The sequence below is a fragment of the Orbicella faveolata genome, unplaced genomic scaffold (genome assembly GCF_042242905.1).
Source record: "Orbicella faveolata isolate gen_17 unplaced genomic scaffold, um_ofav_v1 contig_2, whole genome shotgun sequence".
In the NCBI taxonomy this organism is placed as follows: domain Eukaryota; kingdom Metazoa; phylum Cnidaria; class Anthozoa; order Scleractinia; family Merulinidae; genus Orbicella; species Orbicella faveolata.
Window position 1 is genome coordinate 17,355,001 of NW_028301547.1, and position 110,000 is coordinate 17,465,000.

General features: G+C 38.6%; 7 protein-coding genes, 4 long non-coding RNA genes and 2 pseudogenes across 20 annotated transcripts in view; 2 read left to right on the forward strand and 11 right to left on the reverse strand.

Annotated features, from left to right (window-relative positions):
- Positions 1-5,572: 5,572 nt before the first annotated feature.
- Positions 5,573-7,432, reverse strand: LOC149112219 (uncharacterized; annotated as a pseudogene).
- A 2,978-nt stretch (positions 7,433-10,410) lies between these two features.
- Positions 10,411-12,232, reverse strand: LOC149112220 (uncharacterized). Its single transcript, XM_089290003.1, has one exon. It carries the CDS (start codon positions 12,145-12,147, stop codon positions 10,528-10,530), a length of 1,620 nt encoding a protein of 539 aa, XP_089146129.1. The 5' UTR covers positions 12,148-12,232; the 3' UTR covers positions 10,411-10,527.
- An 803-nt stretch (positions 12,233-13,035) lies between these two features.
- On the reverse strand, positions 13,036-14,747 carry LOC149112221 (uncharacterized; annotated as a pseudogene).
- Positions 14,748-18,006: 3,259 nt separating this feature from the next.
- LOC149112222 (uncharacterized) lies at positions 18,007-19,784 on the reverse strand. The gene has a single exon (XM_089290109.1). The coding sequence runs from the start codon at positions 19,606-19,608 to the stop codon at positions 18,007-18,009; it is 1,602 nt and encodes a 533-aa protein (XP_089146235.1). The 5' UTR covers positions 19,609-19,784.
- A 2,030-nt stretch (positions 19,785-21,814) lies between these two features.
- On the reverse strand, positions 21,815-24,362 carry LOC149112223 (uncharacterized). Its single transcript, XM_089290004.1, has one exon. The coding sequence runs from the start codon at positions 23,784-23,786 to the stop codon at positions 22,173-22,175; it is 1,614 nt and encodes a 537-aa protein (XP_089146130.1). The 5' UTR covers positions 23,787-24,362; the 3' UTR covers positions 21,815-22,172.
- Positions 24,363-40,425: 16,063 nt separating this feature from the next.
- Positions 40,426-41,971, reverse strand: LOC149112224 (uncharacterized). The gene is made up of 2 exons (XR_016207468.1): positions 41,643-41,971; positions 40,426-40,863 (listed from the first exon to the last, which is right to left on the reverse strand). It is a non-coding gene; the product is annotated as an uncharacterized LOC149112224 (long non-coding RNA).
- A 5,610-nt stretch (positions 41,972-47,581) lies between these two features.
- Positions 47,582-48,906, reverse strand: LOC110046399 (uncharacterized). 2 transcript variants are annotated; one of them, XR_016207454.1, is made up of 2 exons: positions 48,777-48,906; positions 47,582-48,432 (listed from the first exon to the last, which is right to left on the reverse strand). It is a non-coding gene; the product is annotated as an uncharacterized LOC110046399 (long non-coding RNA). The 2 variants fall into 2 exon arrangements; XR_002296376.2 differs by having other exon boundaries at positions 47,582-48,451.
- Positions 48,907-50,749: 1,843 nt separating this feature from the next.
- LOC110046382 (BTB/POZ domain-containing protein 6-like) lies at positions 50,750-53,164 on the reverse strand. Its single transcript, XM_089290108.1, has one exon. The coding sequence runs from the start codon at positions 53,096-53,098 to the stop codon at positions 51,752-51,754; it is 1,347 nt and encodes a 448-aa protein (XP_089146234.1). The 5' UTR covers positions 53,099-53,164; the 3' UTR covers positions 50,750-51,751.
- A 2,555-nt stretch (positions 53,165-55,719) lies between these two features.
- On the forward strand, positions 55,720-57,551 carry LOC149112225 (uncharacterized). Of its 4 annotated transcripts, none has more exons than XR_016207328.1 (4): positions 55,720-56,248; positions 56,390-56,672; positions 57,072-57,188; positions 57,447-57,551. It is a non-coding gene; the product is annotated as an uncharacterized LOC149112225 (long non-coding RNA). The 4 variants fall into 4 exon arrangements; XR_016207329.1 differs by having other exon boundaries at positions 55,720-55,978; positions 56,195-56,672; XR_016207330.1 differs by having other exon boundaries at positions 55,720-55,978.
- A 2,463-nt stretch (positions 57,552-60,014) lies between these two features.
- On the reverse strand, positions 60,015-68,496 carry LOC149112226 (glycine receptor subunit alphaZ1-like). The gene is made up of 9 exons (XM_089290008.1): positions 68,415-68,496; positions 67,405-67,496; positions 66,988-67,055; positions 66,171-66,391; positions 65,480-65,562; positions 65,174-65,302; positions 62,574-62,788; positions 61,585-61,734; positions 60,015-60,848 (listed from the first exon to the last, which is right to left on the reverse strand). Exons 1-9 carry the CDS (start codon positions 68,465-68,467, stop codon positions 60,489-60,491), a joined length of 1,371 nt encoding a protein of 456 aa, XP_089146134.1. The 5' UTR covers positions 68,468-68,496; the 3' UTR covers positions 60,015-60,488.
- A 1,920-nt stretch (positions 68,497-70,416) lies between these two features.
- On the reverse strand, positions 70,417-84,429 carry LOC110046380 (gamma-aminobutyric acid receptor subunit gamma-4-like). Its single transcript, XM_089290009.1, has 10 exons — positions 84,105-84,429; positions 78,714-78,853; positions 78,208-78,320; positions 77,557-77,624; positions 76,596-76,819; positions 75,891-75,973; positions 74,962-75,090; positions 73,779-73,993; positions 72,871-73,032; positions 70,417-71,468 (listed from the first exon to the last, which is right to left on the reverse strand). The coding sequence occupies exons 1-10, from the start codon at positions 84,126-84,128 to the stop codon at positions 71,049-71,051; spliced, it is 1,578 nt and encodes a 525-aa protein (XP_089146135.1). The 5' UTR covers positions 84,129-84,429; the 3' UTR covers positions 70,417-71,048.
- A 5,312-nt stretch (positions 84,430-89,741) lies between these two features.
- Positions 89,742-102,160, reverse strand: LOC110046389 (uncharacterized). 6 transcript variants are annotated; one of them, XR_016207331.1, is made up of 10 exons: positions 102,112-102,160; positions 101,083-101,317; positions 99,784-99,882; positions 97,475-97,674; positions 97,053-97,157; positions 96,305-96,389; positions 93,737-94,801; positions 93,171-93,268; positions 92,395-92,479; positions 89,742-90,660 (listed from the first exon to the last, which is right to left on the reverse strand). It is a non-coding gene; the product is annotated as an uncharacterized LOC110046389 (long non-coding RNA). The 6 variants fall into 6 exon arrangements; XR_016207332.1 differs by lacking the exon at positions 101,083-101,317 and adding an exon at positions 101,785-101,888 and having other exon boundaries at positions 97,475-97,607; XR_002296369.2 differs by lacking the exon at positions 101,083-101,317 and adding an exon at positions 101,785-101,888.
- Positions 102,161-107,599: 5,439 nt separating this feature from the next.
- Positions 107,600-110,000, forward strand: part of LOC110046387 (ATP-binding cassette sub-family C member 4-like) — a 23,303-nt gene continuing 20,902 nt past the window's right edge. Inside the window, exon 1 of the mRNA XM_020752079.2 lies at positions 107,600-107,815. The gene's annotated coding sequence lies outside the window, so the exon portion shown is untranslated. The remainder of the gene's footprint in view (positions 107,816-110,000) is intronic.

The following is a 110,000-nucleotide window of genomic DNA, read 5'->3' on the forward strand; positions in this document are numbered from 1 at the left end:
AACAAGCTAGCATTAAAATGACGTACAATTTACCGAACATTTTGGACAGACATTGTGGTCTCGAAACTAAATTATGTATATTGAGTTGCTTCAGTTGACGCAGTTTTGAAAATTTAATGCAATAACTTAAAGTCTTTTGCCATCATCAACCCTAGCATCTTAAATACTGAGTCACAAAGTTTTGCATGATGATTAAGTTATACATAACATTGAACTCCCTGGTACTGTCCTGATGAAGAATTAAGGTAAGGTAAGGTAGGTTTATTTTAAGTCGTAAACGTAGGGAGTGGCTGCCCAGATCCGGAGCCAAACGCACAAAAACGCACAACTATTTACAATAACATTACTACTTACAATTACTATATTCTCTAAGATAAATCCACGATTTAAATAAAAAATATTCTTAAAAGCAGTTAGTCCTAATATTAAAAATTTGAGTTAGAAAATACAGTTTAGAATTGGGTCAACCTAGTGGATTTCTTTCTTGCCCTGGTAGAGTTTTTGTTAAAAGCCCGGTGAACCACCACGTTTCAGAAGGTCTGTTACAGAGAGTGTATCCAAAGCTTACCGCAAATAATACAAACTCGACACGCGCCTTCTGCTCGTGGATATCTTGAAGAAGCTTCGTCACGGCTTCCGCACCTTAAAACGTTTAGGCCTGTTTAGCCGGCTAAATCTCTCAAGTTATAATTCGTTTGTAATCCATGTCAGTTTGTTCCAATATGGCTTATTATTGTCTCCTTGGTGTTCCTATCTTGGTAACCCACTATTTTTAGGTTACTTCAATTTGAAGGTGATTTGTATGTGGCCAAAACAACCTAAAAAAACGTGACTGAGCCTTTTTAAAATGTCAGCAAGATCTTTTTTTCAAGTTAGCCTGGCCAGTGGAGGCCAGAAGGGTCAATAAACCTCAGTAAAAAATAACATACTAACCTAATCACTTAAATAAAGGAGATCGTTTTCCTTTTATAGAATCTGACACTGGATATAATTCAGTAATAAGCGAGATATGCTGATTAGAAATACATTGATAACAGCTCGTTTTCGGAAAAAAAATAACCGAACAATGCTCGTACTAATTTTGTAAGACAAATAATTAGCAACGTGGGTTAACTGGAAAGAACAAAGAAGAATAGCTGTATCATAAGATCAAATGCAACTCAGTGGCATGAAAATAGTAATATTTGCTATTAATTATAACTATAGATATATAATGGTAATTGAACTGAGTGGAGTGCAATTTGGTCTGAAATCATACGCGTGATTTCAAAATCGAACGAGCGCGTAGCGCGAGTTCGATTTGAAATCACAAGATCCATTTTGAAATAGCTCAATTTTATCGCCTTAAATTTTGGATTTTTGTGTATTTGTTCCAGTAGCCGGTTTGTTGAAAATAGCGGAACCGGAAACGCCTTTGCGGCTCATTTAGCATGCAAAACGATGTCATGTGACGAAAACTCATTCGAGCATGACAAATAATCTAAGCAGTTCTGAAGTCAGAAGGAAAAAATATAGTCTACTTCATGCTTAAAAGTTCAGTTCTCGTCGCCTGAATCAGTGATGGAAGGCCTTCCCTTCTTCTGTGGTTGAGGCTGAGACTTTTCATTGTCTTTGGAGGAGGAATTTGTTCACAGACCTTCTGCTCAGTGTTGTATGTTTTGCGTTGATCGAGTTCTTCAAGACCAGTAGAAAACGTATTAACTGCTCAAACGCAGACAGATGCAGTGGCCTTGGGAAAAGACAAAACTAGAGGGTTTCATTGTTTAAGCCAAAACACTCGAAGCAAAAATATAAACGTCTGTGGAGAGACTATTTTTTTTCTGGCAGACGTTTTCAATTTTAAATCACAAACTCACGCATGCGTAGCTCATCAAAACACGTAGTTTAAAATGCAGTGTACTTATATAGCATTTTTATTATTTTTAGTTTTCCAACAATGAAAATATATTTTGGTGGTTTTGCTTCTTGAGGTCATACTCATTATTGTGTACATGGCCGCGCGGAGATACGAAATCTATCTTCGAGAGGTGAATATTTCATGAGTGAGCGTAGGAAACGAGTGGAATAATCTTCTGCATAAGAAGGAAAATTCCGTATGTTCAAGCGACCATGTAATTTTCTTTTTATTTATATAAAATCCCCACAATACATCAAGATACTAATAACGATGTTTATGACAATTTTGCGAAGACTTCCGACTAGTTTCCAAAGATTTCTGAAGACTCTCCAAAAGTTGTCCGAAGGCCACAGGACGTTTCCCAACATTTCCCGAAAATGTCCGAAAATGTTTGAAGATAGGCGAAGATTGCCGTAGTCGTCCGAGGAAGATGCGAAGATGTTTCGATCATACAGCAACATTAAAGTACAGTTAAAGGTTCAAAAATGATATCACACATGATATCACACTTGTGGATTAAAATGATATCGTCACTCGGTATACCTATAATTTTTAATTTTATGATTTTTATAATAGGTCGAATAGTTGTTATTCTCACATTTGGATTGATTCTTACCTCTGATCTGTTGAAGGACAAATGGATAGATGACGTCATTAACAATGTTTTTTTTTCCTCTATCATACAAAACACGTAGATTCCATGTTGCTGTGCGTCTGCTTAGTAATAGGTCACAGAAAATTTCAAAATGTGGCAAGAACTGATCAGTGACACACTCGGCTATCACTTCATGTACCACTTTATTGTTGTTACCACATTTTGACATCATCTGTGATCTATTACTGAACAGATGCATGGTAACATGGAATCTATTTGTTAACTGGTGGTCCAAGGTTGTCCATTCCTCGGATTGTTTGATGAATCCCCTGGCCCCAGTGGTTGTTTAACTGTAAGAGAAAACAAGTGCTTCTTTCAAAAAATTATTCTTCTTTGAAATATTCCTGATTGCTGTTAACCCATCAAACAGCCTACACTTGCAAAGTCATCAACATAGTCCAGTGAGCTCATGACAGTGCTTCGTATAGTTTATGTACAATAAACATTCTGAACAAAAAAATCTGTCTGGCTGTTGGTGAGTCTTGTTTAGTTCTGTCCTTTTGTAGTTGTCAGTGTTGTCTTCCATTGAATCTTCATTTGCTGAAATTCAAAGTTTCTGCCAAGCTTTGTGCCAGAGTCGAAATCTTATGTCACGTCTTGAAGAGGAACATGGTAATCAAACGGTTTAAGTTTAAACGAATGAGTGCACTAAAACATATGGCTACGCTTTTAATATGGATCCAATGTCATTGACGGGATGATAATGATCACTATTATTGCTAATTTTTTTTTTTTTTAAAAATCCATGGATGGGTTGGCTTAGGTAAGATCACTACTGCACTGGCTATGATAGCATGTGTGGTCTCAATATTGATTAACTGTAATGTTATACTATTAACCACTCAATCATCGCCAATTGACTGACTGATCCATCAACTTTGTTTTACTGAAGTTCTTCAGGATTGGTCCCATAGAGCTATTTGGGCACTGTAATGAACAAAATTGTAAATAGAACAGAAGTTGTTTTATATTCATAGTTGAACTGATTAACAAAATTGAAGTCAGGTTTTCGTGCGTCCGTCCTGTTCTTGATCGTTAATTTCATTATAACATTGTCAAAGTAGTTGTGGATCCACGAGACAATAGCCGAGTGGATCCGCAACGTTATGACGAAATTCATTGTCAATAACAGGACAGACGCATAAAACACTGACGTCAATTTGTTTTTACGATGACAAATTGTTAAATTGCCCGCTCTCGCTCGTTGACGCATCGCATAAATTAAAAACTCATGTGTCTGTCCGCTTATTGGCAATGAAAATTAGCCAATGAGCGTGCGAGAATTTCTGCAGTTGTCTTAAAAAAAAAAAAATTAAAATACTAACTTAACTGGTTAGCACATTTATTGCTAAGTTGACATAAATACGATAAAAAAGCTGAAACCACTGGAACCCCAATTACAGCCACCCCTTTTCTACGATCAACTTGTTATTCAAACACTTTGACCGTTGCTCGGGAAAACAAAAACTAGGCCTATCCACCATATCACTTAATATCGTCAAACTATCTTCCCGGAAATTCGGAAACGTTTTTCTAAATACCCTGAAAACCTCTCCAACTATCTTTTTTTTCAAAACACAATTTGAATGAATTATTTCACTTGTAGAAGCTGAAGAACTGTATACTTAGGCTCTTTCCTTCTCAAACTCATCAGTAATGCCTCAAGTTTAAACACAAAATCATGACCGTGAGGGTGTTTGGATATCTGATCTTAATTAGCATAGATTTCTACGATTTTATTTCCTCGTTTTCTCCTTAGTTTAGATTCGATTGAGAAAATATATCAAACGCTCAAGAAAGTGTTTATAATAACCACATTTCCAAACACCTCGACGTTCGTCAAATGTACTCTGCTGCGCGTCGTAATTTCAACTCTCTTCTCGGTGTTTGGAAATGTGGTCAAACACGGTCTTTCGAGTTTGAAATATTACGACATTATTGTAGAAATAAGGACACTAAGAATCCTAGGCGATTCAGGCTGCTAGCAGTTCTCATCGGTCGCCATTTTGGAGAATGACCGACCTGGAATACATTTTCCAGATAAGAACCGCAAAGCTGGATTAGTACTGCAATGGACTGAGCAATTTTCTGACTGAAAACAAAGTTTAAGAAATATCCCCAAATATCAAAAGTTACAAATATTTCCTTATTTCCTAAATTTCCCGGAAACTATTATGTAAATATCTCATTAAATATCCTGATATTTGTGTCCCATACGCCTTGAAAACGCTTAAACAGTAATTTTCTTATTTTGAAGAAATTACCTCTATGGTCCAAACGGACTGAAATTATCAACTTAAACTAGGTTTAAACTTGTAATTGACAAATCGTATTAAAACTGAATAAGTTACTAATTGAACTAAGTTAAAGCTACTGGAGTTTACAATTGTAGTATAATTACAAATCATTCCGACTCTTAAGTAATAAAACACAGCTCTAACAGCTGTCTGTTAGAGTTGTCAGTGAGTTCTTTCTGTTACTTTTGAAAACGATAACACTGCGACCTATGAAAATAAGAAAAACCCAACGCAGGACAGTCGAGAAAACAGCGTAGGTGATTGATTTTGCATTGCCCATCCATCATATTTTCGGACTGTTCCTTGGTACCGTAATTAGATTTAGTGCCAATTTACTCTTGGTAGCTCAAAGATGGCGCTTAATTGAGATGGAACGCTTATCAGACCCTTATTAGGGAAGAGGAGCTTATTTAATTTCTCTTTGAATATGTGCATCTGTGATACAACACTTCGATGAAAAACCGCAGATACTTCAACTCAAGAGCTGTAACAAACAATGGGAGCTCTTACAGTAAAAACACCATTTCTTTAATTATTCCGTATAAAAAATTTGTTGAACATAATGATGAGACTGATGAGAAAGCAGACTACTCACTAGATATATATGATTCATTTGTCTAATCAGTCTAAGTAGGGTTGTATGTCAATGTCTGGAACCCTCCCTCCCCGCCCTCCCTCTTTCGCTATGGGGCAATATAATAAGCCATTTCCGAGTTACCACGTGCCTCTGTATCAAAAGGAGTCTACGTTCGAAACCTTTCATATGAAAATGAATTTGAATCGCATGAAAATGAACCAGTAGGTGGAACACATTTTCATATGAATGGTTTGGCACGTCACGAGCACTCGTTTTGACACAGAGGCAAAGGGAAACTCGAAAATGGCCTGTTGCAGGGAGAGCACTAAATCGAATCATTACGGTATCTTGTCTTGACAGACATTCCCTAAGTGAAAGACATTCTGTAAGGCTGATATGAGGACTTTTCAAAGCGCTCATGTAGAATTACTAAAAGATTCGTGCTAACCCACATAGCCAAAGGCACTGCATTTACAATCGCTACCAAGATATGTCTTTTCCTTCTTCTTCGCTAAACAGCCATGACAGCTATATTCTGATAGCGAGTCTCGATCGCTAGAGAGACGCTGGTGAAAAACCACTCGATCACCAGTTGAACTGAAGCTGCGATAGCAAGAGACTGCAGCAGTTCTAAAACGGAATCGTCTTTTAAGTATATATATTGATACAAGTACATTAATCCGTTAACAGACACTTCAGTAGTTGATTCATACAACATGCTCATGATAGCGACATCAGCCATTATATTAGTCTCTCACGGCGAGGAGTACGAAAACTTCCCCAAGGAGCTGATGTTCTTTTCCAGATTACGAGACAAATATGATCAATCACAACCATGGTACTTCGTTCTATGACTTCTGCAGCGCCGTGAATTATTCCAAGAATGGCGATTGGTTGCAAACTGCCAAGATCCGCTTGTAAAATTCGAAGTATAACCGCTGAGCCACAATATAACGGCGCCAGTAAGACGTACGAACATCCGGGATAATTATCCCGGATGGGCAATGTTCCACAACCGCTGGACAGAAATCCGCGAGATTACTTTGAGAACGACTGCAATGAGAGGAGCGAAGAGTGCGATTAGCAGTTTGCCCTCTTTGTTTTCCTTGTTGTAGACTGGGTAAATAAAAGGGGTGGTAATGATGGCAAATATGGAACACAAACAGCCGGGTATTATCATTTGGAAGAACAAAGTGACCCGGCGTCTCCTTGACCGTATGCAAAGGTGATTCGTTAGAAGATAGACTTGCCAACATACACTGAGAAGAAACAAAACGTTGAGTGGAACCTTCTGTAAAGAGGAAACCTGCGAATGAGTTATTCCCAGGGCTTGTAAAGCAAAACGATAAAGTGAATCCAAACAGTAAATAAGGCAGCAAACTAGGATCAGTTTTCTTTTTACTCCCAATAATTGATATGAGCGAAAAAGAAATAGCATGCTTGTAAAGTACCATGATGTAAAGGAAGGCGCAAGAGATCACGGTGGATGTTGTTCTTATCCACTGTACTTTCTCTGGAATTGGTTGGGTTTCTGAGTGAAATTCACAGCAGTGCAAAGTGTTATAACAGACGTAAGAGATCGACATGTATACCAAACCCACGACGATTGCGGTCAGAAGTGAGATCAAAGCTCCATTGTACATTGATTTCCATATTGCTGTGAGAGCCGCTGGTCTGAGTCGCTTCCAAGCCATTGCGCTATCTTGATGTCGTTGATCTTCCTGCATTTCTTCGTTTTCTTCTGTGGAGCACGCGTTTATTACCCTGATATCAAGCCCACCATATGCTGGAAAATTAAAGCTTGCAGTTTCTCTGTCGCTGTACTCCTGATAAATAAGCTCATCAACAGGATGATAATACCATTCTCGACCTGTACTTTGTAGAGGATTGTAGCCCAAAGACTCTGCCGTGTATTCAGGTTCTTGTGGGTTGTAGTGCTCTGTGACTCCTCGTGTAAAACTGAACACGATATGACCAAACACCTCTATCAGTGTACTGCTGCTCATTTTACTAGGAAAAGTAGGTAGTGTCAATATTACAATCGTAGTTGTTTTCAATACACAACTTTTAGTTTTCTCGGCTTAGACAAAAGAAAGGATTGAAATTTGACCGATGACGAGGTCAGTGAAGTCGGGGTGGAAAGTGAAATTTCAAACGTTTAGAGGACTTGTCTAAACTTTATTTAAATGTTCCAACTGTTAGAACAGCATATTTCACTTCATTGACATAAATGCTATAATTTACGAAAATTGATGGGCGTGTTTAAAATGAAAGAAACACTATAGTAACGCAAGGAAGCTTAAAAAAAGAGTAGAATGTCCCGGTTGGCCAATAAGAAAAACAAGGTTACGTTAATTTTTACTACAACCTCAGTTGGCCTGTGATGCTCTGTGTTCATCGTTATTTTCTCTGCATGGCTGTCTAGCTAGTAATATTACAGTCATCAGTGAAATGAACATTTCATTTTCTTGTTTAAACAAGAATCACCTAAAAAGTCAAGGCGTGGCGGAAGAAGAACCAAAACAATTATGTCGGTTGATGCGTTAACGACACCAACAGCAGTAAACAGCCAAAATTACTTAGTGAAATCAAGATCATGCTCTCTTGGTGAAATAGATGACTTTCGCAACCGAATTCACTGACAACCATGTATAGCAATCAGTTTATATACATGTATATATCTTTTTAACCAAGCGCGATGGCCATACCGGGGAATAGTACGGACCAGACAAAGCGAATTCCGTACAATAAAGAGCAGGGATGAGCTCGGTAAGAGTGACAACGTTAACTGGCGTCTGATGCTTCCAAAAAAGGAAGGAAAAGAAAGTTGGTGGAAAACGAAACTCAGTCTTTCATGTGAAGGTTTATTCTGTTAGAAAAGTGAGCCATAAAACTACGAGAAAAGCTTTGGCAGCGTCCACAGTACGGCGAAAAAATTTGACAACGCATTTTTTTTTCTACTGTTAGGCCTAACCTCCACAGTAATCCGTCACCAAAACGGAACTTTTCAAAAACGCTCTTCAAACCGGAGAAATTTGAATACTTTTCGAAATTTGAATAGCTTTTCGAAATCGATGACGTCACGATAATTATGTGATTTCCCTGACCAAGTTTTCGTGAAACACAAATACAAAATGACCGGTGATTGTTGCGTTTTAAAATTCCTCCGGCTTAGTGTGGACTGAAAACATTTGATGCGTTTTCAGGAGAGTGAAAGCTCCGTTTTCAAATTCCTCCGGCGTAGTGTGGATTGAAAACATTTGATGCGTTTTCAGGAGAGTGAAAGCTCCGTTTTCAAATTCCTCCGGCGTAGTGTGGATTGAAAACATTTGATGCGTTTTCAGGAGAGTGAAAGCTCCGTTTTCAAATTCCTCCGGCGTAGTGTGGATTGAAAACATTTGATGCGTTTTCAGGAGAGTGAAAGCTCCGTTTTCAAATTCCTCCGGCGTAGTGTGGATTGAAAACATTTGATGCGTTTTCAGGAGAGTGAAACCTCCGTTTTCAAATTCCTTCGGCGTAGTGTGGACAGGTCCTTAGCAAGTGGTCGCGCGAGATCACCCGGCACAGTGCCCAAGTGAAACGCCCGGCCATATTTATAAACTGGAAGTGTTTAAAGATAAATTAAGCACCGTATGGTGGCCGCTTATTTATCTTGATTAACTTCGAGTTGACAAATAGCTAGGTATTTGGACTTGGTGTAAAGCGACTGGTTTAAACCCAATTAGACCACGGCTTTCTGTCCGAGCTGCATTTGCTGGAATCGCATCTCTCATCTGCAGTCAGTTTGGTCAAATCTGAGAAAGTTAACGCTTGCAATCAAAAGGCAATATCTTGTTTAGCTTCGTCGTTAGTTGTTCCTTCTCAGACGATGTCATGCTATTCTTGAGAGGTGTCTCAAGGAGAATTGGTTCAACGGATATCAATTTCGCGAAACGTCAGTAAACTTTATTTCTATTATGTCAACAATAAAGCGTTCGTTTGAGAAAACGCCAGATAGAACAGTCACAAAACACTTGATAAGTCAGTCGCAATAGTAACTTTATCTAATCAATTCCTCAATGCCCAATTAGATAGAAGAATCTTTTTGAATATGACTGCTTGCTTGTTAGTAGTAGGTGGTGGATCAGACAAACAACGGCAGTCACTTTGAGCCTAACCCAACGTAAATGACATTAAAGGAAGGTGAAGAATGATCATCGCAGTAAATTTTCCAATTTAAGCAATTGGAAAGAAGAAGCCTGAAAAAAATCAGGGCTTAAATTGGAAAATTTAAATTCAAATATGAATTATTTCATATATACTTCACATCATTTCACTCCTCACGGGAAGATATGAACTCAGTTAATTGACCTCGCTCCCAATGTGTGGCTTCATAGCTCAGTTGGTAGAGCATCGCACCGGTATCGCGGAGGTCACGGGCTCGAATCCCGTTGAAGCCCTGATTTTTTCAGGCTTCTTCTTTGCAATTGCTTAAATTGGAAAATTTACTGCGATGATCATTCTTCACTTTCGTCTACCACCGCAGTTCAAATATGAATTATTTCATGTATAATTAACGTAAATGACATTGATATATAATTAACAATTAGACCCGTGGCCCTTGAGGGCGAAGTGTCTAATTGTTTTAGTATCACCCAACTAGTCGGACAAAAAAGGCAATAATAAAGTTAGCAAATGCAAGTTGAAGAAACATTTATTTGGGAATAAAACGAAAGAAAGCGTCACGCTCGATTGCGCCAATTTCGCTACTCGAGGACTAGTAGCGTAGCCAATTAAAATGGAGGGTTTGCATTAGTCCACTAGTTGGGTGATACTAATAACGTCTAATTCATTGCGCTCTGTGCTGCCAAGACTCATACGGGATGAAAGCTCACTACTTTGAAAGTCTGGCCCTGTAGCTTCGCCAGTTCGAAATTTTGGGGCGAGTAGAACCTATTATTCTATGACTGTATCATAAAGAACTTATTCAGATGATATTCGATGATAATGTCCTCGTAATTATTATTGACTCGTCAGCGTTTGATCATAGTGATCATTAAGGAGATCGCTTACTGTATAGGTTGTTTAGATAAACGAGGAGGGTTTTTAAGTTTCTTAACCGTCACGAAAACGGCATTTTGCAAGGCTTGTTCACAGACACATTGAAGCGTTCATGTACGATTACTAAAAGGTTTCCAGTTGTCCAAAGAGCTAATGGTACCACATTTACGATCGCGACTAAAACATGTCTTTTCCATCTTCTTCGCCAAACAGCCATGACAGCCATATTCTGATAGCGAGTCTCGATCGCTAGAGAGACGCTAGTGAAAAACCACTCGATCGCCAGCTGAACTGAAGTATGAAAGGCGAAAGACTGCATCAACTTTAAAAGGGAATCGTTTTGTAAGTATATAAATTGATACAAGTACAGGAAGCCGTTCACAGACACTATAGCAGTTGATTCAAACAACATGCTCGTAATAGCGATATCAGCCATTAGTCTCTCACGGCGAGGAGTACGAAAACTTCCCCAAGGAGCTGATGTTCTTTTCCAAATCACGTGACAAATGTGATCAATCACAACCATGGTGCTTCGTTCTACGACTTCTAACGCTCCGTGAATTATTCCTAGAATGGCAATTGATTCTACACTGCCAAGATCCGCTTGCAACACTCGAAATACAACCGCTGATCCAAAATACAGCGGTGTCAACAAGGCATAGGAATATCCCGGATGGGTAAGGTTCCATAATCGCTGAACGGAAATTCGCGAGATTGTTTTGACTATGACTCCAATGAGAGGAGCGAAGAGTGCAATTAACAGTTTGCCTTCCTCGTTTTGTTTCCTGTACGCCGGGTAAATGAAAAAGGATGCAGTGTAACCAATGAATAAATGGGAACACCCAGGTAGTATCATTTTTAAGAAAAATGTCAGCTGCTGTTTCCTTGTCCGTCGCATACGGAAATGAATTGTTAGAAGATAGACTTGCCAGCCTAGACTAGCAGAAAACAGAATATTGAGTGGAATCTTTTGTAGAGAAGAAATCTTTGAATGAGAGATTCCAAGGGCTTGTAGGGCCACACGATAAATTGAATCTAAACAGTAAACAAAGCAAGAAACCAGGAACAGTTTCCTTTTCAAACCTTGCAACTGATATGGACGGAAAAGAAATAGAAAACATGCAAAGGGCCACAAGTAAAGGAATGCGCAAGATATTATACCAGAAACTGATCTTATCCATTGTAATTGCACTGAAATCGACCCCTCTGCATGAAATTCGCAGTTGAGTTCAGTTTTGTAAGAGATATAAGAAATCAACATGTATACTGAACCGATGATGGCGGCAGTTAGAAGTGAAATCAAAGCGCCAATGTACATTGATTTACAAACTGTACGGAGAACAGATGGTCTGAGTCGCTTCCAAGCCATTTCTCTATCTTCATCTTGTTGATCTTCTTGTGTTTCTTCGTCCTCCTCTGGAGAGCACGCGTTTATAACCCTTATTTGAAGACTGTTAGACGCCAGATAGTCTAAGCTTGTGACTTCTCTGTCGCTGTACTCCTGGTAAATAAGCTCGTCAACAGGATGATAATACCATTCTCGACCTGTGCTTTGTAAAGGATCGTAGCCAAAAGACTCTGCCGTGAATTCAGGTTCTTGTGGGTTGTAGTGCTCTGTCACTTCTCGTGTAAAACTGAACACGATATGACCAAACACCTCTATCAGTGTACTGCTACTCATTTTACTAGGACAAGTAGATAGTGTCAATACCACAATCGTAGTTGTTCCCAGTAAACAACCCTTCGTTTGCTCTATAAATCTGTGCGAGCTGGGACGGTTTTATTTCCCTTTGTGGCCTCTTTGAAGATGAAAATCTCTATATTTAAAGCTGCCAATAAACTGTTGTTTCGTTTTTGTCCTTCTCCGGAAACCTTGTGGGCGTAGGTTGACAGTCTTCCAGCGCGTATAGCAGCGCGTTGCAATGAAATATCTTATAATCATATTCAGTGTACCTTGTTGATTTTACGATTACTTGATGATAAGAAATGGTTGAAATGCTATTGTTGCTGTTTTTCGCTTGAAGAAAAAAAGGCATCTTTTTGTCTCATCCTTACTCTTTCAGTTAAGTACAGAACTACTAATTTAGTTCATAATTTCAGCTCAGTGTACTTTTCGCTTTCTTTTCGGTTCAGCTCATTTAATGTCCGAACAGCGTCGATTCCAAATTTTTATTTGTCCGGCTGTACATGACGACTCAAACTCCTTACCAAAGTATTTTACAATTACCGTCGCAATGCTTTTTGTTCCGCAATGCATTGTCCAAAAAGTAGGAAAAAAGGAAACAACTTTTGCTCTTCTACATGAATATTTGCTTCCGCTTAAGCTCTCTTCAAGCTTGCGGTAGTTGGTCCGTCAATTAGAACTCCGATGCGCGTCTTTGATTAACCAGCGTTTCACGCTAATTTTGCGTCACGTGACTAAACTATTTAGTTTTCTATTGTTGGTATGTCTACGATCCTTTTCATGAGCTTTCCAAAGTTAACATATACATTTTGCTTTTCTTTCTCGTTCCTTTCGGAAGGGCCGTCACATGAGTTCAATTGAAAGATATTTTTCGGGAAGCTGTGGTCAATGGTACAAATAATAAAGCAGGACCGAAGAAATCTTTGATTGAGAAATTCCTAGGGCTTATAGAGCCACACGGTAAATCGAATCTAAACAGTAAACAAAGTAGCAAACCAGAAACAGTTTTCTCTTCAAACCTTTCAACTGATATGGACGAAAAACAAATAGAGAACATGCAAAGGGCCACAAGTAAATGAATGCGCAAGATATTATACTGGAAACTGATCTTATCCATTGTATTTGTACTGGAATTGACCTTTCTGGGTGATATTCGCAGTTGAGTTCAGTTTTGTAAGAGGTATAAGAAATCAAAAGGTATACTGAGCCTATAATGGTGGCAGTTAGTAGTGAAATGAAAGCTCCAATGTACATTGATTTACAAACTGTACGGAAAGCGGATGGTCTGAGTCGCTTCCAAGCCATTGCTCTATCTTCATCTTGCTGATCTTCCTGTGTTTCTTCGTTTTCTTCTGTTGAGCACGCGTTTATAACCCTTATATCAAGTCTTCTAGCCGCTAGATAGTCCAAGGTTGTGGCTTCTCTGTCGCTGTACTCCTGGTAAATAAGCTCGTCAACAGGATAATAATACCATTCTCGACCTGTGCTTTGTAGAGGATCGTAGCCAAAAGACTCTGCCGTGTATTCAGGCTCTTGTGGGTTGTAGTGCTCTGTGACTTCTCGTGTAAAACTGACCACGATATGACCAAACACCTCTATCAGTGTACTGCTACTTATCTTATTCGACAAAGGAAATCTTTTTGATCCCACTTGTACCCTGGGCTTGCCGTCTGAAGAATCCAACTGGTTAATTGAATCTGTGAAGTTCTTACTGCGTTAGTCACTTAGTTCTTGATGCTCGCGACAATAACAGCTAAGTAAATGCCTTCATTTCAAGGTTTTCAGTTTAAGTGCCGTGGTGGATATGAATGACAATAACTGTTCAGTTTTGAAACAGTCGAATACTTTCGAAACCAACAGGAACACCTGTCGGGCTACGCCTTTAGAAATGCGGACTTCTTTATACCGAGATTTACCGTAACACTGGCGGCTTTGGTAAACGTAGCGTTAATTATTAAGGTCCATTATTGTGATCTAACCTGAGCACTGGGTTGAAACAATCAGAAACATACGAATAAAAACAAAGAACCCTAAAGAACTTCTAGAGCAACGATACAATTACCCAATCTATGTGAATTAATAAATTTTGTTTACTTAGGTCATGATCTTTTTAGAGAATGAGTTTTTTCGCCGTTATTAAATTTAGGATATTTAGTTCTACGCAATTTTACAAATTAAAGTAGATAGAAGAATATCTTAATTTTTTTTCGATTTTTAAATTCGGTTTCTTGTTCTTCTCCTAGGACTGTATATTTCAAAAAGTTTGGACGTAATTTTTAATTTTTGATTAAAAGAGATTTGCTTAAGAAGAGATATTCAGAAATGACTGAAAGACTCGGCGTTTCAAAGTGATCATGACGCTATTATCAAGAAAAAATAAATACAAGAAAGCGAATATTTAAGTAATCTAGGGCTGAAAATTAACATACTGAACGTGCAAACTGACTCAAATTTTGCTAAAGGGTTTGTTTAGCAATCTAATCAGTACGTATGTTAATTTTCAGGAAATAGAACCAAAATTAATAGAGTGCGTAACTACTTCTCTCTCCATTTAAAATTACCAATCCAATTCCTTGTAGAACAATCGTTTCCAACATACGTTGGAAACCAAAACGTGAAAAGGATAAAAACGCTTTCGTTCCTAGTTGAGATCGTCGTTTACTAAAAGGTTGCGTTAGCTGTTTCGTCAACTAGAGGTAAGAATGAGAGTTTTTTTTGAAAACTAAACGAAAACAAAAGCGTTGATCAGTTCTGAGAAGGCATAACCATGATTAGTTGCTTAAAGTGATACCAAATTCAAGGGCACCCACCATGGTAATTTTACTGCATTTCTGGTTAAAAAGTACTCGAATTAAGATTCTCTGCTTTCGCTTGTACAAGAATTTAGTTGGCTTTTAGTGACTTTTTTCAAGAGGTTTTGATCCTGATGATGATTATAATGTTCACAGACCCTCTGCTCAGTGTTGTATGTTTTGCGTTGATCGAGTTCTTCGAGACCAGTAGAAAACGTATTAACTGCTCAAACGCAGAGAGGTGCAGTGGCCCTGGGAAAAGACAAAAACAGAGCGTTTCATTGTTTAGGCTAAAACACTCGAAGCAGAAATCTAAACGTCTGTGGAGAGACTATTTTTTCCTGGCAGACATTTTCAATTTTAAATCACGGTCTTACGCATGCGTAGCCATCAAAAAACCTTTTTTAAAATGCAGTGTACTTATATAGCATTTTTATTATTTTTAGTTTTCCAACAATAAAAATATATCTTGGTGGTTTTGCTTCTTGAAGTCATACCAGGAGCCATAATCGGGGACGGAGACCGTAAGTCTCGGGATTCGCACGCACCTATGATATGGGACAATTTTTCTATTTTTAGAACAAATTGCGCCATCCTGACGTCTTATATCCGCGCGGATTCACGCACATGTCAGGGGCTCTCGCGTGGATGTTGTCACGTTGCGTGATCAAATGGTGAGAGTTGAGAGATTCTCTTGCGTATTTTTCACGGCGATGGCAGGGAATAAGGCAGAGAATACGAACCAGGGCGTTTATATGTAGTTTTATGCTCTGAGCTAAAGGAAAAGGTGAGGTTTTCAGGGTCGAAAACAAGACTTCAATCTCGCGCTGAGAATGAATAATAAGATCTGCTCACGCTAGTTGTAAGCTTACGCGTATGCTTAAGAATATAGCAAGAAAACTCTCTATTCTGGTATCGAGTTAATTTGTGAGTTTCTCAGACAATGTTTAATCATAACAAAAACCTGTTTTGATGGTTTCTTATTGTCTCTGCTTGTTTGGTGAGTTTGCAAAAGTTTTTGAAAGGAAAGTCTGACGCGTACAATTAGCTCATTTGCATAGTGCATGCAGCTCGTGCACTTTCAAGTCCGAGTCGGTGTTTTCAATTGTCAACAAATTTGGACAAAGATTTCTTTCGTTATTTTTTGTGCTGAGATGCTGCAACAAATTTCACGAATGCAAAAAAGGCTACTAACATCATGTGTGTTTCTTCAACATAAGCATAGTGAAGTTTTACACTGCGAAAATGACGATAGACAAGGAGTTTTGATAACTCGATCATCAAAATCGAAATCGTTATTCCAAGTTGATTAAAGAAAGCATCATCGTAACTTTGCTGATTGTTTCTGCTTTATTCACATACTTTCAGCTTAGCTTTTAATATGTTCTCAAACATTTATCAATCTTAAACATATTTACGCTTTACATGTACGCTTTCACACGAAAGTGCGGCGGAAGTACAATTTGTCATGTTTACTGACTGTACAAAACACGCATCGGCGGGCGCTCTCATTCATCGACAACAGAGAATTTACTGGATTTTTACACGAATAAAACTGAGCAGTATCTACGGACGTAAAGTTGTTAAGCCTTGATGAAACATCAAGCGTTGCTTACAATTCAAGCGAAACTCAAACTAGCAATTATTTTGTTTTACTTTTAGACTGACAAATTCCTCGCAAGCGTGTGGCAAGAGGAGCTAGGAAACTATGAAGTCCTGAAGCTCTGCTATATCTAAATATATCCAGCTAGTTTTTTGCTGTGTAATGGAAAAGCTGTTAATCTTCAACATATGTGAAATTTAAAGTGGAGTAATGTACAGCTCATGTAAAAGAAGCATCAGTCGGAACACAACTTGGTCAGCGATATATGTAAGCTTACAGCGGAACATGCCTAAATTCGACACTGTCTTACTTCACTCAAACTGGAGCAGCTTACGACGAAAATACTTAAGCAAAATTCCAACCGACGTAAACGCGTTGAGTTGTGGGGCAAAAACATGAAACATTTCGGGAATTTCGGACGCCATTTCCCCCGCGCGACATCCGCAAAAATCCTCGCAGCATGTACGCGCGTGTGCCGCAAGTGATGGCGCAATTTGTTCTAAAAATAGAATTATTGTCCCATATCATGGGGACAACCCCAATACTTGAGATGGCGCGCGCTTACGGTCTCCGTCCCCGATTATGGCTCCTGGTAATACTCATGATTGTGTACATGGCCGCGCGGAGATACGAAATCTCTCTTCGAGGGTTGAATATTTCATGAGTGAGCGCAGCAAACGAGTGGAATAAGTTTCAACATAGGAAGAGAAATTTCGTATGTCCAAGCGACCATGTAATTTTCTTTTTGTTATATTAAATCCCCACAATACATCAACATACTAGTAACAACGTTTATGACGATTTTCCGAAGATTTCCGACTAGTTTCCGAAGAAGCTCCAAAAGTTGTCCGAACTGAGGCCACAGGACGTTTCCCAACATTTCCTGAAAATGTCCGAAGATTTTTGAACATAACCGAAGGTTGCCGTAGTCGTCCGAGGGAGATCCGAAGATGTTTCGATCATAGAGCAGCATAAAAGTACAGTTAAAGGTTCAAAAATGATTTCAAAAATGATAACATCACTCAGTATACCTATAATTTTTAATTTTATATGATAAATTTTCTTCAGTCAACTTCAGTCAGTGATACAACTCAAAACGTCTCACGCATAAGTGGGATTTCTACGATTTTATTTTGTAGGAAATCCTGCAAGAAATATTTTGTTATTCTATACAAAGCTTAAAACTTATTCAGCAATCTCTACTTTTCAGCTGATTAATCTAATATCTTCGGTAATAAAGGTGATGACATTTATGTACAATGTGTAGTTCATCCCGCCGAGTCCTGCCAAGACGGTAAGATGAAGAAAAGTTCGCAACATCATTTCCCCATAATCGGCAACTTTAAGCCTGTATTAGCGGTTCATCCTTAGTCATCATCAAGGAGATGTCCTTACTACTTTAGTTGAAATTGTCTAGACCAGCCTGGCCCCAACAGAGGACGGCTTTTATGTGTCCAACCGTCAAGCAAAAGGCATTTTGCAGGGCTGGTTCACGGACTCATTAAAGCGTTCATGTACGATTACTAAAAGGTGTCCAGCAGTCCACAAAGCTAACGGTACCACATTTACGATCGCGACTAAAACATGCCTTTTCCATTGTCTTCGCCAAACAGCCATGACAGCCATATTCTGATAGCGAGTCTCGATCGCTAGAGAAACGCTAGTGAAAAACCACTCGATCACCAGTTGAACTGAAGTACAAAAGGCGAAAGACTGCAGCAGGTTTAAAAGGGAATCGTTTTGTAAGTAAATAAATTGATACAAGTACAAAAAGCCGTTAACAGACACTATAGCAGTTGATTCATACAGCATGCTCGTGATAGCGATATCAGCCATTAGTCTCTCACGGCGAGGAGTACGAAAACTTCCCCAAGGAGCTGATGTTCTTTTCCAAATCACGTGACAAATGTGATCAATAACAACCATGGTGCTTCGTTCTACAACTTCCAAAGCTCCGTGAATTATTCCAAGAACTGCAATTGATTCCACACTGCCAAGATCCGCTTGTAAAACTCGAAATACAACCGCTGATTCAAAGTATAGCGGTGCTAACAATGCAAACAAATATTCCGGATGGGCAATGTTCCATAACCGCTGAACGCAAATCCGTGAGATTGCCTTTACTATGACTCCAATGAGAGGAGCGAAGACTGCGATTAACAGTTTGCCTTCCTCGTTTTGTTTCCTGTACGCCGGGTAAATGAAAAAGGATGCAGTCAAACCAATAAATAAATTAGAACATCCGGGTACTATCATTTTAAAGAAAAAAGTCACCTGCTGTTTTCTTGTCTCACGCATACTGAAGTGACTTGTTAGAAGATAGACTTGCCAGCCTAAACTGGCACAAAACAAAACATCGAGCGGAATCCTTTGTAGAGTCGAAATCTTTGAATGAGAAATTCCAAGGGCTTGTAGAGCCACACGATAAATTGAATCTAAACAGTAAACAAAACAACAAACTAAGAACAGTTTCCTTTTCAAACCTTTCAACTGATATGGACGGAAAACAAATAGAAAACATGCAAAGGGCCACAGGTAAAAGAATGCGCAAGATATTATACGAGAAACTGATCTTATCCACTGTATTTGTACTGGAATTGACCTCTTTGGGTGAAATTCGCAGTTGAGTGCCGTTTTGTAAGAGATATAAGAAATCAACAAGTATACTGAGCCTGTAATGGCGGCAGTTAGTAGGGAAATCAAAGCTCCAATGTACATTGATTTACAAACTGTACGGAGAGCGGATGGTCTGAGTCGCTTCCAAGCCATTGCTCTATCTTCATTTTCCGGATCTTCCTGCGTTTCTTCGTCCTCCTCTGGAGAACACGCGTTTCTTACCCTTATTTCAAGACTGTTAGACGCTAGATAGTCCAAACTTGTGACTTCTCTGTCGCTGTACTCCTGGTAAATAAGCTCGTCAACAGGATAATAATACCATTCTCGACCTGTGCCAAAAGACTGTACCATGTATTCAGGTTCTTGTGGATTGTAGTGCTCTGTGACTTCTCGTGTAAAACTGACCACGATATGACCAAACACCTCTATCAGTGTACTGCTACTCATCTCATTCGACAAAGGAAATCTTTGATCCCAATTGTACCCTGAGCTTGCTGTGTGAAGAATCCAACTGGTTGACTGAGTCTGTGAAATTCTTACTGCATTAGTCACTTAGTTCTTGATGCTCGCGACAATATCAGCTAAGTAAATGCCTTCATTTCAAGGTTTTCAATTTAAGTGCCGTGGTGGATATGAATGATAATAAATGGTCAGTTTCGAAACAATCGATGACTTTCGAAACCAAGAGGAACACCTGTCGGGCTTCGCCTTTAGAAATACGGACTTCTTTATACCGAGATTTACCGTAACACTGGCGGCTTTGGTAAACATAGCGTTAGTTGTTAAGGTCCATTATTGTGATCTAACCTGAACACTGGATTAAAACAATCAGAACCATACGAGAAAAAACAAAGAATCTTAAGGAACTTCTAGAGCAACCAGACAATTACCCAATATATGTGAATTAATAAATTTTCTTTACTTAGGTCATGATCTTTTTAGAGAATGATTTTTTTCGCCATTATTGAGTTTAGGATATTTAGTTCTACGCAATTGTACAAATTAAACCAGGTAGAAGAATATCTTTTTTTTTTCTTTCGATTTTTAAATTCGGTTTCTTGTTCCTCTCCTAGGACTGCATATTTTTAAAATTTTCGACAAAATTTTAAATTTTTGATCAAAAGAGATTTGCTTAAGCAGTGATATTCAAAAATGACTGAAAGACTCGGCGTTTCAAAGTGATCATGACGCCATTATCAAGAAAAAGTAAATATAAGAAAGCGATTATTTTAATAAGCTAGGGCTGAAAATTAACATACTCAATGTGCAAATTGGCTCAAATTTTACCAAAGTGTTTGCTTAGCAATCTATTCAGTATGTTAATTTTCAGGCAAACAGAACCAAAATTAACAGAGAGTACGTAACTACTTTTATTTTTCCCATGAGGGCACGGTAACGAATCCTGCAAACTGATTAGTTTTCAGTAGCGCGGTCCGGATTTTCCTATCTCTGACCACGGTCACGCTAACGGCGGGAAACAGCGCGGGTGAAATTGTCATGTTGGTTAATTTTCGTGAGTGAACTAGCAATAATCGTCACCCTTTGCTCTTTTTACACTTCTATCGATGATTAATCAAAGCAAGTTTATCTCTATTCACTTTAAAATGTCAAGGAAAGTCACTGTAAGTAAATTGAATTGAGTATTTTTAAGTTGCGAGAGTTAGTTTTTCTGTTTGTAGCTCGGCGCTGTAATAGCGCGCAATCCTGTGTTTCTCTCGCAGCGCAATTTTTAAGCAAAAAAAAGGCAATTGCAGTCGATTTTAACTCTCTGATCGTTGCTGTATCTAAGAAAATTTCTGTGGAACACACCCAACGAATTTACGCGAAAACTGCTACTCAATTTATGGTAAAAAGACTGATTTCGAGTGTTTCGCAACGACTGATAGAAATTGTTTTTGTTGTACAACTTTGCAGAAATTTCACACCGGAAAAGCAGTTTTGGAGAACTTAACTGGTGAACTAGATGCAACTAACATAACGTAGCTGGAAATAAAGCTGTCCTTTAATATATCTTTCTTTGTCTCAGTACTTGAGTTACTCGTTCGTTCGCTCGTTAGATTTTTTGCGATGGTGTGTAGGCGGCACGTAAGCCAATTCAATGACAAAGTTGCGTGAACAAACCAACTTCTAAGCCAATTTACCGCAGGAAAAAAATAAAAATGTTATTTGCCGGCTTAGGGTCGGTCCGTATAGGGAAAAAACTGTGACCTCGGGCTTGAAAATCGGGCCGCATTTCCGCAAGACCTCGGTCACAGTTTTTCATTATACGGACCTCCCAGCCGGCAAGTAACATATATCTTTTTCCAGTTACAATTACCACCCCAATTCTTTGTGGGAAAAAAAAAATCGTTTTCATCATTCATTGCAAACCAAAACGTGAGACGAAAAAAAAACGCTTTCGTTCCTGGTTGAGATCGTCGTTTACTAAAAGGTTGCGTTAGCTGTTTCGTCAACTGGTGGCAAGAATGAAACTTTGTTTTGAAAACTAAACGAAAACAAAAGCGTTAATCAGTTCTGAGAAGGCATAATACATAATTAGTTGCTTAAAGTCAAGTGATGCCTAATTTAAGGGCACCCACCATTGGTGATTTTATACAATAAATGTTCTTCAATAAACTTCAGTCAGTGATACAACTTAAGTGTCACGCATAAGTGTGATTTCTGCGATTTTATTTTGTAGGAAATCCTGCAAGTAATATTTTCACGTTATTCTATGCAAAGCTTTAAACTTATTCAGCAGTCTCTACTTTTCAGCTGATTAACCTAACATCTTCAGTAATTAAGGTTAAATGACATTTATGTATAATGTGTAGTTCATCCGCCGTGTCCTGCCAAGACGGTAAGATGAAGAAAAGTTCGCAACATCATTTCCCCTTAATCGGCAACTTTAAGCCTGTATTACCGGTTCATCCTTAGTCATCATCAAGGAGATGTCCTTACTACATTAGTTAAAATTGCCCAGACAAGCTTGGCCCCAACAGAGGACGGCGCGCTTTTTATGTGTCTAACTGTCAAGAAAAAGGGATTTTACAAGGCTGGTTCACGGACTCATTAAAGCGTTCATGTACGATTACTAAAAGGTGTCCAGCAGTCCACAAAGCTAATGGTACCACATTTACGATCGCGACTAAAACATGTCTTTTCCATTGTCTTCGCCAAACAGCCATGACAGCCATATTCTGATAGCGAGTCTCGATCGCTAGAGAAACGCTAGTGAAAAACCACTCGATCACCAGTTGAACTGAAGTACAAAAGGCGAAAGACTGCAGCAGGTTTAAAAGGGAATCGTTTTGTAAGTAAATAAATTGATACAAGTACAAAAAGCCGTTAACAGACACTATAGCAGTAGATTCAAACAACATGCTCGTGATAGCGATATCAGCCATTAGTCTCTCACGGCGAGGAGTACGAAAACTTCCCCAAGGAGCTGATGTTCTTTTCCAAATCACATGGCAAATGTGATCAATCACAACCATGGTGCTTCGTTCTACGACTTCTAACGCTCCGTGAATTATTCCAAGAATGGCAATTGATTCTACACTGTCAAGATCCGCTTGTAACACTCGAAATACAACCGCTGATCCAAAATACAGCGGTGTCAACAAGGCATACGAATATCCCGGATGGGTAATGTTCCATAACCGCTGAACGGAAATTCGCGAGATTGTTTTGACTATGACTCCAATGAGAGGAGCGAAGAGTGCAATTAACAGTTTGCCTTCCTCGTTTTGTTTCCTGTACGCCGGGTAAATAAAAAAGGATGCAGTGTAACCAATGAATACATGGGAACACCCAGGTAGTATCATTTTTAAGAAAAATGTCAGCTGCTGTTTCCTTGTCCGTCGCATACGGAAATGAATTGTTAGAAGATAGACTTGCCAGCCTACACTGGCAGAAAACAAAGCATTGAGTGGAATCTTTTGTAGAGAAGAAATCTTTGAATGAGAAATTCCTAGGGCTTGCAGGGCCACACGATAAATTGAATCTAAACAGTAAACAAAACAACAAACTAAGAACAGTTTCCTTTTCAAACCTTTCAACTGATATGGACGAAAAACAAATAGAAAACATGCAAAGGGCCACAAGTAAATGAATGCGCAAGATATTATACTGGAAACTGATCTTATCCATTGTAATTGTTTTGGAATTGACCACTCGGGGTGAAATTCGCAGTTGAGTCCCATTTTGTAAGAGATATAAGATATCAACAGGTATTCTGAGCCTATAATGGTGGCAGTTAGTAGTGAAATCAAAGCTCCAATGTACATTGAGTTACAAACTGTTCGGAGAGCGGATGGTCTGAGTCGCTTCCAAGCCATTGCTCTATCTTGCTGATCTTCCTGTGTTTCTTCGTTCTCCTCTGCTGAGCACGCGTTTAAAACCTTTATATCAAGATGGCTAGACGCTAGATAGTCTAAGCTTGTGGCTTCTCTGTCGCTGTACTCCTGGTAAATAAGCTCGCGAACAGGATGATAATACCATTCTCGACCTGTGCTTTGTAGAGGATCGTAGCCAAAAGACTCTGCCGTGTATTCAGGTTCTTGTGGATTGTAGTGTTCTGTTACTCCTCGTGTAAAACTGAACACGATGTGACCAAAAACTTCTATCAACGTATTGCTGCTCATTTTTCGTCGATAAACTGTGATATAAATAGAAAGATCTCCGTTTCCTTGCTTCAGGTTCAACTGTATGTGAGCTCTCGCAAATGTGTCATTTCATCTTATAGGCCACGTTCGATTTGTGGTCATATGTCAAATGCTGGTTCCGAGGCTTTCTCAATTCCCAAGAGAGACTTGAACATAAAGAAAACACCACCAAATATAGAAGTTTGTACTGAAAGCCTCGGAGCCATGTGAGAATATTGCTATATCGAACGCTGCCTATTCTGGTAGCTCGGCTTCCTGTTAATCTGAAGGCGTAACCCTAAATTGATGATGGATGTTAATTGCAATTAGTCATATCGTTGAATTTAATTAACTTTCCCAAAAGAGGACATTTCAACTCTGTTTGAGAAACATTGATGTCACAAGGTCGTGTAATTTCTTCCTGTTGATCTTATCACGTTATTTGCCTGGGGCGAGGGGGCTTATTTCTCCGGAAATACCGAAATGTTTTCTATTCTTCCGATTGTACAGTTCCTGTAATGCAGAGATGAGTTATAGCACACTATTCCGATATAAAATAATAGCCTCTGAGTTCTTAAAGGGTCTTTTCTTATACAAAATAAGTAAACAACTTTTTCTTTGAACGTTTGCCTGATTAAAAATGTCTCCAATACGGTTGCTTATGTATGGATCGATCAGACACAATTTTCAGATAATTGCACTGAAATCAGGATCAACAATACCGACAAGCACTCTGTGCTCACGCTTTGTGTAAAACTGAATCGGCGACATGACTCAACAATTCAGTGGGTTTTACCTTCACTGCTTTGTATTACTTTGTCAATAGACTGCGAGCAGGCTCTCCTTTCCCCGAAAATCCGTGGGAGAGAACGCAAACTGACAAGTTAGTACCCAAGCGTGACTGTAAGCGTGAAGTGCGCGCTATGTGGCGGGTCGCGGCATCGCCACTCGCCGCTCGCACGTCAAGCTCACAGTTACGCTCGCACGCTTACTTGTTTTGCGTTCTTCCCCACGGATTTTCGAGGAAAAGAGAGACTTCTGGCAGTCTAATTTGTCAATGAACCAGTACGCGAACGGTCAGCAACAGGTTTTTCACCCCGGCGTTGCTCATGCCAAAACAGACTAAGCTTATTTTTGGAGAGGGAACTGAAGCTCTGCGATGAAAGGAAAATGAAACAACTCTCCCTGCCATTCAAAAACACATTAATAAGGAAGTGAATTCTTTACAAACATTGATACCAACCAGAAAAGATGATTTTAATCATTTTAGTGAGACTTAAGTGATAATGTAAGCTCATTTTGCCTGTTACTAGTTTACAAGGTTCGTTTTGTGCGCACAAAAAAAGTCAATAAATGTACTTTTCCCGGCTTGAAGAGCCTAATGGTTTTCGGCAGTCCTTATAAGTTCAATTCCTGTTTTGAACACTTTATCTCCAGTGTTATTAATTCCAACGTATTGATCCAATTTGGTTTTGATACTATCTGTCTATCAACATTTTCACACAGAAAAAAAATAGTTACGCTTCATCTCTTTGAGGTCAGAAGTTAAGAGAGTGCGTTCCAGTCTGGTTTCAATCCAAATGATTAAGTCCCGGGCGGTTATGTAGCTGTGCTAATGGTTCAAAACTTAATTGTTGACTGGGATGTTTCGATCTTCCTGTAGTTGAACGAGTGCGAAACGGAAGGATTTTTTTTGCAGGAAATAACGAATAAACATCGATACAGTTGTTTCGAGAAAAGTTGTCCTACAAAATCGTAAATGCCTACGCGACAATGCCGAAAGAAATTATTGGTAGTGTTAGCTTAGCAACGGTAATTGAAGTTCACGGTGTTTCAGCCTGAAAGAAAGAAAAACAATGAATACTTTTATTTGTAGTTACTCCTACACCGCGGTGAACTTCGATCAAGGAAGAGATAACTACCTTTACCCATAATGCCTTAGCATTGCCACGTACGCTGTTACACTTCTATAGGTAGACTGCGAGCAGTCCATTCTGTAGGCAGACCGTTCTCGGAATGGCTGTATATGTTTTTAATTAAAGAAATATTGATGACGGAAGAGAGAAGCTACCAAGGTCATAACACGTGAAACTGATAACTCTGTCACGTTTTCGAAACGTGCTCTCTTTAAAGATAATTTCCAGTCTGTACTGCGCAGTCTCAGCACCCTAATGTTTGTAAACATTCTAAATCTCACTCGATGGAATGTTTTGAAGCCTTTCAAATTCTTTTTCCAACAGCTTCATTGATTTTTACAGCTGCGAAGTTGTTTCAGCAAGTAATATGAGAAAGAACGAAGCATAAAGCTTCGACCGCTTCGCATCCATAATGGCGGTTGTTTTGAAACTTTGAATTTACGTCATGTGAGCAGTTGCGAAATGTTTACATTGTGTGATGTATTACATGAAACGAAACAAAAAACGCAAATAAACTCTCGAGGGTGCACAGTGCAGACTGGAAATCATCTTTAATCTAATTTTCATCCCTGTCCCACTTTTCCAAAATGCATGCCGTAAATTTCAATTTCATGAACTAACAATTTTCCCACTCCATACCCCAGAAAAGCTGTTCTAAATATCCCTTATCCATTAATGATTTCCACAAATATCCGATATTCCCTATGTTTTTTTTACCCTATATACCCGGTATCCCCCAATTTTTTTTTTTACCCTATATATCCGGTATTCCCTAAGTTTGTTTTTTACCCTATATCTCCGGTATCCTCTAGGTTTTTTTTTTTACCCTATATATCCGGTGTCTGGTAACTCACTAGCCCTAATGCGATCATATTTAGGGGTGGCGAATGGTAAATGCGAGACTTTGCGAGACGACGAGATTAGCGTTTTTCTTTGCGAGCCCGAGACATTTTGATTTCTTCAATTGCGAGACCGAGACTTCAAAGTGTTTTAAATGCGAACTCAAGACGTTCAGGTTCTAAGATGCTGTGATGTCATTTAACTTTATAAAAAATAAGCAGACTGGTACTTAACGACTTTCTTAGCCTTGAAAAAAATCGAGACTGCGAGACAGCTTTGTGAGAAAAATCGAGACTGTGAGACGCACATAACCGCTAAAAGACGAGGCTGCGAGATCTGTGAAATTTGGCGAAAATTTTGCGAGACCATGGGTTTTTAAAGGACCATTCGCCACCCCTATATTTCACAAATGGGAAAAACAGGGTTAGGATCAGTCAGGAAACAACAAGTGATTGGTACGCTTTCGCGGGAGGATGTCCCCAGGGATCGGCCTTCGGGCCTCTTCTTTGGAATGTTTTCCAAAACGATCTACACCTCTCCACTGATAAAAACAGGTTATTTATGTATGCGGATGACCACCAACTGTTTTCAGTGGCGAAGACAACTAAGGAAGCGGAAAGCGGAAGGAAACAACATCTCTGAGTGGTAAAACAACAACTTTTTACAAGGAAATTTTTCAAAGTATCAGGTGATGAGTCTGGGCCCGAGGAACTGTCTAAGGATTTACATATTGTTATTAATGACACTGTAATTGATCAGAAACCAGAGGTAACGCTTTTAGGGGTTACCTTAGACAATCAACTATCATTTTCGAGTCATGTAAGCAATGTTTGTAGAAAAGCCTCCTGTCAAACTGGTGTTCTTCTGAGATTACGTAATTTCATTCCGACATCAGCTAAATTACACATTGTCAAATTTGCTATACTACCTCATCTCACATACTGTCAGACTGTCTGGCATTTTTGTCGTTCTTCTGATGCCAGAAAACTAGAACGAATTCAGGAACGAGCACTACGAGCTGTTTATTGTGACAATAAATCGACGTATGAGGAACTCTTGCAAAGAGCGAAACTACGAACACTTCATACGCGACAATTGCAAGCCATTGCAACCATAATGCATAAAGTCAAAAATGGTCTGGCGCCTCCTTACATTGCGGAATTATTTGTTGTTACCAATTCGCAATATCACCTTAGAAATTCTGATTTCACCATACCCAGATTTCGGACTGTTGTTCATGGCAAACATAGCCTGACTTATTTAGGCCCTGTCATTTGGTCCAAACTCGGCAAATCTATTTGATCTTCTGAATCGTTGCACACTTTTAAAAAGCGCATTAAATTGGTTGATTTCACTAGCCTGCTGGACAGTACTTGTAGAGACTGTTCTTTATGTAAAAACTAAACTTGATCTTACTCCATGACCCATTGTTTGTTTTATATATATATTTTAAAACACTTACATACGTACATGTATTTTATTATTTTATTAATTATTAGATAAGTAATCGTAGTTAGGTGTCCCCAATTAGTATACATTGTATGGTAGCGACTTTGACACCTTAATAAAGTTCTTATCTTATCTTATCTTATCCCCTAAGTTTTTTTTACCCTCTATATCCGGTATCCCCTAAGTTTTTTTCCCTTTATATCCGGTATCCCCTAAGTATTTTTTTGCCCTACTATATCCGGTATCCCCTAAGTTTTTTTACCCTATATATTCGGTATCCCCAAAACTCAGTCCTAATAGGGCCTCAATTTTTCCCATTTGTGCATTAACACAAGGTCAACTTTTCTTGGGGCTTGTCTTGCCGTATGCTTACTCATAGATGCTGTTAGCGGTATCGTAGATGTTGTCACGAGCTTCGCACATGTTGTCAGCGGTATCATTGCTGGTGTCACGAGCTTCGTTGCTGTCGTCAGCGGTATCATAGCTGATGTCACGAGCTTGGTTGCTGTCGTCAGCGGTATCATAGCTGATGTCACGAGCTTCGTTGCTATGGTCAGCGGTATCATAGCTGATGTCAAAGATGTTGAATGTGTTATTAAGGGATTTTCCTGCAATAAAGCACCTGGTCATGACAAAATCACTGCACAAGTACTCAAGGATAGTTTGTCACCCACTCTTCCAGCAATAACTTGTATCATGAATAATTCATTCAACACCAGGACCTTTGCAAGGCAATGGAAAATTGCTGAGGCAACTCCGGTCCTAAAGTCAGGTGACTTTGAAGATCCATGTAATAATCGTCCAATCTCTCTTTTACCCATATTATCGAAAGTATCTGAACGTCTTGTTCATCGACAGCTTGTGGATTACCTAACTAAAAAGAAGAAGTTGGCTAAAAGCCAGGGTGGTAACAGTAAACTCCACTCGACGGAAACTGCCCTTCTGTGTGTTACAGATGACCTGTTGCTGGCAATGGATAGCAAAAAAGTGTCTGTTGTAGTGTTACTGGACATGTCAAAGGCCTTCGATAGCATTTCACATACTGTTCTATTGCAGAAACTGCAAGCACTTGGTGTCTCCTCTCGAAGCTTGGACTGGTTTCACAGCTATCTTACGGGCCGCTGCCAACGGGTTCGCACCCATGACACTGTTTCCGACCTAGGGACCGTTCATTTTTTATAAGGTAGGGGGGCTGGTGGGATTTAGGGGGGGGGGCCATGCGAAAAAAAATGGCTTCCGAGGGGGGGACATCCCAAAAAAATAAGGGAAAAGGGAGAGTCACGTGAAATATTTTAGTAAAACTTCAAAATGGCATGATGTTTGAATATCAAAAAAATTGCTATAGAATAAACATAGAAGGCAGGATACAAATTTATTACAAACTTTCCTTCTGCTTTAAAAAAACGTTTGGCGACAAAAAGCATTTGTAGCTGCTGAAAAGAAGTATTTAACACTGTTATTTTCGAATGCAACTTTCACTGGCACTCATCTTCATCTTCGCTGTCGTTGAGTTCTTCGTCGCCGCTTGTGCTGCTATGAGAGTCTCTTTCACCAATGCTGCAAGAAGCAGCAATGCTTTCCGTCAGAGTGTACTCTTTAGGGTACATGAAGGTGTAAACATAATATCTGACTTCCTGCTCAAGGTTTGTGGTGATTCTGCTTCTTGCAGTATTGGTGAAATAATTCCCTTCCAAGAGCTGTGCGATGTATGGCCCATCTCTTCCAAATAACAACGTAGCAACATCCTCAACTTTAATACACTCTTCCGGGACGGCCGTTCTAGGAGGGTACACAAGGCATTGTGGAAGATCATTTCCTAGCGGGTTTCCAACACAGATTCCATAAAGTCGTTGGACGTTGTTTTCAGTCCGCTTCCTCTTTCTTTCATTTGACTTTCTGCGGTTTTCTTTTTTCCTTCTCCTTTTGTTGATGTGCTGTTTGAGTATGCCCTTGAATATGCTGTTATAATTGCTCTTATTATTTTCTAGTGCTTCCATGTCCTGCGTGACCTTCGTCAACTTAGCTTCTATACATTTGATCTGTTTTACATTAAAACTGTGGGCAAATTCTTCGCCCTGCTTTAAATGTGACAATGTGTTTCACACAACACATCTTCAACAGATTTCCAGTTTTTTCACAACACTTCGTACTTGGTTCAGTATCACAATGCAGGAGCAAGGAAAGACTCTTTTCTAGGCCACTGTTACTTCTGTAAGATTGAGAAGTTTATGAATGAGCACTATGAGGAGGGGGAGAACTACAGAGAGTTTTTAAAGTTGTCCTGTCAAGAAAAGGTAGGAGAAATTTGTTCTTTTTGTTGTGAATGGACTGGACCACCCATAGAAAGATACCCCAAACCAGTTCCTGACCATTCCTGCCTACCGGAATACCACTACCTCTCCTACCAGAAGACCCCAAAAGAAGGGCGTGATCCAGATGACTGACAGCCAAGGGTCCAAGCGAAGAAAGAGCATGGAAGTGGCAGGCTGGTTTTATCTGACCCAGAGAGCGTTGCTCTATTTGCAGATAAGTTTATTGTCAAATCAAAGTTTGTGGTGGATTATCTTCAGCATCTTGAAGTGCTGGAATTTAAAAGGAAAAAGAGAGCAGAAGAAAAGGCAAAGTTAAGTAGGGACGCAAAAGATAAATCATATGAGGATTATCCTTGGACTGAGTTGTGCGAAGATCTAACCAAGCTTAAAAAGCTACGTGTTCCAGAACTAAACAAGTACTTGAACCACCACGGGCTGAAGCAGCATTTGGAAAACAGCAAGAGTGAGAAAGTAAAAGCAATTGTAAGACATTCACGCTTGCAGCAGAAGAGTCCTCTCAGAGCTGGCCAACCAACACTGAGAAATGCCAGGACATTGACACAAAATGACAACAGGGCAAGTGCTGACAGCAGGGGGAGAAGATGACTCAAGTGACGTCATTCTTGCATTCATCAATTCAGATGAGGAAGATGCCGATGAGAGGCCAAATGCCACACGCTCAGCGCGAGCCATAACTAGGAGATCCGAAATTGACTTCGCTTTCTTTTGATTTGTTTTTTAAACAACAGCTCTCTGTAGTATAGGGATTGTAAATATTGTCTTCATAGTGAGCATAATAACGTGAAGTAGGGGGATAATAGAGAAATGTTAAAAAAGTTGAAATCTAAATATTGTTTGTTCAATTTTTTTTTTGGGGGGGTCATCCCAAAAAATGACCGCTATAAGGGGGAGCCATGTGAAAAAATTGGTAAGCTGAGGGGGGGTCATGCGATTTTTAAATGGTGCTTCCCAAATCCCACCAGCCCCCCCCCCTCCCTCATAAAAAATGAACGGTCCCCTACTGCCGTTGAAATATGGTGTCTCCCAGGGATCAATTCTGGGACCAGTTCTGTTCACTATTTACGTAAATGACCTGTTGTCTGTCCGTCTACACTGCAAATCTGCCTGCTATGTTGACGATAACAAACTCTATTTATCTTTTCCTTCAACTAATACAACTACTGCAATCGACAATTTGAATGAGGATCTAAAAAATATCTTTATCTGGTGCTGCAAAAATTCTCTTCTAATTAACCCGGACAAAACCAAAGTTCTGTTTATTGGCGTGCCGCAAGTTCTCCGTCAATTGCCTGCAGTACCTGTCTTAATGCTTGGAAAAGAAATCAATCCCGTCATTGTCGCCAAAGACCTTGGTCTTTATCTTGATCAATCTTTAACTTAAAGCGATCACGTTACAAAAACAGCTTCTAACTGCATGCACAAACTGGTAGAAATAAACAGGATAAAGCATTTATTGGAGAAGAAGACAAATCCTTGAATTGGCTGCAGGTCAGCGATAGACTCTACATAAATGACGCTGTGATGACTTTCAAATGTATTCATAATCTTGTTCCAGACAACTTGATTGATAAATTCATTTTCCGATCTCAAATCGCTACAAGAAACACCAGACAGAGTAATGACTTAAACATTCCACGTTGCCGACTGGCTACCGGACAAACATCCTTTGCATATCGCGGAGCAAAAATCTGGAATGAGCTGAGTGATGATTTGAAAAGTTTACCCTCGGTGAAAGCTTTTAAGGGACACTTGATCAAACATATTTTAAATGTTAATAATGTAAATTCTTAATATTCAATTTTAAACTTTGTAAATTTTTAAATCTTTAATACTGTAATTAATTTTAGACTCCTTTCCCATTTTGTTTATTCATTTTAATTGACGTATTTTTATCATTTTTATTCCATTTGTAACTGAAAAGCCCCTTTGGGGAGCTGCAAATAAAGTATGTATGTATGTCACGAGCTTCGTTGCTGTCGTCAGCGGTATCATAGCTGATGTCACGAGCTTCGTTGCTGTCGTCAGCGATATCATAGCTGGTGTCACGAGCTTCGTTGCTATCGTCAGCGGCATCATAGCTGATGTCACGAGCTTCGTTGCCGTCGTCAGCGGTATCATAGCTGATGTCACGAGCTTCGTTGCTGTCGTCAGCAGTATCATAGCTGATGTCACGAGCTTCGTTGCTGTCGTCAGCGGTATCATAGCTGATGTCACGAGCTTCGTTGCTTTCGTCAGCGGTATCATAGCTGATGTCACGAGCTTCGTTGCTGTCGTCAGCTGTATCATAGCTGATGTCACGAACTTCGTCGATGTCGTCGGGGGTGTCATAGCTGATGTCACGAGCTTCGTCGATATCGTCAGCGGTATCATAGCTGATGTCACGAGCTTCGTTGCTGTCGTCAGCGGTATCATAGCTGATGTCACGAGCTTCGTTGCTGTCGTCAGCGGTATCATAGCTGATGTCACGAGCTTCGTTGCTTTCGTCAGCGGTATCATAGCTGATGTCACGAGCTTCGTTGCTGTCGTCAGCTGTATCATAGCTGATGTCACGAACTTCGTCGATGTCGTCGGGGGTGTCATAGCTGATGTCACGAGCTTCGTCGATATCGTCAGCGGTATCATAGCTGATGTCACGAACTTCGTAGATGCCGTCGGCGGTATCATAACTGTTGTAGTCAGCTTGGTAGTCGTCAATCGCGCTTATGGTGTGCGCTCCTTCATCCGGAGTTATCATTCCAAGCAGTACCGCAACCGTAAAAACGTACATCAACTTTGCCATCTTCTCTCTGAATGGCGCATACATACAACAAAGAGAGAAGTGTTAAAAAATACAGCAAACTGATTTAAAACTTCGATGTTCAAACTTTGCTCGAACGAAAATCTATTTATGTGCTTTGTCATTCGTTCGTGTTTGTAATTTCAAGGGAGGTTTCACATAGGGCTAACCTCTAACGTGTCTAACCTCTAACTTCCTTTCAGGGTGCCTATTTCTTTTACTCTTGTTGTCGCTAGTCATTCGTTGTTGCCTTGTTTAATTCTATTCTTTCATCTTTTCACATCTATTCGTTTTGGATCCTGAAACCTTTATTCTTACTGTATACACTCTTCTGTAACAGACCTGGTGAAACCCATGCAAGCTGGTGGATTAATTTGCCCTCCCTGGTGGAATCAGATTGTGCCCTCTATGGCCCTCCTGATCAATTTGACTTCTCCCTTATATCGAATTTAGTTTCCCCGGCCCTGGTGTGGCGTTTTCTCCTGCAAGTGAAGGTCACGATTTTGGAATTCCGTTCTAGTTCCTTCTTTGATAAGGAAAACAAGCTAGCATTAAAATGACGTACAATTTACCGAACATTTTGGACAGACATTGTGGTCTCGAAACTAAATTATGTATATTGAGTTGCTTCAGTTGACGCAGTTTTGAAAATTTAATGCAATAACTTAAAGTCTTTTGCCATCATCAACCCTAGCATCTTAAATACTGAGTCACAAAGTTTTGCATGATGATTAAGTTATACATAACATTGAACTCCCTGGTACTGTCCTGGTGAAGAATTAAGGTAAGGTAAGGTAGGTTTATTTTAAGTCGTAAACGTAGGGAGTGGCTGCCCAGATCCGGAGCCAAACGCACAAAAACGCACAACTATTTACAATAACATTACTACTTACAATTACTTTATTCGCTAAGATAAATCGAGAATTTAAATAAAAAATATTCTTAAAAGCAATTAGTCCTAATATTAAAAATTTGAGTTAGAAAATACAGTTTAGAATTGGGTCAACCTAGTGGATTTCTTTCTTGCCCTGGTAGAGTTTTTGTTAAAAGCCCGGTGAACCACCACGTTTCAGAAGGTCTGTTACAGAGAGTGTATCCAAAGCTTACCGCAAATAATACAAACTCGACACGCGCCTTCTGCTCGTGGATATCTTGAAGAAGCTTCGTCACGGCTTCCGCACCTTAAAACGTTTAGGCCTGTTTAGCCGGCTAAATCTCTCAAGTTATAATTCGTTTGTAATCCATGTCAGTTTGTTCCAATATGGCTTATTATTGTCTCCTTGGTGTTCCTATCTTGGTAACCCACTATTTTTAGGTTACTTCAATTTGAAGGTGATTTGTATGTGGCCAAAACAACCTAAAAAAACGTGACTGAGCCTTTTTAAAATGTCAGCAAGATCTTTTTTTCAAGTTAGCCTGGCCAGTGGAGGCCAGAAGGGTCAATAAACCTCAGTAAAAAATAACATACTAACCTAATCACTTAAATAAAGGAGATCGTTTTCCTTTTATAGAATCTGACACTGGATATAATTCAGTAATAAGCGAGATATGCTGATTAGAAATACATTGATAACAGCTCGTTTTCGGAAAAAAAATAACCGAACAATGCTCGTACTAATTTTGTAAGACAAATAATTAGCAACGTGGGTTAACTGGAAAGAACAAAGAAGAATAGCTGTATCATAAGATCAAATGCAACTCAGTGGCATGAAAATAGTGATATTTGCTATTAATTATAACTATAGATATATAATGGTAATTGAACTGAGTGGAGTGCAATTTGGTCTGAAATCATACGCGTGATTTCAAAATCGAACGAGCGCGTAGCGCGAGTTCGATTTGAAATCACAAGATCCATTTTGAAATAGCTTAATTTTATCGCCTTAAATTTTAGATTTTTGTGTATTTGTTCCAGTAGCCGGTTTGTTGAAAATAGCGGAACCGGAAACGCCTTTGCGGCTCATTTAGCATGCAAAACGATGTCATGTGACGAAAACTCATTCGAGCATGACAAATAATCTAAGCAGTTCTGAAGTCAGAAGGAAAAAATATAGTCTACTTCATGCTTAAAAGTTCAGTTCTCGTCGCCTGAATCAGTGATGGAAGGCCTTCCCTTCTTCTGTGGTTGAGGCTGAGACTTTTCATTGTCTTTGGAGGAGGAATTTGTTCACAGACCTTCTGCTCAGTGTTGTATGTTTTGCGTTGATCGAGTTCTTCAAGACCAGTAGAAAACGTATTAACTGCTCAAACGCAGACAGATGCAGTGGCCTTGGGAAAAGACAAAACTAGAGGGTTTCATTGTTTAAGCCAAAACACTCGAAGCAAAAATATAAACGTCTGTGGAGAGACTATTTTTTTTCTGGCAGACGTTTTCAATTTTAAATCACAAACTCACGCATGCGTAGCTCATCAAAACACGTAGTTTAAAATGCAGTGTACTTATATAGCATTTTTATTATTTTTAGTTTTCCAACAATGAAAATATATTTTGGTGGTTTTGCTTCTTGAGGTCATACTCATTATTGTGTACATGGCCGCGCGGAGATACGAAATCTATCTTCGAGGGGTGAATATTTCATGAGTGAGCGTAGGAAACGAGTGGAATAATCTTCTGCATAAGAAGGAAAATTCCGTATGTTCAAGCGACCATGTAATTTTCTTTTTATTTATATAAAATCCCCACAATACATCAAGATACTAATAACGATGTTTATGACAATTTTCCGAAGACTTCCGACTAGTTTCCAAAGATTTCTGAAGACTCTCCAAAAGTTGTCCGAAGGCCACAGGACGTTTCCCAACATTTCCCGAAAATGTCCGAAAATGTTTGAAGATAGGCGAAGATTGTCGTAGTCGTCCGAGGAAGATGCGAAGATGTTTCGATCATACAGTAACATTAAAGTACAGTTAAAGGTTCAAAAATGATATCACACATGATATCACACTTGTGGATTAAAATGATATCGTCACTCGGTATACCTATAATTTTTAATTTTATGATTTTTATAATAGGTCGAATAGTTGTTATTCTCACATTTGGATTGATTCTTACCTCTGATCTGTTGAAGGACAAATGGATAGATGACGTCATTAACAATGTTTTTTTTTTTCTCTATCATACAAAACACGTAGATTCCATGTTGCTGTGCGTCTGCTTAGTAATAGGTCACAGAAAATTTCAAAATGTGGCAAGAACTGATCAGTGACACACTCGGCTATCACTTCATGTACCACTTTATTGTTGTTACCACATTTTGACATCATCTGTGATCTATTACTGAACAGATGCACGGTAACATGGAATCTATTTGTTAACTGGTGGTCCAAGGTTGTCCATTCCTCGGATTGTTTGATGAATCCCCTGGCCCCAGTGGTTGTTTAACTGTAAGAGAAAACAAGTGCTTCTTTCAAAAAATTATTCTTCTTTGAAATATTCCTGATTGCTGTTAACCCATCAAACAGCCTACACTTGCAAAGTCATCAACATAGTCCAGTGAGCTCATGACGGTGCTTCGTATAGTTTATGTACAATAAACATTCTGAACAAAAAAATCTGTCTGGCTGTTGGTGAGTCTTGTTTAGTTCTGTCCTTTTGTAGTTGTCAGTGTTGTCTTCCATTGAATCTTCATTTGCTGAAATTCAAAGTTTCTGCCAAGCTTTGTGCCACAGTCGAAATCTTATGTCACGTCTTGAAGAGGAACATGGTAATCAAACGGTTTAAGTTTAAACGAATGAGTGCACTAAAACATATGGCTAGGCTTTTAATATGGATCCAATGTCATTGACGGGATGATAATGATCACTATTATTGCTAATTTTTTTTTTTAAAACAAGAAAAAATCCATGGATGGGTTGGCTTAGGTAAGATCACTACTGCACTGGCTATGATAGCATGTGTGGTCTCAATATTGATTAATTGTAATGTTATACTATTAACCACTCAATCATCGCCAATTGACTGACTGATCCATCAACTTTGTTTTACTGAAGTTCTTGAGGATTGGTCCCATAGAGCTATTTGGGCACTGTAATGAACAAAATTGTAAATAGAACAGAAGTTGTTTTATATTCATAGTTGAACTGATTAACAAAATTGAAGTCAGGTTTTCGTGCGTCTGTCCTGTTCTTGATCGTTAATTTCATTATAACATTGTCAAAGTAGTTGTGGATCCACGAGACAATAGCCGAGTGGATCCGCAACGTTATGACGAAATTCATTGTCAATAACAGGACAGACGCATAAAACACTGACGTCAATTTGTTTTTACGATGACAAATTGTTAAATTGCCCGCTCTCGCTCGTTGACGCATTGCATAAATTAAAAGCTCATGTGTCTGTCCGCTTATTGGCAATGAAAATTAGCCAATGAGCGTGCGAGAATTTCTGCAGTTGTCTTAAAAAAAAAAAATTAAAATACTAACTTAACTGGTTAGCACATTTATTGCTAAGTTGACATAAATACGATAAAAAAGCTGAAACCACTGGAACCCCAATTACAGCCACCCCTTTTCTACGATCAACTTGTTATTCAAACACTTTGACCGTTGCTCGGGAAAACAAAAACTAGGCCTATCCACCATATCACTTAATATCGTCAAACTATCTTCCCGGAAATTCGGAAACGTTTTTCTAAATACCCTGAAAACCTCTCCAACTATCTTTTTTTTCAAAACACAATTTGAATGAATTATTTCACTTGTAGAAGCTGAAGAACTGTATACTTAGGCTCTTTCCTTCTCAAACTCATTAGTAATGCCTCAAGTTTAAACACAAAATCATGACCGTGAGGATGTTTGGATATCTGATCTTAATTAGCATAGATTTCTACGATTTTATTTCCTCGTTTTCTCCTTAGTTTAGATTCGATTGAGAAAATATATCAAACGTTCAAGAAAGTGTTTATAATAACCCCATTTCCAAACACCTGGACGTTCGTCAAATGTACTCTGCTGCGCGTCGTAATTTCAACTCTCTTCTCGGTGTTTGGAAATGTGGTCAAACACGGTCTTTCGAGTTTGAAATATTACGACATTACTGTAGAAATAAGGACACTAAGAATCCTAGGCGATTCAGGCTGCTAGCCGTTCTCATCGGTCGCCATTTTGGAGAATGACCGACCTGGAATACATTTTCCAGATAAGAACCGCAAAGCTGGATTAGTACTGCAATGGACTGAGCAATTTTCTGATTGAAAACAAAGTTTAGGAAATATCCCCAAATATCAAAAGTTACAAACATTTCCTTATTTCGTAAATTTCCCGGAAACTATCATGTAAATATCTCATTAAATATCCTGATATTTGTGTCCCATACGCCTTGAAAACGCTTGAGAGTGCCTGCCTGTAAAAATCAGACAAATTCTCAATTTTGCGGCAAGGGTCGAAAACTCGATTTCGCTCATATTCTTATGGTAGATAGGCTAGGGCATGACAAAAACTACTGGATAGTTTTTTTGGCAAAATATCCTTTTATTTCAAAGAAATATGCAAATTACCAAATTCCGTTAAAATCGTCATTTGACGCACCATTTTATTAAGCAAGTTTGAGAGCCTCGCATGCAAAACCACATCATTCTTCCGTCTTTAAAACACTCAAATATTTTTGTGCAATGTTTAAATATGTACTTGGTGTGTTTTAGAGAATGTTGCGTTGTCTCTTTCGGTGCAAAATAATTAAATTTCGAAGACATGTATTTCATTCACTTAAAAGTACTTCGTGAATATAATTGATTTTCACCATGTGCGAAACCTTCAAATGGATCAAGCCTCAGGTGGTTGAATCGCAGAAGGATGGTCTACAGATTCCTGTAAAAATTTCTTTGGGCAAATGATTGTGAGCGACGCGAGAGCTTTTGAAAGTACGTCAAAAATGCAAATATTTGACCATCCGTCGTCAAATTTCAATTTACGGGTTAGACGTATATTTTAGCATGCGCCACACGAATTGACCTGTAATAAGTTGAAATAGACACAGAGTTGATAATTTCGAAATGTTCTAACCTTATTTGTTGTAAAAGACAGGTCCAAAGCCGATTTGACGTGTTTCTAGTCGATCTCTCAGGAGTGCTCACCGGAGCCGATATACAAAATATCCGCTCCGCAGGGCTTAGTGCGCTGGCTGGGATTCTTAAGCTTTGGCATGGAACTTGCTGGGAAGCCCGCTTCAAAACAATTGCTTGCTTACTGGTTTATACTCGGAAGCTTATCCTAGCTGGAAAATGCGCATTTTTGGCATGAATCTAGCTGGTAAATTTTAATGTCAGGTTTTCCCTGGTAGACTAGCTCCATTAACAGCCGCCACTCTGGAAAATTAGCCCCGGGAAATTAGCATGCACTCATCAACCGAAGGCATTTCGCGCGAAGAATGGACTCAGGGTGCCGCCTAGTGATATGATCACTTAGGATTCGTCTATCCAGGCATGCGCTGCGTCATATTACACAGCAGTTATATGACCCCTGTGTGACAGCTGAGCTGTCGACTTTGAAAGCGTAAACGTTGCTATTGTAGGCGCGGTCACGTCGCAGCCAAAGCTTTTGGCTACAGCGCTGTACAGAGTCGGGAACGGTTTCTTAATAAGAGAGTTGATTTTATTTCAACAAGGTAAGTTTCCTGTGCTTTCTCTTGTCTGTTAGCTGTGTAGTTTCAGACCTACTCTACTATTCTGTATTTGCCGTTATTGTTCTGACCAAGTTGGATAACAATTAATTTTATGTGCATTATCCCCGGGCATTATCTTCTTGGTGTGCTTTCCGTTTAGACAACCAGATCTTCTTTGTTGTTTAACACATGTCGAAAATTCTTGATTTACTTATTCAGATGTTTACAATTTTGTTTCAGCAATCGTCAGAATCGTTTCGTGTAACGCAGCTAAAGACCATTTACTAAGGTATCTCAGTCTTGTAAGCTGTTGTATGTCTTTCGTGCAATACCCTTGTGAGATAACTTTAAGAATTCCTAGGAATTCCTAGGAATTTCCTAAGAATTCCTAGGAAAAAATTCCTAGGAATTCCTAAGAATTCCTAGGAATTCCTAGGAATCGAAGGTGTGAATTTTCACGGTAATTCGGACTCGGAATTCCTAGGAATTCCTAGGAATTCCAACTGAAATATACTCACCTTGGAAATTCCTTAAAATTCTAAAAAATTCGTAGGAATTTCTGAGAATAACTTGGAATTTGTAGGATTTTTTGAGAATAGGTTGGAATTTTTTGGAAAATCTGGGAAAAACTGGGAATTTTGTATCATTTGTAGGGCAGACAAAATTTTGATGATTAATGTCCAGCATTAAAATAGCAAATAAAGTCACTGATATCACATCAAACAGGTTTTAAATCAATGGTTTATTACATTGGCTTTCATGAATTTAAACATAAGAATAATTATCCTGTTTCTTTTTCATTACATCAAGAGTAAAAAGTAAAGCTGAAAACAGATATGAAGGTCAAACTTTTACATGTTTGATAAAAAGAGAACTTTTTCAGATAATTTACTTACTTTTTTGGTTTACAAATCCAACAATTTTCCATACACAAGATTTTAGCTTAAATTATTGTTATTATGTGGAACAAATCTGGATTTTCACGAATGTAAGGAATCAATGATAAGAACAAAACTGAAACAATCCTTAAAATTAAAAAAAGAGTGAGTTTGGGCAAACTTAGCTGCTGTTCAGTTATTTCTGTTGATTCCACAGCTTCTTTTGTTGCCCTCTAATTAGGGTGTCAACAGCTAGCCTCTTCATGTTCATCTTTGTTGTATGACACCTAAAACAAAATTAAAAAAATACATTACATTGCGATATATATGAGGTACTGTAAGACTGAGATCCAAATATTTATGTGCTCACAGTTTAATACATGCAGCTAATTAAGACCTGACTGTAAGCTGGTTGAAATGTTAAAAGAAGAGACTTGATAATTGTGAAGGTGCTTGTATACTATTGATAAATATGTTACATAAATCTTGTGCCTACAGTAGATTAAATCAAGGTTTTCCTTCTTCTAAAGGTGTATCAACAACTCTCGAATTGGAGGATACACTGTATATATATCACGGTTTTTAGCCAAATTTAGACATTAGAAATATTAAAAAAGACACTTAAAACATTAAAGGAACATTTACACTGTAAATAATAGAGTAAACACAAAAGAATATACAGATGGACAAAAATTGAAGATCAACACGGATTGCCATACAGTCAGGCTGAAACACACAGGAGACATCAAACTCATGCACACTGTGGCTGCCTCGTTGGAGTTTTTGTCAAGAACTATGACTGGGATCAGAGAGAACTGCTATATTTATTTCGTTTGAACAAGTGAGGCGAGAGAAACGACTTGTTCCTCGCAAATCAAATTGTTCAGGCACGCACTCTGGGCAACCTAAATTGTTTCAACTCTGCTTTAGCCAGAATTCATTTCATGCCATGACTGAGTGACCCACTCGTGTATGATTCGTGATGATAAAGTTCATTCAAAAGCTTTTGTCTAAATACAAGAATTTACGTTGTATAATATAAGGTTACTTGAATTCGATTACTCACCAAATAATTCTGTATACGGCTAATCTGCCCTTTGAATTTTTCCCCGTTGAAACATCCACAGGAAGACTTTCTTTTAACTCCAAATCTTCGCCAAGAATAACTTGTTTCTCGTTAATGACACTCACGCTGTTTTCTTCTGATCACAGGACCGCAGCAAAAACCATTTTGATATAATTTTGGAAGTGAAATCTACTAAAACGCACGAGCGATCAGCCGTTAACGCTGAATTCAAAGATGGGCGCCAAAAGAGAATGAATAACGCGATCTTTGTCACGTTCAGTCACCAGGATAGTCACGTGAAAATTCGCGTGCTGTGATTGGTTCAGTTGATCAGCTGAGGAGAGAATGGAAACTAGAGAAGAAGGAGAGAGAGACTGGCTATTTAATTTCCATTAAACCAAATATTCCGAAAATTACGAAACAGGGACAACTTTTACGGAAATTTCTTGGCAAAGTTTCCAGAAAATCTGAAAATTGTTGAATTTGAAAGCGAACCATTCAACCGAAAATTCTGGAAATTCGGAGAGAAAAACCAATACGCCGATTCCAGAAAAAAACCGGAAGTTGCACGCAAGCGAGGCTTAATAGCCCTCGAGCTTTCAAAATGGCGGACGAAATGCTGGGGAAGAACGAAAAAATTCGAATGTATGTAGGTTAGAACTACTTGTCTGGAGCAAATGTGGTAAAGAAAAGGAAAAGAGTTGGACACAAGTGTTGTGCGGCTGCAAACTCTAATAATCGAAGCAAAAACCGACCTGATTTATCATTTCCACGACTGAGTTTCCTTCGGACAAGCTAGCCAGATAATCAAAGAAGAAAAAAGTGGGAAATACGTATGCAAAGGGGAGATGTCTATTTTACCTCGGTAGGAAATAATTTTTGTTTTTCCGAGCACTTCTTGCCAAGTGATTTTAAACTGAGTACACTTTTTGAAACTGGGAGCCGTACCCTCGGCTTTCCCTTGGGCAAAAGTTGATGAGGAATCTCTGTGTAGAGCAAAATATATGATGCATCTGAGTCTGGCATATGAATACCCATCAGCTTCAATCAACTTAGGAATTAATCAGTTTTCATACCTCTGAGGTAAACAAAAAAAGCTTCCCAAAAACAATGTTGAATGTGGAAGGACATTAGTGATTTAAATACAGCCATCGATGAATTTTGAATATTTTTTACTCGCTTAATATTTCAGCAAGATCTGGTTTTTAGGTTTAATGTTTCAGAACTAGTAGTGTCAGATAAATTATTGCATGGGCCAATTTCCTGTACTTGATGTTGGGGAGCCAGCCCATTAATTATTTACCTGAAGTTTTCTTAGGCTGAATTTGAAAACATAAGGTGCAGAATAGACTGCAGAGAGATAACCGGTCAGACACCCAAGACCTGGACATCCAAAAGTGAACTTTACTCTGAATAAGTCTGACAACACATTTTAAGGCCTAGTAGGAATTTTTCCTTAATGTCGTAGATTTGATAGACAGCTTGTACTGGCAAGCAGGAAGGTTATAATCTTCATCCATTCTATGCAACCAAGTAAATCAGAACTGACTATAATTTTAATACCAATTTTCTAAGGAAGACTGTTTTCCAACCATGAACCAGAACTGCAAATGTAAGAATACAAGCTGAAATGGCTATTAGGAGAATAAATGGATGGCATGTATTTGATGGTGTAACTCCACTAAGGTTGTGTAGAGTTGTTAATCAACCCTGGATATATAGTGAGCTATTTGCTTGTAAACTGGCAGAAAAAAGTTATCTGATGTTTATTTGTCATTTGGTAGTGACTTTAAACAGAGTACATGATATTGTTCATCAGTGGTAATTAAATATTTGGTGATTTCCACCGTACTGAAATTGTGCATTATGTGGCTTCATGTTCTATTTTCTGGCACAGGGTGTAACATAGAAGGACACATGGTAGAGCTGGTGTATAATTTTGCTAATAACATAAAAGTGCAATTGAATTTGACCTCATTGAGAATTTCCTACATTGTATGATCTTATAGATTCCCAATTGTTTTGAACTATTTTGAAATATCTATTCAAATATTCATCACCAGAGAAAAACTGGAAGTAGCTGAATTCTCTCATATTAGATGCTGGACAAACTTTTTGGACCTTTGATATACATTATTTATTCTGGCTTTAGCAATAATCACATTGTGTAAGACCATCTCTAAGCATTAGGTAAGCCAATTCATATATAATATATTTATCATAAATTGTTCAATATTCTTTAGCATCTCCTTCCACCATTCTATATTCACGGCATTTTGCTCATTAAAAATTCGCAGTTACTTTCAATTTATAGCCAGGACATTCCAAAGTCTGTTCACAACAAAGAGTAGTTGTTGTACATTGTACATCATAAACTGAAGTTCATATGACTCTTGTTTACTTTTAAACCAGTGTTAAGCGTTTTGCATATTGATTTTATAAGGCAATCTTTCAGGGTCTCACTATCCATAACAATGACATTCCTAGCTTAAATTATTTCATGGAGATTGCCCTTACTTGGGTCTGTAACCTCAGTCCAGCTGGGGGACCCTGGGGAGGCCCCCAAAATTTCCCTTTTCTCTTGAACAAAAAAAAAGCATTTTGTTACTTGCACCTTCGTCGATCCCTGTTGATGCATTATTTCAGTGTACTTGTTCATTATTAGTTGCTAGTTTTCTAGGCCATCTTTCATGGCATGTGACTGATAGTCTTTGTTACACTGTAGTACACGTCACCGATAATTTTATTGGTGATTCGACTGATGAATCAGCTTTGTGATTGCGTCCTACCCTGTAACGCAATGATGCTGTCACTGTACCGAACCCTTGCTTATACCATTCTTGGCGAGTGGATCGTGGTCTTGTTTGATACTCTGATTAGCATCTTTTGAACTTTTAAAAGGATTTCCCTTTATTCCCTAACACCGATTGTTAATTTATGAAGAGATAATGCGACAAGCCCAGTCGAACGTGCGGCAGAAATGCGGCAGCCGATTCAGACGTCGAATTTCTGTCGAATTTAATTCTAGCCTACGTGTAGCCGTACCCACCCCCCGAGGGAAAACGGGAGGGAGGGAACGTCTACGAAGAGCTGACACGAATCGTGTTATGTGACGTCACGCTTTTGCATGGAAATATATAATGGTTCCTTATTGGATAAAGACCGCGAGCAATACTTTCGAGAATACTGATTGGCTAAAATAGATTTGTGCCAAGCCGCAAAATGTCTCACATTCTCACATCTGTACGAGTTTAGAGTTGCGCTAGTAAGTGGCAACTACAGACGTTCTGAGCATTTTAGAAATACCGGCAACTGATGAGATCCGCATGGAGGATCGAAACCATGGTCTTGCCTGAACTAAGCCGAACAATGGCATGTACAACACGCAAAACAGTCAACAGACTTGCGCGTAAACAGCTACATTTGAATCATGTGGTGCCAGAATGACCAACAACAAATATGATATGCGTGATAAGGATCTTCCGACTGTACTTGTAAAAACAGCTCTAATCACAGCCGGGCCCGGCGTCACAGTATAGAATGCAAGTATAAAGCAACATGTTCACGGTAAATTTCATATTTTGTCCCCCAAAAGCAAATTCGTGGAGACTTGAGAGCATATCTTACAATAGAAATGAGCCTAAACAATGCATAAACACATGGAAAATTACAGAGGTGTCAAACTCTACGAAGCGACATGCAGATAACAGCGGAAACTATGCAGACCTATGACCTTTAAAAATTTGCCATAGCACGATCTAACGGCTCAGCTTTACTCAAAATTCCTTCTTATTACACAACATGAAGTGCCCTTCATAAACACGAGTGAAGCGACAAAAAAGGTCAAGTGACCGAACAGAGAACGGCAAATGTACAAATGTCACGAACCGTAGAGGTCGCTTAGGCTAGTCAACCTCTTCGAACTTAAATTCGCGCATTCTAGCGAATTTTTCGGCTGGAAAACAAGGCCAACTTTCTTCAAACTTGTGGCGTAGTTGATTCCCATAGATTTTTGTAATTCTTCCAGGTTCTCCTGCAAATTATTTCTCTTCTTGAGGAGAACATGACACTGCCTACAAATGTACTCTGATGTAGCGTACACATGGAACTCCAAATTTGCGAGCGCGACGTTTACATCAAAAATTGTCTTCTTCTTGCTTTGGACCAAACATCGCTCGTAATCCTTTTCAATCTCTTTAAAACACAATATACACTTGAAAAGGGGGCTGAAAAGGGACATTGACTTGCAAATAAACTCGAAAGAATAAATATTTACGAGGCCTTTGTCTGCGCGAGGACACGAGTACAGACAGAAAATATAATTTGTTTGCATAACTTACATAAATTACTGTGACGTCACATAACACGATTCGTGTCAGCTCTTCGTAGACGTTCCCTCCCTCCCGTTTTTCCTCGGGGGGTGGGTACGGCTACACGTAGGCTAATTTAATTCGTTGAATTGAATTCGACACGGCAGAAATACGACGTATGAACCGGGCCTCAGAGAAATCGCTCCGTTTGATTTTTAGAAACTCGTGCGGATGTTATTTTGCTTTTTATAAAAATATTGCCCTCACAATTATCAAATTATTGGACGGGAATTTAAAAAGAAACACTAGATGATTTTTTAAACTTGGCTCTCAACGAGATCACTCCATATTCAACGTAATCCATGACTTTCAAATTAATTTTCAGCCTCGACTTAGGAAAATGTTGCGCTGATTTTCACTCGTGTTGTTTGTTGTCAGTCATTATTATTTTCTTTTGTCTCGAATCACCATGCTGTTGTACATTTCCGTATATCATGAATTCATAAAACGCGCTATTGCTTTCCGACGATTTTCTTGAAGCATGATAAAATTTGCCGCGCTAGCATATATATACTGTGACATATATTTTATTGTTATTGTAATGCCAGCTCGGCATACTTTAGCATGCTTCCGTAAAATCAGTATAATATGTAGAAATAGCATCAATTCGGGAAAAAAATCCCAGTTCCATATGGGATTTGAACCCACGACCCTCCGTGGTCTAGCTGGATGCTCTAACCACTGAGCCACTGGCGAGCAATGGTGAAATGTGGGTCTTTGACTGGAATTAAACCACATCGTGCGGTCACATTGAGGCATAACAAAGAAGGTAGTTGTTTTAAATTCTATATGGAACTCGGACTTTTTTCCGAGTTGATGATATTTCTACATTTACTATTCCTTATAATACTCACTTCCGAAAAATCGTAAGGACTTATTAAAACTCTTGCCCATGCGGTAAGAGTCAACTGAAACTAGAGGTTGAGAGTGGATGGACCTCTCACATCGGCGGTTCTTGCGTGCCGATGAAAATCACTTATTCGCATCCGTAATGAAACGTTTAAACACAACTGAGAATTTTCACATCATTCTTCGGTAACTACTAACAGAAGCACTCCATTTTTGGACTTATTCGACCGGCACCTAAGTTACTAGGAGCTTTATTTCTGCCACATTGGACCGATATTTTTTGTTATTTTTTATTTAGAATATTATCAGCGTCTTTGACTCTTGTTGCCGATGTATGGAGAAAAGAAGGAATAAATTGCTATATTGACATATTATTATTTTATATAATTATAAATGGTGTCGTACACGTTCCATTCATGAAACTGCATTTTTGATCCACTCTGGCTGACAAAAAGAAACCTCTCCTATATATCTGAAGTATTCGACCTGTAATAGCAAGCATGACGTAAACAACATCAAATGAACTATAATGATTCTTTAAATATCAGGCTCGAGCTATGATGAACCCCTCGTGAGCGATACTAACGCAAATCTCCGTTTCAGTTCGGATCATAAGACAACGTTGGTCATTATGAACTTACTAATACTAATGAAAGTTTCATGCTTCGGTTTCCTTTTATCAAACAAAGACAACGCTGGAAAATTAAAACTCAAATTGGCTCACATAAGGAAATTATTCGTCTTTATTATCACAATTCCACTGTTATATCACAAAACCGGTTTAACAGGTATGCCAGTCGTCAGTTAGACAGACATTCATGCAGTCAGTAAAGAAAACGTTGATTTCAATGTCAAAACTTTCGTTATCAAAAACGTTCCAATTAACAAAGTTCTCAATTTAAATGGACTATATATTTACCAATCTTGAGATTCGCTTACATCTTTCTATCATTGTTTGCGAAATTCTTCTGGCTTAAATAATTTCTCTGCTGCTTAAAATGGGAGTTAAAACGATTATGTATAATAAAATTATTAGCGACAAAAAAACACAACGCCAATTGTAGTCTAACTTGCAGACATCTCAGTTTTCCTGAGCAGCTGCTACCTAAACAGAGTTGAAGTCAGAATCTGGGAATAAGAGAATCTCTAAATAATTGTTTTTTTCTCGACCCCTACCTTATGATACATGGGCACAACCCAAGCAAGTAATTATTACCATCAGATGATGAACATTATTTCAGTTTAATAGCTTTGGAACTACTTAATAACATTATTGCACAGTTTTTGTTACTCATTCATCTGCTGACTTAGGATCAATTGTTTCGTCAACTACAGCATCGTAGTTGCTGTCAGCAGCTTTTCTGGTTTCATCGAATACTCTGTGTTTGTTGTTCCTGGTCGACTGGTGGGCAGACCAGTTGTTGTCGGCGGTTTTTTTGGTCTCATCGAATACTTTGTGGTCGTTGTTCCTGATGGTCTGGTCTTGGAACTCGGGCTTTTTCGCTTCATCCAAAGTAATCATCAGCAGAGCCACAATGGCAAAAACATACATCCACTTGGCCATCTTCAATCTGAAATGTCACGCGAATGCTAAAATGAAAGAGATATTATAAAATACGTGATAGTTTGACGACGGTCTTGGTTAAAATCTTCAACATTATCAAAATGGGTGAGGCCGTGAAAAACTGCAGAAATGTCATTGTGAACTTGATAATTGTATCCTCTCGATTCTCCAGTTCCATCTACTCCAATAGTTTCGTTGGAAAAACTTGTACAGTTTTACTGTGTCTTGCCAATAACACAAAACATCGTTTTATAATGCTCAAGTGGTGAAAAACTGCTTATAATAACTTAGTTTAGACGAGTTTCTTCTAGATAAGTGCATGGCATTTGATCATCGACCCATCATCCTTACCTTCAGCACTTAGTTCAGATATTAAATATCCCTCGCAAATGAACTCTTCCCTTGCGCTAACAGCAAAGAGTCAACTGAAGTTGATGGATCTCATGCAGTCCCTGTGTGTCGAGAAAAATCACTCATTTACATGTGTAATGAAAAGTTTAAATACAGCTGCGAATTCTCACGTCACTCGTTGAAAACTACAAACAGGAACACTCCATTTGTGGAAATAATTTAAAAACCCAAGATTTATTCACCTTAAGCTGTGTACAGCTGGGAAAAACATGATTTGCCTTTGTTGAGAAATAATTAGTTTTCAAGCCTAAACTGTTCAAAGCTAAGTTATAATGCTTATTTTTAAAGAGAATTGTCTGGAATCGTTTGTACTGTTCTATACAGATCAAAAACTGAAAATTACATCTCCGGTACATATTAAAATATAGAAAACTGAAACAGGTGTAGAATTTGTTGCCAGTCTTACGAAAATGTATTTAAAAGATATCCCAGAAAAAGAGTAGAATTACTAAATCCAGTAAAAACACGCGGGAAAAAATCTACATTTTTAGAAGTCTGGCAAAATAGGCTCTTGTTCGTGGTAGTTATTGACAATTTATGTTAAGTAGGTTCTTAAGTAGATCCTAAAATTTCTATGAAGGAGATATAGTTGTTGATTACCAGAAAAATAAATAAACTTGAGTTAGGTCCTAAAATACACATTACTTATTCACAACTGTATCATATATTTTCTTTTAACATAAATTTGCAATCTCAAAGTCACACTCCTTAGTTTAAAATGTATGTTTATCATAGTTTAACTGTAGCCAACATATAAGCCTGGTTTTCACTAGCGACTTATGCACAAGCACAAGAATAAGCGCAAGCACAAACACAAGAAGAGCAATTCTTATTTCATCGTGTAAACGGCCTTGACGCAGACATTAGCACAAGCGCAAGCACAAGCACAGGGGTCAAATTTTTTCCTTTTTCTTGTGCCTGCACTTATGCTTGCGTTTGCGCTGCAACAAGTGAAAACGAAATACCGCTTAGGTATAACACAAGCACAAGGATATTTACCACACGTTGCTATGTTTGGTCACTGAAAACACTAGATCCAGATTACGTCGCGTCTTAACAGTTTGGAAGGTTCGGGTAATTTTGCTTGTGCTTGTGTTTGCGTCGAATTTCGTTTCACTTGCGTCTCCCTATTGCTTGCGCTTGTGCTTGCGCTTGTGCTTGCGTCGCTGGTGAAAACCAGGCTATAGAAATCGGCCTTATGCGCCTATTGGCGCGCAGAAACGTAATGACGATGAACATATAAGCACCTGCTTGATCTTGCTCGGCTAAACAGGTTCTTATATTTTTGGGTATTAAAATGGCAAATTGCTGCCAACAGTTTCTTAAACCACTAGGTTCTTTCGTGCGGGTGTTTACTGTATGTTACAGAGCGCCGGTTTCAATTGAGTGTCGTAAAACCAAAACCACACCGCCAATAACATACTTACCGATTTGACTACTCAGCCAATCTCCAGCCGTAGTAAAACAAGACCAAATGGCCAGATTTCTTTCGACTCTCAATTGAAAACCGCTGTATGAACGCAGATGATTTCATTTCTTTTTTATTTTATTCTTTATCAAAGTATTATCAGCGCCTTTGACTGACCCTTAGAGAATTGAAGGAATCAGTTGTTCTATTGACATATTATGCTTTTATATATTTATTGTGTCCCTCACGTTCCGTTCAATAGATTAGGAATTAAAAAGTCGGTGTACCATAAAATTATTGGCGACAAAAACAAGTCTAACTGTAGTCTAAGTTGTAGTCTTCGTAGTCCTCCTAAATTTGCGCCGCGCAAAACACAGTTCAAATTCAGGATTTTTTTGAAAAGAGAACGTTCGAATGACACATTTCTTATCAGACATCTAGTGTTAGTTGTATCGCTTACAGTTTTATTTGTCAAAATACTAGCAAGACAATGTGACACAGCAAGATCAAAGCAAATGGAGTTTATTTTGCACCACGTGACACAAGATACACACTTGACCCAAGCTTTTTCTCGCAGAGTGCCAGGACTGAATTTTACTTACTCACTACTCAAAAAGTAACTAGGAAAATTAATACGGGTCCACGAAAAAGGACTTCATTTAAGCACAGATTTGATCCATTCAACCAAGTCTCCCGGTTTAAATTTACGAAAAATGGAAAAATGTGCTGATGTGGTTTAAAGTTTATAAATAATTTTCAAATTCTCTAGGATAATGATGAGGCTTGGTTATTTACTAGTGGTAGCTGCTTCATGGGGGAGGAAACATTTACCCGCATCTACAATTTTTTAACCTCAATCTTCCGAAATATTAGCGCGATGGGTAGAGGAAGGGAGGGAGAGCATGATTGGCCAGCAGGGAGCTTAAGCAATCCACGACGGTAACGGCAACGAGAACGTCGCTAAACATAAGATTTTTTGAGCAAAACAATGGCTGTGCACTTACGTCATAAATCTTTGTACATTTCGTAACCGTTCTCTCCAAAACAACAACGTGAAATGACCAAGTTTGGAGTATTTTGAAGAACATTAGTCACGACGGCTAACTCTTGATTGATCGCTGGCTTTACATCTTTAGTTTGAGTAGGGTTTACACCGCTCGGCTTACTGAACAGTTCTAGATAATTGCGAAATTCAAAGGTAAAATATAAGTCAATTTTTTCCAGCCGTTGTCCTTAACGTCGCCTTCGTCATTGCTTAAGCTCCCTAATTAGGCTATGAGACATGATGAAATGATCACGAAATGAAAATCAAACAAACGAAAGGCAAGTACAAGTGATGGGCTAATGCCCTCACAAACGTTTAGGTCTGAGCGAGGACCGCCGGATTGTTGAAGCATTCAGGACGACCTCAAAATGTCAAGGAAAAGTTCACAAACGAGCTTTGCGAAAATTCCAGTTCCATTCCTTAAATTCCTGTCAATAGGATCGTGCCAATATATTGGAATTCTTACGGTAAAGTGAAAATAAGGGCAGGAAACTGTCCTTTATTCACATCGGTCAGTTGGTTGGACTTTTGTTTACTGAAGAAAAATGTAACTCCAGAGGACTCTACGACTCTCTTCCCGCCTTGTCCATACCATGCTACGGGACCGTGAATGGTCGACACTATCTTGTACGTTTTACCACTTTCTAAACAAACTGGGTGAGGAAGCCACACATCAAAGACATAGTAGTCACAAATCTTGTCCTTCTCTGACTGGTACCAGCCTGATTCTCCTATCAAAGAAGAACGATTTGTAGTCTCTTTTATTTGAGTTGAAACCTTATAGACGCCGTGTTCACAGCCAAAGTGTTGCACACCAAGCAAGTTAACATCCTGGTTTGTAGTGACACAAATATCGCTACAAACACCTCCGTAATCAGACACGCTCGGACTTAAGGTCGGTGCTATTGCTGAAGAAGACAACTTCCCAAACCTAAAACACCAATGAAGACAACCAATCCTTGGAATCTTTAAAAATTGTAGAGGTGATGTTAAGACATCACTGTAGTGTTTCATCATGTCCACGATCTCTTTCATTGTGAGTATGTTGCAGTCCGCAACGACTGAACAAAACTCTTTCTGTGACATCAGCGGAAACCTTACAGCTTTCACAATCTCCTCTCCCAGCATTCGTCTCTTTGCGTTGCCATCGGGAAGTATCCCTTGCCTTTTGCATTCATTCCTCGACCAGCGATCAACTGCTTTAAACAATTCCACCTCTTTTACGGTCAACACTACTTTCGTTACAAGTGACTCAAGTACTGATCGATCGACTGTAACGAAATCGTCTGATGTCACGGCCTCTTTTGTCTGTGTCTCAATCACTTTCCAGCATCGGGCTTCCAGGTCTGTATCCTCAAATTTATTAGCATACGGTAGAATGCAAAATACGTTCGATACATCTAAGATGTCTCGCAGATATTCTGTGCATTTCTCCGCGAGTGACGGGACCATGTATTTCTTCGCCAAGTACAGAACTTGCATAACATTATTTCCGGTCAAATTTACGTTGTCGGTGTATAAATAACGAAATAACTCCAACAGACTCTCGAAATCACAATCAGGCAGTTTAATAGTGTCTGTAGGATCCACCAGTTGTCCATAGAACATGGCAAAGAACACAGGACTACCGACTGCAAGCACGAACTTATGAGCTGGGATCACCTTCACTCTTTTGCTTTCGCTTTCTGCCTGATTCGATACTGGAACAAGAAATTTCACATCGCTCAGTAGATCCTGGTTGAAGATATGCGTGGTCCTGTCCCTGACAGTTGGACATTTTGACTGCCAACTTTCGTCAACAAAAGCCATCTTCAAGTACGTTGATTTCCTCGAACTGCTCTCAAATTTATGGCCGATTTCGATTGCTTCGGTCGAACTTCGAAAATACTACCGCTTTCGTTCGGAACTGGTACTGCGGGCTCCTCGTACGTGACATAATATCGGCCGTGACGTAATCATTGATCAGTAAATATAAAGAATACATCGGGCAGAAGGTTTTTTATACCCATAACTTTTGGTTGTGTGTATTTTTCTTTACCTATTTTATTTTATATATATATATATATATATATATATATATATATATATATATATATATATATATATATATATATATATATATATATATATTATGGACATTCATATCGTAGTAACCTGACGGTGATAGTGTTTAATAACTAATGCTCCATACATGTACCATACTATCTACTTAATCAAAACAAATCATAAATCCGTTAAATTTTTTTCCGCTTTTGCTCTGGCCCGGTAGAAGACTAGTTCTGCCAGTCTCGAATTATTTGCTAATGTTTGACAATACTTAACTACAAGTGGTCAATAAGACAAATTATGAGAATAACACACCTGACTGATCACCTGAAGCACTGATTCCTAACTTATTCTTTTCTTTTATAACAAGTGCAATTCTGTCAGTGTCACATAACAAAACACATTTATTTATTTATTTGTTTGTTTGTTTATTTATTTATTTGCATATTCATTTATCTTTTTATTCATTGTTATTGGTAGCAACATAATCAAACGTGTTGCACTTTTGAGTGTTGGAGTGGAAAAGACTATGGGAATATTTCTGTAAAGTAAAATCGTAAAAGGTTGTGTTGAGGTTATATTAACGATGGGAAAACATTTACAACACAGTTTTTTGGTTCGTAGTAAAAACAGCGGGGGATTTATGACGTACATTAAGGGTTTATGTAAAAATAAGTAGGTTTCACTGGTTTGTTACGGTTGGCACCAGTCAAGTTAAGGGGATGAAAAAAGTTTGACGTGCGAGTGGCAAGACAAAATACGTTTTGTACTTTATGGCGGCTAAATACAAAATATTCATACTCGTCCTACAATAGGAGTATGCATAGACTGCGTAGCAGACATGTCCTTTCCTTTTCCAGGCGAAGATCGAACAAGCGAGCGAACAAGCGAACGAGCGAACGAGCGCGCCTGGGGTGAGCAAAAAATGGGGAGAAGTGGGGAGGGGGTGAGCGAGAAGAGGGAGGGGGTGGGGAGGAAAGGGATTCCTTCGCCTCACCACCTTCCCCCTGCACCTTATTTTTCGCAATCGCTCTCGCGCAGTTTCATTCCCTTCGCGTGCTTTTTTGGAAAAGGAAAGGAAAGGAAACGTCTGCCTCGTAGGCTAGAGTGTTCTCAGCAAGAGAAGTGATTAAGAACCACATCGTACGGCTAACGGTAAACTGCAGATTGCTACCGAATATGTGCAATTTTTCCTCGACTAATTGAATAAATCTCCTAGCGAAATGGAGAAAAATCTCACTTGTATGGGCTATGACCTAATATGGATAGATGGAGTATTTCAAATGCCGTTTGAAAGATTCATGGAAATTTCTCTGTCGGATGCGGCCGATAACGAAAAGAAGCAACTAAATATTGCATAGACGTTTGTCGTCCGTAATCAGTGTTGCTTTTAAATAAGATATTGAAACCCCTCAACAACAGTTTGGCGGAATCTTCCCATCATTCAACTAGCTCATGATTTATTGTTGTTGAGGCCCTTTTGGCGTCGGTTTTATTAGTTGGGAGTCCCGTAGTTGTCGTCTGTAGCTTCGTAGCTGTTTTGGCAGCTTCGTAGTTGTTGTCTACAGAAGTCGGCTGAGTAGTTGTCATCGGTTTCTTCGACTTTGTCCATGGCTTGGTCTTGCAACCTGATGCCCACAACGGGCGGGACAGATTGATATTACAACGTCGACTGAGCTTTCCCTCGCCCAAAGTAATCAGTCCAAACAGTTCCACAGCCTTAAAAACATGCTTACAATAGCTCGACTAGAATCAGTTGTTCATCGTCCTGAAATGTGTTGAGCGGAAAACTACAGATTCGCCACTGTCAATATGAGATGAGACAACTTTTCCTCGATTCTCCAGTCCCATATCCTTAGAAAAAGAACAGTGCTATTCACAGCAAATTGTGGAAAATGGAACTTTCGCGCTTTCAGTTCCACTTCAGTGCAAACGTTACGTACGTAGCACTAGAGCGAGGTTCGGATGGACCTCGGCTCGGCACCATTGTTATGAATATGGAAGCGAAGGGTCTATTTAGAACGATCGACGCACCTACTTCTTCCAAGTTTTATACTAAAAAACCATTTTACCTTTAAGGTAGGATCACACTCAATGAAGCATTTTTTTTCTCAGTATCCGGGATGTTTGGGATCCCAACATCTTCATGTTCAGGTTCGGAATATCCGCAGGAAGATAAAAAAGAAAACGCCTTCACGTTCTACAATCTACTAGATTCAAAGAGGTCAAAATATGGGTATTTCATGAACAAAGCACACCAGTGTTTATTTAACAATTGTTTGATGATATAGTAGTTATGATGCACAAAGATTGGAGAGTACGAAAGAAGTGTAAACGTCCAGCTCGTATTGTATTCTCACTGGATGCTTACACTATATCAGTCCGGGATCGTTATCAGATTTGATAACCATGTGACGTCACAACATGGCGGCCATTTCAAACACCGGGAATTTTCGTATTCACTTCGCTTTGCTCGTTATTTTTTCGATTATACTCGGGTAATTTACCCATAATTCTATTCGATAATTACCAGAAAAGAAGGAGCCTCATGTGTTTTGAAAATGGCGGTTGAAGACCAGCGTAAACGATGTAAAATGCTACTCGTAAAGTGAAACAGCGCTTGCAATTTTGCATCCAAACCAGGTATGTTTTTCATTTTGTCATTAGATTTAAGTTACTTGGAGATTTTTGCGAAAATCACAAAAAATATGTCGTTAATCTTCACGCCATATTCTTGGGATTTAACGTGTTTGTAGTGTTGTGCACGATCTGTGAAAAAAGTGCGCAGGGGTATTTTGATTTGCGATGTGTTGTTCGTAACGGCGGCCATATTTACAGCTGTAATTGATGTGTTCCTAGGTATTGAGATGGCGGATGCTGGTACCCATATAATCAAAATAGCAACTAAGTAATGTAAGTAACTTACATAAATCATCTAAGCCCCTTCAGAAAAAATTATAGCTCTTAGTGAGTCGCTCGATTCATGGTACGGCAGTCCAGGTGGTCGGGAAACCACTTGCGAATCTAACATTAGTTGTTTATTTTCTTTTGAAGGGTTACCATGAGTTCAAAATCAAGAGGCCAGAAGGAACTCCTTTTCATGTCCTTCCTGAAAATTGGAAACAAAGACCCGTTCGCACTTCGTTGTGTTTTGCCAGAAATTAGAGAAATACCCGAGACACTTCTAGACGTGCCACAGTCTGGTATCCAAGAGCGCTAAGCAAAATTACACTTTGAGAGAAGTTGCTGGAAGACAGATAGACCCGGTGCAATACTTCTTAAACAGGGAACTAAAACACCTTTCGGACTGCCGGAAAATCGGCAATCACATTAAAGGGTAAGTTGCCTATATTTTAGAGTCAATTTCAACAACTCGCGGTCCTGAAATATTTTCCGGAAATGCCGGCCAAACTAGGTCAGTTTTCTGGCACACCAGTCGTTATATAATGAAGCTTATTGTTGGATTTAGCGAGTGATCTATGATACGAAAACATATTACGTGAATTATAGTTTCTTTTATATGAATCGGTCATTAAAAGCTTTTTTCCATATCACCGAATGCACAACAATAGACTACTGATCTACAACTAAAACAATTTTTTTCCGGAAATGCCAAGACTTCCAAGTTGACTGTCACATCTCACGACATTAAGTGCTGCATGTACCCATTCCACTGAACGGAGGTGTATCACAAATTAAAGTAAACATACCTACTATATTTTTGTTGGTGTGCCAGAACCATATCAGGCGAGCCCACAACGAAGATGGAAACGAAATGTACAGCACGGCGGAGGGGATTGAATTAGCAATCGCAGAAATGGAATTAGGCGAGGGATGGGATATGGCCATCGAGGTAAGCTATTCTATCTTCAGTATATCTGGACAGAGATTCGACAGAGGGAGGGTCGCGAACTGTTTCGATACTTTTATTTCCATTTCATAGTAATGAATGATAGTAGGAGATGTTTCGGTCCTAACCACGCTTCGCTCATGCAAATTGAACGAAATTCAGTTACAGCTCTCCGCTTGGAATATAGAGGCAACTTGTTCAGTGTCAATTTGTGAACTCAAGATGTATTTACTGTTAGTGTTTCGTTTATATTTTATACAGACTGTTGAACAGCCAGCTTCACCAACTACCAAGAAAATGAAGACTGAGTGAAAATAGAAGCTATCATATTAGTATCAATAAACAACGCTTTTGTGAACAGAATAACTGTTGTCTACCTTTGTGTGTTTTTACTCGGAACAAATATTATACGGTGTCGATCTGAAAATAAAACTTTTCGCGGTAGCTTTTGGACAAAGACAGTTTTCTTCAATACATCTCTGTTTCTATTCCATAATCCAGTAACCTATTGTGAAGCAAACATACAATTAACTAAATGAAATTGCATTGTGATGTTGTCAAAAAAGTAACTCCTTTCATCGCAGCGCCCCGTCGACCGCCATATTGAATTATACACTGTTGCTACCAAATAATGTCACGTGAACGAAAACTTGTGCAGCGATTGGTTAATGGTTTGTTTTGGTCGAGGTTATCAAATCTGATAACGATCCCGGACTGTATATAATAGATTGTTGATTTTGAACCTTTTATGCTGGAATCTTTCTGACAACAAACGCAATAGTCATCAGTACTCAAAAAGGTTTGTGGTACTAAGGTAATTGACATGTAATTAATTGGATATAATAGCCACACGTTATCACTCAGCTAAAGGTCCTCTTGTCGCAAGAAATGATACAATGCAGTTTATAGGACAATATGTCTTGTTTAAATCCGTAGGGATCCTCATATGAAAAGGTCGAGGATGCTTGTCGTCTCGTTTAGGGGTATAAATCAAGGACAATAGTCTCTAAGAATCTAATTAAGAACCTTCTTAGGCTACATTGACAATAACTACCTCAAAATACAAGAACCTATTTTTCAGACTTGCAGTGAATTCTTACACGTGAGTTTTAACTGTATTACTCATTGTGGTTCGTTAGATAACAACCATACCATATCATTCTCTAGATATTGTACAAAAGTGAATAATTTTTAACCCAACTGCCTTGTCATACTGGATAATAACCGTAGTTTCCTATAGCTACTAGTTGTTGCTCATTAGATAAAACCGTTCTGCCCGGCTTATCAACAGATACTGTTCAATTAATAATAACCGTATTGTCCTATCATATGTGCACTAGATAATAATCCTATTGTGTTCTTACTGGTTGCTTACACTCATAAGCGAACGAGCTGTGGGAGGGGGGCTGCATACCTCCCAGCTACGAAAATTATGTAATTTTTTCGGGCAGAACGCTCTTGATTAAGGCAACGACACTTGAGAGGAGACATTACAAAATAATGCTGTTTTGCCCTGATTTCCAAAACTCGTAAATAAAGGTTCTAGTTAGTTACTTTTTATGAATCTCTGTGTGATTAGACGTCTGACCAGGCGTCTGTAGGCTGTAAAGTAGTATCGTGTAAAGTTTATCATTTATATCTGCTGCCGATCTGAAGTATCGTTGGCGCACCAAAGACGCCAAGGTAGTCTGAAACCGCGGCCTGCAGGCTCCCGACAAAGAACGAGCCCTCTTTTTTGTTTTTTAGGTTTCAAGGCCTGTAAGCTACTTTCTCTGACATTCGCCTTGCCAAAAAGGACTTAGACGGAAATGATATGAGGGTCCTGGGGTTTTCTGTAAGCTGCAAGTCGATTCTGAATGTGTATCGTGGAACTCCACGGTAAGGATATTATTTCCTTTCCAATTTCCGATACGTCAGGGTAACACGCAAACTGCGGACCGGGGGTAAAATGCAGACTGCATACTGAATACTCTTTAACTGAATCGTGTTACCATTTCCATCATTGACAGCTAACCGTAAACAGGCTAACCGGGGCGTTATTTAGGCTAACCTGAGTGATATTCAGACTAACCACTACGATTAGCCTGGATAACACTGTTCACGGTTGGCACTCGATAATGGAAATAACAAGACATTTGCTTAAAAAGTCTGTAGTCTGCAGTCTGCATTTTACCCCGGGTCTGCAGTCTTCTTTTTACCCTTAGTCTGCATTTTACCCCCGAACCGAAGTCTGCAGTCCGCAGTCCACAGTCTGCGTTTTACTCTGTTGACCGATTCACGGCCCTGATCAACACAAGGACACTAATCAAAGCGAACGAAGACCAAGATTTTTGTTTTTTTGGTGGCTCAGAAAAAAAGCTGTTTGGAAAGTCTTAACAAAGGGGTATTTTAAATTTTTCCTTACATTTTTCTTCGGAGGTGTTCCTCTATTACGTCCTTGCTGTTTACCATTGGACAGGATAGAGTGAATAGCCTCGCTGTCGTCTGTATTAAGCGCGCCTGTGGCAAGTTATTGTGACGAGTATGAACAAGATAGCTGACATTTTCGGACAACGCCATGGAAGGAAGAACTTTTCCTTTCAATAAGTTTTAGATTTTACTAGATTGAGACTGTTGATCGAGGCCACTGAGTATGCAAACTTTCAACATAACTATTTTTGGAATTACAGCAGTTTCCCATCAGATGTGAGAATTGTGAACGTTTTTGTTTTTCATGCAATTTGAGTGCGTTTGCATCTCGATTTCAACACTCACGCATTCTGGCATTGCGTAATTTTTTCAGGCAAGGAGCACACCGTCCCCCCCCCCCACAACCCCCCCAAGTCCGAAGGTGCCATTACGCCTATGCTTACACTTGATGATAACCTCACCATCCTACTGATCACTAGGTGCTGTGTGACGGATTTCTCCATACCACGTTATAATATACTCAACATTTAGGTCACAAGCTTGAGATTTCTATCGCTTGATTGTTGACGAGGATGCAGTCCGATTTAACTATCATGTATAGAAACCTAATTGTTTTAGTATAAATCTACTAGTCATTCAAAACTTTGTCCCTAAATCCTCTTCACAGACACTTCGAAAACGCAAAGAGGCGGGCCCTGTTTTATAAACAACAGCACATTGCTAGGCTACTCACCATCTAAAAAGGAATAGATAGTGACGGTAGGGTAGCCAATCTTTATAGAACGCTAGTAGATCTATGCTAAAACTTTTTAAGTTGTTCGGGTGGTCACGCAACGCCTGTCCAGTGTTGCGTGACGTGAATCGCAGTATGTTTCCGATGATAGTGTACGAATTTCAGGCAAGAATTTCGATGCCGTGCAAATAAACAAACCAATAGCCGGTATTATATATAATATATGAAAGAGGGAAAAGAAAACGGCAGGCAAAGTCGATCTTTTCAGGACAGGTTCCTTTCATTCCACACTTGAGTTTGGACAAGAGTTTCCCCCTCAGTGGGTGTACAAAGCATCCTTTTCTCTCAGTCAACCCAGGTTCCTCGGAGTTCGGTGAAGTGTCGTCAACAGGTGTTATCACTGGCAACGGAAGGACGTGTACTTTACCCTTGCATTGAGGTGAATCACCTGATATGCTCACTATTTTGGAGTTCGGACGATAACTGGGGTCTAGTTTGGTCAGCGACAGTTGAGAAGTGCTCTGTAGGATAGACAGATATTTTTGAGAGGGCTGACATTCTAAGGCCTATGGCGGATCTAAGTTGGGAATTCAGACCCTTACCCGTTCTTTTAGAAGCCCTCCTCTTTAAAGTAAAAAGAGTCCACCATTACTTTGCCACTGTCTAGCATCGCTAGGTCCGACTCTACAGGTCATTCATAACGAGAGCTACGTTGTACGTCGCCCAGAATGATCACTGTTCTCGTACCTGGGTTTTGGAGTGTTATAATCTGCACGAAACATTGTGCCTTCCTCGGTGTTGTCAAACGTTAACTTATTTACTTCCGTTGATTTCTCCAAGTGGATTTAAGGTAGTTTGAGACTTCCGAACAAAATGTAAAAAAAGCACTTGGAAAAACTTGATGGAGCTCTTTACGTTGCATGGTTTACAGAATTAATGTGGTCTCTCAGGGGCGGATCCAGGATTTTGGTGTACCAATAAGGAGTGGCTTAACTGACTGGTGAGGTTAACAAATTTTAAAAGCGAATACGAAGAAGAAGCCTTCATTTCATGGGGGCTGCACACCCTCTGCACCCTCCCCTAAGTTCCGCCCCCGTCTCTTGGAAATGTAACTTAAGGCTGCATTTTGCTTTTGCAAGATGGGGTCGTATTTTGAGGTTGCGGTGAGACTCACGGCGTTTATTTTTGAACGAAAGTAACAAAAAAGTTGGTTTCCCTTAACATTGAGATGATGAGCTATTGAATTATTAACATTACCAGTCCTTGGTTTTCTATTCCTTTCTCTTTCTCTTCGGTTTCTTTCAGTTTAGAAGCCATTCTCTCCACCAGTACACTCTCCACCAGGGACAGGAAGATGAAAAGGAATGACGTCATTAGATACCAGTCTACCCCCTTGACATAGCTCACCTACAAACAAGGTTGCAGAAGAATAGCTGAAGGTTTCAAAGGGAAAGTGTAGAATGTACAAGGGAAATGGTTAAATGGTTTGGACTATACATTTTTCTTATCAAACTGTTTTTTTTGAGAAAAGAGTCAATGTTGATTCTTCTTTCAGATATACGACCGTAAAAAGACAATAAATGCTAACGTCAGTAGTGAGAAGCCGTTGCTTTACTGGCTGTTACTTCTCAGGCATGACGTCTAGAGAGGTTAACGTACTGCTGCAGATCATTTTTCTCAGTCTAGAATCAAGACCTCTAATATTTACGGTATAGATAGTTTTCAAAATTTGTAACGGTCACTTTGGAAAATGTATGTTGACTAACATAAGAAAAGTCAAGTTCAGTATTAAGATTCGTTGGAACACAATGTGTATCACTGCTGTTTTGTGTTATATTGTTTACAATCTGATAATCTAGTTAAATTGATTCTCAGGTAAAAATCAATTATAATCGAGGCTGTGACTGCTAGACAAAAGAAGGAAATGTGAGAAAAAGCAGCCCATACATTTGTTTGAAAATGTTCCAGCGTTCGAATGTCTTACTTAAAGCAAGTTTTTATCCTGTTGATTTTAAATATACGATGACTAATATGCTCATTATGGAATTATATTTTCTAATTGTTCATTGGGTAATCTTCAATATCAATTGTTTTAAAATAGACTACTTTTTCACATGTTGCATATGAAGACCCTATGATCCAATGAAAACTCAGCGTCATAGGCACGCAATGCGTGTATAGCCCCTACATTTTTCGAAAACAATCGATCACTATTTCTTTGCATAGTTTTTGTGTCAAACTCAAACCTTTGGTAGCATGGCGTTGACGTAACCCAGCAAGAAAACGATAGTGAGGATACACGTGATTCCAACAGTGAGCCTGTCACCTCCATTGTCAGGACCCATCCAAAACACGATCCAGCTCAACATGACCAGGAAGATACAAGGAAGGTACAGCTGGATCATGTAGTATCCCAGACGCCTTTGCAGCAAGAAGGAGGCTTCGACAATGGTATAATTACCTGAAATCACCAATGAAGAGATATTTCACGATAGACAGAAGCCCTTAGAACTGTGAGAGTAGAGTGTCGTGAATTGAAACACAATTAAGATTCCGTATCAGAATGAAGAGCTGGGAAGACCTTAGTTAACAAGGACCTGAACCAGATAAACACTTACTTATTTTACATGAAGGTATTTCTAGTTCACTAAGTGTTTTGTATTTTTCAAATAAATAAATAAATAAATAAATAAATATTTCCTTTTGCGGACACTGCTTGTCGAACCCGCGGGGGAAATTGGATTCAGGATATATTCACTTACCATGCGCTGGCTGCCAAAAACACGATTTTTTTTAATTATGCACATACCAGGAGCAAAAATATATAGAACGCTGTGCCACCCAAACCACAAAATGCTAACCGTGAGCAAAACCGAGTGGAACTTACCGCAAGCTAACCGGAATGGAACACGTGCAGGGTTCTCACCTCTGCAAGGAGCCCATAGGCTCCTGCCTCCGCTTAATGAAGGTGTCGGTAGCATAATGGTTTAATCTTAAAGTGCACCTAACCCCCAATTTTTTTTTTTTCCGCTAAAACAAATCTAGACTTTATTTGAAGCATTTGGGCGAAGAAATTTTTGCATTTGGTTGAATCCTCGAATTTCTATGCCCTTTCAAAGTCGCGATTAAGTGTTTCACGACCGCGTTTTAGGGAGTCTGGGGCGGCGGTACCTGATGACGTCTACCCAGGAACCAAACACAATAGCGCCTCAGTCAACTCTCTGTATTTGCTCGAGAAAATAGAACGCAAAACTAATCGTTCCGATGTATTTTGGGACTAAAACGTCCAAGTTTTGTCTCAGAATCATTTCTTTTTCGTCACTGGAGTCAGAGTTAAGTTTCGATTCGGAAGGCTCCGAAATAAACTTCGATCGAGCACGTTCGACAACTGTGAACTCACTGCTTAGAGCTTTGAGAGCAATTTACAATATTTCAAGCGACGACGGGGAAGACGTCTTTGCGGACGAGCTGCTTGTGTATTAGGAATGGAAAGCTAGATACGAAGTGGAGGAGCAGGCAAACGAAAAGCAGGAAAGAAAACTCAAGGACTGCTTTGGATGGTAATTTCGTCAACTAAACATAAGATTCCCACGCGTGTTTATAGCCCGTTTACATTTGTCCTTACCGAGAATGTATTTTGTCAAGGTTCTGTTAAATCCAGTTTGTGTTTTACTTTCAGTTGAATGCTTCACGTTTATAAGAGCGACGTACGTGTTGCAGTTTTCGAGACTTGATGACCTCCAAAACATTGGCTTCGATCGATTGAAAATCGTATTGTTTGGACCTGTAGTTTTGAAGCTGCGGGAAGCAAGGCGGAAGGAAACATTTCATACAATTACCGATTTCACATTGTCACACGTTTTAAGTCGTAACTCCAAATAACCAATGTAAATTGTTCTCAAAGTTTGCAGTGAAATTCGTCGGATAAGCGAAAAGGATGTGTTCCCTAGGCGGTCCGCAGATAAAGTTACGCGGTCATATTTTCGACGCTATTGCACAGAATCTTTGTCGCATTGCTGATTTCCAAACCTTCGAAAAACTCTGTGAGTCTAACAATTTTGTTATCATGTAATTCTAGAGGATTAATCTTCGACTTTCATCTAAATCGAAAGAGAAATAAGTGCTGGTTAGCGGCGTACAGTTGCGATCTATTTACATATCAGTATAACGCTTCTTGATCATGACCGGATCACACAACTTTGCCGGTTATGTTATAAATACTGCGAGATTGGAAGATATAGGTTGTAGGTAGTATTTCTACAAATTGCTGGTTAGCTTTAAGCAGAAAATTTATGAAAATAGCGTTCGAAAGTCTGCGGAACAAATTCCAGTGAGAGTTCTTCAATGGTTCTCACAGATTCAGTTCGCTTGTTTCGGTTCGACAAAATCAACCATCGTTTACGTCTTTATTGCACCATTAGCCGATCATCGTCAGTAAATTGTACAGTATATCTTTCTTTAAATCTGGAATATTGCTGCAACAGCCGATAGCACCTCTGGAAGGCGTTTCTGCGCACTTTTCGAATGTGTATTGCACCATCCTGAAGGAAATGAGAGGAAATGAGATATCCAACTTTCCTGGGTAGACGTCACAAGAGCCGCTGGACCCATTCTCCTCAAACTCGGTCGTGAAACAAAATGGCGGTGTTTTGGAGCTATTTTCGAGATTTCGTCGTGGCATAGAAAATCGAGGATTTAACGGAATTCAAAATTTTTTTCGCAGAACTATTTCAAATAATAAGTAGATTCGTTCTAGCGAAAAAAAATTTTGGGGGTTAGGTGCACTTTAAGGTTTCGCCTAATGAAGGTTGTTCTCCAAATGAATACTTGCGGTTTAAAATCTTACCTGTGATGTATACTTGAACTATTCGCGAGGTTTTGGAAGATGTGATGGAAAACTGCGCCATGGTTGGTTGTTCAACAATAACTTCGTCGCGCTTCCAAATGTACTCCACATCATTTGTTGAAAACGCGTCTAAAAGATAAACGAATATGGATGTGTTTTAGCAATAACAGCTCGGAAATTATTATCCTGTTTCTAAACAAATTATTGTGCTTATCAAAGGATTTCTATCCCTTCCTCTTGAGTGGAGAAAGAAGAAGACCTCGAAGATTACTTAAGTTCACGGTTATGCTGATGTTTTATACTTACAGCTCCCAAATGTCAGTGAACAGTTTTGCACGTCAATTGGAAAGTTGTGTAGGTCCATATCACACGCGGATACTAAGTGGGAACTGTGTGGAGAAGAGACATACATTCCACGCCTTTAATCTTAAGGATCGAGACTTACGTTGGAAAATTAAATTCAAAAGCAAACGAAAACTGAGGTAACAACAAACCGAAAGGACAAGGGATGATTAAGGCTGGAAACGAGATTAGAGATTACAGGTGATCTTTCAGTTTTAAACATCAGTGAAAACCTGGCTTAAATTGTGAGAAATTCAGCAACCTAACCGAAATTAAAACACTCTTCAAGAACTGCTCTCACTCCTCACAATCTCTCTTTGCTCTTTTTCGACTTCTGAAAGCTTGCAGTTGGCGTTTATCAAAACAGGTCTCAATTGCTAAGTGATAAGAATTATTCTAATTTAATTGCATCTAGCAGGGGTGTATGTACATTTACGGTTTCGTTTTATGTCAACTATACAACAATATCTCACGGAATCTAACACTAAAACGAAATATAAAGAAGAAGACATTCTAGATATATCAGTCTGCACAGAGATGAGAGTTTGACCCCATTATCACCGTTCTTGTCCCAGAGAATCCATAAGTCTAAAGTTTTTGTTTTGTATTTTCGCTCAGCTCCACACTGATGACTGATTTTTCGTGACACACTTACTTCCTTGAGTAAAGGATGTCCCCAGTTGGCTTTACTTTCAAAAATGTATGCATGCTTTTGTCCTCTTTGTCTAAATCTGTTTGACGTGAATTATATGAAAACGTATCTGGCCTCCATATCAAGTTTGAGTCTTCTCTGACCAGAGTAACTGTTTTGTTAACAACGTTTGCTAACCGCGGGTCTTTCCACTCTTGACGAAAGTACATGTAAGCATCTAACTCCTAAGGAGTGAAAAGATGAAGCAACTTCAATGTAGATCTAATGGGATTCTAAACAAGGTTTCATATGTCAAGTGGAATATGTGCATATTGACACAGTAGAAATATTGACAAAACGGCGTCCTTTTCAATAGAGATATCTTGCTTTGCAAGATCTTTTCTGCAAGTTAAAACTAATAGTTGCATGTGCAGTTAGTTACTGTTTTAATACTGTTCGTAGAATCCGCGGTAAAACGAGCTTAAGGATATGTCGAAAATTTAGTGTTTTTTTCTGAATGATTTCCTCGTTTCTATGTTCGACTGCTCCCCATCATTTCTCCCCCCATTATTTCTACATGCAGATATAAATGAGTAATTTATTAAAAGGGATATTCTAGGAGGCGGAATCGATGTCGATATCAATTGGTTCTTATTGCTTCATTAACAGTTGGCGCTTCTTATCTCGCAATCACGGAATTAAAGTAAACCGTGATGAAAGGATGTTTACCCCTTCCCAGTCCTTTTGCTGCGATTTTTTATGGCGTGGGTAGCAAGTACGCATGGAATGTAGTTGAGGGGAAAAATGAGAAGCCAAGTTATAAAGCTTATAAATATCATACCATATTGACTTCTTCTATCCTTCCAAACGATTCAACGTAAAGATCCACCCGAATTAACGTGTAATTTACTGCAAAATAAGGAACAAGAAAAAAAGGCTATGATTTACTTTCGTTTCAGTTTTTCCCTGAGCGCAAACTCCGCGGCGTGTGTCCCTCCACCTGTGTGTGTTTACCTCCATCCATGTGTGTGCGCCCCACCCCCCCACCTGTGTGTGTGTACATCAACCAACACAGTGCATCTTGAACAGTTGATACACACGGTAAAGATCTTAAGTTTCGGCCGCTTGGACTACGTCTCAGCTGGTGACAATTTCAACTGGTTGGGGAATATGTGGTAGCACAATTACTGGACATTCTTAGCCACCAACTGCCAGTCTCCAAAGAGTAATAAAAACTATTATCAGCCAAGAATCAAACCTCCATCGTTTGGATGTGTTCCTTTGTCATAACTGGTGTTCTTCAAATGATCCTTGAGGGTTTGTAGTGGTGACAGATTTCCTCCAGCGGCTCTGAAACAATTAAAATGTAAATTGGGAGTGATCAACCACTTATTTCTTCTTGTAATATTAGTAGACAAAAATAAAATTTTAATGGCTTCGTTCCATTAGTTCTTTTCTCTCTGTCTATTTCTCTAAAGTTAATGGAATAGTCAACGAACGGTCAAGGAACTTCACCTGAAGGCGTCAGCTATACTAAAAACAACTTTAACTAGCAATTGACTTACTCAACTAGCAATTAAAGTATGTCGACCGGTGTTGCCTTTTTCACGGAGGAAATGAATAACTAAATTTTTGTTAATCGTATGTTAAAACTGCCGATAAAATAAAAGTTCTAAATAATTATGTTAAAACAGCACTAGCGTTGCAATTGAATTTATGACAAGGGCAAGTAGTTTAATTTACACTCGAATTCCATGGCTACTTTTGAAAATGATATTTTTAGAGTTACACCTTAACTGCAATTTGGTTTCATCAGCCAGTAGAACGAGAGCTCGCGGAAGGGACGAGAGTTTTAGAATCTAAGAACGTAATTGTTCTGTTATATAGAGTAAAATAATTTAAGCCGATTCATTTGTTTACATCCCTTATCACATGTAACTCTTATGTCAAGGCTTCTTTGGGAGAACGAACTGGGAGAGAATAGCGACATCTCCTATTTTTAAATATTGTCCTCAATGGTCCTCAATTTTTTTATTGTTTCGATAGCAGACCATTTTAACTGTAACCTTTGATATTCGTTGCGGTGGAGCAGGAAAAATTGTATTTCCAAACACTTTCGTTGCCGGCTACACACATACACACACATAGACACAAAAAACATTTCAACGCTGGTTACTTTAACAGGTGATAGATCTCCGGTTGCCATGTTAACAAAACACTTATCGTGAATATCGTTAATGGGTTAAAACATGAAGTTGAATAAGTTACCTGACTGCAGTTAGAGCCAACGCTTGATAAAACACAACGATTAACCAGTCCATAGCAGCTGGGTCTGGTTAGTGTCCTGCAATCATGAACTTAATCAAAGAGTTCTTGTAAGCTAACACATGAGGTTCATAACTATACTTAAAGTATAAAGGCTACTGCTAAAAATTAACCCAATAATGCGTCGGTGACTGTGTCCTGGACAATGCACCCAACTCTTACATATTTAGCTTCATCACGTAAAAAGTTTGGCAAAGTATCAGTTTTCCCATAGAGGCTCGAATTAACCACTTGTTTTAATACTGTTCTGGAACACCGTTTCAAAATTGTTGTTGATAAAGATGAATACATTCTTTACCAAGCTGGTGACGGAGAAGCTGCTCTTTATTCTTACCTGTTATCGTTATTGCCACAGAAACACTTTATTAGTATCTCAAATTAAATAACAGGTGGCTCCGAGTTTTAGTCCTCATATAATCGTCCCAATACTTTCCCTTTGAAATTGAAATGGGAATTAGGGACGAAGTTAGTTCACTTTAGAAGTAAGTGGCTTAGCTTTGAATTTTTCGAATTCACTCAAAATGAACGCTGACATCTGCTTTTCACTCTTCAGTTTAATTTTCTTAAGAGAGCTTATTTGCGTTTATTACTATTTTCCTGGGAGAAAAACAAGTCAGGAAGGAATAACTGGCAATTTAGATTCATTTTCCGCTTGCTTTGAAAATATGGTTGGAGATTAGCTTTGCTATGTAATACCTCCTATATATGCACTACTGTTTCAAACGCAGATAACATTTTAGTAAGTTATGAAAATCCCTCAGTACATCTTTTGATCAATGAAGATTCTGTTTCAATGGAAGGAATGTATTATTTTGAAACATTTCTTAAGCATTCAAAACACACTGAGTTGGAAGAAGATCATTTAATTCTTGTAAGATAAACTGTTCAAAAGTAGTTTTCTACGAAACCGAAAACACTTTTTAACTTTATATATCTTTTATAAACTCTACATCTTTTACTCTGTTAACGTTTTGGCTTCCTAAGAACGGAAAACGAAGTATTCTGTGTCAAAGTGTTTAATGGATCGTAAAAGTTACCTGGAGTGCTATTGAGCAGGACGCTAAACGGCGACCAGTTCATGACAACATTGACAAATTCCGAAACTCGATAGCGAAAACGAACGACTTCGTTCGCAAATGCGAGGAATTTTCAAAACTTAAAAATATCTCCCGTCCCAAAAAATATTATTGAATCGTAAGGTACTAGACAACGTCTAGCTAAACGGAAACTTTCAATAAAAAATTCACTTACCTATGATCGTGGAGTAATAATTAAAGGAAAAATTGCGGAACTAGGCACTATATGCCCAATGAAACGATTGGTCTTTAAGTAAAATTAGTTCCTCAAGAGCTCTTTACTACACTGATTAGACAACACAGTTTTTTTCCTCGAATTTTTCTAGAAGTTCGAAGTGTTGAGGGTTTGTAGTTCAGCTCTCAGCTGGATGTCTGGGCAGGTGTATACTCAAGTAATGAAGTCCTTGGTAATAATCATCGTCTTAGGACTCGAACAATAGCTTCCAAATTTAATTCACACTCTATCCATGACATTTTGTAAGTCTTGTACTTTCCAAATTGTGAGAAAAACAACCGACTTATGACTGCACTTATGTCTCAACGGACTTTTGTCAAAGGACCTGTCTTGAATTGATGAATTTCTTATAGTCGTTTACTAAGAACACATTAAACCGGAAATTACAGTCAATCAAGGGAATTTTCGGCATAATACAAAGGAAGGTTACATGTTTACAACGTTTTCTATGAATCACTGCATGTGGTAGGCTGTTTCTATGTTGTTTTCACAGCCCCTGATTGTCATTGGCTACTGGGTAACGGCAAAGCGTTCCGCACTAAGCAGGGCGCTGTTGTCAATGGCCGACAAGGTCATCAATTTTATTACCACCTAGTGTTCTTCTAGTGTTAAATAAAATGACATTGCCACTATCTGGTATTGTTGTTATACATTTTATTCTCTGTTCTCATTGGTGGACAGCGAATGTCCTTAATTAGAGCGCGAGGTTAAACAACAGCAATAATTGGATTTTCACGCACTGAATGACCTACATAGCATGTCTCCAAACACTTGTTGGAAGCTGCAAGTCACGCAAGATTGGGCCCAAACTTCAAATAGAAAAAAAGGGTTGAAAAAACAAACAAACTTGAGAAATTTTGACTTTCTTCGGATGCGCAATCCATCACGATCGGTCAAAAAATCTGAAAAAGAAGCTAATTTTTTCCCGTGTATATGTCTAAAGCGTAGTTTTTGCCCTGAGAGGTACAAACTTTGTTTATTTCTTGACAACTATATCCCCTTTATTTGCGGATTGCATTGCATGCCCACACTGAGAGCAGGCACTGCTCTCAATTAGACTTCAATGCTACACTCACCGAAGGTACGGTTTTGAACCCCCCAGGGGCATGACTAGTATCTCCGAAAGTCTACCTAAAGAGTTCTTCGCACCCCCGTCTCCCAGGGGCAAGAACCAACAAAGCGTGCGCACTGCTTGTCGGTATAAGCTCTAAATGTTGACTTTAATTACATCGTACTATTATTGTTATCAATCTTTTTTATGTGATATCATATTCTGTAGGGCAAAACAGTTATGCCATAATAGTAAGTCACCCAATAAGCGATGTTATAAAGCAGAAATGACAAAGGAAACAATATGCGACTTGCTTTGTCCACCCTTGCCGAAAGTTCCATCGGGCAACAATTTCTTTTGACGAAGCACCGAACAACTGTGTCGTAATGCGCATGCTCCTTATTTTCCTGGACCCAGGTTCCTGCTGGAAAGTGTGGGCGCACATGATCGAGACTTAAGTGCCTGTATTCATCTTTTATCATGTGAAATATCTCTTCGTGTTCTTCTGTCTCCCACTTGTTCAAATTTGCATCTTTGTTGTTCGTCTGAGTGCCAGTCTCTTTTTTCTTCGGCGGTAAGATTTGTACTTCTGAAACATAACTGCAGTTTAACCCATCCGTTTTCCTTATCGAGCACTAATGAAAGAAAAATTGCAAGAAAAATTCGTTCAGGAGATAAATATATCGAAGGAAGATAGGAAGAGTAACAACAGCTGATTGACTGACTGACTGACTGACTGATTGACTGACTGATTGACTGACTGACTGACTGACTGACTGATTGACTGACTGACTGACTAACTGACTGACTGACTGGGTAAATGACTAATTAACTGACTGACTGACTGACTGACTGGCTGAATGAATGAATGAATGAATGAATGACTAACTGAATGATTGACTGGGTGGATAGCTGCTAAATGAATGGGTAACTGACTAAGGTTTGAACATTAACTACTAAAAATATTTACCATACATTTACATTTACATTTACATTTACCATATACAAAATATTGGAAACTCATAGCGCTTATTTCATTTCTGAATTAAGAATCTTTTTTTCTTTTTTGAAACATTAAATGGATACATTTACCCTTTATTTTAGATGTATCTTTATTATCTGCTCGAAGTAAATACTTCATACTCTAGTTATCACTTAAACTGGTGTACGGAGCATCTGCATTTAAAATGTGTAAATGCAGCTCACGTCTTATAGTGACACACTCCTAACAATACATCAAGAAATGCTGGTCATGTCCTATACAATTTTCTTCGCATACTGAACATGTTCGCTCTTCTACCTGGATTAACGGTCCTCTATTTTCATATTTTCCAGTTTGTATTCGTAATGCATGACATCCTAATTCAAGCCTTGTCACTTGTAATTATGTGTACTGGCTTTGTAATTAATGTACAGTAGTTTTCAAATTGTAATTATTTTTAGCTTCCTTTTGGGTAAATTCCTCTCTTGAACTTGTTGATGAGGGGTTCTGGTTTTCAAGCCAGTTTTGTAAACAGTGATTCCTAAGGTACTGATTGATTGATTGACTGACTGACGGACTGACTGACTGACTGACTAGATGGCTGATGACTAACCGGGTAACTGACTAATTGGCTGATTGAATTGAATTGAATTGAATTGATTGAATGACTGACTGACTGACTGGATGGCTGATGACTGATTGGGTGACTGTCTAATTAGCTGATTGATGGACCGATTGACTGACTGGATAGCCGATTGACTGTCTGGCTGACTGATTAACTGACTGATTGACTGACTGACTGACTGACTGACTGACGGCCTGACGGACTGACTGACTGACTGTCTGTCTGTCTGACTGACTGACTGACTGACGGACCGACGAGAACTAACTGACTGAATGACTGACAAGACTGACTAAAAGACTGATAGACGGAAGGACCACGGACACACGGACTGACTGACTGACTGATGGTTGACCGGTTAACTGGTAGCTGTCCGTCTGACTGAGTTGTCGATTACATTCCTTAGATGATGGTTATTTTCCATCTTTCTAACCTTGCTTTTCCTTTTGCTCGTGTTGCCATTCTTTTTCTCGTCTTCTACTTTCTTGGCGTTTGCTCTCCACAGTCTGTCCACTATAATACATTCCAACAAACTCAAGAAAATGGTTGTGAAGCACACCATTAGATACCAGTCCATTCCTTTAACATAGCTGACCTAAAGACATGTCATTACAAAAACATCACCATAATAGTTACCCACCAATCACAGCAAGCGGCAAAGACGGTCATGTTTCTTCTTTGTTAACAATCAAGTTTACTTTGCAAGCTTGGCTACTCCATCTGACTGTGAACAGTCGTTTAACTTTGCAATTTCAAAACTCCGTAGTAATAACAATATCACATTGCGTATTTTTTTTTTAAATTATGTTTCTATTAAACAATTAAATTATGAGCTCGAGATTTCTATCGCGTGAAAGTTGTTTAGGGCGCAGCCCGAGTCAACTATTACTCACAGAAATCGAGAGCGAATAATCTAATTGTTTTAGTAGAATAAAAGCTTTTGAGCACTGTTTATATACACTTCTGGTTGTTTTATCTATCGTTTTGCAAAGTGCGATTTGTGATTTTTTTTCGACGCTGATCTTGGCCGCTCTGATTTATTATATGACGTTATTTTTCATGGTCCGTGACAGTGCAGACTATGGGAAAATGTGATCGTTTGTTGATAGGACTTGGCTGTCGTTCATTACTTTAGACAATTAAATAAATAAGTTGATTACGAGCTAGTTTCACTTTTTCTATCGTGACTTAAAACGTCGATCAAGAAGCAGAATTGTGGTTGCTCCCAGTTCCCGCGCGGGCATTTTTCTCTCCCGCAGTATTCGCTCGCTCTCTTCACGATCGACGCATGACGTCAAAGAGAGACTGCTAGTTAACAACGCATGGCTAACATAAAATCACCTTTGGAAGCATTCCGTTTGTGTAACCGAGCAAAAACACAATGGTCAGTATAGTGGTGATGCCCACGGTCAATCTACTGGCGCTGTCATCCGGCCTCATCCAGAACACGATCCAACTGAGCATTACCAGAAATATGCAGGGTATGTACACCTGGATGATGTAATAACCCATGCGCCTCTTAAACGGAAACGTCACCGTCAACACTGTGTAGTTCCCTTGAGGAAAGCACAAGAGATCGTGTTAGAACAATACCTGTTAGGTAGTGACGGAGAGGACATGCATCTTGGGAATACACCTTCACTGGCCCCCTTTGATAAGACTAGTAATGTGTGCATGCACAATCAAATTTAGCTTTGCATTTCAAACGGTTTGTTGCCACTGCTTTCCACAGTTGTTATTGCTAGTCATGATCCAGCCTCAAAGTCTAGCTATATTTAAGCTGGCCTATACTTATGGGCTTCTGAAAACTATCATTTGCCGACTGCCGTAAAGTGATCGAGCTGTAAGCGTTATGTTTACAGCGATCCCATTGTGTTTGTAAGGTTCTCATCCGAATATTGCATTCCTATTTATATTTCAAGAACTGGCTTCCCCGGGGGCACTCCCTATAATGGCCTCTGCAGGTAGGCTCCGCCTGAAAGGGGTATCTTTTTCAGGTTGCAGATAGAGCAGGGACTTCCAGGGGTAAGGAAATCTTTCATTTAGGTACTTTAAAAAAAGCACTTAATTAAAATATTTCGAGCAGGTGCACCTCATGGCTGCATCGTTTAATTCATTAAGCACTACCTCAAAGTCACAAGAAGACTTTCTTTTTTGGCGACATATTCACAATTCGGGCAGTTATGAAAGTATGTAAAAGCGGTACCTTTTTTAATTAATTAATTAAAGGTATGAGAAACGGGGTTCCCTTTCTGTCAAAATGGTACACAATAGAGTAATGGGTTGGACCTTGGGTCGAAGCCTCCCCGTATAGAACTTTGTACTAGTACCCCCCCGGAACGGGCTCCACTTGCTTTAAGGATGGATAAATCATAATCGATCCAGTGGATAGAGTTGTATGTTTACCCATGGCCACCAGATGGCGATTCATCTACTGGATAGCATTATCCATCCACCAATTCATGACAAGGCAGCTCACATGGAAGCGTGGCCTGACTTGCTATATCACTGGAAACAATCTTACCAGTAATGAACGTGTTGACTCTAGTGGACAAAGTAGCTTCACCAACGAGGAATTGTGCCATTTCTTTGTTGGCGATTTGAATAGAGGAGTTTTTCCATTTCAACACAATGTCCCTGTCTGTATGACCATCTGACGAAAGACAAAAAGGGTAAACAATGGTAATACCCTAAACCACGCCCAAACTGGCTGACGTTTGTTGGTTAGTGATAAAAATTGATCAGAACCAAAAGAAGATTAAGAGTGAGAGAGTTCATCGCCCATATAGGCCTCATTTACAAGGTAAACCCTCTTTAGGTATTTTTACATCACTCCCAGTTTCCGAAATCCGAGGAGGGTATAGAAAGAACCCATTCTGTGACGTGTATTTTGCTCACGTGGCCAGCTCAACTGGCTTCACAGGAACTTTCGTCCTTCACGAAAATATTTACACAAAGCAACTGATAGCGTTATTATTATTATTATTATTGTTATTATTAGAAGAAGAAGAAGAAGAAGAAGAAGAAGAACTGGTTACCGACGTCTAAAAATAATTCGATTTGGATTACCGAGCGTCTAATGCAAAGAACTATTTAGTTAAAGATGCCCAAAGAATCAGCTGCTCTTAGCTTCATCGTATAAATTTGAAAGTTGAACTGTCGCCTGTTATAGCGTTTGGTCGGTGATCCACCCGTCCCTTTTTCTCTCCCAGACCCTACTCGTTTTTCATTCGTCCTCCCACTTAATCGATCGTCCATATACTGACCGAGAGCCTGTAACAGGCAGGTTAAACTGGGGCAAGTTTATAATTCCTTTATACATAATTCTTGTTTTACTTTGCCCTTCTGATATAGATAAGGAGTCCCAACCAAGCAATAATTTAGAAATGCGTATTAAATATATTTTTTTCGTCCTCACCGGATGAAGGAAAATTAAATGAAACGCAAACTTACAGCTTCCAAATGTCAGTTTACAATGCTGTACATCCATGGGAAACTCGTAAAGGTCCATTTCACATGAAGCAACAATGTGTGTACTACGAAGACATAGAAAGTTAGTTATGATGGACAATTTAAGGGACCACATCAAATCAGAGATATTTTCAATGGGACAAAAGAAAAGACATGTTTGATGGATTGTCTTATTGATTGGTGGGTGGGTTGGTTGGTTGATTGTTTTTTTTAATTTGTTTTGGTTGGTTGGTTCGTTGACAGATTGATTGATCAACCGATCGATCGATTGGTTGGTTGGTTGAATGATTGATTGATGGATGGATTGATTGATCGATTGATTAATTCGATCGAAGGAATAGTTGGTACATTGTTTGATTAATTGGCTGATTGATTGATTGATTGATTGATTGATTGATTGATTGATTGGTTGGCTGGTCGGATAGATACATGTATCCTAGCAAGCTATTACAATGAAAACTAATTAAAAGTGGGTTACTGCTTGCTTTAGAGATAACATATTTTTACCAGGCGCTGGTCAATAAGACTGAAGTAAATTTATAGTGTATGATGTTCTGCGTTTCCGAATTCGATCGAGGCTACAGTGCAATAGTGAAATTTTCACTCATTGGGAGTCAGAAATTCCCTATCAAGGGGTTAACGATTCTTATCGTATTACTACAAACGAGAGGAATAAAACCAACTGACCTTCTGCTATACAGAACGAATCCATTCGGATCAATCCTAACAACGCTATGAACCTCTGTATCAGGCAACATGAGGTCGGACGTTTTAGCGTTATAGCAATAGGGATCTGGTAGCCACAGTTGAGAAATGTAATCTCGCTGGAGAACGAGACCTTTTGATTTCACAAACTCAGCGAGACGATCTTCAAACCACATCTGACGAAGATACATGAAACCTGGGAATTCCTAAAGAAAGAGATACAACATGAAGTTTTATTAGACAAAAACATGTATAGACATGTATAGTCGAATGATTTGCATGCAACGAAGATTTAAATGACCCAAGAAACATCCGAGATGCAAGTGATCATTGATCATCGCAGTTATGTACACTTAAAGGAGCTCAGTCACGATATTTTGAGTTATTTTGGCCACATACAAAATTAATACCTTTAAATGGTAGGAAACCATAAAGGAACAAGGATGGCTAAAGATGGAGAAGATTAACACGGATTACAATCGACGAATTTGAAAAATTGAGCCTAAACTCTTCAAAATGCGCAAACCGTGACGTAGGTCCTTTAAGCAGCGTTGAAGCCTAAATTATTCCTAGGCCGCTTATTTTCACGGTTGCTTAAGTTGTGTATATAAGTGCTATCACGTCTTTACATAACATTTGTTATGTTGGTGCAAGCGAGTCCGTTTTCCTGCATTAATTGAAATGAAGTTATCAAGTCTCCTTCACATTGCACCTGTAGGCCTCGGGAGGAAAAATGTTTCTCCGGGTTGCTGTTATGAATTTAATAGCCTGTTTCTATACGTTCTTGAGGCGGTTTGAACAAGCTCGTAAAGGCCTTCTCCTTTCCTCTCGGTGTTAAATTAAGGGACATGATTGTTTCTATTCTCAAATTAACCTCGAGAAACGTTTTTTTTTTAACAGTAGAATGATAACTAAGCTGTGAGCGACTCATTCAGTTTCCTACCATGTTCACTTCCTTTATGTTTCCAAACGACTCCACATAAATGTCAAGAGAAACCTCAGTAGGTTTGCCTATGATTATCAAGCAGAGTCAAAGAATAATAACTAGTAACATACTTGTGTATACAGATTTATTAAAAACTGCATCTCAACGGATAATGCAATTCAAGGGTTTTCATTGGCTTAGCCATCATGGTATATGAGCAATTATACCATGCTCTACAAACTTGATGGTAAGGGTACGCGTATGTGTATGTTAAGGTTTCTATATTTTGGGGGCGTTTTTTAAGCAAACAATTATTTCACTCGCGGACTTTTTGGTTATATAAAGCCAACTGTGTGCTAGGCGCCTCTTTAGCTATCTATCACCTCAAACCCAACCCCCGCTCGTTTAATAATTGTCAAATTCATTGAACAGCTAAACCAAAGGGCCCAATGGCCAACTCGTGGACCACATATAACAACATTCAAGAAAACATGCTATACTATGATCGGAACTTCAACATACTACTGACACCTTAGTAACGATAGGTGCTCGCCAAAATAACAATAGGTAAACTGAATTCGAAAGACGCTTTGGCTGTAAAAAAATTACGAATTGTAAGTAACAATAATGTAATTCAAATGCAACAACTGAGCCGTTGAATCTTCTTACCTGAGCCGATGTTGGGCCTTACTGTCTTATCATACTTGGTTCTTAGATATTCGGCCAAACTCATTGAAACGTTTACTGTTCCAGTTACTGTTTCTTCTGTTGCGTTTGTCTCGCTGAAATCACAAAACAGGAATTCAAACCTATTTTACAATCATTTATTGAATTTACTTATCAGTCGATTTCACTATACTGTGACTGAACCAATAAAGATGTTTTATTCATCTGCATTTTTGTCGCCATTCAGAATTAACCTCAGGTCGGGGCGATTTTCAAGCTATTTTTTACAATGGGCAATTTCTGAACCCCTGCGCTATTTGAACTAGCGCTACACCATTTATCGGTGGGTTAAAGGTCTTTTAATTTCATTCGTTTTAAATGTTATGGTAAACTTCGACTCAGTAGGCTGGAATTTTAATAGTGATCCGTGAAAGAAAGATATGATCAGAGTCTCTTGGTGAAATGTAAATAATAATACACATTTTGTTACAGGGTTTTATTCATCTTACCTGCCAGCAACGTTCAGCGCTAACATAAAAAAGATTACGGTTTTTGTAAACCAGCCTGCGGTCATTGTGATCTCATCTGATTCCCAGTCGCGCCAAATGACCAGTTTGCTCGTACTTTCCTCCTCTTCTTGCTTGTGTTCCTGTATATCACCAGATGATGTGAATTATATTATACATTGTATAAATACGCAATTATATTTATCTCAAACAAGGTCAGTTTGTCATTTGAATTTATAGAGGAAAAAAAAACCCGCCAGGTTCTCCCTTTGAGACTGAGGTTACGTTATTTCAAAAATTGTTTCGTCTTCACATCGAAGGAAACCTAGTTTTAAGGTTTAAAAAGTTAACCAGGTGAATATATGAAAGATCGTATGTTTGAGCTACGACGATCATGAGATACGAAGCCATGATTGATCATCGTAGTTATATACACAACTTGAACAGCTGTAAAAATAAAGCCTAAAAAAAAATTCAGGCCTGAACGGGATTAATGTGTTTTACATCCTTGTTGCCACCCTATTCAGACCACGTGATGATTATTTTGGAGATTTTTGCAATTTGTCAGGCGCAACTGGGTGCATGACGATACGGTGCGAACAGAGCAATTGTAACCTCCCAAATGAATCATCACATGATCTGAATTGGATGGCGTGAACCAGGATGTAAACACGCGGGCGCTTTTCATTAAATTAAAATTTGGAAAGTTTCGAAACAGGGACAAATGGTATGGAAATTTCACGGGAAATGTTCCAAAAACTCCGGAAATTGTTGAATTTCCGAAAAGCGACCCATTCAACCGTGAATTCTTTAAACTGGCCAGGATAAAAGTCTAAAGGAACAGGAATTTCCAGGAATTTTTTTTTTTCGAAAATCTGGGAATACCTCAGGAGGTTGTCCTCCTTTTCAGAAATTATGCAAATTCTCGATTTTTTATTCAGCGCTCAGGTTCTTTTGGCCGCGATCACGGCGAGAACGACATCAAGCGTAAAGATAACGGGACAAGTATTCGAAAAGTGTTAAATATACTCAGTCCTTTAGAGTTTTGCCTCTAGTCTGTCGATAAATACTAGTTACAGCTAAAATACGTCAGGAAAGTATTTAATTTCAATAAAAAATATGCTCCCGTGATATACTTGTCTTTTTTTTCTTGTTGTTTTGCATAGGATGGCTACGAAATATACCAAGATTTATAACGAGTGCAGAGCCATTGTACCACTCACGAGACCCTTTGTTTTGCGAAGTTTTCGCTGCTAAAGGTCCCTGCGGTTGTGATGTAAACATCACGATGTCGACGTATCAGTAGTGTTCTGTTTGCTTCTAGATCTGCGATTTAAACCTCGAATAATTACAAGCGAACAAAACTGTAGGAGAGTCAGCCATTTTCAATTTTGGAAAAAAAAAAAATGCGAATAGTGGAACAGGCTTATCGTTTTCCATTCTTGAAAATTCTGTTCCATTCGTACCTTGAAATTTCAGGAAATTTACACCAGAATTTTTTTTTCAAATGGAACGCGTCCCGCGTTAGCAGAATCTGTCTTATTGCTTCGTCCATCCTGGCGTCCGATGCTGTTTTCAATTTTACTTTGAAAGATTTCATGCTGTTAAATTTACATCTACATAAGGTATTAATTGACGAAAAATGTCATAAAAACACAACGTAAAGCAAAAATCAACCAAACACGCGTGGACTAGCCAGAGAGGCAAAAGCTTCTCAAGTGAGGGAGTTTAAGGTCAAGGTAAAAACTAGACAACCGATAATTTCTTGTTTTCTGTGCATGCAGTTTGACTCATTTTCAGTGCATGCAATTTGACGAATTCGTCAAATCCCTGATGCAAAGACAAATCTATTAAATTTTCTGTTTCCCTGCACACTACCTATGCTTACGAGCTTCTAGAAATTTTTAAAATAGATGAAAATTGCCCCTTCTTAAATGAAAACGTTTACAGGCGCAAAGTAGTAGTGAGCGTAATGAACGGTCTTATTTTCTGCGTCGTTAATGTAAAGCTAACTAACCTTCGTTGGTGGACCGCAGTATTCCTTGTTTTTCTTGATTTCGACTGATTTTCTCTGCAGTTACTCTCTATCGACTTTCTAATGAGGTTCTTTGCGGTGTTGATAAAAAGTGCATAAACTAAGTCATTTGCAAATCATTTCTATACTTGTTTTGATTAAAAGACTGTTGTTATTAGAATTATGACATAATTATCATGCAGGAAAGTGTTAATATTCATGATCTCGTTTACCGAAACTTCCGCCGAATCCGAATCCCAAATTAAACCGTGCTTCATAGTTTACCAAGTGACATCCCTCCACCATCGGTGCGAAATCCTGATGTTCAAAGCGTGACATTTTTTATCACGGAATGTCTTAGTTGAAGGAGTATTTTTAAGCCTGTAATTTTTGCAATGCTGTAATGAATGGCTCATTTTTATTATAGCCTGTGGCATGATTGCCACAATACTGAAATGACATTAATTATTAAAACTGTCTCAATTCCAATGACAGTAGTCGACATGCAACCTCATTTAAAGTTTGCTTAATTTGTCCTTTAGTAAAAATGGAACGTTGTGCTCGGCAAGACAAAAAAAAAAAATTGCTTTGTACAGTCTGAGTTTCGACTCCCAAGATATGGTTTTCATTTCCGTGTTGAGAGAGCCAAATATATCCTACACAACCATAAAATCAACAATTTAATAATTAAATAAACCACGCCGAGTTAGTTTCATAGTAGTTCTCGAGCAGTTCTTGTATTCGGCTCAACATAAACTTGAAAACAAAGTTAAGATCAGTTACAGAGAACTTTTTCTAAGGAGGACAACAGAAAAGAAAGCTAACTTGCAAAGTTAACAAAAAGGAAGACAAAAGAGATAGTAAAATCTGAACCGGAACAAAATCTTAACATAGCCAAAGACTTATTTCATATTCAGTTCAGTTCCGTATACTCTCTATCTTTGCTGACCCGTTTCTTTCTTTTTTTTTTTTCGGAGTGTAATTCAAAAAGATTATGTTGATGTTAGCCTGTGGTAGCTAGATGAAGGCAGTACGTGATCATCCAGCTAATAATCTATTTAGATTAATGTAAATTTGCAGAGGGTCTATTATACTCTGGCGGTTTGGTGGTTTAAGTCAATTTTGATTGCCGGTTTCCGGGTACATTCACATTTATCTGGCGGTTTACGATTAAGAAATTATCGTGCGGTTGCTGGAAATTATAAATTCTGCTTGCGGTTTTCGGTTTTTGAGTGTTTTTGTGGCGGTTGTTCAAACACCTCGAGCGATTTTTGTGTTCAGTTGTGAACAGCGCATTAGACATCAAAATGTTTTGTTCGCTGGTTACTGAATGGAGTTAGAAACTTTGGTTGGAAACAATTTGGACTTTCTGAGGAGAAATATGATTATTGAGCTAACATATCGTAAATAATTTGTTACGCACTGTTAAAAGATAGGTTATGATGCGAGTAAAACGTCCCACTAGTAGGGCAGTTTTGGTTTTTAGGGGAAAACGAAAGCTGTCTGCAGTTTTGAATGAGCAAAATATGATGGTTTGCGGTATGTACGACCCCCTATAACAGACCCTCTTTGCATAGTGGTCATCTTGAGAGTTTTCGTGACCAGATTGTTGCTTAATGGGTGTCTGGTGTCTGCTAACCTTCGAGAGGTGTCTGCCTAAATGAGAATTTACTTTCAAACCTTGAACTGAACACAGTGAACAGGTGATTTATCGCAAGGACTAGCTTACCAGTAAGACGAGGTGTTCACAGTGAAGTTATATTTTAGAGCGCTTTATTTGTATTCAAGTCTTGTGATACTTTTTAATCGTTCAGAGTGAAGTGCGAACGTTTCAAGCGGATAAATGTTGGCGTCAAACTCCCTTCGTTTTTACATAATGATCCAGGTGTTTGGATGTTGTCTTAAATTGTGAGAGGGAGGGGTGGTACGATTGAAGGACTGCTGAAGGATTGGACTTCTCACGATTTGAGTTTCTTTCACAAGCCATATATGAATCATATGATCATCATTTCTAGTTTAGTTTATCTTAATCTATCCTTTATCATTATTATGTATTGTCATCTGTACATAGATAACTCGTGATTCGCGGCGTCTCGCCAAGTACGTATGTGGTCTTGCACTCTGTTACCGGCCTTCTATCGCTACTACTCTTATTTCGTATTACTTGTTTTTACATTTTTTTTTTTTTTCTGTTCGTATATTTGAGCGTTTTTCTCTTTCTTTTTTTGTATATTTTTTTTCTGCCAAGGCCGATATATTAGGGCAAAGTCGCGGTAAGTTTGGCAAAGGTTAGTTGCGATGTCATGATTCTGTGCTTCATGTATAAGAACGGAGAAAAGTGGAAAGATTCCAGTTCTAATTAATAAACACGTATTAAAAGAACCCTCGCAGATCTTAGTATTGTCTGTCATGGCATACTGACTACACCCTACAACTGTGCTTATACCATTAGCGAGCCGTGAATATGCGCAAATGTAAAGAAAACATTTTAAACCAAATGAAAATAATTAGGACGGTTTTGTAGACGCGTTGTTTTCTTTTCAAGTGGCAATCTTTAAGTGCTTGTGGTTCTAAATAATTTAACAGCAGAAATATCGTTATCGCAGGATTTAGTGCTTTGTTTATGCAAATCAGAGGCTTCATCAGTTAATAACGTAGATATTGAAAATTAAGGTGACACAAAACGCACTTAAGCAGGGTTTTTGAATTCACTGAAAGGGTCTATTTGTAAATCCAACTATGCGCTTTTCCTAATTACCCTAATATGTAGTTTAGGGTGACCGAAGATTTTTAACATGTTTAAAACAAGAGTTTCGTACACTCGGCCCATACATTCGTCTCGTCTCAGCTCAGTATCCTTTAGAAGAAGACGCGAAGAAGAGGACAACTCAGGTTGCAGTCCTCATAGACATACTTTCCAATCCCAATGCCAAAATACAAAACAGTGTACGTTCTCAAGAAGAAGTGCCAAAGTTATGTCAAAATGTCAACAATCATGGCAACTGGTAGCATTGCCTGTCAGTTCAAACAAGAAAATGGCTTTCCTATGCAAAAATCACACGCTCACACTAAGACACGCCACAATAACCCAAACAATATTCAAAAACAGTTATTTTCCACAAGTCCAAATTAGAAAAAAATTTGATTGTTTTAACCTTGAACTGTTGATATCTTTTTTTATAAAAAAAAAAAAACCGTTTGATTTTAATCTTCGGTGTTTTTCTTAGTTTACCGTTGTTATTGATTAGTCATTTTGTAGCCCAGGCGCATTTGTTCGTCGCCTTAGTTTCAGAAACCGCAAGTGAAACTGATAATGTTTCAGTTCACGATTGTAACGAAAATGCTTCAATTTTCAACCCTGCCAACTTTTTTTAACTTACCTTCCGTCCATCTGAAAAAGCCATGAATTACGGCAATGGCAACTGTAGTACGATATACTCTTTAAAAGACAAACCCAGTGGAAGTACGCAGGCGGACTAACTCACTCTGAGTATTAAGAGCTGAAAATTGCATCGCCTTTCAATCGATGTCCGTATTCACTTGTGATGCAAATTCCAAATATCAATACGGCACTTTAATTACACGCTGCAACCTGAAAGCGTCCAAATGGACTCCTTGCCAGAATTTTGTAACGTATAAAAAAAATAACAGTAACAAAATTAAAACCCTTATTTACAGGAAGAGTTCGTACCGTAGGAAGGTTAACAGTTCAGTTAGATGAGGCTGGCTGGAAGCCAATTCAATAGCAGGTTTACTGATGTTTTTAATTGCACGGAAAAAATAACTCTCTTGCTTCTCTTAATTTATTAAGTGACATCTTGAAATAAATAAGCGACTCGAAAGTGTGTGGACCTAATAGTTGTGTTAAAAAGTTACAAACGCTTTTATTTCAGGAGAACGTGTAACTCTGGCGTTTTATTTTCGTTTTGCGGTTTTTTCCTCGACTAGACAAGGTTGTTAATTTCGTGTTACTGCTCTGCAATCATTTATTGATAATCTTGTTTCTTCCTCTCGGGTTATCAATCATTAAGATATCCCCTTTTCATGCAAATGCATGTCTTCTAATTAGTTTCCTTCTTTTCTGTCGGTTGCATATTCAGGTTTCACTTTCTCACAGTCTGTTTCGAATGCATAAAGAGATGACATTTGATGAAAACTTTAGACGCTCGTAATTTTTTAGCTTTTCCTTTGGAAGCTCTATTAAAATGCTGTTTTGTCTGCCCAAGTTTTAATTTATTTTTCTTGTCCATGTTGAAAATTAAAGTCAAATGTCTCTTTTTAAGGTATCGGTTTTCCTAACGTAAACCCCTCCCTGTCTAGACCGATTATTTTGTTCATTTACAGAAGCACAAGGACAGAACTGTACTTCTTCATTACCAACTGATATTAAATTAAACTTAATCATAACAGTTTGTACCTTGGTTCAAAGCATGTACTATGTTTATTATAACACTCAAATAAATGAGTTCTACCAGTATGCTAATGCAATTGCTGCAATCTGATTGGCTGAGCTACTCGTATACCATCAGCCATTAGAGTGCAGTGGCGAGAAGTTGTCTTCATGGTCGCAACGCTGAGTCTTCTAGTTTGTCTCTTCTGTTTCGAGGACTATTTAGAAATATCACTGGTAATTAAATGCTCAAGAACACTAAAGAAGCCGGAAACTGACCGCTATGCGACTTTAAAACTTCAACATTTTTCACCGATAAGCGCGTGGGCAAATGCAAGTTTCAAATAAAATTCAATCCGCGAGTTCTTGCTAAGGCATGAAGTTTAATACTACGTTGAGAAATGATCAGTATTCGTTATTTGAAGCAAATTTAGTTAGAATTCTATTGAAACAATTAGATTATTCGCTCTTGATTTCTTCTGATGGGATGATACTTGATTCGGCCTTCGGCCTCATCAACTATCACTTCAAAAAAATCTCGAGCTCATAATCTAATTGTTAAATATTCGTCAGTATAAACATAACGTGTCCGCCTTTTTTAATGCAATACAATTAAAAATTCACATCATCAGCAACCCTTCCAGCCCTTCTAGCTTGTACCTAATTATAAGCCTTGATTCGGAGTAGGCCATCAGGACCGGGTTGTTCGAAAACCGGTTAACACTAACCCAGGGTTAAAAGTTAACTGAAGTATCAATTTTTGTTGTGTGAAATGTTCTTCGCTGCTTCTGTTTTGTGTGGTTTGAGATTACACAAGTTCAAAACTGAAGGGCAAATGATATAACCAGAAAACCTCACGGAAAGACTACAAAGCCGAACCCTAAATTCTCACTAATCCTGGGTTAGCTTAATGAGGCTTTGACCAACCCAGCCTAGGGCTATTTAAAAACCTGCAAAAATTGACTAATAAGATTATCAAAAAAAGGTTATTTAATGAAACATGACGGCCGCGTGAGTCATTCTTTACAAATGTATTCAATGTCACGAATCACTTTTTTAATAAAGCCTAAAAATGCAAAGACTTGGAGTGAAATGGACATTTTTTAAAGTGATACAATAGTTTTGCATAACAATTAAAATCCAAGTCGTGAAAATATGCGGCGACGTTTTTGTCAGCGATTGGTTCTAGTTTGTGATCAATATTCATGACTACTTGTGGAATTTGCGTCAAACGAAACAGTTTGTCATAGCGTGAAGACGTGGATTTATGTGTTCCTGGTGATGTCAGATCTGGCCATATTTTTCCTTCGGAGAAGAAAAAGCAGAACGAGATAGAAATATTAGAATATTAATGGTGAGTGTATGTTTTAATCTCTTTGCTCTTCACCGAACGGAACAATTCTACCTTCCTAAAGTCCCACCCTTCGCTGGCAATTTTCTTTACCGAGCTCGGCACAGCTTCGTTCATAAACCACACAGTTGCAGTTTTGCAATCAGACATGGTTAAGAAATACAGTTTTTGCGAAAGTTTGTAAGATACTTGCGCTGAATTTGTTTGATATTTCGTGTTGTCCTTGCGTGTTGCTCCCGCAAAGTTGAAAACCGTTACCACGTGCAGCCGGTTCATAAGCTTCGGTCGCTGCTTGCCCTGATATTAATTAATAATGAATCTTGAAAATAGATTTGTCCCGAGGAAAAGCTTATGTTTCTCTTTATTGTCTTATTTTTAAGGAGAGGAAATGGTCTAAAGGCGAAGATGGAATTCATCGGTACGACCCTGCGAACGAAAGAAGAGATTGGATATTCACGAGGAGTTGACAATTGATGGCAATAAGATAGGAATTTTAATTTCATAACTCTCGATTAAAGTGGTGGCAATAAATTTGAAATTTACGTTGTAAGGATTAGTTGTCGAGGTTATTTCTGGTAAAAAAAGGTCGTGGTATTTATTTGTTTCGAGCTACTGTTAATCATTTTTCAATAGGTAACCTTCGACCGTAATTAATCTTAGATCTCAATTCTGGTAGCCACCATTTTGGTCGACATGATTTCATGAAATATTTTCAGTGGATAAACAACGTTGAGTTTTTACGATGGCACAATATTTGGAAACACCAAATTTTTGTGATCAAAACGTGTACGTTTTTATCTTTTGAGGCAAAAGAAGATATAAATGGCCTGTACTGCAACGAAAAAAATATTTGGCAAAACGAAATTCACTCTACAACGAATAATAATAATAGTAATTATCGTGCAACCTTTTACTCTCTTCAGATCGAGTAATGAAACCTCGAAGTTATATTCAGTGTTTTTCACGTAAAAGGAGATTGCAGGACCGCATGCCTGTAGCGTGAAACAGAAAAAATATATTCTGGAAAAAACGAAATTATTCTGTAACAAATTTAAATTGTCTTGCTACTATTACAATTATCTCAAGCATTAAATTATCATCGAATAAAGCCTCAAACTCTAAATATAATAAAGCAGAAAAATGCCAGGACAATGAAAATTACTCTTGAAAGAGTACGGATGATCATCTCAATTAATTATATGATTACACAATTGTATTATGAAATTATTTGCAACCAGTTTCAACAATCTGAGACAGACTTAAAAACAAATATCTATAGACTGTGGCCAAAAACGTCGATCGCAAATTACAAAGATTTCTAAAGAAATAAGAAGATTCCAAACGGCTGCCGACAGCCGTCCGAGGTATTCCGAAGATCGCCAACGATAGGGTTCCGGAGATCACTCGAAGATTTCCGAAGACTTCCGAAAAATTATCCACGGTAGCGATAGTTTTATGAACTGACTTTGAGGAATTTGGAAGGCTAAAGAGAAACTTCTCAGAGATTACAAACTGCATTCAGAATCATCTGATTACCGAGATAGCTATATTTCGCTGTAAATCGAAGCTTTTCTTACGTGTTGTTGTAACACATGTAAAATAAATTAAAAATATCTTCAGGTTATTGGACATACTACACAACTCTCAATTTTTAAAAGTGCCACCTTAACGACATAACGTTTGTTTAACCTCTAGATATTAAAGTTTAGGTTTGTAAATTCAATATCTGGTTAATAAAAGGTGTTGTAAAAAAAGAAAAGGTAAGAAATATAGCGTGAACGATAAACGAAATCATCGACTAGGAGATATTGTCTTGATGTGCAACCAAATTCTCAGAACTACAGTTAAGACCAAGTAAGGCAATCGTTAAGGAGAATTGATATTTTCAGCTTTAAAGTACGAACGAATTCAGGATCGTGGAGAACAACTGAAAATATAAAACCTGTTTCTGTGAATGCTTTAACAATTAGAAATTTTGATTTTGCCATCTTTTGTTTTCCAACAATATTGTCTAGCAATGACCGTCAAAAGGAACCTTTCCCATGCGACTAGCATGCAATAAACATTTAGAATTATCTATTTAACAGATTGTTTTTCAAGATTTAAAAGGCTGCCAACAATTTTGTAGCAATCATAACCAAAAGCAGAACGACCAGCAACAAGTTCGTTAACAAGGATTATAATATTTGCATCTGAATTGGTATTAAAAACTTGCCTTGTTAAACAAAGTTCTCATGGCGTCTTTGAAAACATGATTGTTTGTTTTCTTTTGTCATTTCTAACGTTTAAATTTCTGGACGTCCAAAAGGAGTAGATAAGCATTCAGTTTTTTGATAAGCTTTGTTCAAAACAGAGTAAAATATTTTCGAAACCTTTTCAACAAGAGATTTATATATTTGCGGTAGTTTATTCCGACATTGTCGTGTAATATACAGAACCGGCCGAAGAAACTGCGTTATTTTAGGAAAACATCTTTGTACTACCAGATATTGATTATTTTGTGGTGTTTACACTTTGGCTGCAGGCAAACGGTCGAATCGGAAGAGAAAATTAACTTATTTCGAAACTTAAATGGGTTATAAACCATCGAAATTAGGCAGTTTTGCTGGGGGACAATGATTGGATTTTGATTGATAAGTGTTCTTGCTCCTGTGCAACTGATCCGAAATGTACCATCTATATTATCGTCTGAAGGAGAAAGATATGAAATGACAAGCTTCAAACAGTTGCAGATCAAACTCGATTGGATATACTATTGAACTCGGTTAGTTGAAACGGTATTCCACGGTCACTTTGCGAGATTTTGAAGTCCATTTTGGAATGAAATTTTATTTTGTCACTTATTTAATCCACTTGTCATTTCATCTTTTTCATGTCTTAGGAATTCTTGCATCACCTCGCACAAAAACCATCGCGAAGTTCGTTGAAAAATGAAATTTGAAAACTGTTTGGCTAGGACGGAAAAACTATCTTGAAATTTTAAAACTGCTTTTTCAATGCAGTAGTTTTTGACGGGATTTTTTGTCAACTGTTGCCTTTCAAAATTTTTTTGCGATCAAAAATTTGCGAAGGGCAACCTTTTTTTAACTTTTCTCAAAAAAGATGTAAGGGGAAACGCTGTGCAAATGTTTTAAAATTTTCCCGCCAAAAGTCTTAGATTTTAAACGCGAAGTTTTTCCTTCACACGTGTTAATTTAATTCAACTAATTTTCAATTAATTAGTTACTTATTATTACAGAACAATAAAGTTATATTAAATGAAAAAACAGCAAGTGGTGGTTTTTATTGTGTACTTTACTTATTAATGCAAAACAATAAAATTAAATGGAAAGGGCATTGCAAGTTGTGGTTTTTATTGTGTACATTATTCTAACATTGCTGAAAAAATATTACAGCAAGTAGAAGTCAATTACACACTTGTCTTCAATATAACTTTTATTGGCTTTTTGATGATTCAATTAAAAACAATAAGAAAACAAAATTAAAAAAATTGCGCTTTTAAAAGGGCCTGGGAACTAGTCAAAATGTAGGCTATCTCTTTTACTATTTTTTGACTATGCAGGGTTGCCAAGAAGAAAAAAAATTCTGCGCTTTTGAACAGAGTCTAGCCAGAAATCAAGCATATACTGTGACTTTTGAGGGAAAAATCCTACATAGAGCAAGATTTCTTTCCGCCAAAAGACTCTGTTTATGTTTGACTCAAAACCAGACACCATTTAAAATTGCAGGCTTTTTTTTTCTAAGGACATTTCCATTTTTCGATTTTTTAATGGCCCTTCTAAAAGCGCAACCTTTTCATAAATTCTACACGTCCTCGAAAACTAGAAAGATTTCAGTAGATTTGTGAAATAAATACTACAAAATTAGACAGTAATTTCAGCGAGTTTAATAACGAGACTTTCGGCTGAAAATTCGGGTTGCAAAAACAAATCCAGGTAATGCCAATACTAGACAAATTGACAGTAATTCCAATGTCGTCTTTTGACTCGAGTTTTGTGTTGTGAAATCACTGATACGAGTTCCGCGCTAACAATCTTTCGCAAGAAATTCAATCGAGATAAACTCTGTCTCGTAAATCTACCTTACTTTTAAAACTTGATCCACTGGAAAAAACAACAACAACAACAACTAAGCGATGTTCTTTGCTTTCCTTTCTCCGTGTCAATGTCACTGTATGTACACTTGAGATGACAGCCTGAAAGAAAGATAAATAAAACGTCCAATTAACAATGGGTATACTGAAATCCAGAGAACAAAACATACATACAGTGTATAGTCGACTTTAGTTTACATGTCACTTCTCCCATCGGGAATGCATTTGTCGGTTTGGTTATATCATCAAAAATGACATTAAAAACAACTTAAAACGCGGACAAGCAGCAACTCGAAATAAATAACACCAGCTAAAATATAGCACTCTAAAATTAACCTTGATTTCCAACGTTTGCTGGCGAAAAGTTCACCTGCAAAATAGCACACTAAAAATTTCACGGCAAAACGGAAAATATTTGCATTTTCTCCCCTCCTAAATTTTTTGAAAATGGGAAGCTCTAGGTTAGCTTCATGTTTCTATAGTATTACAATATAGGTTATGGACGTTTAAAACCAAAATACAAATAAAAATTGACATATCGACACAAGTGAATAACAAGACAAATTTGCTTTGAAATTCAAACTGTTGTTCAAATGCCGTACTATGTCTTACGCAAACGAGCAAAAACCGTTTTCTAAGACGTACGTGTACGTGCGAGACAATTATTAGCTAATTACAATAGAATTTACTGTAATTTACTGGTAATTATGCTTTTCTCTTGTTCACCTTTGATCTGAGAACCCGACAGCTACAGCTAGTTTTGACAAGCTTTTATGAAACTATACGACTGAAAGGCAGAAAGCGACTTTCACATTGACAGCTATTTCAAGAACATTCCCCAAAGGTGTCTGAAATCCCAGAGGGAAATTCAGACGACGATGAAAACGTAAAATGTCGTGGCAATAAAAAATAAAGAAATAATTAAATAACTTGGTGATGTGAACGCAGTTATGAGGCATTTCTATCCCACTATGAAAGGTTTTGGCATATGATGAGACTGACGTTTGTAACCGAGAAAGTTATTTCACGTGCACTTTGAGGACACATGCAGTACTCTCATGTGGCACTGTTATTATGCTCCACAAGGTGGGTCTAACTTTAAGATCTATGTATAAGATCCCTATGTTTGTCCACTCAAATTAAATCTATGCAGCATTTTCATTTACTTTCTATAGCAAAATAAAATTGGGTACATTTTTTCCTTTGGCACTTTTGAAATGATAACGTACATGATCTTTTCAACAAGAACTTTACGTCCAAATTTCAAGGCTGTCTGGTGTTCTTTGCTGTAAATTTCTTTCAAGGTTTGTTCTGGGAATTTGATGATATATCAAGACAATATCCTCTATCCTTTCTTCTAATTGCCGAGTCCGTAGTCAAGAAACAAATTCTCCTAACTGGTTTGGTGTAATTTAAACAATTCCTTTTTGAGATTACTCTCTAAATTCTCTTTACTGTTTCTTCGTGATTATCTTTGAGACTGTCTGGAAAAAATTTAAGCTGATCACTCATGAGGCTTAATGGCTAAGGAAGCATTGATACATGAACTGGAAAGCAATTGGCCGCTGATCCAATTAGGCCCCTTGTCTCACAATTTGAACAGGTATCAACAACAATACCTCGGGCATTCTATTCTAAAGCAATATTTGTACAACCTCACCCTGAAGGGCTAGGGTATCCGGCTAGCAATATAACAAGGGTTTCTTGAAATATCTGAACAATAACATCTCTATTTGTTTAAATTATTTGCCAGCATTGTGTTCAATTATTCCAAGTACATGCATCAAGTACACTGTAATTAAAAACCCTTCCCTTTAAAAGAATATTGTGACTCACCTAATAAGGGATCTAACGTGTCATTTTGATTCTTTTTCCTCTTGAGTCTCAGCACAGCTTTTATAATTTCTTCTCTGTTTTGTATCTAGTAAGAATCAGGAAATGTTTTAACCTTTATGACATCACATCCTTCACCTCTTCATTTCAAAAACTACACAACTAAAAATAAACCATCAGATTTTTTCCACTTCAACCATACAGGGACAAGTTTTTTTACCATGAAGGTCTGCATCAGGACAAGTGATCCAAACCAACACAGCTTATCCAGGTCTCTGTTGCATTAAGTGATAAGGTGTATTACTATTCCGCCTGGATGGGATACTAGCCTGTCACAGGGTTAGCAACCAGTATTAAATTCACTCAGTACCCATTTGTACACTTAGGTGGAGAGAGGTAGCGTGAGAGTAAACGGAGAGACCCTAAACATTGGCTCAAACCCAGACTGCTTGACATGCAGTCCAGTACACTAACTTAATTAGACCACTGTGTCCCTCCAGTCTCACAAAACAATACTCCTCAACAACAGTACCCCAGGCAATGCTTTAACCTTTATGACATCAAGGTTTCCTTAACAATTCTTAAGGAATTTTTGTACACCCTACCCCTAAAGGGCTAAGGTATACGGCTACTTAACAACAGTTTGTTAAAATAGCTGAACAGTAGTGAAACAATAACATCTCTATTCGTTTCAATTTTCTGCCTGTGTTGTCTACAATAATTATTCCTAGTACATGATACCTTATTACCAAACATAAATAATATTAACCCAGACAGACCTACTATGGAATCCCATGTCTTAACCTGATTCTTTCTCTTGTTGAGTCTCAGCACATAGCTCTTTTCCTTGTGCCTCAATTTCGTATCTAGTAAGAAACTGCAAATCAAAAATACACAATTATAAATAAGTCATCAGATTTTTGAACTTTCAACCCTATTGGGGGGGAGTTTCGATGGTGAAGGTTTAAGGTAAACTCTTCATCAGACTGAGTGATCCAAACTACTGCACCTTATCTCAATTTCTGTAGCATCAACATTGATATGACATCTCTCTAATCCCCCTCCCACCCTTAAATGGGATGCCAATCTGTTGCAGGGTTAGCCCCAGTATGAAATTGACCCAGTATCTATTTGTAGATATGGGTGCAGGGAGGCACTGTGAGAGGAACATGTCCAAGAACACAATGCAGTGCAATTTACAAAGGTAGCTGAACTGTGAAACAATAACATCTCTATTTGTTTTAATTTCCTGCCTGCATTGTGTGCAATTATTTCTAGCACAAGTAAAATTGAGTAACTGATAACCTCTCCAACCAAACACAAAGAAAGAAAAAGATGAGTTCACCTGATAATTGGAATCTATTGCCTCAATTTGAATCTTTCTTCACACAGCATTGTTTTGTATCTAGTAAGAAATGGAAACTGTTTTAACCTTTATGACAGCCTTGATCCTTTAAGTTTACATTAACTACACAATTAAAAATACATGCAAGTCATCAGATTTAATTTAACCCTACTTGAGGGAAAAGTTTGGACTATGAAGGTAAGGTAAAGTCTGCATCAGGCCAAGTGATCTAAACCACTACAGTTTAACCCTGCAGTCTCTGTTGCATTAAGTGATATTGAGAAGTCCCACTCCACCACAAATGGGATGCGAGTCTGTCTGTTTCAAAGAACTTTACAATAAAAAAAAAAAAATCATCAGATTAATAAGAGTTTGAACCCTACAGGGGCAAGGTTTGACAATGATGGGTTGGGATGGGATGAAAGTGACTGTCGCAGGGTTAGCACCCAGTGTAAAGTAATTACCCACTACCCATTTGTACACTTAGAGGTAGTGCGAGTCAGTAAAGTGTCTTGCCAGAAAACAGAGACGCTAACAGTTGGCCCAAACCCAGACTTCTTGATCTGCAGTCCAGAGTGCTTAACAGTAGATTACTGTGTCCCTCTTACCACAAAAAAATACTCCTCCACAACAGTAACCCCGCAGGCATTGCAAAAAGGGAATTTTTGTACACCCTACCCATGAAGGGCTAAAATGTAGTATTGCCACAAAGAACAGTTTCTTGAAATACAATGTAGCTGAACAATGAAACAGTAACATCTCTTTTTCCACCTGCATTGTACACTGTCATGCCTACAGTGGCAGATCTAGGGGGGGCGGCCCAGGAGACCCAGGCCGCCCCCCTTATTTTGGGTAAAAACAATCACAGAAGGAAGAAAAGTTGGCAGGGAAAGCAGTGCTCCCCCCCCCCCCCCCTTAACTCAAGGTCTGGATCTGCCACAGGCCTAGTACATGAAACCAAACACAAAGAAATTGTGACTCTCTTAATATGGAATCCAATGCTTCAACATCATTCTTTCTTTAAGTCTCAGCAAATACTTTCATTGTTGCTTCTCTGTTTTGAATCTATTAAGAAACAGAAGGTGTTTTAACCTTTGTGACAGCCTTGATCTTTTAAATTTTACAAACTACACAATTAAATTAAAAGTAAGTCATCAGATTTGTTTTAAAAAAAGTTTCAACCCTACTAGGGGAGAGGCTTGACAATGAAGGTAAGGTAGAATTTGTGTCAGGCCAAGTGATCCAAGACACCGCAGCTTAATTTTCCTGGTTTTGAAAGCATGAAGTGATAAAAAGTACATGTACTTCTCCTCCCCCTCGACCCCATAGATGGGATGCTTAAGTCTGTTGCAGGGTTAGTCCCCAGTACTGAATTGACTTAAGGTGGCCGAACACAGCTTTTGCGTGTGCTCTTGCTAATGGGATTCAGTGCGCACACAAGGATTTCAAAAACAAACATGCCGTTGATACAGCAATCATTTTATTTGCTCAATGCCAGCAATATCTTTGCTATTTTTCTTTGTAATTGAACGCAATGTGTTGATGGTTTTAGTCTTTTATAAATATATGTTAGGAAAGGTGACGATGCAAAGAACCCAGCAATTCTCAGATTTTTCTTTCTTATTGACAGAACCCAGTTAAATGCAGCGCGTGCGCAGTAAGGCAAAAAATTGTGATTGAATACGGAATAGCTTTCTCGGAAATACGCCTATAAGCTATTTCTCGAGAACCACTCATTAGAATTTCACAAAATTTGGCACGAAAGGAAATTTTAGATCTTCTTGTGAACCTTCAACAAGGGATAATTAAAGATCTGTCTGTTAAATTATTATCAAAATAGTGTTAACTTGTGAGCATCGTTACAAGCTTGTTGCATGCTAATTATAATGGAAATCTAACGACCAGATTTTCTGCAAATAAACAAAACCGATTTTAAAGGCCTGTTTATATTTATTCATGTTACCATGGCAATGGCACATGGTCAGCTTTACTATCAAAAAGCCAAAGTTTGTGTTAACTTGCTTGTTGCTATGTTTGGCGACCAAAGGATCCAGGGTTTTTGAGAAAAAGGTGAGTGAAACACAGGTATCAAAAACTGTGTTCAGCCACTTTAAATTACCAATTAATTGCACACCTGGGTGGTGAGGGGCACTGTGAGATTAAAGTGTCTTGCCTGAGAACAAACCAAAGGCTGATGTACAGTTCAGTGCAGTAACCATTAGACCACTGACACTGTCTCTCCAATTTCCAAAGGAAACAAAATTAAAACTAAGTAGCATGAAGCTAGATGGTTAAGGAATTACTGATACAGTGTACATACATGTACAGTGGAAAGAATTTGGTCTCTCCTTCCCTCATGAACAATGGCACCCCTGAGGCATGGCTAGGTTACCTCATCACATAAAATGTAACAAAGGTTCTTGATATAGGTGAACAACAATGAAACAAGCACTTCCCTGTTCATTTCATTTTTGCCTGCATTGTGTTATTATTCCTGGTACAGGTAGCAAAAGTAATTTAATAACTAACAACTCCAATCATACAGTACATAGAGAGATCATGACTCACCTCATAATTATATAAGATCTATATGGGATCTAATGTCTCAGCACATACATGTAGACTTTCTCGCTGCTTCAGTCTGTTTTTTTACCTGGTAAGAAATAGGACAGGTGTTAAAAGCATTCAAGCCCTGTGAGCACTGGAAAAACTGCAAATAGTTTATGAAACAAGAGGCTCCAATCTTATGATGAATGGTACAACAGGACAGGGCAAACTTTGTTTATAGCATGCAGATAGCAACAACTACCCAAAAGGTTCCCCCATCAATTTATGTTAATCATCTTGATGACTGCAATGCAGGATGTGATTATGCTAGGAAGATAAATAAGGCTAATATACATGTAACAGTCATGTAAATAGAGTTTGCCTGTCATAAAACCTGCTGGGAACCTTTTTCTACTATGGGCTGCCATTAAGGGCCGGCTGCCAGCCGAAACAGCCAGCTACTGGCCAATCCTTCGCCATCTACTTCCGTCTCACTTTACATATACCATTTATTTTGACAAGAAACTTAAAATAAAGATGTATTTCAAAGGGTTTTAAATGACTGTTAACCTTTCCCATATGCAATGGAAGCAGTATAGCAGGAGGAGATTGAAGGGTCATGAAACAGCTGCGACATTTTCACAGAACTAGCTCCCAGGCTTCCACATGTGCCAAGATGGCATCCACAACAAAGAAATAATAATGTTGTGGTCAGGAGTCGGAAGTCGACTTAAACCAGTTATTGGGATCATATACAATGTACATGTACCAGTAATCATCAAAACACCACAGCAGTCATTACTGTCAGTTCATTTTGCCCTCTCAGCCAAGTCAGCAGTGCATCATTGGTTCTGTGTCTGCACTGTTGTAACAACTATAAATAGGAAAGATTTTCTGATTGAGACCATTGAGATTTTGAGTAAAAAAATGGTTGTTAAACATAGAACCCAGTAAATATAGTCATTCAAGGTTTGATTGCTCTGAGGCCCAAATACTGACTGGAAAACATTGAAACTAGCATTTCCAAGCATCCAAACATCATAATTTTCTGAGGGTGTGCCCCCAGACTACCTGGGAGGCTCCCGCCTTTGGTGTTTGAATTTGTAACGTGTACTTCAAAACTTGACAGCCCTGTACTTAAAGCAATATGCTGACCATTGGAATCATCATGAATCTGGTAAATGCACTAACCTGCTAGTATTAAGACTGTCTCATTCCTGTCTCATCCAACCAATCAGCATGAGGCTTTTAACAGTGAAATATACAGACCATGATTTGAGTCTGGTCAGTTGCTCACTTGGCAAACATAAGAACCTGTTGCCTGCTGGTTTTAAGATGAGACCATTCTCAGGATAGTGTCAATAACTAAAAGTTATTCAATCTGGATATTCCTATGAGAAAATACAATGTTGTATTGAAAAACAAAAAAAATCCTTGACTTATTTCCAGAGTTTCCAAGGTGCCAGTAATTTAAAATATGTTTATTATACTATAGATATTCTCTTTATTTGCTAGATAGCCTGTTCTGGGCTCTCAGTCAATGGGGATGATTGAAAAAGCGGGTGGGTGACGAGCAGGGCCTGGGAGACAAAAGCGGAGGTCAGGAGAACCTGTAAGCACTGTTTAAAAACCTCATTCCAGTATACCAGCTCATTACGGTATACCAGCTCTGGTATACCCTGTGATTGGTTACTTTTGACAGTTTACATGTACATCCACACCTTGTCTGTTTGTCAGAAGCAAAGTGATGCTTGAAATGGTGAGCATAATTTATTATGTGTGCATGATTTCAAGGAGTTGAAAGTTACTCAAACTCACATGGATTTAATCATTTGCTGGTATTTACTTCTCTCTACACCTACACAGAGACTTCCACACTCCAAGAGAGTCTAGACACGGCAGACATGAATGATTGCAGAAGAACACAACACGCTGTGAAGATCAGCATGGCCCCTTGAAACTTGTGTGAGAAACTTGATACCGAATATACTACAATTTTGACATATGACACAAGAAACAGCTTCTTTCTTCAAGTGGGTGGAATGAAGTTTTTAAAACAATGCTTCCAGGTTCCCCTGCCCTTTCCTTCCTGGATCCCACCTCGTTGCCCACTTGCTCTTCCGGTCGTCCCCACTGACTGAGTGCCTGGAACTAGCTATTTGCTAGATGGGATCTGCCTGAGATCGTGATATGGAAATCGATAAAAGGATATCACTGTTACTTGACTGTGCTACAGGTGTCTGAGATTGTGAAAGTTCCCTTTCAGTTGGGTCAGAAACTGTGAGAGTTGAAGAAGTGTGACTAGTAAGACTGCTACGTCACAATAAGAATGTAGGTTGACATATTTTTAGAGCCAAACAGAAAGAAATGATTTTAACAAAAGTGAATATACTACACGTAGGTGTTGGACACTCCTGTAAGTTCCAATTTCGGTTTAGAAGGATATGTCAACCTATATTCTTGCTTTGACATTGTGGCTTGGTCAGTCCCAGGTCTCTACCCTCTGTGGTTTCTGATTTAACCAGAATTGAAATGTCACTTTTTCAGATGGCTAAAATGTAATAAGGAAAAATTATACCCTTTTTTCATTTCCACATTACTGATGATCTTATGTAGATTCCATAAAGCAAATAAAAAATGTGTCTGTTATATACACTTTAACTAACAGCATAAAAATATTGACAACTTCAGCAGCATGTACAGAATGGAAGCCCCCTTTCCAATTTTAGTCTCAATTTTGGCAATTGCAAATAATATTTTGCGGTTACATTGGTGACTACAGTCGAACCTCTATTAAGCAGCCACCTACGTTAAGCAGCCAGTTAACAAGGTCCCGAAATTATTGTCAGCAAAATAATGTAAATAAAACCCCTATTAACTGGCCACCTCTATGAAGTGGTTGCAGCCACCTTTTGGTCATCCTGATAAGGGTTTTTCTAGTGTCTTTACCCCTATTAAATGGCCACCCAAAATTAAATACACGTAAATTCACTTTGTTTTGGAAAATGCAATGGTAGATAAGAGTTGGAAATAGAAGGTGACAAGTGATAAAAACATTCAAACACACATGATTGTCTTAAAGTGACTCCATGTTCACTAAGACCCGATGGTGAAAATATTCAAGGTAAACAAATCCCTATTAAGTGGCCAGTTGACACTCAATCAACACTCCATTGTTTATCTCGGTCGACAGTCAGTTGAGAGTTGACTAATTTTTGATCAATTCATATGAGTCAGTCAACACTTGGCTGACTATCAACCGACTGTTGATCAAGTGTCAATCGAGTGTCGCCTGAGTATTGATTGGGATGTCGATCAAGTATCAATCAAAAGTATTGGTTGACACTCGACTGCGGATGCCTTTAGCTGTACACATGATCCATGTGTTCTACTAGTCACTCAGTGTTGCAAAGGGGACATTTCAATGACTCAGGTCTTTTTTGTGGTTAACTTTCTTTTGAAGATAAAACATGTATTAGTTCAAAACTGTCATCACTTACCTACATCACTGTAACAGCCTTAGTTTCCAATGATGTTGATATAATCATGTGTCCTGTCTTGAAAATCTAGGCTCCTTTCAGTTTGATGTGTTTCATTCTCTGGGAACAAACAATTATACGATAACATGTATGAGGCAACTCTTAAAGTAGCTACATTACATTCATTCTACATTTATAATTTAAGTCTGAGCGACTCAGTATACAAACTTTCATGTTGTTTTACAATTACAGTTTTGTATTCTGCACTCTGAGTTTGCATTTAATGTAAGTAACTACATTACATTCATTCTACATTTATAATTTAAGTCTGAGTGACTATACAAACTTTCATGTTATGTGCTCTACAATTACACAGTTTTGTACTCTGCACCCTGAGTGTGCATTTAATGTGTCACTGATCAATAAGAATCTGTAAATTATTTTGATAATCCTATCTACAATGTATAACAAAATTCATCACACACCATTCAGTCACTTGGGTGTCCAACTGCAGGTATCCAGTCACAACTAAATTTGGTAATTGGTCACCTTTTATCGGGTACCCACACCATTCACATATCATTTAATTACACTTTACTGGCTTTCTTTTTAACGTTTCCTACAGTGTTAAAAACTCATAGAAAACACTTCTGAGGATTTTACCAAAAGAAGTTTTTTAAAGACTTTTTTAATCTTGAAATTTGTTATTGATGGGATTTTTAGTAACCAGCCTTATTCTGCACACTCATTCAATTTGAAATTACTCACCCACTTATACCCTGAATTGTGCTTCACTCAGTCCAAATACATAATTATGGGTTATTGACCAAGTGTGAGGTCAAGATGGCTGGATATTGGCCAAGTTCTTTCTTTGCATGTTTATGGACCAAACCAGAGTTAAGGTCAATAAAGATGCAAAAAAGAACAAGGCCAAAATTCAGCCATCTTGACCAAACAAGCTTGGTCAATAGTTATAAAGGAATATGGGATAAAAAACAATTTTTTTCCTGTGGGACACAGCACATAACCATGTGTGGCTAGATAGTGCCAAATTGCCTGCTGGGGTAACCAATCACAACATAGGATTTGGTTAACCCATTGACTCCTGGAGCTTTTTGTCAAAAACTCAGTTTTTGGACATTTTGAGATTTTCAGGCTGGATATGGGCCAAATTAGCTCTCTACTCAAAAGGGCGTTTGCAACATGCCAGCATGCCTCTCTTTCCACTAGCATCGGGTTTTATGACATTTTTGCTCGGGCAGGTTCAGAAATCAAAATTTTGAGATTTTTATTTATTTTTTTTTGCCTTTCCTTTTTCACCTTTTCTTTTCTTTCTGCTGCAGTAATTGACCTTCTACTGGGCTTGCTACCAGTCTAAAACATTCTGAGAAAGCATCATCAAGATGGGCAATTTTTGTCATGGAGCAGCCACGTGTAGTGGCAGGAAATTTTGCTCTGAGTTTTTCACCCAACTTTTTGAGCATTTTTGTGCATATCTCAGGCTCCATTGGGCCGATCACTCTGATCTGGGTATCATTGGAAAGATCTTTTCCTCCTGTGGAAGTTGAGCATAAATGAGGCCAATTTTAGTAAAAGGTGATGATGTCAGAAGTGGAAGAAAGGCCAAGGCTCATCACAGCCGGTTACGGCCAGCACAGGAGTCAATGGGTTAATCTTGCTTGCTCAGGGAACTAGCCATAAAAATTATAATAACATTAAAATGGTTCATAAGAACTGCATTCAGGGATTTGTAATAATTTAATTAAAGGATAACATCAAGGGCCAGGCACTGGGCAAATTGACCGGATGTAAGGATGATTTTGCCTACCTGGTTTGACCTAGACTACGAGTAGTCGCTCTTTCGCTTAGTCCGTCATGCGCGACACACACAAAAAAAACCACGATTCCTTTCACGTCACACACGACAGACTAAGCTAAAGAGGGACTACTCACAGTCTAGGTTTGACCATCTAGAGGAAAGTTTTTCCTATAAAGAAGTTCAGTTCAAAAAGGTTTGCCCACCTGTGGAAACCAGTTGCCCTCCGGCTGAATCCGTTTATATGAAAGCCCCGCAATTTAGCTTCCAACTGGGTTCAAAAATATGCACAGCTATTTGCTCTTGCACACTATTTGTCATGAAAACCAAACCAGTAGTTTAGACCATGTACTGCTTCAATTTGCCCTAACGAAACGATAATGTTATTGCTATATGCTCACATTCACCTTTTAAAAAAGCTTTCTTCCACTGACATTAACGTCTGCAAGTTACTTTTCAATTTGAAGGAATAAATTTTTTCTATGATAGTATAAGAACAAGCCAAATAACAGAAAAACGCCAAAATGTCTTACCTTTCCCCGCCATATTTTCGAAGACATCTTGCTTCTGGGCACGTGATCTAAGATTGTGCTTCTGGTGTATGATGGGATACTCAACCGGATGTGTGTGCTACAGGGTACTTGAGTTTCTTCATAAAATCAAAGCTGCCTGAATGCGGTCTTTTTAATGGATATGCTCCAAGACAAAAGGCTCAAGAAATACTTTTACCTCTTCATTGACGATTCAATGTTGCCCGAAAACAGGCAAGAATTTTAGGGCCGCCTGTTTAGGGACGGGAATCAGAATATCTTCCGGGTGTCTATCGAAACTGTCACGCGATTGGCTGTTTCCACACGTGCTGTTATTAATTATAGCAGACCGTCCACACGAAATCGATTATGTCTTCCTGACGAAAAGTAAAATAACGAAGGCAACCCAAAAGCAATGTTTTTTCTCCAGTGCCCGAACATCGGACAAAATCAATCGAAAATAAACGGCATAATCAAATGCTCGTACATTCGAGAGTGAAGATTGTTATTATTGCAAACTAATTGTACGTCGTTCGTGTGTATTTCCCGGGGGTGGGGTGTACTTCCTATAATGGCCTATACGGGGAGGCTCTGCCAGAAAGGGGTACCTTTTTCAGAATTCAGGTATATAGAGATTTGAAGGAGATGAAAGGGCAGGGAAATCTGTTATTTTCTTAATAGTTATTTTTAAAAATATTTCGAACAGACGCACCTTATGGCTGTATCATTTCATTTATTTGACACTACATAAAAATGAAAACGAGACTTCCTTTTTTTGACGATTTATTCATAATACGAGCCAGTTATGAAAGTATGCGAAAGGGGTATTTTTTTCAATTAAAAGTATACGAAAGGAACACCTTTTCTGACAAAATGGTATTCAAAAGGATAAGAGGTTGGACCTCGGGGAGAGCTTTGTAGGGTACCCCCCCCCCGGGGTATATTTAGAGCTAAATAGATCTCAATTTGATTAGAAATCAAATGCATTCTGGTACATGGCTTTTCTCAAAACAGTTTGCATTGTTTAGTCTGACTGAGCAATATTGTTTTTCCTTCAAACATCGTGAGCACTGAGGCAGCTCTACATCCTGAAAACACAACATTTGTCCCCAGTGTATAACGAACAGACATCACGGTACAAGAGAAGGCAAACGTTTGGTTAGTTGGACACATCTCCTAGTGACGTCGTTGCGAAATAGTTATCGCAAGAAACTGTTTTGAAGTATCACTCTTACACAGTAGGTTCGATTTCCGCTGCTTTCTCGAGTCCGGTCTACGTTCCCCTCCCCCCGTCCCCCCCACGGGCGGCTGGAAATAGAGCCTACTTACACAGTCAATAAAGGTCACTCCAAAGTGATCAAATTACGATCGTAGTATTGATGAATTGTTGCGAATGGTAAACTGGGTTAAACTGGACAGTCGACGCCTTGTTGATAAATCAATGATGATGTATAAGATTGCAAATAATATGGTTCCGGACTATCTTAGTTCGCACTTTGTCTTCCGTTCCGATAATTTAACCTATAACTTAAGAGATAGTGACTGTTCGCTTGCCATTCCACAGCCCTGCACTAATTATTGTAAAAGAAGTCTGTCCTACAGCGGAGCTGTACTCTGGAATAGTTTGCCCTTGGATATTCGTCAGTCACCCTCTCTTGATGAATTTAAATCTAAGTTGAAGAATTATGATTTTGATGGTAGTCTTATGTAAGTATTATTTTGCTTTTATACACGGCTTCCTTGTAAAGCAGGTTTTTTATCATTTCTTTTATTGTAGTAGTTATTAGTGATCAGGAGCCCATGTTAGTGATTTATTAGTTAAATAGTTACACTAATTTAATTCAATATTGTTACGTCCTGAAGGAAATACCGTGTCTAAATAAAGATTTTACCTTACCTTTACCTTTACTCCCTGGGGGTGGGGGAAGGGGGGGGGGGGGGCAAACCATATATATACTTTATGGGTGTGTGCCGCTGTGAAGGGTATAGTTTTCAGGAAATTAACTCTAGGATAGGGAGGATAAGGTAAAGAAATCAGTCAGTTTTGGTTTAGAATAGAGTATAATTTACCGGAAAAGTGGTCAGTGTAGACGATAATAATAATAATGATAATAAAAAAAATTAATAATAATAATAATAATAATAATAATGATAATAAACAATATTTACAGAGGATATCACCAAGCTAACACTAAGTTAATTAGGATAGTTAATTACGATAGTTAAGTCTAAAACGGGGTTCGTTATCCGGGGTTCTAAAATATATAGAAATTGAAACTCGGAAGTGACTTAGTAAGATATTGGTTCCCGCTACATGTTAGTTAGCGTATGTTGGATAATGATAGTGATAAAGTTTCTGCATTGAAATAACTAGTCAGAGATAGGGTAGGAGTTTTTGGTGCCTAGTCTGTAGTAGGGTTGCAAAATCAAGCTGATGTGTCCAAGCGGCACACCCCTACGCAAAGATTTACAGTGTACCTCACCCCCGGGGATCACTTTTGTACGACATGTTGCTGCAGCACAGGGCCCGTTTCTCGAAAGCGTCGGGAACCTTTCAGGCACACAAAGCCATTTTTAGTTATCCTGTATCTAAAAACAGAGAGGAGTATACGCCTGAAACTTCTCAGATGAAGGGAACCTCTGTTCCTATTAAGAATATGTGAATAAAACAGCTCTGTAATCATAAAGTTTGAGATTTTACTATAGCTTTCCGGGTGTGAAAGCTTTTCGGGACCTTCGAGAAACAGCTCCCAGGTGTTAATAGAGTCTGAATAGGGGTGCCGGAATCTAGGGCTTGCCACAAGTTGCTCGAGATTTCCCAAAACGTCGCCCAAAATTTCTCAAAAAGTTGCTCAAAAGTTGCTTCGAAAAAAGTCAAAAGTTGCTTTTTGTAACAAAAGTTGCTCAAAAGTTGCTACAAAAAGCAAAACGTTTTTTTTGTATCTCTCTTCTTTTATTTGGTCTGATGCAAAAATATGCAATCTGTACAACAAAAGTAAAATTTCTGAGCATTTTTGTGCAATTTTGCGTTGTGACCAGCGTCCTGAATAAATTTGTTCACAATGCGTATGAGTAAATACTACACATCAATATCAATATAAAAATATTAATCTTGTAAAAATTCTATTATGAGCCAATAAAATTGTCGTTGCTGTTCACGGTGAAGACTTCTAACCATTTTCATTTTCGCTGGAGTAATCAGTCTTGCCCCTGCTTCTGCGGCTACCCTCAAAGGATCTGAATTTACGACCTTCGTAACCTGAAACACTCGAATCAGTGGAGCGTGAATCTTCGTTCGCCATTTTGGATTTTCTTTGAAAAAACCGCTGACCTAGCAGCCCGGCTGCATACATCTTTCGCCCATGATCTGCCCCAGGGGGAGGAACTGCTCTTTTTTCACAGGAAATTCTCAAATTGTCAACTGAAATATTGTAAAATATGGAAGCATGGCCAATTAAAGCCCTAAAAGCTGCTCCGATATCTAGAAAACTAGAAATTGCTCAGAATGCAAAAAGTTGCCGAGCAACTTGTGGCAAGCCCTACCGGAATCTCAGGTATCGATTAAGTTTTCGGGATTTTCTCAGCGATCATTTAAAATGTCAACCCATTTTCCATTTCTCAGTTCATTTTCAGAACTTAGATCTCCGCTATCAGTTAAGGAATATCGACGTCATAGTACACCACAATGCTGCGCCAACCGTCACTTTTAAAATTCGTCAGGTAAGATGATCATCCCGATCTGCAGCCTCCGTGGGTACATGTTTGGCGGCAAAACAGATTTACCACCTATTCTATGTCAAACTTGATAATGGATGTGCAATTTCCAAAGTGGAAAAAGAAGCAAGAGCAGAGAATCAACGGCCTGGGTTGCTAGAGTGACCGGTTTTGGTTTGCTAGTCGGAATTCTAGCAATTATAATACTTCAAATATGTTTCGCTCGTACCCAATTGGTCCAAACGCGTCACGTGACTGAAAATCCTCAGCTAAAACTGGGGGGGATCCGTGTATTATTGCCCAATCTTCAAAGGTCTTCAAAAGATCCCGGGTGTTGCGAAACATATTTGAAGGATAAGAAACACAATAGTCTCCATTAGACTTAAAAAACATGCTCGATATTTTTGCCCTTAATTGGACATTATCTGTTCCTCGAAGCTCACAGCTTTCCTCGACGTTCGCCCTGGGAAAACTGTTCGCTTCTCAGAACAGATTATGTCCGCGAACAAATATCCGAGCCTTTTTATATGGACTAGAGTGTGTTCTACTAGGAACTAAACCACTCGTAGATTCCATACGTCACTTCATCCGGGATCCGAGTGGCGTATCTTTCGTATGTCACCGGTTTGTCATATCGTTCAATGACGTCACAATTCGATTCCCGCCTTTTCCAGTTGAATGAACTTGTTTTCTTGCGTCGTTTTCTAGATCTGTTTAGAATTATGGCAGTGACAGACAGAACGTGAACACCGGTTACTTTGTATTTTCTATGAAGCCCACCTGTATTTGAAAACTCAATTATTGGAAAACGCAACTGAAAATCGGCAATGTCAGATAACTGGATTTTATATTTGAGTTATTTGAACTAACACTTCCATTTTTAGCGCAACACTCACAGTTACGAAATACGCTGTCCTGGAGATGTCAAACGACATATACGAGTCAAATGCTAGCACAGAAGGGAAAAATCTCCTATCTTGTATTATACAGCTCTCGCAGTGAATTATGATCGATATGAGCCAACCTTTGCGTAACTGATGAAATTACTATTTTCATAAAAAAATTAGCTTTTGTAGAGGAAAAATTACAGTAAACTTTCACAAAGGTCTTTTCTCCGGACTCCCTACCCACAGCAAAAGAGTTATTTAAAAACTGTTTGACCACGCAGTAACACAACGTGGGCAGATAGCCTACCTTTCGGTGACTTGAATCCGAACCTTTCGCAGCATTTACGTCACCGTTACTTGACGTACACCTGAGTGATTGAGATAAACACTTTGCGCAGCCGACAAATGAGCCGTAAATTTTAACGCACAATCAATCTGAGTGATTCGAACTAACAACAGTTACAAGTTGCTATTCACTTTCCCTGATCAACAAATTAACCAGAAGTTTTAAGAACCATTTCATTTGAGTTATTTGAACTAACAGTTCCATACTAAGTGTAACACTCGCAGTTAGGTACCACGTTATCCTAGAGATGACAAACGATATATGCACCCTCGAAACAGTGGATTTGCAATGGGAAGTTTAACATATGAACGAACAACCTTCAAATTTGCAAAATATGATCCTTAACTACAGCATGTACTTTGCTTGCGCAATCCACGGGTTAAAAATGGGTTTCACCGTGTTGTACATAAAATATATTAACGTAAAGCCAAATTTAGGGTGCTTTTAGAAGGTCAGACTATTGCTATGGTGACCTATTGTATCACGAAAATGACAGCAACGTGTTCACCAATGATTGGGCAGAATTTTTCTTTTTTCCATGATTGTAGCATCAACTGGTGAAGAGTGGTTATAATGACCTATCAAAACCACAGCATTGGAAAGTGCTGGAAACTGTTGAGCCACCTTCAATCAATACTATGTCGCAAGTCACAGACGATACAGAGTGATTCATGAAAATCTTATGCAGTCTTCAAGCAGAGAGTTTTTGAGCCAGCCGAGTTCAGCTACACTTCTGCACCTTCAATGGTAAATTGAGCTGGTAAGCAATAACCGAATTCCAAACACGCTAAATAATGACGCTTACGAGGGTATTTCAGGTTTGCCGTAAGAGACTTTTACCGCACAAATATAATGTAAGTGAACACATACAAATCCGCCCAGATGCATAGAACTGGCTGGACCAGAGTGTGAAGACATCGAGTAATAAGTTAAACGGGGATATGCATGTAACGGCTGTCTTCACGTCACTTTTCATTACGTCTAGATCTATAAGGTAGAGTTGAGTTGAGGGGCATATAATTCATGGTAGGCCACATATAGTCGCCTTCCCCTTCACTCCTTAAATGCTAACCGCAAGCAAATGGCAGTAAATAGAAGCAAACTGCAGGGAGACTGTATGAGTGGCCCTGACCATGAATTATATCCCCGAAGGCCGGAGCAGTTATTACTTCGTAAAGGCGAGCGCAAATTCCATTCACATTATTGGTTTAGTGGAATTATAGATATCCTTAAATTGATGATTTCCGATTATGTCGCTTCATTCTAGATATGCGCAAAAAACGCTAACCAGGGTAAATAAACACAAACGGATCAAGAATCAAACTCCCTATGAGCCGACTCAACTTGGAAAGTGGATCGTCCGTTATAAACAGTGGTAATTTTGATGCCTAACGAAAGAAAGAATGAAAGAAATGTTAAAGAAACCTGTTAAGATTGATTATCGTCAAGATAAAGCCAAGAATTACATTTAGAAGCAGATAGACATCCAAAATTTCAGACATGCAGTGTTCAAGTTTAAGCGTAATTATTTACACTCAGTAGAGCGTATTTGAACATTAAATTATTTCTGCCGATGGCTTTGCAGTGGTTTTATCGGCCGTGGCTTAACCAGTCCTTTGAGAAAACGAATCCAACTTCGAAGCAAAGCTGCACATTACCATTTTGTTTTCTGAAATTTTGTTTTCTGACGAGTTTCATGAGGATCTGACATTATGGACCCCTGCCGATGTTCTACGGTTCAACCGGCAGGGGTCCTAGATTCTTCGCAATTCCTTGACGACTCTTCGCATGAGAGGTGTTAAGAAATCCGCGATCTAACAACAGAAACACGAGCACGTCAAGTTGATCAAAAGACTTCAGGCTCAGAAATAAGGGCACAAACAGACATTTTCAAAGTTACCCGGCGTATTTATTTACAAAACACAGAGATTATTCAGCAGATAAATTGAAACACTGACCTGCCGCTTCAGATGGCGCATGTATTTTTTAATCGTACAGGACGTCTCTTCGCTATACACAAAACAACTTCTCGAGCTCGCCGAAACGGTGTCCTTGGACATCGCAGGAACTGATCTCGGTATTCAATTAATGTTTGATTGGTCAGGAATGAATTACCAGCGTTTGTGTTTAAACCGCGGACATCCAAACTGACAGGACATTATCATTCAGGAGATGAAGGGCTAACAAAGTGTGTGAGGCTTGTTCGATATTTCTACTGGTTGCTTAGGAAATCCCTTTTAAAGTTGGACAATATGGAAAATTTTCAGACTGCTGTTACTCAAGGGACGTCACAGGAAAAATATTTCGATTTTCGCAAAAGCCTCCCATAGTTTGGTGCAGTAATATCTGACGACGAGTTTAGCCAAGTTACGTTAAAATCCGATAAATCTACATACCCTATTAATTCAATCCTTGTGGGGGCCAAATTTGATCTATTTAATGAATTAATGACGCCATTTTTGGCCGAGTGATCACTTCTTGACCCCACAAGGGAATGCAATTAGGAAATATTTACATTAGCAAAATGGCCTATTCATGCAAAAATAAACCTTGACCTTGAGTTTTCGGTCTCGAAAGAAATTCACAGTTTTCGCACCCCAATGAAGCGGTTGTCAACGTAGCCATGCCGCCAACCAGTGAAGCGCAGCTTTGAAGTCCCCCCGCGGGCTACAGTAACGCTTCCCGGGAATGAATGTGCAATGTTTATATTTACAGTATATCTTTATATTTTACATCGAGAGTAGCGAAGTCTTGCGTGAAACATTCGGGCAGCTTATAAACCGAATCAGCAGATAAATGGTAAAGAAGGAAAAGGGAAAAAAACAGGAATGATAGCAGAATTGCCTTGAACAGGCCTACTCGGCGAGCCGAGTCGAGTGCGGATATTTACACATTTGAAACAAAAACTAAACGCGTAATTCATCAGCCTTTTTGTTTTACTAGAA

Bases quoted from the DNA above. Each gene is read 5' to 3' on its own strand.
- LOC149112223 (XM_089290004.1), bottom strand. From the start codon at position 23,786: ATGAGCAGCAATACGTTGATAGAAGTTTTTGGTCACATCGTGTTCAGT.
- LOC149112220 (XM_089290003.1), bottom strand. From the start codon at position 12,147: ATGAGTAGCAGTACACTGATAGAGGTGTTTGGTCATATCGTGTTCAGT.
- LOC110046382 (XM_089290108.1), bottom strand. From the start codon at position 53,098: ATGGCTTTTGTTGACGAAAGTTGGCAGTCAAAATGTCCAACTGTCAGG.
- LOC149112222 (XM_089290109.1), bottom strand. From the start codon at position 19,608: ATGAGTAGCAGTACACTGATAGAGGTGTTTGGTCATATCGTGGTCAGT.
- LOC149112226 (XM_089290008.1), bottom strand. From the start codon at position 68,467: ATGGACTGGTTAATCGTTGTGTTTTATCAAGCGTTGGCTCTAACTGCA. The intron at 66,392-66,987 runs GTATGATATTTA...TTCACTCCTTAG, and splicing joins GGATAGAAGAAGTCAATATG to GAGTTAGATGCTTACATGTA. The intron at 60,849-61,584 runs GTAATGTTAATA...TCTATCCTACAG, and splicing joins GAATAGAAAACCAAGGACTG to AGCACTTCTCAACTGTCGCT.
- LOC110046380 (XM_089290009.1), bottom strand. From the start codon at position 84,128: ATGGCTTTTTCAGATGGACGGAAG. The intron at 78,854-84,104 runs GTAAGTTAAAAA...GGTGATATACAG, and splicing joins CTTTTTCAGATGGACGGAAG to GAACACAAGCAAGAAGAGGA. The intron at 71,469-72,870 runs GTTAGAAAGATG...TTCTTTCATTAG, and splicing joins CGAGCAAAAGGAAAAGCAAG to TGCTCGATAAGGAAAACGGA.